Source organism: Aphelocoma coerulescens, chromosome 4, assembly GCF_041296385.1.
Source record: "Aphelocoma coerulescens isolate FSJ_1873_10779 chromosome 4, UR_Acoe_1.0, whole genome shotgun sequence".
Lineage (NCBI taxonomy): Eukaryota > Metazoa > Chordata > Aves > Passeriformes > Corvidae > Aphelocoma > Aphelocoma coerulescens.
Genome location: NC_091017.1, coordinates 51,210,059 through 51,350,048, shown reverse-complemented (window position 1 = coordinate 51,350,048; position 139,990 = coordinate 51,210,059). Strand labels below are relative to the sequence as shown.

General features: G+C 37.5%; 3 protein-coding genes and 1 long non-coding RNA gene across 17 annotated transcripts; 3 read left to right on the top strand and 1 right to left on the bottom strand.

Moving 5' to 3' along the window:
- Window positions 1–4,148: 4,148 nt before the first annotated feature.
- Window positions 4,149–9,949, bottom strand: LOC138109837 (uncharacterized). 2 transcript variants are annotated; one of them, XR_011150724.1, is made up of 5 exons: window positions 9,874–9,936; window positions 9,338–9,402; window positions 8,276–8,376; window positions 8,001–8,192; window positions 4,149–6,900 (listed from the first exon to the last, which is right to left on the bottom strand). It is a non-coding gene; the product is annotated as an uncharacterized lncRNA (long non-coding RNA). The 2 variants fall into 2 exon arrangements; XR_011150723.1 differs by lacking the exon at window positions 9,338–9,402 and having other exon boundaries at window positions 9,874–9,949.
- Window positions 9,950–58,208: 48,259 nt separating this feature from the next.
- Window positions 58,209–66,381, top strand: EXOC1L (exocyst complex component 1 like). Its single transcript, XM_069012165.1, has 3 exons — window positions 58,209–58,405; window positions 61,984–62,114; window positions 63,919–66,381. The coding sequence occupies exons 1-3, from the start codon at window positions 58,285–58,287 to the stop codon at window positions 64,180–64,182; spliced, it is 516 nt and encodes a 171-aa protein (XP_068868266.1). The 5' UTR covers window positions 58,209–58,284; the 3' UTR covers window positions 64,183–66,381.
- Window positions 66,382–69,759: 3,378 nt separating this feature from the next.
- Window positions 69,760–97,367, top strand: EXOC1 (exocyst complex component 1). 9 transcript variants are annotated; one of them, XM_069014066.1, is made up of 21 exons: window positions 69,760–69,855; window positions 71,760–71,893; window positions 72,729–72,859; window positions 74,828–74,987; window positions 75,865–75,885; window positions 76,643–76,830; window positions 77,450–77,677; window positions 77,890–78,022; window positions 78,210–78,319; window positions 78,839–78,892; window positions 83,105–83,254; window positions 84,360–84,465; window positions 87,284–87,328; window positions 88,470–88,633; window positions 90,331–90,441; window positions 90,916–90,992; window positions 91,473–91,701; window positions 92,701–92,884; window positions 94,082–94,281; window positions 95,753–95,947; window positions 96,691–97,367. In XM_069014066.1, the coding sequence occupies exons 2-21, from the start codon at window positions 71,770–71,772 to the stop codon at window positions 96,841–96,843; spliced, it is 2,763 nt and encodes a 920-aa protein (XP_068870167.1). In that variant the 5' UTR covers window positions 69,760–69,855; window positions 71,760–71,769; the 3' UTR covers window positions 96,844–97,367. The 9 variants fall into 9 exon arrangements, with proteins under 9 accessions (XP_068870167.1, XP_068870170.1, XP_068870172.1 ...); XM_069014067.1 differs by lacking the exon at window positions 69,760–69,855 and adding an exon at window positions 69,963–70,067; XM_069014068.1 differs by lacking the exon at window positions 69,760–69,855 and adding an exon at window positions 69,996–70,071.
- Window positions 97,368–98,586: 1,219 nt separating this feature from the next.
- On the top strand, window positions 98,587–135,106 carry CEP135 (centrosomal protein 135). 5 transcript variants are annotated; one of them, XM_069014062.1, is made up of 28 exons: window positions 98,587–98,687; window positions 102,297–102,445; window positions 102,596–102,760; window positions 104,008–104,172; window positions 105,207–105,397; window positions 105,908–106,075; window positions 107,452–107,593; window positions 108,009–108,093; window positions 109,045–109,173; window positions 110,300–110,515; window positions 111,083–111,148; window positions 112,089–112,239; window positions 113,241–113,434; window positions 113,908–114,051; window positions 114,551–114,694; window positions 117,032–117,109; window positions 117,268–117,419; window positions 119,223–119,338; window positions 119,409–119,563; window positions 120,034–120,089; window positions 121,055–121,223; window positions 124,455–124,565; window positions 126,270–126,455; window positions 127,355–127,564; window positions 128,491–128,693; window positions 132,158–132,262; window positions 132,642–132,788; window positions 134,516–135,106. In XM_069014062.1, the coding sequence occupies exons 4-28, from the start codon at window positions 104,060–104,062 to the stop codon at window positions 134,535–134,537; spliced, it is 3,453 nt and encodes a 1,150-aa protein (XP_068870163.1). In that variant the 5' UTR covers window positions 98,587–98,687; window positions 102,297–102,445; window positions 102,596–102,760; window positions 104,008–104,059; the 3' UTR covers window positions 134,538–135,106. The 5 variants fall into 5 exon arrangements, with proteins under 5 accessions (XP_068870163.1, XP_068870164.1, XP_068870162.1 ...); XM_069014063.1 differs by having other exon boundaries at window positions 102,297–102,760; window positions 110,300–110,383; XM_069014061.1 differs by having other exon boundaries at window positions 102,297–102,760.
- The last annotated feature ends 4,884 nt before the right edge of the window (window positions 135,107–139,990 follow it).

Sequence of the window (139,990 nt, the reverse complement as noted above, 5' to 3'; positions counted from 1 at the left end):
GATGGGACTGATTACAGCAAGTGTTCGGGGCTCTCTTCAAAAGTTACAGAATGTTTTGCATAAAAAATTTCCTTGTGTAAAAGAGAGATGGCTGAACCCTTTAATGACTAAAGAAAATTTGCTCAACAGATGACAGTAACTAAAAACTGACATCTGATAAAAACATGATAATCTTTCCTAAATTGTGGCTACCTGTGAATACCCAGAAGAAATGTGTAATTTTCATGGACTTGTGTTTGTTCTAGAAGTGGAACAGGTCGCAGATGATAAATCTTTCTCCAACAAATTCACATCATTTTCCATATTTTCCACCCACATTCACCATTTATTCTATACAAACTTGGGACTGGAAACAGAAGAGTTTATTTTTTAATGAAGTCCTGATGATTGTAAAAAAAGAATATAAATTTCTGTTCAAAGGAAAGCAAAAATCATCTCCTATAATTACTATGTAAGAAGTATGGTCACATAAATTTTTTTGTAAAAGGGTATTCTTCAAGATAATCCCATCTCACTTTTCTCTCCTCAATATTGCTTTCAGAATCTACTGGTATTATTAACTGAAAAGACCTTAAGCTAGAAAATAAAGGAGTGAAGGAAGATGAGTAATGACACTTAGAAAATGTAATTTTCTCTTCCACACCCCGGTGAGATGACTTGGTTTTACAATGGGATCATTTCTCTTATAATGAGAGACAAACTCATATTGTGACCTCACAATTGTTTAGTGCAATTTTTTCACAATATGCACATAAATCCAGCAGAAAGGAATCCTGAAAATTTGGTTTATAAAGTTCAGATTTAGCCAAAATTTTGAATTGTCATTCATTTCAGAAAAAAATATATAATCCAGGGCTGAATTTGGTTCACTGTATAAACTCTAGTATTTCACCAAAAGTTTCCTCCCAGCTTTCTAGTGAGGTACAACTAATGCCAACTGCAGGAAATTTCTTTGCATGGGTGCACTATGTAAGCGCTTGCTTGAAAGTCTGAAGGAAAAGACCATAGGGAAATATTTTGGAGGAATGGACTAAAATCCTCTTCCACTGTCTTCCAGAGTCTTCCAGTCTGAATCCTTCCAAGATTCTCTGCCCAAAGTCTTAAGCAATGGGATCCCAGTGGTCTGCTGTTTGGCCTGTTTATCTGCTCACTGTCTTCCTAAGAGCAGAGCACTCGGCTCGTGTCAGATTTACTTATAAATCATATTTATTAAGAGAGCAGAAAATTGAAGAATAATTTGTAGATTTTGTTATGTCAAAATAATCATAAACAAAAACCCAATTCTACCAATCCCTTCATTCTTACCCCAGCACCACAAAGCTGCTCTTACTGTGAACTCACAGGGCAGGGCACCTTACTGTTCAGGGTATTATTTCTGTACAGAGCCTGCAACAGTGGTTTTTTTATTCTATTAACCACTGAATGCAGAAGAATGCCAAAACCCATCAGTAGATTCTTTACCCTCAATACTCAAGACATTTCTATTTTCTTAGTTTAAGGTTTTTTGGAGTTTATGATCTTGTTGTTTCAACTCTGAAGTTTAATAGCTAATACAGTTTTCTGTGCAAAGTTGGATTTTGGAAAGCAAATTCTTCTATTCACTTGTCTTGAGATCCACTGCACTGCAGTCATAAGCCCATGTGGCCATGTCTTGAAAATTAAGTATCACAAGGAGGGTTTTGTGAGGTGTCTTACCTTTCCAATCTGAGACACCATGATTGGACACATGAACTTTTCGAAGGCTTTACAATAATAAACTGACACTTAGGAATTACTAAAACCTTTTATATACACCACATTCTTTATTATCCTAAAAATGGAATAGTTTTCTGTGCAGATTGATCAAATATATCACTGATGATCAGCTCAGCATCCTTGCCCACTCCTTCCAGATTTTGTTGAAAATCTTCTCATTATGAATCTGGCTGCTCATAGTACATGATGGGTTACACAGTTACTTCCAGGAGAAATGGAAGGTGACTTTCCTTGTAAAAATGCTACTTAGCAGGAAGAAACATTTGCAAATGATGAGTGATGCAGGTTATTACTATTGCTATGAGTGGCAGCTCTCCCCTTAAGAGCAAATAAAACCCGACTGTCTGCACCACTCTTGCATTCTCCATCTCAAATGACAGCCCTGGAGTGAGAAGGACCATTACTGCTTATTCTTATCATGGAAGTGAGCCCGCAAGGGCTATAAAAAGGGCAGTAACTTAACATTTTAACATATTGTAATGGGTTAAATATAGGTTAATTCCAGGAGAAAGACATGGTTTTGTTTTTGGTTTTTTTTTTAAATACACTTGGAAATTTAGGACAAACTACTTCTAATTGTCAGGAGGAGTGTGATACTGTCATATTCTTCAGGGAAAGATCAGTCTGCACTAATGAGATTTTCCTACCTAAATTCTTTTAGTTCTGATTTCATATTGCTGTCTTCCCAGACAAAAGAACTCCTCAAATATACACATCATCTATGAAAAACCTTCAGTTTTACATGACATGAGATTTTTTAAAAGCAATTATTTGTTTCTGTTGGTGAATATGAACAATGAAGGCTACAGAAATCAAGGATGACAGAACAACTCCAATAAAACTTTGAAGCTGGGAGCTCCAATAAAAAATAATAAATCAATCCAAGAAGTTTGTGCTTAAAAATTCAGATTTTTTTTTCAATGGGCTGAAAACTGACAGCAACTTATGAAAAAAATAGTTATCAGCCTAAAGCACAGCCCCTAAAATGAAAGAAGGCTTCAATACGTAATACTACATAATAGGCAAAAATATAAACCAGGTCAAATTGTGTCTTTTCTTGAGGAGATGTGATGAAATTATCAGAAAGGAATCTTTAACAAATATGAGTAGAAAGGAGGTTGTGTCAGGATTAAAAGGACTAGAGCACACTTCTCTCTCCAGAAGATAGTTTATCATTTCTGCATGCATTGGTGTAAAGGGGACATGTAAAGGTTATTTTCAGACTTGCCCTGGGCTGAGCATGTTTTTGTAGAATAAGGTAATGTAGTCCTTCCCAGGTAAAAAAAGAGAATGCAAAGTACTGTTAAATCAAAATGAAAACGGTATGCAACTTTTCTGCAATAAGAAAATTGGGGCAGAAAACAACCAACTTTTTCAGTCAGGCCCAAATCTACTTTCGATTTACATTGTGGAGATGCCAGCATTAAAGGGACTTCCCTTTGAGATTAAAGTCCTCAGTGTTGCTCTCCTAAGTAACAACCCCCATAAAAAGGCCAGAGAATTTCAGCTGGGAAATGTAAAACTAACATGTGCAGTCTGAAATCTATTTATACTCCTTAAGAAACCAAAATTGCTTTACAACAATTTTTGATATTTAAGGTTAGCATCATTTAAGGTTTAAACAAAGCAAAGTTTGTCTGAGCTTGAATCACTATGCAAATTAATGGGATGTTGAAAACAGAGGTTCAAATAATAACAGTGACACATAATCCTGGGGGTTTTGTCCTTTCTGGGCAATCTTGTAATAACACAGAGAGCACGGGCAGCCATCAGCTCCATCAGGAGTGACCACGCGTTGATGCTTCTGAGCTCTGCTTTTGCTGGGCTTGTTTTCACTGTGGCAGATTTTTACTGACAGATCAGCTGAATCTCATTACTTCAAGGAGTCACGCTTCAGGAAGTGAACACCTTGAAATGTCACGACCTTTCCCTGACAAGAAAAAATGTCACCAAAGAAAACGCACTAGAAGTGAAAGACAAAGACCAGGGATCGCAACTAATGAAAACACATTTATTGCACTCTAATAAAATAATAGACTTTTAAATGGAAATACGATTGCCACTTGAATGGCAGGTATAGAATACGTACAGTGGTTTATCAGTCAATCAGTCCCTTGCAAAAGAGCATCTAGTGCTCTGTTACTCTGGTTTGTCACAGGTGAAGCAGGGAACTAATGGAGATACACCAACGTGAAACTGAGACGGAGCCAATTGTTAACATATTCTGTTCTGGAAATTCTTACTCTGAAGCTACAGCTGCAGTGTATGTCAGGGTTGGAGAGCTAACATTTCACTAGACATTTTGCTAGACATACATGGTCTGACAGCTCCTGATGTTAGTTCCTTGTGAGGAATGCTCTGAATCTAGAGACAGCTTCTGATTTTCAAAAGTATTAAAAGGAAAAAAATTTCAGGTGCTCTGTTGGCATGAACTACACAATTATGCTAAGGACAGGTATCAGGGGACTTACATGAATTTTCTCTAGATGAAATTTAGCTCCAGATAATCTTACTGTCTGGTGGCTTAGGGCTGAGCATTATGTACAATAATCTATGTAGAGTTTTTCTCTATATTTATATACAATATTATATGCTGCATATAGAATTTTTGTACTTTTTTTTTTGTATAATAGATGTTTTGTAGAATTTTGCACACAGAATAATTGATATACAATATTCTATGCTGCATATAGAGTTTTTCTCCATGTTCCTCCCAAATAGCAGTAGAAATTTTGGAGCTGATGCAGCAAGGCAATGAAGTGCCAGCATTGTCTTTCCTTAGTGGCCAGCACTGTCTTTCCTTAGTGGCCAGCACCAGCTCTGACATCTTAAACTGGAATATTCAGCATGTGACTCCAAGCTGAACAAAGTCCTGGGCAGATATGTGAGAGAAAGGGCAGCTACAGGGTGAACTGCCCTGCATTATGAAATCAGCTTTTCATTATGCAGTCATCACCATGTGCAGAATGATGACACACGATAATCCAAACTTGTGAAGCTCAAATGAAAAGCATTATTTTTCGCTGATGAAAGTGAAATCCCATGGAAGCTACATGGAAATATTCCCCTGTCTAATTGCCCAGACAACTTCTGTTATCATTGAAAAACACAATGCCATGCCCTGCTTGCTTTCCTGGACTATGTTTTTCTGAAACTTTGTGTGCATTTTCCAGTGCCATGGACAAAAATATTTGGGCAGGATAGTACTTCTACAGAAACAGATACTTAAAGAGATTAACTACTCCTGGTCTCCCCCAAGAAGGAAGGTAAAACAGAGTATGTGTTACCTACTTTACTCAAAACCAGAAAACAGAGCTAGAAATTATTCATCAAAGGCCAACAAGGACAGCCAATAAGGTTTGAATGCCTTGTCTTGGTTTCAAAACATGGATGCATATACCCTTCCCCACACACACTCTACATTACTTAGCTATAACAAACAGGCAGGCAGAAAAAGAAACAAGGGATGACAAACTCCTTCCTTCCACTGGGACAAGGCTCTGTACACATTCAGGAGGCTCCAACATGGGAAAGAGGCACAGACCCCTCTTTTTGCTGTATCCAAGAAGGTTTGAAGGGCAGGAAGCACTGATGAGAAACTCCCTGTAAGAGATGCCCTGGTTGCCTCTGCAGCACGACTGATCACCAACATTTGCAATTTTCCCCTTTCAGATGGCATGATTTAATGACTTTCTGTCTTAAACTTCTGGCCCGTTTTGGGATGGAAGTGCTAATTTTTCTGTCTTTTCAAAGTTTGATTCAGAAGTGGGAGTTGGGATATCATCTTCCACAAAAATTAGCACACTCCAGACATTTTGATTTGATTCAAATCACACTGCACATTTCCAGATTAAAGGTCTGAAAAATTGTAAATGCCTGTCTGTTAGACAGACTTAGAGCCTTTCCTAGCTGAAGGACACTTAGTCTTAATGCTCATATAGGCTTAATTCCATATACTGTGGGTGACTCATTCTTTCTTCCTATAAAAAATCTGTGTGTTGGTAACTATCATAAAGCAACTGTAATATGTGTGTTATGCCTGTGCAATGGGTAGAGTACCTGAAACTAAGAATACTGCTTTATGATGCATTTATTGTTTGAAAATAAAGGTTCTTTACTTTGATTTTTATTTGTTCCTGCCTTTCCTCCTATTTTGGCAGTATCCCTTTGAGCAGCCCCAAACATATAAGTCTTCCCTTTGGGATTCTTTGGTATGTCTCCAGCTATGTATGATTCTTTGATATATCTACAACTACAGCCTTCTGTACCTGCAAACCATTTCACTTTCATGGTAGGCAAAAGATATAAGAGATTTTTGCAGCCTCTGTATCTCTTCCAGCTTACCAGTCCTGATTCATCCTGAATTACAAAACACAGAACCATTTAGGAAAAGATCTTTAAGACTGAGGCCAGCTGTTAGCTCAGCACTAAACCATGTCCCTAAGTGCTGCATCTACACTGCTTTTAAATACCTCCAGGGATGGTGACTCCACCACTTCCCTGGGCAGCCTGTTCCAGTGCTCAGAAACCCTTCCAGTGAAGAAATTTTCCCTAATATTCAATCTAACCTCCCCAATGGGCATTACATAAAGATTTTCACCATCTGAGGACAAACTTTGTTTAGAAAAAGAACAGTCTTAGAAATAAGTGTACCCAGGAAGCATGAAAAACTATTAAAGTCTCTAACAAATCTATTACTTCGTCACTATCCCTAATTACTCATAAGTATTTCTTAATCTTGCAGTAACAAGTAAAAGTATGTCTTTCTTCTTTTGCTACTGCAGACATATGGGGTGATCAGGTTACTTGTACATCATCTACATCCCATGAAAAAAAAGTTAAAAATAATGCCCCTGAAGTCAGCTGATTCTAAAAGTCAAGCATGAGTTGGCATCTCTTCTCTGGGCAGATCTAAGTCTTTGAAATGCCTTTCATAAGGGCTGCAACCTTTGCCATTGTGGCTCTCCTTTTCTGAATTGCTTGATGTTCCTCGTGTTGTCAAGGAGACAGTGGGATGATTACAGTCCAGACCCACGGAACTCGAACCTCATGCTGTGTTCCAGCCATTTAAAAAGCAGTAGGCTTGTGATGTAGGAGTTTAAAATGAGCTTCTAAACTTCAGTTGTATTTTCAGATATGTAATACCTGTGGGAAAAAATGATTGGAAATTGAAATTAAGAGCTCACATTTCTTTAACACTATATGAATGCATATTGCTACGGCCCCAATCTAGAGAATCTACACAGACATATTACAGAACAGTTCTTTTCTTTCACCTTCTCAAGATACTCCCAAGGAAGCAAGTCAGTGAGCTTTTAAAAATAATGTGTCTGATGAATTTTTTTATTCCTCATATATTAGGAATAAAAATTATTTTTGCCTTTTTTTTTTTTTTACTAAAAAGCAAATTAATTTTAAGAAATGTGAGTCACTTTTGGGAAGGAGGAACATGAGAAAAAAATATTCTTGTTTTTTTTGCAAAACTTGTGACCTTGAATTAAGGTTTCCTTGCTGCTCCCTCCAATCACCCCATCCAGTCAGGTGGATGTAGGAAAACTTCTGCAATTTTTTCATCTTTACTGTTGAAATAACTGATAAATGTTAAGAAAAGAAAGAAAACAGGCTTTAGGCAAGGATATTTAGAACAGCAATGTGTGAAAATCTCTGACTTCAAGGAGGCTGCATTATTAATGAATAGAAAAAGATTATAGTAAGAAAAAACTTGAGCTACTGGTCTAAATTTATGCATGGAGTAAGTGTGGATACCCCAATATTTGTTTTTCCATTCCTATACCAGATCCAAATGTAGTCCAGCATCAGAGCCAAAGTGGGGTTTTTGCACAAGCAATCTTGCACTCTTACACCAGATCATTTTCAAGGACACCAACTGATGTGATGCCAGCTATATCAGACAATGCTCCAGACTGCAGAAAATAAATTTTAGAAAATGGACCTGAATACCATAGGTACATGGAATGCTGACAGTGGAAATTAAACACAGTGAGAGATGAAGCATTCTAATTAAAGGAGTAGATTTGTTGTTAAATAACCAATGGACTTCAAAACCAGCAATTCTTTCCTGCATAAGAAAATGGAGGTGGATGAAGTTGCACAGTAAATCACCCTCCTTCTCACTTCTCACTGCTAAGAAATTAACTGCTTTTCCTGGTCACCAGTACAAGACCAACATGTACCAGCTCTGACTGTGCTGCAGGGATTAGGTCACCACACTCTTTTCCTGGTACCTTGGTAGTGCAGGAGATACTTCATGTTCATCAGCAAGTAAATGTGGGACACTGAAGGGCATCAACCTCCACTGCTGGCTGAGAGAAGATTCTTTAAAGGTGAATAACTCCGTGTTGCCTGGACAGTTTTCTTGAGCTCGAGCAAACCTTGCTTTTCCTCTCCTTTCTAACCAAATGTCAGAAAATGATACCCTGCAAGCAAAAATTATCCATTAAAAGGCTTCATGCTGGCTTTCAGTTAACTTCCATGGAAAGGAAAGGTACATGTGCCTTACCTTGATTAGTTAGGAGATTTATAAAGCAGGTATGGCAGCACAAGCACTGAAGTCATTGTCAATATAGCTGTTTGTAGGATTTAGCAGTACTAATAGTGGACCTAAACAGAAATAATAACAATTTCCAGCCTGCTTTGAGTTTGTTTATTTCATAATACCAACAACACACATTGAAATTTTAGCAATAACCCATTTAGATTTTTAACAATCTAAGTTCTTGGTGCTGGAACTGCAGATCACTAAAGAACAGCTCAAAACTATAACTATGAGTCCTCACACTAATGTTCTCCCTTTTATGACACCCAACCAAACTGTTAAATATTTAACAGTGTAATGAGTAGGAGTGTAGAATGGGCCAATTTAATGTCTCTACTTGGATAAGATGGCTCTTTTGTTATCCTGTGCATGTGGTGTTAGCAGTTGTGTATCATTAACCAGAACAGCAGATAACAAGTTCATCTGCATGCTTTTCCAATAGCCCATTTTCCTACAGCTCTAAAGGCCAAGTTTCTTTCAGATATTTTTCTCAAGTGAAGAACAAATGTCAGGTTGACTTAAGAACTGTTATTTTCTTAACTTTCTTAGTGATGTTGTTTTTCCTAGCTAGTTATGGGATTTTTCTCCTAGCTAGACAAATACAATTTGTCTTCGAAGATAACCCAACCATTATAAACCACCTCCCTGCAACTCCCAACAAATTTCTCACACACACGTTTTCAGATTTTGCCTCCCTCACTGGTGCAAATGGTTGCATGTACTAATGTATTACTTCAGGCAGCCTAAATATGTGGTACATAAAGCCTAAATATGATACATGTGAAGTGGTGACACTACAAGCGATGCCCAATGCCTTAAGCATCCCAAGATACTTTTAGAAACAGTAGTCCCTTTGGACCAGCTCTGCTGTAGCTTATCATCTAGCATGTGTCATTTGACTTCATTCTCCTCTTTCCAAATAAGAGGGGAAATTAATGCACTCACTCAAAAATTATGCAAAGTGTAGCACAGCTGGGTACAGCAACAAGACATTTCATCCTAAGGCGATAAGGGGCTCTGACACACCTGGAGACATGATGCTCCTGAACTGATTCTGACAGGCTTCTCTCTCATGCCTCCTCCCCTTTGCCCTGGAGATGGTCAGCAGTTAAAAAAGGAATAGAAACTGAGCACCACCTAATTTATGAGAGTAACATAAGGAATTTTCCATCCTTCAGATACAATCCCACACTGAAAGCTGTAAATAAATCATGCCATATTCACACATGTTTTTAACAATGATAAGAATATTCTAAATTATAGATGATGAAATCAGCTACAGATTTACACAGAGAGAAAACTGTAATAAAGTCTCATTCATTCCCCTAAATGCCCAGGGAGTTTGATATACTATGTGAGAGAGTGTTTCAGGGGAAAACTGTCCGCTGAACATCCTGAAATGTTTTTTAAGGCTTCATCCATTCTATACTTAATACTTCACCAGTGGAAGTCTGCAATAGACATTCATTGCCACTAAAATTTCGGGCTTTTGGCCACTGTCAGACTATAAGAGTAATCCTAAAACTGTAATGGTGAATTCTAAAATTGTCCCTATAACTTACCAGATAGCCTGGAAAGAAAAAAGGTTTTGGGAGGGACCCTGGAAGCAGAGAGCAGAGGGCTCTCCTGGGGCAGAAGAGTTGGACCTGGACTACACCTTATGTGCTGTTCGGGGCAGGTGAGCCCCGTTAGCTGAGGAAATTGTCTCTCACGGTGCACAGCTAAAGACATCTGCACAGCTGATGTCACTTAGAGAGCTCTTGGCTCAGGGCCCAAAGGCCCTGGGCCAGGCTCCCTGGAAAAGCAACTGGATTTGGAGAATTTAGCAGAGGCTGTAGTACAGCTAGGATGGAAATCAGTGATATAAGGATCAGACCAGGGCTGTGACTTGGAGGATAATCCTGAAGTGTCCAAGGATTATTGGGCTGAGGCTGTCCCCACACCCCCCGTACAGTTAACGTGCGACAGTTCAGCTGAAAGAGTGCTTTGCCTGGGAGACAAAGTGTCTTGGATAACAAAATACAAAAAGCCAGTTCCTGCTGAACTACACCTGAACTTTGAGCCTAACCACAGCATGAAGAACCCAGAGCAAATAATCTGTCTTCAGCTTAGCCCACATTTGGTTTGGTAATTTATTTTTTTTTCTGCTACAGCTCAGAGCAGAACATGGCCCCCAGCTTGACAAATAATAACAATCAGAAAGATGACAAGGGCAAAACCAGTTTGGTTCACACCAGAGTAGGAAAGTTGTCCTGAATTATTTGCCCTGCAGCTCTTCCTTCACTGCTGTTGTTGCAGTCCCATGTTCACACTGTGACACTTCCAATACATTTACCTCCAGTAAATAAGTAAAACATAAAAGATCTGTACTCTGTGGAACCATCAGTAAAGTGTTTGAGTTTAGAAAGCTTTCTCCCAAAATCTGTATTTCAGCACTACCCAGCCACCTGCCTGTTGTTCAGAGGTCCCAGAGGACCTGTTTTACTGCTGGCTTTCCATTTGCCCAGCCTGGAAGAGCTGCTTCCGTGCTTTCCCTTATGCTACGCCCACACTGGGGGGACACTCTGGGGACTGGAAGAGTCTCTCCAGGTGGGAGCACCACCATGAGAAGGACAACCCACGGCGCCCTTTGTGGCAGGAGCCCAGGCACAGGAGGAGCTGCCCCAGCAACTGCCCACAAAATCTGCACATGGGAATCACTGACACTCCTGCCACTCCTCACCCCTCATCACACCTCACACTTAAGAGCTCTTCTGGCACAAGCTTTTACTCATTGCATGAATAATAATTACAGCATTACATGCAAAATAATTGAAGTTGTTGTAATAATTTCCCACTTATCCAGCTTTGCCCCGGAGCTCAGAAAGCCTCATCATGACAACTCCCCTATCTGCCTGCTCAGTGTCTTTCTGGCCCAGGGTAAAATTGGTTTCTCATAATGAATGCACTGAAGCACAGCCAAGAAGCTGTTAACTTTACTTCATCAGGGGTTTTTAATATTTTTTAAAAAATGAACTGCTATGTGATCACTATCCTGAAGTCAAATCCTAGAGCTCTTATTAGTATTGTCTGAGTAAAAGGGTGCAGGTAGCTGTTGGGAAGGTTTCCCCAAGTACATCTTGGGATTTTGACATCTAAAGTGTTTAAGATGTTTATCCCATGGAGCACTAAAAGTTCCTGTTCTGACTATGGGAGCCTGACTCTGTGCAATTGTCTCTGGCCAGGTTTCACTTAGGTCACACCTTTCAGGCAGCAGAAATGAAGAATCAGTGCAGGTTTAATTTTCCTTGTGGATTCAAGGCACATCTGAGGTACATAGCTAATTTCAGGAGCCATGAAGGACTAAAGCAATGAACTTAAAATACTCATGCAAATCCTCATCCCGTTGTATGGCGCAGCTTGGCAGTGCAAGGCCGCAGCTGAAGAGAGGACAAGGGTTGACATAGACTAGGACTACTGGAGGGTGCAGTGCAACAGATGCAGCAAACCTACACAAGAGACAGCTGATACCTTCCCAAAGCACACATCCACACGAAGCAGGCTGGACATGTTGGTGTAGCTTACTCCAGGGTCGTCTTCTCTACGGACATCTGCAGACCTTATACATACATAGCAAGTGTAGCAATTATGGCACTAGTCACTCAGTCTTTCCTGTCTGTTATTCCAGGCATGATCCTGTGGGATACATTAGTAGGAAGAATAATTTTTTTAGTTACAGAAATCTCTCAAGAGGCACCTTCTATTTCTACAGGCACATTGTAAAAGAAAGGCTCCTTAAGCCTACTACTTCAAGACACTCTTTAAAGATCTAGTCAGGGAAAAAGACAGTATTTGACTTTATTTAGGTCTCTCTTTTTCAGTGGTATTATTATCTTTGAGGGCACGTTAATGGATCTTGAATGTAACTTTTCTCTTGCCCAGGTTCTGGCAGTGCATTTGCCCAAAACACCCTGAAATTTCAATCCAGTATTTCAGCGAGAATCATGAGGGAAGGGAGTGCATTTCCAACCTCTGTAAGCCTCATTTCATGATATAAAATAAGACAATAAAGTAACTGTCAATGGCAATACATTGTTAAGAGGTTCACTCACCTTCCTCAAGGAGCAATGACCTTTATAGACTGACTCATTCATAAAAAAGAGTCTTTATTTTACAGGGTCTGTCCTGCCTCTTGTAAAAAACCTTTGGACTCACTTGATTCCTATCTCTGGGAAAGCAATTTATCTCACTGTTTATGAGGATATTGGAAAACAGGAAGTTGTGTGTATCTTCCTAGCACAGGCAGGATCTTTATGTACACACCTTTCAGGGTGAAGCCATAGCACTTGAGGCCATTCTTTATTAAGAGTGTAGTTGTGCATACAACCTATAAATATTATGTCAGCACATGCATCCAAATCATATGCTGGCTTAAAATAAATTATTGGGGAAAAGAACAATCTATTGTCTTTAGCTCTGAAAAGAGACTGTTTGGAGTTATGTGTGCCATGCTTTAAGTTAAACATGATGGTCTCTGTTTAGAATAAATTGTATTTCATACACAAGTACCCACAGGAATTCACTAGATCTGAAAAATTAAGATTTTCAGAAAGGCATATGGTATTTGGGCAGTGTATAGAGAGCATACATACAAGTTTTAGAAAATAAAAGATTATGCAATACTTATTAGAAGAAAACACACGGCTTCTATTTTGAAGATTCATGAGGCTATATTTTCACATTACTATAAATATAATCAATGTACTACACTGAATATTTATGTATAGACTACTGTCAAGCATAGGATTTTTATAGTCCAGTTCAAACTGCTGAGGAAAGGTAAAACAAGCTGCAGATGGTTTGCTCAAAGAAGACAGCAAAGCAAGCAAAAAAAACCCGACACCAACATAGATAGCCCATGAAAATAGACAATGAAATAGGAGTATGCACAGATTTCTAGTGGATTTACATTATACAACACATTCTAATTACAGTACTACTTAATTTGTGTGAAACCTAATTTTAATACAAATCTTTGATTTTTTTGCTTTGGAAAAAGAAGTGATACCTTTGATTCATTATATTTCCACATTTCCCATGCCCTTCAAATCTAAAAAATCCCCAGTCTGTTTTTTGAAGCGTAATTAAAATTAAAATAACATCCTGGAAATCTCTACCTTAGGCTAAATAGTTCTCTGCCAAGTCCTTCAAATTTAAAGCTAGAGCGTGTATTTAACTTTTGTTCATTTCTCTTATTGCAAGTTTAACCTGTTTCATTATAGCCTTTCCGGATATATTGCACTTAAAATCATGCACCTCTGGCCTTAGAGGAACCTACGGCTAACCACAGGCTCAAAATGATGAGAAAAACAGGCACCTCTGCAGAGAGGTGCATGAACTTCTTGGTTAGCTCTCATCTCTTTCAATGTGAATTTCTAGTGCTTAATACAGCCAAGGTGTACAAAAAAAAAAAATCAAAACACTTTTCTACCTAGAAAAAGAAAAGTCAGTGTCTGTACCCAAGTAAAACAGATGGCTACAGTATACACCACAAAGGCCAGCTCTCCCCTGAGTCTGGCATTCATTTATTACAAGGCCTTCACAAGTCCCACTTGGTTGCTCCACAACAGTCCAGTCCAGTGTGCAAACACCAGTGGGAATGTTCCTGTTGTGACATTGTTCCCATGCTCAGGTGCAGAAAGATTTTGGATTATATATTGCCAGGTCTCCTGCCTGACCTGCAACATGTGGGATGGTGTGGTAGAGCTTGCCAGCTCTAAACCTGTTTCCTCACAAATGGCAACCTTTCCATTTTCATTGTACTATTATTGGGACTGACAATATTAGTGACATTAAATTCTTCTCCAAGCCTCTTCAGTTTTCTTTGTGTTCTCCCAGAAAAACACACAAGTCTGTGTGGTTCAGAAAGACTCACTTCTTACATTGTAAGAAATTGCTTCTGTTTCATTACTGGTATTTTGTGACTATTTTCACATAACACAGGTATTCTGGTAAAAAAAATCCACTGTTTTCCCTATAGTTCATATATAAACATCACAATTTATAACTTCTACACTTACACAGGTACATTTACAGTAACTTTGCAAACTACTTCTAGTCAAATGCTGATCCAACTCAAATATTGCTGACCTCCACAAGTCACCCCCAATTCCAGTGACAATTTGCTCTGGCAGGATGGTAGTCCTGTGATTGCCTGAAGCAGATTCCCACAGCACTGCTTTGAAATAAGTCATAATGTGCAGAGACTGAACCTCAGGATGCAGTCTGAGGAGAATCAGTGAAGACAGAGGCTACAATACACTATAAAACATATTAAACATCATTTACTTTTTTGTCTCTGACAGCACGTAATAGCAAACAGGATATAATTGCAAAATCATTTTTACTTGCCAATTAGCAAATAAGTCAGAACTCCAGCACATGTCATTACAGAAATCTCAAACTGCATGCAGAACATCTGAGGTGTTAAACCAGTGCTGCAAGGTACTTAAAATAAGTGTTGTGGTTAGGAAAGTGCTATGACTCCCTGCAGAGATAGGTTAAGCTAATGCTAGATGGAATGGAAACAAAGCAAGTGTTGTTCTGAAGCAGGATGGTTCCTAATTTCCCTTTCCACAGTAATTGGACAAGCAACCCTGCCACAGTGCAGAGGATGAAAATTGAGCCCTGAAGGTGCATAAAGATATGTAGATTGGTACAACAGGAGTCCAGAAGTCATGACTCAGTTTGTGGTTGCTGGGCTGTGCAAAGCTCCAGACATGCTCCCTTGGGTACTTATGGACTAAGATCAAGAGGCCAGGGCAACCATCCAGCCGCATCTTAGCCCACCCTACAAACTCTTCCACCTGCAATGTAAATACTACTAAAGTGGTAGTATTGTGCTGGGAATTGCTGGTTTTAGAATTCTGCTTGTTTTTTTGTGCTTGTTTCAGCTGCGAATCCCTAGCGACCCCTAGCACATGCTGACCCACGGTGTTTTGGAAAATGACATTCAGCAGACAATTAACCCCTTTGCCCTCTACTGCTCACTCTGTGTCTGACACTGGGTCAGTTATTTACGTTCCTCATGCTAACCATGCAGATGTCAGCACAGCTCAGCATACACGTCGCATCTTACAGCTTCCACCAGGGGCTCAAGCACCAGGGCTTGGGCCCAGAGGTGAGCTGGACAACCTTCCAACCTAGGTGAACTGCTGAGGCCAGCAAGTGGAGTGGTTCTTAATGGAAAAAGACTTTTCAAGACAAAAACCCTGCTGTTCAAGCCCTACTCTCAGCCATGCTGCAAGCTCAGAGAAACACAAGCTCTGTCTGAGATGGTCTGCTTTTGCCTTGTGACACACATGCGCAGCTACCAGCCATCACCCCTAAGAAACACATGTATGGTTAATCATCTTTCTCTTTTGTTTTACTGCCCATAAGGTCTTTATGATATTAATATGAAGTAATTCAGTATTAATTTAATTAATAAATAATTTGTTGTTATTTTAACAGCTAACTCTCTAGACAACATCTGTATTTAAACCTCTACTAAACTTGTATTTTAAAATTGTAGTATGCTAATTTTCTAATGCCTGCCTTCTTTTGAATTGTGGGAATGTTGAAAATGCTCCAATTGCTTTATTTTCCAGGAAGTTATTCTGATGACATTTGTTAGTTAGAATCAACATAAATGACATTATATTTTTGTTAGAATATTTGATTATTTGCAAAACTTGGTTTGGCTATTTTAGCACAAGCTGTCTTAAGAATAAATTGAACTGAGACAAGTAGCAATGCAAGTTTGATGTTAGTGATCTTTGTAGTCAATAAGAATCAGACTCACAAAAGTCTTAATCAGCAGAGTCACTAAATGTATAGAAAATGCATGAAGCAGATAAATTACTTTTAAACCTACATGAACAATTTGGAATACTTTCCCTGGTGATGTTTCTGAGCACTATACAATCTTCATTTCACTATAGCTGTACAAGGATGAATGAAGTGAAAGTAGCTTTGATTTTAGCAATAAGGGATAGTAGGAAAAAAATCAAGATGAAGAATGAAGGCTTCTATAAAGTAATTTGCTGGATTTCAGAATTAAATCTAGCAGAAGTAGCAATCACTATTTCAGATTTATTTGGTCTTACTTAAATAGCCAGTCCCTGCTGTTTGAAGATCAGCCATCCATAACCTCCCCATGATATTTGATGGAGCAGGACCATAATCTGAAAAATCATTTGCATTCATGTGCTCATCACACATCTTCATGGTCCTATGCATCTACAAGTAAACGATTTTCCAGAAGCACACAGGAGCATCATCACCCTTCACTTCACTGAAAGTGAAAAGATCTATTCACCAAGTAAGTAATCCCCATTCAGGGCTTCCAAAAAGAAATTAAGTAAAGAAGGCCTTGTGCATCTCTCTGGCTGTTTAATGATGGATTTGGTCTTCAACATGATCCCAACCTCCAGACCAGCATTCTTTTCACTAATCAGGCTCTCTGTTTACCATGGTGTTTACCATGGCTGGTGCCACACCTCTGGATTTGACAGTGCTTTTCTAGTCATTCTCTTTTCAGGAGTAAAAGTTCATTCAGCTGCCTCAGAAATGTGTGGAGGACTTAAAACAAAAAACCCCATCAAGAGTGGTTTCTGAGGAATACAAAAATCTTTTTCTAGATGATTCCATGTATTATTGATGTCAAATACTGCCTACATCTGCATGTGCTTTTACCACCATGTGATCTGTATTTACCACAAATATCAGATCCAGAGTTGTAACTAATCCAATCAGAGAATTGACAATGTGCGAGAATTAACAAATTTGCATTACATAGCTATAGATAAGAGGTAGAAAGATGAAGTACATTGCCATCAGAGCAATATTTTCTTCTGTCTGGAAAATGGTAGGTTCATTTTGAACTTAATGAACCCTTGCAAGGAAGAAGTGTTCATTTAGAGATTGGTTAAAGTAGAACCAAATGAGATGATCACCTATGTTCTGCAGAGGCATTTTACTGATATGATTGGGACAATCGCTTTCGTTTGAAATGACAGAAAAATTATAAAAATTATATGTATTCTCCTGAGCTGTCAGGTTTCAGGCCCCGTAAGTTTTGTTAGCCAAACTTACACAGGGTTTAAGGAGGAGCTATTGTAGCTTCAATGGCTGTGAACTGCAGAGGATAATTATTAGTCTTCCAAAAGCAGAATCTGATTTAACAGTGCAGTAGAATGCCATTTCTCAAATACCTCCATGAGGCTTTAAGAAACCCTGCACTTGGGAGGAGAGAGTGCATGTTTCCAGGGTTTACTCACACAAAGTCGCTTAGGGATCGGGGATCGTTCTGCCCGCATTCTCTACCATTATGTTGCAGTGGGGATACTGCAACACGCCTATATCAAACCAGGAGTCCCGTGGAAAAGAAACAAGTATATACGGACGGATTCTTGCTAGATGTTTCAGAGATGTTTATTTCCCCAGCCGCATGGCCGGGCTCTGCTGAGGGACTGCTACAGTCACAGGACCCGAGCTGCTTTGCCAGCGCAGGAGAACACAAACCAACCCATGGGGAACGAGGCTGAGCAGGGGCAGGGAAACCCCGTGCCTCCCTCAGGGCTCCCAGGGCTACAGGCGGGGGGAGGAGACCCCAACAAGTGCAGCACGTGGAAATGTGCCACTGCTCACTGCACCTCTGGCTACCTTGTGGCATATCCTCACATTTCAGATTTTAGGAGCAGGGTTCTGTGGGGTACAAGTGTAAGGAACTCTAAGTGAGACAAAAAGACTACTGTTAGTGAAATTTGTGTGGCCCCAAGGAAGCTGTCTGCAGTGTTTCCCAGCAGGGCCAGAGTTTGTGAATACTAACTCACATCTTGAACAGTACAACACGAAGCATCATCTACTATAAAACTGGTAGGAAAAGCCATGGTGGATAGTGGAAGGAATCACTCCACAGCCTATGCAGGAGGACCTAGGACAGTGTCTCAATGCACTGTTATTACTTTCAATCCTGCAGTAATTTTTGTCAATGAGGCATCAGTCACCCAAGACCTGGTACATGCATCAAACAAAGGCCAGAGCTGAAATATATGCAGTCGGAAAGAATGCAATCTTTTTGGGGGTGTTTTGTCTGGAATATTTATTTTGGTTGGAAAGGGCTGATTTTTGGCAAGTGAAACACTTTCACTTTGAATGTTAAAACTTGCAAACAAACTCTAAACCAAACCAAGACTCATGGAGAACAGGGAAACTAAGAGAGGATACTGGTGGGCATGGCAATTATGTAATTAATATAAGCCTGGCACCAAGCTGGTTTTTAGACTTGTAGACATGCAATGTTAATAATCTAATGAATATTATTTTGTTGCAGCTCTCCACTATTTGGCACATATTAAAAGAAGAAATACATTATTAACTTTTATGTCAGGTTTTTTTCATTAAGCATATTGCGTGTGTGCTTGTGTGTGTGTACAAACATTGTGAAGAGCCTAGATGTTTCCTCTAACAAACAGTAAGATCCCAGTCTCTTTTCCTCCCTTTCCCACAGAAGTATTAGTCTCTGAAGCAGGATGTAGTATCCACAGCATCGACTTTACCAAAGAGCCAGATTTCCATTTAAAGCCACAGGAGACTGTACGTAGACAGTATATCTAAAAATCCTGTTCATCAAGCCTGTATTTGTTTTTGTGAAAGCAGTCAGAATGACATGAAAACAAAACATTCTCCAGATTAATGAAATGCTGAGCACTTTCAAATGATTTTTCTATTCCAATAACGAGCAAAGACATTTCCAAACTAATTTTCCTAAATGCATGTTGAAAATCTTCACAAGGGAAAGCATTTTATTATTTTACCCCTCAATAAAAGAAAACTGCTTTCAACTTAAAAATCCCCACAAATCTGGCTGACAGCAATCTTGGTAACATTCTAGAGGCTTACAAAATGCTATGCAGTAAAGTAGAGGCCACTGATTTCAGGGACCAACAACTAGGTGCAGAAACAGCACCTTGTGATCCACTTTGTCATTCACATTGCAGCAGAGCTCAAGTGCTGCAGTTGAAGCTCTGATTCTACAAGGGTACTGATGAGATGCCTCTGTCTGTGTGTTGAGTGCTGGAAGGCTCTCAGGAGAGCACAGGAGTAGGGTCACCGTCAGGTCAAAGCCTGGCTGGGGATTACTCTTGGCTTTGTAAGCCATTTTCTTGACTTCTTGATTTAGAGCATTAGAAGCCAGCTGCATCTTGGACTGTAAATTCTAGGTTTATTTGGCAAAACACACCAAAAACTGTCAGCTTACTTTAATTTGCCAGATATTTCCATGTCATACAGTCATGCAGCACAAAACCCGAATTGGCTTCAGATCCCATTTGCTGTTGTATTTTATGGTTATGAGAATACACCTTCCCTGTTGTACCATTAACCTTCTTCCCCCAAGGCTTTCTTTATAAGGTAATGGCCAAATTTTCTGGTTTTCAATGTGTAATAGTTATACTATTTTTTAAATTATTTTCTTGATAATGAACAGACTATATCCCTCTGTTGAGTAGTAAGCATCCTCTTAAACATCCACTTTGCTATACCTTCACACACATGTACAAAACTTTATGATGAGATCTCCACTAGCTAGAAAGCACTACAGCTAGTGTTGATGAAGATACTTGAATTAAACACCTGAAGACATCAGCAAAATAAAAGGCACATGGAATAGAAATAATCCCTTAACTCAGCTATTCTAGGTATGTCAAGCATTATAAGGAATATATGCAAATTGATCATCAGGTTCAAATTATTATTCAAGCCTTATTTTTAAATGATTCAGGAAGCAATAGGCAAAACCTGTAAGGGTGAGGAGAGAGGGGTTGCATTATTTATTTTAATTTATGCTTTTTTGGGGGGGAAAAATAGCAGGCAAAGAAGGAGAAGAAGGGAAAATAGAGGCACGTGCTTTTAAACTATTGTACAAATGCAATAAAAGGGAAGCCTGCCTGGCTTAGTAGCTGCCTTATTTCTAAAAGGCTACAGTACAAAACTGGGTATGACAACTTGCTAGACACTCACATTTTTGTGTTTATTTAAGAGTTCAAATTTTTGTGAAAATAATGACAGAGAGACACTGTCAGGTTAAAATCTTCCTCTACACTAAGTAGAAACATCTCAAGAGAGGCTGTGCAGTTTCACAGGTAAAAGAAATATTTTATAAGGTGTTCAAAGAGCACAAGGCTGGGCACAGGAGAGGAACTTATTTGAAAACATGGCTTTTGAAATTGTTGCTGGCAACACAACAAATCCTCTAGCAACAACATTTTGAGTATTTACGGGGGTAGATGAGGCTTTTACTATTTCCTTAGCTTTGTAATTGCATTTAAGTTAGTAGAGTTATGACGAGTCTCTGGCTTCAGCCATGTGCAGATGATGAGGAAGATCTGCCCTGACTCAGAAATTCTGCTTTCAGCCTTTGGCTTTGCAGCAGAGCTGTCACTTCCCAGAAATGCTGTCTGCTGTTTGATCTGCCTGCAGCGCCTCGTTACCTCTCCCTGCCAGGTCTCCGAAGGCACCTCTGGCCAGCAGAGAATGACACGGTGCTGCCATTGTCTATTAAACCAATTGAGTAAGACGTTAAAGGAATAAAGTGTTTAAAATATTCATTAGTTTTTAGCAGCACATATATCTTCTTAATTAGCTTTGTCACTGGATCAAATTAACAAGGTTTTAATGACAGTTAGTAAGTGATACATTCATTAATTTAGGAAATGATTCATTTTCTCTGACTTTTTAAATTCCCTTCTAATAAAATAAATTCTGGCATGAGTTTTTCAATTAGGCACGACATCCTTGTTTCACATGGTGTAATACTGCAGCTTGAACACCAGGATAGGGTGAGTACATTCAAGCAAAAAAAGTGATTAATTCCAAATAATTGTGTGACCTCTGAAGTCAAGTTTTTATTTTACAAAAAAAAATTGTTTGTTCATTTTTGACTAAAGATTTATCAGCACATTTAGTGTATTTACAATTCTTCCATACCAACCTAAAATATGCTTATGTATCACTTGATTAATATTATTTCTTAGGCATTTTCACATATGCACAACATCAGCACTATACAAAGAAAGAAAGAAAGAAAGATAAAAGAAGCACTAATCATAATAAAGAGCCATTATTTCATCATTACCTGGCTGGACCAGCTTCCTGTCCAAATCAATCAAACTGCTCACATTAGTACCAGGCTACAGCTGAGGAAAACATATTTATTATGATTATGCATTTTATCAGTATTTATGCAGAAACATGTAAGAAGGTCAAGCTAGCACTCTTCTAGTAATTTTTAAAACACAAGACTTTCTGTTTTGAAATCTCCAGCCTAAGAAATTGCATAAGACAGTCCGGTCTGCGAGGTGGAAGAACTGCAGGAGTCCATACAGTTTTGCTTTAATGAATACTTTTTTTTTTAACATCAGATTATATGAAGAAAAAAATAAAGGTACAGTATTAGTTACAGTATTAACAAACAAATACCAGGCCTGTATATTGAGGTTGCTCTGATTACCCAGAAAATTCATGCTTGTAAAAGATTCAATTTCAATTTCAATTGCTGTGGGGTCTTCAATCAGCCTTTAATCAAGATGTGAAATCTTAGCCATAAGTCTTGGCTCTAGAAATTTACAGTGCTTCCCAGATGGCTCTTGAGGTAACATCTTTATAGTTAAAAAATCTCTAATGATTGATTCCTGAGATGTTAGAACTACTTCCAGCTTTCAGTGACTGTTCCAAGTCTCAGTAGACAGACGTAGCCATGTGACACTTCTCTGTGGTTTTTCTTTTTGACAGATGAGCAAAATCCTGCAGCCTGACTGCACAAAGCTATGCAGAGGCTGCTTTATAGGAAAACCATAACATGGAAATGGGGGAGGTCCTGTCAGCCTAAGAAACTTTAAACCTGCCAGACTTACATGGCTGTCAGACTTTTCATTAGCACTGTCACAGCAACCCTCAGTACTGTGCCTTATAGTGGGTCTTAATGTACCTTCTGGAAAGCAGGTGTATTTTCTATACTTGCTGATATGACAGTGACCATTTGAGCTTCCTGAGATAATGCTTGTTCCTGTTCTAGAGAAAGCAAAAAAACCCAGAAACTCTTGGGAGCAAAGCAATCTCCAAAATTACTTAGGGCAATTTCATGCCATGGAAGTGAAAGAAATTTGTGCATTGCAAACTGCGAAAAGCTGACTTGAAAGCAAAGTTTTTAACATATTTTTCAGTTCATGGCAAAATTTGAAGCCTTGTGAGTAGAAACATAGTGTTTATGTAGCTTGTTAGAAGCCATATGGTACACATTTTAGTTATAGGTCAAGTTTTTAACAGCCTATTCTTCAGTGTACTTGGAGCAATGTAAATCAACAGCAGATTTACTGTGCCAGTAAAGCCACCACCAGCAATACAAATCCAGGAAAAAGCTGGTAATATAATGGTGATATATCAAGGCAGATAAATACAGTAATAATGCTACAAAGCAATTATTTTCTGAGCTATTAGAACTGGATGCATTTGCATCTAGTTATTAAAAAATTCTCCCTATTGTTCAAAGAAAAAGTATTCTTTTTTAATATTTGATTATGTTACATTTCAGTAGCAAGACTCTGTAATATCTCTACAGGGAGCAGTGTACTGGAGAGCCTCTATTTTTTCTGAAAAAGGCACTGCAAATCTGTTAAAAATGAAACACAGTGTTATGCTTGTTAATAAACCTCCTACTCTGCTCCAAAACATTGGGATGAAATAGAAGTGAATTGCACTTTTTAATTGGGATCTTCAGGTCTTTATGTAATACAGAAGGCAAACAACAATGAAAAGTGAGCCTGAAGCGCAGAGGCAGTGCACACACCTTTGGTTGGCTTTTTGTGAGAGATTTTTGCACAGACCTCCAGACACTCCAGCTTTGTCTAGACTCTGACCTACTTTGTTTTAGGTTTTGCTGGCTTTGTAGTAGTGTGTGGTGCAAGACATACATGACTGCATATGCTAAACCTATCTAGTTTAGTATAATTAAAGTTTTATAGAGGTGCCACAATAAAATTCTCTATGTTAATAGTTTTATCTATCCCAGTTGTCCCTGTGATTTATTCATTTCCAATTGAGCAGCAGTATCTGGAAATTATGCTGTCATATGGCAAATTTGCGGAGATCTGCAAAGGAAGGACCAGTGTACTCATAAGGTGCTTGATTCAATTCTTTTTAATATCCAGAAGCCACAAAAAATTAAATTTTTTAGGGGTTCTGTCCTGCAAATTCCAGACTATTTTTTTTCTAAATTAAATTGGACCCAGGGAAAGGAAGAAAATCTCCCTGTAAAGATTAGACAAATATGAAATAACATTAGAAATGACCTGCTAAATACTTTATGAAGTCTAATTTCATGATACATCTGCGGCTTAACTAAAACTGCATTGCACTGCAAAGTGATGGCAACTCAATCTGATAATTTTCCTGGTGTCATTCTTTATAAACGACTTCATTCTCAGGGCAGTATGTGAGTGTCTTTAAAACAAAAGGGAATCAGCAAACATTGGTGCCAAGGCAATCCTTCTCCCATATATAGGGTATAAAGGGAGACTCTGGGCTAACATAACAGCAGCAACTAGAGGGAAAGAGGAGTGACTTTTTAAAGGTGTCAATATCAGAAGCTCAGAACTGCTGGGTGGAAAAATCTCCCATCCCTTCTAGTCAATTGGATTTTTTTCAAAAGTGAGATAAAATCCAGGAGAGAGTGGGAAAGGACAACAGGGAAGCATCTTGCTTTGGCATGAAGAAGGATTTTCAAATAGCATGCAGAGAGAGGCTGATCCAAGACATCCTTCATAGGTTGTGGAAATGGGTTGAAGAGCCATCCCAGGAAGAGGCAATTATGTCTGAAAGACTTCTAAACTGAAGTAATTTTGTGTTTTGACTTTCATGGCCAGTTTGGTAGTAAGTGGACCAGGTGAATTTAAAGCATCTGCTGTGAAAGAACAGCTCAAGGCATATATTTGCTGCAAAATTAATATTTTTTCTCATGCGCATACTCTTACACACACTTACCCACAGTTTCTTCAGTAACACAGGAATTAAATAATACCCATTTTATTCAATTAGGTGTGTAATTGCATCTGTTTGGAGGTTTGCACAGCCTGAATAATCCAACAGTGAGGTTACAATCCAAGAGCCTCCTAACTTCCAGCAAGACAACAGCATGCTCAAAGCTGTGCTTGATGATGCAGCACGGAGTCTGTGATGTTGTTGTGGCTTAGGAATAAAATTAACTTTATCCTAGCCACAACCAGAACAGATGTATATTAGTGCTGCCAAAAATACCAAGGCTTTCTCCTCACTTTATTTGAATCCATTGACTATGCCTAAGTCACAGGAACAAATTCTGTAGGACGAAGGATAGGTGACGTCTTCCATTGCTGAGATCAGGAAGCAATATCATATAATTTCAGGCATCAACTAAGCAAGTTTCATATGAATCAGAGCCAAGTCATATGTTGGGGTTGGCTTGGCCACACCTGCTGCTGCCAGAAGGCAGTTCTGCTGCCTCCCTTGTCAGTACCATCCAGATGGGTTCAGCTCTGGGTGTTTGCTCTGCCCATGCTTCCAGCCAGCTGCCTGCAAACCATCGGCCAGAAGCCACGTAACTGCATTAGCACTGGCTGTGCCTGCGAGGGACAGGGGCTCCCAAACCCAGGATGGGCTGTCACCAGCAGCTCCTGTCCTCCAGAGGCAGGACATGTCAGAGCCATGGGGACAGTGCGCTGGCTTGAAAGCTCAAGTTCTTACATCAGCTCCTGAAGACAAGCTCATCAATTGCTAAAGGCCATATGTGCCCCAAGCCATAATTTTTTCATAAATGCTGCTATCATGAACAGTTCAAAGTGCTCCAAAGGGAATACAAGTAATTTAGATTCTGCCCTGGTTTCCTCCAAGGACAGGGCTAAGTTTCTGCAGTAGCCATGAGGGGGCAGACTCTGGAGCTATGTGGGCATGTCCAAGATGTTTTACTATTCCATATCATCTTACATCATGGCCAGGGAGTGGGGCAAAGGGACTCTCTTGCTTCCCATGTCCCTTTTCCAGGGGAGCACGCAGCGATTGGACTGGTGTGGTAACACTGAATCCAGCTGGAGGGTCTGTCCAACATGTTTTCATTGGCTAGGTCTGTGAGCAATTTTTGCCTGTAAATCACCCTTTTTTGTATATTTTTGTTATTTATATGGTTGCTGTTGCTATTTGCTTTTCTTATTTCAGTTTCCAGTAAATTGCTGTTATCTCAGCCTGTAACCTCTGCCTCTTGTGTCTTCCACCCGAGGGGGGTGGAGAATGACTGTGGGAGGAATGGTGTCAGAGACTGAAATATTATAATTATTTACTTAAATATTTTCTTGAAGGACTTTCAAAACTGTATTACAAAAGCTGTAAAGAAGACCACTGCACCCTGAATGGAGCCCTGACTGAGGCCTTACACTGCTCGATGATGAAGATAAGATGAAGCAACAACTCAGGGCTCGGGACATTCATGGAGCACAGGCTTAACACCTCCAAGGTGGAGACCACAGCCCCAGGGCTATCAGCTGCCAGGCTCACACAGACCCTCGCACCAAGGGGTGGAGGGAGGAGAGGCTTTGGGTATCTGGGAAAAGCCTCTGGTCAGAGATGCAGTGACTGCCCATCCTCCCCTGTGCAGAGGAGCCCAGCTGAGGGGTCCTCACAAGGGGGGTGCAGAAGCTTATCCACAGCAGAAGGGGTGACATGGCCCATCAAAGGGGCCCCCCTCAAAGGGGTCCCCAGACCCTGCACCAGAGCCCCAGAGATGATGCAACAGACCCTCAGTGTTGCAAGGGACAGTGTCAAGCTGGCCCCTGTAAGGGAGGCACGTGGGCGTTCCCACCTGGCCCACAGCATGTATTAATCCACGGAATTCTGCACTCTTGGGTGTGTGGCAGCGTGGTGTGGCAGCGTGTGGTGCCGTGGCCACGGCGGCGACGGGGGACCCTCAGCACCAGCAGAGCAGACGGAGGGGAGCAACGAGACCTCGTTGGGACCCTCGGATGGGTGATGTGCTTCCACCTAACCCCTGTCACCTCTCCCTGTCCCCCACCCCCACGCACACTTCTTTTTTCCATTTCTTTCTCTCTCTTTTCTCTTCCCTTTTCTTTGCCTCTTTTACTATTAAATAAAATATATCAATTTTTTGGCATGAACATCTAACCTCATTTGGTTTTAATCTTGTTTCTGGAAATATTTTGAACCTTCTAAGTTCTTTCCAGTTTATGCACAGAGACTTAGCTTTCTTTGCTTTTCTGGGTTTAAACTGGATCGTAACAGATGGGGCACTAAATTAGGGAGTGCTGATCCTAAATCATGACATATTCTTTTCAGATAAAATGTATTCGGTGGCTGTGCATCTACCAGGGAACAATGCTTGGCTATGGTCAGTTTTAATGCATAGGTAGATTTCTGCCTATGCACAGTCAAGGATTTTAAGCATTTCTACACTTACTCCATCATTTTAAGTGATAACTAACCTTGTCTAAATTACTTACAATTACTCATCATGACAGCATAGTACAATCAGATGAGGTATTGGTTTCTCAGTAAAATATTTCATAAAAGTGTCAAATATGTTATTACGTGAAGCATTACACTTTATGATATGAAAATAAAGTAGTCAAATGAAGATAAATATCTTAGCATAAATGCAGTAGATTAAATTTAATGACAAACAAATGTTGATAATAAAATTGCCTACTTTTTGTACTTATTGGTTATATCTAGCAAAACAATTGTCATACTGATTTTTTTGAAAGCGAAGTCCCTTTCATTTAGAAACTCATTACAGAGCAAATATTTTAAATTTTCAAATAATTACTTGAAGTGCTTTTATTGTTTTTCAAAATGAACGAATGTTGCAAGAGAAGAACACCCACACAGAGAAATCAGACAAAATTAGCTCCTGCCTCAAGTAATGTTTATCTTAAGAAGAAAAACAGTCTACATCTGCTACAAGTACTTAAGTGAGCTCTAGGAGACAGTTTTCATAGTCAGTTGCACTCACTTTTTAGAAACATATTTTCACTTAATTTGTCTAGTTTCAGTTTCTGGTCACTTGCTGCCCATGGGTGATGTTTCCCATGGGCAGCTCACACGTGCCTGTCACTGGTTTGCCCAGGTGCAGATTAGCTGTGACGTGGATGCCAAGGGACCAAACCTGGCTCTGCAGGAAGCCAGCCCAAGCCAGCCCACCAGCTCAGGCCATAGCTACAAGGGCTCGTCTCATTCCTCCACATCTCTGGGGAATCCTACTCTCCCTTTATTTGAGACAACAGCAGGCAGACCAGGTTTTCCTGTTCTTTGACCATTCCTGCAGCTCTTCTTTCAGTCTTTCCAAATTTTATTATTATTCCTTAACTCAGGTCTTGATATTCCTCTGTTTTATACATTTGCAGATTAGTATTGGCTCTTCCAGCTACTTGTCCAGTAGTTTGCAATGGGATTTCATGGTCAGTTGCTTCCCCTCATAAATCTGCAGCACTTCCAAGTTTCCTGTTTCCTAGGATGCTATGCAACAGCCTGTAAAAATGCCCTGCCTACTCTCATATCTATTTGTGTAACTACATAAAAATATCAAAGACATGTATTCAGTTACTCAGTGCTTTTTTCCAACATCTTTAGATTTGGTTGGTATCCTAACTTTTGCTCAGACAATACTAGTTGTCCCAAGACCTCTGAAGTGAGGATACAATAATACCATATTATTACTAAAATTACTCCTCATTACTCCAAGAAGTAAAACTATTTCTGCATTATCACAGCAAATATTATCTCCCTTTTCTGAACTCCTCCCCAGAAGAGAACAGAAATATGTATTAAGCAATTCTGCCCTTGGCAGATTAAAATTAAGAATTCAAGCAATTTCACCTAAAGTGCTCCAGTATCATCATCAGATAATTCAGATAAGTAGAATTCCTTCTGGTCTTCCCAGATTTGTTCACGTTTAATTTTGCCTTTCAAAATATGATCTCTATTTTTTTGTGACTGTTCCTTAATTCTTGCTCTATGATCTTCAACAATACTTCTAGAGGAACATTTTTTGTTTTGCATCTTGTAAGATGGACTTGAGGGGCTGCTAATTGTTATTTTCATTGTTCTGTTCAAATCCTCTCTCCACCTGATTTTGCTGGCACTTATTTTTGAGCTTTTGGAAACCATTCCTTGTAAACCACCAAGTACAACTGTTCTTTAAATGTTCATTACATAGATCATATTAATATAACACGCATATATAGTAGACACCAGCTAATTATGCACCTTGAGTTTTCTTTATAACTTTGTCCTAAGAGTATTCAAGACCACCTGCTGCAGAAAAGCAGACTGAAGACTTAGAGCTAACAATTTCCTTGCTGGGACCGAAGTTAAACAGCATAATTTCTTAGCTAGGAAATATTATAAAACTAGAGTGAGCAATGCTGATGCCTGGTGGTGAAGAATGAAATAGAGCCACAGAAACATAGAATTGCTAAGGTTGGAAAAGATCTCTAAGATCATCGTGTCCAACTATTAACCCAAAACCTGCCAAGTACAGTGTTAAACCATGCTGTCCTCTTACTAGGCAGGGTAGGAAGGAGGTAATTGGTGAATTAATCAGGACAAAGGCTATTGTTAAAATCTTTCTTTTTTCTCTGTGTGTGTTTGCATGTGTGTGTATATTGAAAAAAAATGGAAAATCTCAGTTGGAAGAAAAATGCTGGTGAAAGTAAACAAGGACACAAAAAAGTCTGACTGTCAAACAATGGGATTTGAGAAAAGGCCAAAGACTGTTATCACTAAATGAAAATGTCTCTCCTTGTCAGAAACACTGGTGACAAGCAGATGAATTGAAAAATCAGTGACAAATAGATATATGACTTTCAGCAAGAGAAACTGCTTGGGAATGAAAAAAAAAAAAAAAGAAGGAATTTTGCCACAAAATGGTGGATTTTTTTGGAAAATGGAAAAAATTTGAAAAATCAAATTTTACCTGCCCAAGTCTCAGACTGACAAGGACACTGCCGCCCAACGTCTAAACTTGTTACTGCCAAGAGATCACAAGACCTTACCATTCTTTTATGAGAGCTTTATGCACAAACAATGAAAAGGGGAAAAACTGAAAATGTGGCTTTCAGTGGGATGCATAAGTCTACCTAAGCCTGGCTTTTCAAATGGAAGCTTTGAAAAATCATTAAATCACTGTCTGCTTGAAGCACTTGGACGTGGATAAGCATGAGCTGAAATCTGAAAGGGATGAATGCATAGAAAGCACTCTCAGACATCTTTCTTCTCACTTCCTTCAGGAAAAATGCAGATGCTGTTCAAAATTTGTTATAAGACCTTAAACAATTTCTACAGACAGAACTCACCCTGGGAAGGGGCTTCCCCCCTCCAGCATTCCTGTAGGTGAAGCAAAGCCTGAGCCGTAGGTGCCCTCCAAAGGGTGCTCAGTTCTTGGGCAGGTAACATGGTGCTGGAGGGACCAGGAGAGGTCTTGGTGTCATACAGGTCAGTAAGAGTGCTGCAACTAAAGTCCTCCAAGAATCCACAAGAAAACTTGTCCAACACAAGGAAGCTTGGTGGGTGAGCAAGCACAAGAAGAAGGTGAGATTGGACATGTGTCTAAATGGGCATTTGAAGTTACCTGCACATAAAACTCTGGAGGCAGATTGCAGAGCTGTTGAGTTATTGCCAAATGTTAATTCCCAATGACAATGTGGACAGCATCCTTTTATTTCCATTGAACTGTGAAGATATAAGCCTTCCTTTTTTGATTAATATCCTTGTAAGTTTATTGTAGCACATGCTACATGAGTCAGCATCATTCATCTATCGAGAGCTGAGGCAGGTACGAAACACAACATTAAAAGTTTCATGCTGAGGTCATCTGTTACACCACATTTCCTTCAGGAACACCTGTGTTTTCTGCTATCAACATAAATATCTGTATTTAATTACAAAATCATTAGGATTTGACAAGTCTGGGTTAATGGCTAAATCATGTGAGAAATTTAACCAAACATGTATAAGACAAATTTTTGTGAAAGAAGCTGTTGCCTCTTGAAGTATGAATATGCAACTACAGTTCTTAGATGAGAGATGTAATCATGAATACTGATTTTTGTGTCCTCACATAATGTGTAAATATCTTTAAAATACATTATGCAATAGAGCTGCAATTTTTGTTTAAAGTATTTTACTCTATAGAGTTGCCAATTTTGTTTACATCTACTTTCAATAGACTTAGGACAATAGAGAAAAAACAAAGACAATTGAAATATTTGCTTATAAATACTACATAAATTCTAAGGAAAAAAGGTCACGTCATCGATTTTTTCAGTTCCTGCTCCAATGACACGATTACTTTCTCATCATCATTCCTTTCAAGAGACCTCGGACAGCGGCTTTTTCCTTCTCCTCCCTGCCCAGGCTGGGTCCATGAGCGATCAGGCAGCACCATCTGCTGGGCATTTTTTCCTCCCTATGACATCCGATTGCCTTTTTTTCTGAAAAAAAATGACAACCAGGTGAAGGCAAAGCAGAGTCAGCTGAGGTTTGTGCAAGATCAGGCTGGTTTTCATGGGCTCTAATCTGTTCCCCCTGTGTCTCTTGGATAGGAATGTCTCTGCGTCAATTAACGTGTTAAAGATTTATTAACTAAAAGCTAATTTTTGTTCAGCTTCACGGCATTATTTCAAAGTAATTAAGGTAACTATAAAATAATAAAATAAAAATAATAGGATTTGCCCTGCTTTCTACAAATATGTACCATCACACGGAGTGGTGTTTAAAAGTTTACAGCTGTTACAGGTGGGGGGAAAATCGGATATTGCCTTCTATAGGTTACAAGATATGTCATCTCAAAGCTAGCCACATGTAGGAAGTAAATGAAAAACTAGCTGAGAACTTTCCAGCACGGCATGCATATGTTTTGTAACCTGTGAGCCTAATCCCAGACATAAACCTTTTTCCAGCACATCCTTGTTACGAAAGCGGCACCAGCTTTCATCTGCCACAGGAAATCCTGTCTTTAATCTTGGCACCAGATGTCACCAGCTGCATAATTAAAAATTGCAACTCTGTGGAAAGAAAGACTCTTCTGCTGGGAACCCCACACCTGTTTTGGAGTAAAGAGCCTGGCCTCTACTAAATGTGGTTTTGCTGCTCACAAAGGAATATGTTCAGTGTGCACCTACTCCCTTTACAATCACTCTGATCTTCCATCAGTGTTAAGGAGAATATACCTAATGTAGGTCTAGAAGGGAATAGGATGGCACACATGGTCACATACTGGAAAAGTGGTTAAAAATACTAAGCCAGCAAAACATATAATCTGTTTGCATTAATGGGAAGGATCTAAAAGTGTTTCTGTTTGAGGTACTATGCAATTCGACAAGGAAGATTTTGTCCACAAACACACATTTCTAGGGGCTTGGTTTCTCACCAGAGTTTTACTTAAAGATCAAATAAGGTCAAATAAGCCATAAGGTATTTCACCTCCTGCTGCTGCTGCTCATTTCTACATCTATATCAACCTCTCCTTCTGCTGGCAAAAGCAATTATGAGGCCAAACTGGTCTGGGGAGCTTATTGCTTCCTGCTGTTGTTGGATTGTTTTCAACTTGGATTAAGCCCTCAGTTCAGTTTCCCGGACAGCCAACACAAACTTGTGCTCTCAGGTTGCAGAGACAGGACAAGCAAATCTCTGCACATGGAAAATATGCTGGTAACACACAAGTCAACATGAGAAATTTGGACAGGAGAACATATATCAGTAATGGTGGCAACAGAGCATCCTGGTCCCTCCCAATCTCCTTCATCTGTTACCCCAAAAAACCCCAAATCTATTCCAAGAAGGAAAGTTCAAAGCTACTATTTGATTAAATCTTTTGCCTTCACAAAAATTATATGAACAAGTGCGGTCACAAATTGCTGCCAGAAATGCCTGACATATTCCAGTCTTCTTAAGAAAGAGTGAAATATTTTAGAAAAATAAAATAGAAAAATTCTAAAGACAGGTTTCAACACATAACATTTCTAAAAATAGTGCTGGGAACAAATCCTCTTCCCTCAGCCAAGTTTGCTGAGTTACTGTGAAAAGTAAGGCCACATCACACTGGGATTCAAACTACAAGTATACATCAGTAATGTGCTTACATCTAAAAGCAAAACTAAACAGCAAATGTGGTAATGGAACATTAAGCATTAGAGATGGACATGATTTATGCTGCTTACCAGATATGTTTCTGTCTGAGGTTGCCAAAAGTAACCCCAGAACAAATTTTGGACTTCAAGAAGGCTGAAAGAAGGTCGTATAAAAAAGAGATGGCAGATTCAGAAGAAAATAATATTGTCAGGAATTAGTTCCTGAACAATGTTTTGAATTGTCTCACACCTTCTGAGATTAGACCCCTTTTTTTTCAATTTACAACATATGTTCTAGGATATGAAAACATCCTAAGATCCTCATAGTGCAGCTCCTTAGGTGAAAGTAGATTCTAGGGGACCAAACAGGAACAGCAACCACCTGTATAAGCTGAAGGCTGGAGCAAGAATTTTGACTGTGGAAGTTGTTCAGGAAACACTTTCCCTTCAGCTTCATTAACTTGGTTCCTTGTTTCTGATCAGGCTTTAGAGACCTCATCATCACACTCAAGGGTCTTATAAAGGGCAAAACCTGGTTTGGGTCCAGACCCTTTGCCACCTCTGGCAGCTACTACACAAACCAGGGAAGTCTATGAGAATACAGAATGAAAAAACTGAAGAGATGGAAAAAAATTAGAAGTATACAATGAAATATATCAGTAAATTGAAAGAATAATTATTAATAATTAGAGTAGCCATGCACTCTTTTGAGATACATTGTTTTCTCTGTATAGATTTGGAGTCCATATATTTTTTGCAGTTTAAAATCCATGCTCATTGTAACAAATTTTTGTGGGCGTATCTGGGTAATGGCACCACCCTTTATGCACCCAAAGACAAAAAGAGTGTGAGGTCCAAACTACTGCTCTGTGTATGATGTTCTGAAGTGTTTGAGATGTTATGGTAAAAAAGACCACACCGACCCAGTTAGAGGAAGGGGAACATGTGGTGGACTATATTCAGAAAACAGGGGGAAATTCTTTTTCCATAAAATTATTATAAAAATAATATCTGCTGTTACTAATTGAGAGTCTCTCACACAATCCATAAAGATACTAGAGACTTATGTGGTGGCATGTTGGAAAAAAAAAAGTCCGTGGACTCCGGCAGGAAGAGAAATTGCAGTCCAAAACCAATGTGGTTGATAAAAGCAAGCTCCCTTTATTAGCAATCCAGAGGCACTTATATAGTATACCAGCTTGTCAACTCTTAAGTGGCTTAAAGCTTATCAAAGCGAATTTCTGCTTCTACATAATTGGACTTACATTGGCAAGCTTCTACAGTTATGTTATGATTAAAAGAATTCAGAGTTCACCCTCCTCCCTCTGGGTCTTCTCTCCGCAGCTGTACCTTCTCAAACTCCCTTCTTGTTCCCAGCCCTGTTTTTCACACAGGGATTTTCTCATGGAGAGTTTTTCTCACACAGGCCTTTTGCTTGCAGGCTCTTGCTACAGTTCTTTTATTAATCCCATAATTCTATCAATGATCCATGTCCCTGATCCTCTAACATTCCCAACAGTGGCATAAGTCAGAAATCAGGAAATGACAGGCTTAATTTTAATACAGCCAGTTTTGAAGACTTCTGTATATAGATCAGTGCAGAACAGACTGCTGTCATTTTGTGCTGTAAAGAGAACTAAAATTGGGATTTTTATCTGACAAAAATATGAGAAGTGTTGTCTTGACAACCTTCATTCAGTTTAAAGATGACTGCTTCTCTTTTGGTAACTTTGGAGGCATAAGAACATTTTAAAACCAACAAAAGTTTCTCTTCCAATACTTTGTACCAGTTTAATCGAAGTGCAATTAAACCAAATTTTAATTGTCTGATATGACTGGTATTTGTAAAATGGGTCTAATGTACCCATTTTCATTTGTTTGCAACCAACCAGCAGTGCAGTGCAGTTTATTATTATAAATACTTTATAAATTACTAAGAAAATGTGTTTGGATGTAATGCATTAAGCTTTCATCATTACTATTATGTGTTTTTATTTGTATTTGAGATGTAACTATGGTGATACTAACACAAAGAAATTTTTAAAACCCTGATTGATACAAGAAATAGGCAGAAGACAAGCAAAATACAAAATTAAGATGCTTTAAAAATATCTATTGTTTTCCCTGTTATGCTTCTCTTTCATGTTTCTATTATGTTTATCATTTAATTGATGCATGTTCCACTACCTTGCCCTTTATCTTCAGTTTCCAAATCAGACACCTCTTATGAAATCAATACTGTTTTTAATGCCACAAGTGAATTAATTAGCAGTATCTCTATGGAAGGGACATGGTTAAATTAGAGCTGGATTCAGCTCACTACACAGGAATAGTTATCAGCACTCTGCAGTTGCCTATTCATTATGACCTGATTCAAACCCCAGAAGTCAACCAGAAGACCCCAGTTATTATCAGTGGATTTAGACCAGATTGTCAATGAAGCTAAATAAAATCCAAAGAAAATTAAGAAAGACAAATAGATCATCTTATCTATAATACCTGGAAGCACCATAACCAGGTCTGACTGTCTGAAATCAGCTTTTTAAAGAAAATTTTACCTTGGAAAGACATGTATTGTGCAGCATTTTTTCATAAAGCAAATATACAAGAATATGTTTGAGAGATATACTGAGATTAGCTCAGTTGGTCCGAGCATGGTGCTAATAACACCAAGCTTTTGGGTTCAATCCCCATTCAGGCCACTTATTTAAGAGTTGGACTCAATGACCCTTGTGGGTCCCTTCCAACTCACAATATTCTGTGCATGCTGTGAACCTGGAAGAGAAAGAAATTAAAGCTATAGCTCTCGAGAAATGTGATGAGTAAAAAACCAAAACATCAGTAAATCTCATGATAGAAAAGCTGGTGTCAGGTTCTGGGGATGTGTTATTCAGTTTTAATGGTGGTTGTTCAAAGACAGTGATAAAAAACAATATAACAAAACATTGCTACATGAAAGTAACATGAAAGACTTAAATTGTGCCAGGCCAATATCCACACCAGATAAGAATGAGAAAGGTTGGGATTAGTTTGTGCAGCTACCCATGCCATAAACTATGCTCCTTCTGTTCAAACTTCTCTAAACACATCACTGTATATAACAAAGTGGCCATTCTCAATGTGTCACTTGTCCTCCAGGCGATGCAGTATCATGGAGACCAGCCACCACCTGCAGAGCAGATGTATCCATGGAAGGCTTGAAAATCAACAATTTGCAGAAGAAAAAACCATAATTACTCCATTTTATAGAACATGAGAGAGATGTACAGTATGAAAAGGCTTGTTGAAGATGAGAGTAAAATGCCAGGATCAAATTTTGGGAGTTCCTGAATATCCAGTCCCTTTTCAGTCTATTTTGCTGATCTTCTGCCTTATTTAGCTCATGATTATTGTTCTTTTAATGCTTTTAAATTTAGGACAAAGTTACACTGTGGTCTGACTGCCAATCAAGTACATGTGTAACTCCATTTCCCTTCATAGACTTATTAGCAAAAAGGTGAGACAGGCACCTTACACATAAGATTTAGATTTTGTTCATGAGGATACTCCAATCAAACCACAGAATTCAGTTTGAACTCTGCTGGTGAAAACTCTTGTGTGGTCGTTAATTCTCAAAATGAAAGAGAACCTATTCCAGAGAGGAGGGTGTATCCATCCTGACCAGGAGACCATTCTACATCAAGGAGTTACTGACCCACATTATCTTATTGACCTGAGCTGGCAGCTGAGGTGCTGCACATCTCACGTGGCCTTAAGGCTGGGCTGTGCTGAGCCTCATTCCTTGGCTGCAGGACAACCTCAGCCACCTCACTGCAACACTGGAGCCTGTGGGCAGCACTCATTCAGTACCAGCAATTAGATCACCTGCATGAGCTTGGCTTTATTGAAAAGTACAGGAAGAAGTGCTCACCTGAATATCCTTTATGTCTTATTTTCTGGTAAGAAAAGTATGTAATAGCTCATATGTATAGAAAGAATGGGCCTCTGTCCATGGAGGGGATATGAGGTACCATGGGAATTTCCACCTGGGGTCTTTCTGATGCTGAAAGAATGCTGTGTGCTCAGCATCTGAAGGGAATTTACTCACCATCTATAATCTTTTTTTAGGATGTCTTATTAAAGAGCTATTTTATTACGTAATTTTTATCAGTCATTTCTTCAGAAAGAGCACTCCTCCATCTCTTTCTCACCTCATGAACTCTGCTGCTGGTGAAGAACAGTTTTAAGTATGAGTTTGCACTTATTTAAGTAAAATTATAAATTAATACATAGCTTCAGTTTCAACTTTTGCCAGGAATTCTTTAACTCAAAGTTTACCTCTAAATCTAGCACCTGAGTGCACCTTTCACTCCCCATGTTTTTTTTTTAATCTCTCAAAAGGAACACCCAGCTACCTTCCTAAAAAGGTGCTGTTTTAAAAATATGAAGCACAAAACATTGTCATTGAAAATTCTTGGTAGACATACATCAATCTGGAAACTGCTGCTCAATAACCTTGTGAAGCCATAACAGAGCTTCATGCTGCCTTTGGAAGCAACTTCACAGGCTTGGAAAGACCCCTCAAGCCCTTCACGCTTGGTTTGCTCCTCCAATTACAAACTTCTTCCAATACAAACTTCTTCAAAGACTACCTAGCCTGGAGGTGACAGCAATGCACCAAGTAATTAAAGAACAAAACCTGAGAAACAAATCTTTAATTTAAGGAGTTGATGGAAGCTCCACATTTCCCTCTGCTCGTGTGCCCAGCAGCAGGGCATGCCTTCAGTAAGGCAGAACCTTCTTTACTTTAAAAATGTGCCATCAGGTCTATTAGGGAAAGCATCAATAATTAAAGTTAATGCCTGGAAACTGGCATCAGCTACGGGCATGATGACTCAAGCTCTTGGAGATCCATTCATTACATTCAACTACAAAAGCTAGAAGTTATAAAAAATGCATGAATAAATTCTTTAAGTATTAACACGCTACTTCTTTAAATGTTTGCTCTGATCCAGGTGGCGCTGCTCTGACTTTTTCTGCAGCTTCTTTTCACTTAAATGACCTTAGATTATTGTAGCTGTCTCGCAGGATTAAACAAATTACTCTCTTTAAAATGTATTATTGAAGGATCCTACTTAGTAAGAAATAGAAAATGGTCTTTGGCCTCCTCTCCTCCAACTCATTATAAAATGATAGATTTCACAGCAAGGTTTATAATGTTTAATTTAAGTATTTTGAGCTAGATAATGCCATTTGCTAAATTCCCTTCTGGGCTTGGCAAAATTAAGTAAAAACAAGCTAAATACTCCAGAATTTAATACGGACCAAGGTAAAGCAGTAGACACAGTGGCACAGTATAACTTTTGGTCACAGGTGGTAGCTCTCAAGTGTCTTTCACATTAAATCAACAGCAATAAAAAACAAAAACAACTTTGTGGAAGTTTGGGCATTTCTGATATGGTGGAGTGAAAATTTTTTTTCTGTGATTTTTGGGTTAAAGTTTCTAGATGGCATTAATTTCTTGTTTTGATTATGTTTGCTTTTAGGGTGGTATTTCAAGATTCCTCACTGATGGGTTAATTTTTGCATTTTTTTCTTCCCTGGTAGGGTTTGGCTGAAGTTTCTAAATTCACAGATTCACAGAGTGTTTTCCACTTCTTTCTGCAGTTGAACCTTTCTTTCCAGAGAAAGAGGAGTCAGTAGTATTTTCCAGATGAAAAAAAGAGCCAGATGTTTCAAAGAAAGGGTTTGAACCTTTCTGTTTCTGCTCTGCAGCCAAATATCCAGAAGTTGCAAGCTACCCATCATTCTTTCTCAAAAAGGTAATCTAAAAACAATCCAAAATTCCAAAGGGATTACTTAGCATCTGAGTAAAAAGTAACTGAAGTAGTTTCAGCTGTATTATATTACTTTATCCAAGACAGAAAGAGAAATCTGGACATCACAGGAAAGAGATGTCTTGATTTAGAAGGCATATAGTGAAAATTTCACTTTTTAAAATAATCACCATGTTTAAACACTGCTACCAAGTTTCAGAAAGAGCTGGTCCTTAGCTCACATACCTATGTGCTTGTTCTAGGTTTTATGGACCACCTTACACATCTCCAGTGCAGACTTGACTATTATTGACCATTGGCCTACTACCTAAATGTTATAACATCTTTTTAGTAATCCTATTGTATATCCATGAATGAATTGCTGCTGAAATAGTGCAGTACCTTTCTTTTTTTCAAGTACGCATACAGTGGGTTTGATTTTTAAATCCCGTTTACACCCTACACTGCAAAATTATGGGGTTTAATCCTATGATAATTTGAGAAAATTTTTTGGTTCTGTAATGCACTGAACTCTCAGTTCCCACAGAAATTAATGATGGTTGAAAGACACAGTGCTCATCCCTACCTCACAGAATTGGGCCCAAAAAAGCAGTGCGGGGGGATTTCCTTCTCCTCAAAACAGACAGCTGAGAATATAACCAAAAGGCTTCCTATAATGACTTAACAATTCACTTCTGGTAACAGCAGCAAGGATCTCGTGTCAGAGTTAATTTTGACGAAGGCAAATGTAGTGAAGTGCTCCTTAATGCAAAGCCCCTTGATGAAAGCACATTAGGTCAGCATTATCAGCAACTGGAGAACTGCACAAAGAGGGGTTGTGTCCAGAAAAGTGACTCTGTAGGAATGACACCTTTACATCACACAATACTGATCTTACATACTGGTGTAAGCTGCTACATCACATTTGTTCATCTTTTCTGGTAAAAATGCAAAGGCACCATGTCTTGACTATTGTTACTACCACTGAATGAATCCAGTTACAGAGTATAAAGGATTCATTTTTGAGAAAACCTCTTCATCTTTTAAAATAACTTCCAGACACATTTATGTATATGTATTTAAACAACACCAAAAAAGTAAATTTATATGCAGCTTTCCATGGAAACTTTCGAGACTGACAGTAGAATACAAAACATTTTCATTCAGAAACTGAGGTAAATGCTGATGCTTCTTATCAACACCAAAACTGAACAGCTTAGTTACATCATTTGTTACCTAGTTTCTAACCTAGCCAGTAGGTAAGTAACAGTTATTGTATATAAAGGTGACAGTGTGGCCCAGAAATGTCTTAACAGATGAGGCTAAAAAGATGAGAGTTACAAATTCCATGTTTGTAATATTTCTGTAAAACAGAACTACATTTTAACTCAGTATGATAATTTTACTTTACTGGATCTCCTAAGACTTCTGAATTTTTTTCATTGAATTCCTGAAGAATTCACATCAGCAATCTACACAGCTGAATAATAAACTCTGAGGACATTTGCTGCAGTAACTAACTGTTTATTAAATCTAATTATACTGCATACCTTATTTGTTTAAAAGCAATAAAAATGATAAGCCAGGTAAAATTACCGAGGATTGGCATTTAGCATTAAAAACAGACACTGTCTGACCTTCATGTGACTAACAATAGGAAAACTCAGAGCCTAAACTAGGCATATAATTTCTTTAAAGAACATTTGGAGATGAAATTGATTAAGATATATTCCATTTTGACTTCAAAGGCATTTTATACGTGGCTTGAAATCCCTTTAATTGACTCTACTACACTTGTAGTGACTGCTTTGTCCAAGAGTAAAAGGGCTGCCTTTGGGAGTGGGTGGGTCTGACATGATTTAGGGACCAGTACTTTGGTACCTAGAATTATGAAAGATACAGCACGTCTGAGTTTTGGCCCAGAGGGCACAGAATTATCACATTATCATAATGTGTTCAGTATCACAACTCCGAGAACAAATTAACTGCCCATCCTGACAGTTTTGTCTTATCTCTTAAGAAAAAATATCCAATTAACGTGGTTCTAAAAACCTTTCTACAATCATGTTCCTGTTTCACTCTCTTTACAAAGAGTTATTGAGTATTAGTGGACATCTTCGTGCTCCACATTTTGTTTTGATCATTATAGGTATGACATAACAATTTCATCACCCTCCCCTTCACAGAAAGCTTCTGTACACCGATAGTTTTGTTTAGCCTGTGGAGGAAAAACAATGAGAAGGTGAAGCAAATTTTCTCCCCAACAATTTGATTTTCTAAATCTCTGATGAAAATTTCACGGACCTTTAGTATTCCTCCTTCCCGTGGATCCCAAAATAGGTAGTGTGCTCCAGGCACTGGTAATCTCCAGGAATGCTTCAGGACTTGAATACCCCAACTGCAGAAAGGATATTCCTGCAGTGCTTACAGTAGACAATGAACCAGCAATGTGCCCTTGCTGCAGAGAAGGTAAGTGGTGTCCCGGACTGTGTCAGAGAAAGCATTGCCTGAAGATCGAGGGTGGCAATTCCTTACCCTCTTCTGAGCACTGGGGAGGCCGCCTGCATACTATGTCCAGTACTGGGATGCTCAAGACAAAAGAGATATGAGCATACTGGAGAGAGTCCAGTGAAGGGCCATGAAGAAGATTAAGGGACTGGAGCATTTCTCCTATTAGAAAAGGACTATTTAGCTCGAGAGGAGAAAGCTCAGGGGCATCTTATTAACATACATAAATGCCTGAAAGGAGGCTGCAAAGAAGACAGAGCCAGGCTCCTTTCAGGAGTGCCCAGTGACAGGACCAGAGGCATTGGTCACAAACTGAAATGCAGGACTACCCCTCTGAAAGGAAACACTTTTTTACTGTGAGGGTAACCAAGCACTGGAACGAGTTGCCCAGAGATGTTGTCAAGTTTCCTCCTCTGCAGTTGTTCAGAAGCTGTCTGGGCATGGCTGGCTCTAGGTGGCTGCGATTGGCGAGGTGGTGGCTCTGTGTTGGACAAGAGGACATCCAGAGGCACCCCCCATCCTCAACTGTTCTGTGATTCTGTGATAACAATCTTTATATGCTTCATGGAGACTTAGTATAAAAGAAAAAAATCGATCTTTGCCTGAATATTACAGAATCTTCATTGCAATTTGCATCAGCTGTTACTGGACAGTGCTGACCACTATGTTGCAATATTGCAAAAGAGGGAGTTTACAGCAGATGCTGCTGCTTTGAGATCTCTTCAATATATCTGCTGACTGTAATTGCCATTGCTAAAATGCTGAAGAAGTTTGTCCATGCTTTTTATTTCTTCTACATCAGTTTATTCATGCAAGGGGTGAAAACCTCCATACTGTACCTCCAAATCCCAAGAGCTGAGCAAGCTTTTAAACTCTTTTTCTGTATTCCATTACTTAGTTCACCTTAAGTAGACCAATTCTTACAGAGTTTAAACTTCAATCTCTTTCTCTATAAAACAAAGAACCACAAGCCCTTGCTGACTCTATGACATTAATAATGCATAAAAATGTAGATGGACATCTACCATGTGAGTGGAAGATATTCTCTCTGCTTTAGAGGGCATTTCCCCATCAAAATACGCATAATGAAATTCCTAAGGAGCAAAGAAAAGCAGAAGAAACATTCCTTTAAAAGGGCTAGACTACCACTGTCAAGCTATGGATATATTAAATACTTGTAAATGCAACAAAAACGTTACTGTAAAAAGTTACAGTTTTCTCAAGGTCACTTAAACTTTTAAAGTGTATCTGTCATCCTAAAGAGAGTAGCAAAGCAGCTAGAGGGCTTAGCAGTTGTGGAAGACAGTCACTGTCCCTGTATGGACCACTCAAAGCACAGACACCTTTTAGACCCAGATAGGAAATGAGTGGCTGCATGGTAGCAGATGGAAGAGATGGGTTTTCCTCCTGGATGTATCAAGCAAAGAACAGAGATCTGCAGACATGAAATCGAACCTATCTTCCACACATACAGACCTAGTTTGTCTTTTGTGGAAAGTGATTTACACTGCTATGTGGGTCAATACCTGGCTTTTGAGCTATTACGAGACTTTCAAAGTAACCAAAGCAGCTTCCCTCCAGGAGCCACAGTATTAGAAGACAGGAGAAAGACTGAAGTTGCTTGGTGGAGAAGATGAGCTACTAGGCATTTTCAGTGTTGACTGTGGTGCAGTAATTGAGACCAGACCTATTTCATCTGCAAAGGAAAGTTGTGCAAGTACTGTTTTCTGGATTAGCTTCTCCTTTACTACTTAATTTTCCAAGGCATATGAGATGCTTCTTTCAGTACGCAAAGATTTTGGCATTCAGGTTATAGAATCAGAAAAGTTATCTGTCTTGGAAACAGTTAATACTAAGGGAGTGAATTATTAAAATATGATCTTTTTGTCTCAGGACACAGGATGATCTCCCACGCTCATTCCTATTTCATGATGAAATGGGATGATTCTCATCCTCTGCTCCTTTGAGCAGCTGTGTCTCAAACAGCACTTTCAAATCTGAAATTAATCAAAAAACTTTGAATCTTAGAGCAAAATACAAAAAAACTTCCTCTGATTTAGTAAGTATGATATTCTTCAAAATTAAAATTAACATCTTTTTGGTTAAAAAAACCCCAAAACAATAAACAAGAGGGGGAAGGAAAAAGACATTTTTCTTGTTCTGTGCCTCAAGGGCTCCACTGATCTCTTTTGGGTTTTCCTCAGGCTCTTCCAGTTCCTGGATGCAGCTTACTCTTCAGGCTCCCCAGGGATATGGTCATAGCACCAAGCCTTACAGAGTTCAAGAAGCATTTGGACAATGTTTTCAGGCACATGGTGTGACTCTTGGGGTGCCCTGTGCACGACCAGGAGTTGGACCCAATGATCCTGATGGGTCCCTTCTAACTCAGGATATTCTGTGATTCTTTCTCCATTCCTCTCTACAATACTTACACATGGAACAATATAATTTCTTAAACAGCATATTTTGCAGCACAGGAGATTATTATAACACATGCATTACTTTCACAGTTTTTTGAAGAACAAGAAACTAGTTTTTGATATTTTGGTTAAATTATTTTTTTAAAAAATCCACAAAACCATGACCGTCATGAACCAATACATTTTGCCAAAACTTACAAGATGTTGCCATTGACAATTCCAGATTGAGTTACATTATTGTAGGGTAGCTTGACGATTATTCAAAGCTTGACTTACCTCTGAGAATATTAAATATTGACTTTTATTTGCTTAGCATTGACAAAAGAGTCTGATTATAAATACTGAACCTTTTATACCCATCTAGAACCATTATTTGATTCCATTAAATAATTCTGTGAAGTCTCTCCTTGCTTTCCAGTGTATCTCGTTAAACGCACCAATAAGCAAAAGCACTTTTGGGCTATCACTGAAGACCACAAAGTATCCTACAGATACACTGCAGTGTTCTAATAGGGCCAGTAAATTCCCTCATTTCTCCATTCTCAGTGGAGATAAATCAAGTTTCTTACCTCAACGTTTCCTACAGAGAACATAATCAATTAACTCCAGTACCTGGCACATCTTGCTATCAAACCTACTGCTTTCGTTAGAACAGGAATACACTGGGTGAATAGAGCTAGAAAACTACTTAGAGAGAATTCTAGCCTCAAGGACTGATCATCTGAATAACAACCAGGACACTTGAAAATGCCTTTAGTAAATAGATTAGAAATGCAAAAAAGCATCCTAGAATGGGCAACAAAAACTTTTGCTTATTTGTAATCTTAAAAAGAAAAAGAACTCTTCACCTTTATATCTAAAAGGACTTCTATGTTAAATTGTAGCACAAAGGTTTCCCCAGCTTGCCATTTCTTCCTGTACAGATGTTCTTTCTGTAGAAGTAGAAAAATATTGCTGTCCAAGGGGCTGCAATGCCATCTACCTGAGTTTTCCCATTCACCAATGGAATTGAAGCTGTGCACACCAAAACTATCAGATACCACTCATCAATACACATTCATGTGTGCAAAAGTGCAGATTTCACTATTCTCACAGGATTAGTACTATTCAATTATTAATAAAAAGTATAGCAAGTAATTGTTAAGGCACTGACAAAACTTCTTTGCCTTTGAAAATAAAACCTCAAAGATTTTAAGGGCTTCTTAATTAATTTTTTAAAATTTGAATGTACATATATAAAATCTCCCTCTTCAGCTTTCAGAGGCAAAAGTTTGAGCTTTGAAATTTTCACTTTTTCTGAATTTTCTGAACAGTATTAAATAGCATTCACCTGGTGCATGTCCTTGTCTTATAATAATGGTTCCAATTTCACAGCTAAAGAACACATATATAAAAGCAAAAACCTAAACATGGTGAAATATCATCAGTAAAAAATTATAAAATATTGGCAGCAAAATGTAGACTTTGGAAATTTCTTAGAAAACCAAGTATAAGATTCCTTCACTGAGACTTTATTAAGGGCTGTATGGCTAGCAAGACTATGTCATACCAGGGTCAGAACAGTCCACAAAGTCACTGATACATGCACCTCTCCTGTATAATTACTATCAAATAAAACAACACCAAAAACACTTGATTAGTAGCTTGCAGTCATATTTCCTTCAGCTGTTCTCCAAAACATCAATCACATTTTACATTAAACACATAAATACCATTTTTCACATAAAGCCTTAGGACACAGCATTCTAAAAGCCTGATTTTTTATTTTTTCGCTGAGGTATTGATCTTCAAGGTCTTTCAAAGACCTAAAAAAGGAAATAGCAAAGTAATTGCAAAAATTCATTTACGCTGTCTTGAGACGTTACACATGCAGGCCGTCCTTACAGAAATGTTTACAAAGGAGGAAATTTTCCAGTGTAGCAGGTCCCCCAAACCACAGAGGCATCACAGTTTTCCAGAGGAGTTGAGTGCCTTAATTACCTTTGATCTCATCAGTAGACAGGTATATGTGCATCTTCTAAAAGTGTATACCTATATATTTGTTTTCACAATAAATCCTGGAATGGCAGATATAGGCTGAGTCAAAAACATTAGTTACATGATTGTAAGTATTTATGATAAAAGAGATCTTAATAGCGGTCATCTGTTAACAGCTGGTGTGCTGGGTGCTGCTCAGCAATCCAGCTGGGATCCACCTGGATGCAGAATAGAGTGGAAATACAAAGTGATTTTTTTGCAGCAAGAGCAGGTACGTGCCTCCCACCTCTCTCCCTGCAATGCCTTGCGTCACAAAATGTCCTATTCAAAATGTCATATATTAAATAACTTCCTAGGCCCAAACATATGATGAGTTTCATACTGCTAAGCCCAGATTCATACAGTCTTCATCCACCTTCACCACAGTTAGGCATAAACAAGTTCAGTTATCCTACAGGGCAAGAGAAAGAAGCACGGAGGAGATCTGAAGACTTGCAAGCATGCTCCCAGGGCTTATCAATACAGCAGTTTTGCACTGCAAGACCTGCTTTTCCCTGTATTCATGGGCTTTTGTCCACATCATAAGCCTTGAACAAGGCAACGTCTGGAAATTAGAGAAAGTTTTGCAGGGAAGTGAGAGATGGATAGGATAGGATAGGATAGGATAGGATAGGAGATAGGATAGGATAGGAAAGGAAACTAGGCAATCTCTTGAATAGTTAGAAGGATTTTAAATTTAAATCATCATCTTTAACATTTTAAAGAGAATCCTCTGTAGCACACTAGCTTTACTATGCAGCATAGCATTGATTTTGCTACAGTGGACATTTATTTCTTAACTACTTTGAACACAGTTTGGGGGGGCTGTGGCTTAATTTACAAAAAGTCAGAAAGATAATTGTCAACATTTTACTTTGCAAGGTCGAGAGCCTGAGGTATAATTAACATTTTTTGATGAGACTTTGGGGATGGTTTTATTTGAAAATACTGCCTGTTTGGCAAGTCGTGCAATGTTCTTTCCTCTACATTTGATAAATTATAGCTTGAAGGTGTGTTTTACTAGATTAATACTGAAATGTTCTGCTTTTCTTCAGAATTATTTGTAAAAAAAAAAAATCCATGTTTTTATTAAAAAAAAGGCTCTTTGAAATTTAAGAAATATTAAGAAATATTTGGTAGAACAGAACACTGATTATACTGCCAATTCTGTGAACTGACCAAAGAAAAATAAAACCAGCTTGCAAAAATTTGGAACTGTAAGCATTAGAAAGTGACATCTACTTTTAACAGTCACCTTCATGATAAGTGAGACAGATGATGTTGCAGCCTCTTAAAGGAGGCAATATTTGTCAATATTTGACAAAGGCTATAGACCAAGTCTCATGCTTACAGAAAAGGTTTAGCCTATTCATATAACTAAACAAAAACCTATTAACTCTAAAAAGCCTATTTATTTTGTATCCACTAAAAAGTTGGAATCAAAATTTCTTCTCTCCTTATTTTAATAAAAACGGATTACTCTATTTACATAAGTATATTAAAACTTAGAGTGCAGAAAAACATCTTGTCCCTCTATGTGTTTGTTGTCCTGTTTAATTGTGAGAAAAAACTTGATAACCCTATTGAGAATGTCTTTGAACTAGTTTGAAAGTCTAAAAGAACCCGCCCATAAATAAATCTTCCATCTTGAATATTCATTGCCCTGGTATCAAAGAACTGTTTTCACACATCCTTAATTATCTAATTTCACCCTTGTTCTCTCTCTTTACTCTCTCCAGAATGTTTCCCCCAGTAAAATAACAGCAAAGACTCAACCCAAATTGCTGCTTCAATATGACAAATAGCCACAGTTCTCTCAAAGCACTGGCATATTTTAGTACTCTAGATTTATGTCTAATAATATATACTGAAAGGCCAAGTTTCCCCAGAGTATACACACTGCCAGTGTTCAATACTGTCATCTGCTCTTCTTTCATACCACAGCAAAGGCTGCCAAGTGCAGCTCCCTCAAGACTGGGAAACTGATATCAGCTAGATTAGCAGTCTCATACTCAAGGCAGGAGTGACAGCTCCAAGTGAAATAGTCTAAAACATCAGGACTATCAGTAATGTTGCACACTCCAAGCAAATGCTCTTTCTCCTTCTAAATTATATTTGCATAAATACAATGGTTATGTATATGGGGCAGCAGCATTACTGGATTAATTATTTATCAGCAGAAATCTATTTTCCTTACCTGCCTGCAATATTGCTGTCTTCTTTGCTTGGAGCAAGTATTTAGTAAATACTTAAGCTTTTCAAAATCTGTGCTCTGAAACAATGGAATACGCAAACCTTGGGCTCTGCAAACATGTGGGTTGCATCCCACTTTCCCCACAGACACTTAAAATATTTTAATTATAGAAGTTTCTACAGTAGCGATGGGGAAGTATCTGAGATACAAATTTTTGTTTTCTTCAGAAGAAGTCCTGAAGTACATCTTAGTCTATAAAACATATTCTTTACAAAATACAATAACATACAGGTTGTGAAATACTTAATATTAATACTTACTATTTTAATGCTTTCTACTACACAAACAAAAACTCAACCAAGAGCTACCACCTTCTGAGTTTCAGCTTTTACACAGCAGCTGATTTTTCACCTTCTCTGTCCACTACAGAGTCTGTGTCTGAAATGTGTTGAGCTTTCTGGTGTGATTTTTTTTTTCTTACTACTGCTTCAACAATATAGGAAAAAGTAGAATTTGTTGTGATCTGTCCAGGCAGACGTCTACACCTGACCACATGTCCTGTAAATGAAGGAGCCTTTATGCAGGGTCAACCAGATCTACAGCAAAGTTGGGGACTGAATGGGAAAAATGAGGAATAAGTCTCCTTGAGTAGATGACATTTGAGAACATTTTGTGTCTGACATTGCATACCGCAAAAATGGGTAAAAACTGTAATATTTCTATACAGGATAAAAAGTAACTTGTGAAACAACCTATCACAAGAAACCTTTTTTCTTTGCAGAGGTAAGTCATGGTTGCACATGTTTTAAACTATCCAGAAAAGCAGACAAACCTAGGCCCACATTGTCCAGTTGAAGGAGTACACACAGGTTTCTGAGAGATTTCTCTGAAGAGAACAGGAAATAAAGAGACTGACATAAGTAAGGCTGCCATGGGGTAAAAAGGAAATTCCTCCCATGGACCCATGAAAATAGATGAAACAAGAGGCAGAAACAAATAGCTAGTTTTCACTAAAAAAACACTTACTTCAGGTCTTTCAGGGACCATTGGAACTTAAACTGCCCAATATATAGACAAGCAAACTGGAAAAAAAGGTAGTAAATAATGAGGTAACAAAGTTCATTAAGAATACAAACTTTTTCAGGTTGGCCAATTCTAGAGCTGACAGTGAGTGACAAATAGGTGTCATTTTGATGGGCTGCTACATTCGACAGCGAGATACTCTTCAACAATAGAACAAGAAAAAGTTTCAGGGAAATGTAGGAAGACTGATCAGAAATAAAAGGAGAGTGTAAACAGGTTAGGGTCGTCCAGTTTGTAAATTAAATGACTATATGATATAAGCTACAACATCACAAACCATTTGAAAACAGAAAGTAACCCTTCACTTCTTCTTAAAAAACAAGCATGAGATGTCCAAAGATATTTTCAGATAGTAGGTTTAAAATGAAAAAAAAAGGAATTAATTTTTTTATCCAACATATTAACAGAATTATGGAACACACTTCCAAAGGATGCTAAGGAGGACAAAAGTATAAATAATTTAAAAATTAAGTTAGATAATTTAATAGAAGATTGGTCTACTGATGGGTACTAAACATAATGGACTGAACACAATCTCAGGGTTAGAATGCCGCTAAGGCACTGATTACCAGGACCCAGCTGAGTTTGGGAAGACCACTTGCATGGGTCCAACTTGGATTCTTTCTGTACCAATACTCCACTTTCTGTACCACTACTCCAGAGTGAAGGCAAGGCATTTAGAAGTAGGGAAATTCTCCCTTTCGGCTTAGAATCACTGCTTTATCTTCTTGGTATCAGAGCTATCTTCCTGTGTACTCTTACTATGGAGAATAAATAGACAACAAAAATATTAACCAGGTTATCTGTAAAATAATCGGTGGCTTTGAGTAACAGAGTTCTTCCAACATGAGACAGCCTAAGCTGAACACTGCTCAGGGCACTCCTGTCAATGTATCTAGTAAAGACAAAAGTACAAAAAGTTATTACTTGAATGAAAGAAAAATACTTCAAAACATATTTATGTATGATCTTTGTTTTAAATGAGAACAGTTAATCCAATGAGATTATTCATTTGCTTCAAGGGTAAGCAGCTGGAGAGAAGAGGAGCAAAGCAAAGCAATGAAAAAACAGTATACACCAAGGAAAACAGTGGCACATGTGTTGCTATGTGTACATTATTTAAAATGTACATTTATAATTTAAACCATCATAATCATCTGCAACATTCTAGCCTAGAAAACATTTTTACAAAAGACAGTTGTACAAAAGGCACACATGCAAGTGCATGCAACCATTATTGCCACACACCCAATTTCCCCATCTCTTGGTTAATGTTACTGACAGCCATTTAAAAAGCCACACAAGAGAGCACACCCAGATCAGTATGTGCTTCAGCAGGAGTCCATGCTCTATCAGGGCCCTCACTCCATAAGAAACTGAAACTAGGGTGATGTGGATTCTCTGGTGTCCAATAAGATATTAATTATGATCAAAACTTCTGTGGTTAGGGATTCACAGCAGGCCTCACCAGCTTGGTCTGATGTCCAAGCAGGGAGTAGGTCTCCCACAGCCATCTTGCAACTCTGCTACAAAATCAACCAGCCAGTAGGCAGAAATTCTTTGGAAACCACGTTTAATTAGCTGCAGAATAAATTAATTATTTAATTAGTTCAGTAAAAGGGCTTGATTCTGAAATATTTTTATGTTTGGCAAACATAATGAAAATTCATTAACCTGTTGCAATATGCTTGAATCATTGGGGTGGGAGGATGGATGTATTTGATACTTTTATTCGGTATTGTTTCCAGGCTATTGGAAAAATTTACCAAAATATGAAAATAAAATCAACAGTCTCTAGCTGGATTCACTGAACAGTGCAATTGAATGAATCTTCTCATCAAAACAGCACAATGGGTATTTTATACTTTATAACCAATGTAAGCAATGCTTTTTTTTTCATGGAAACTGCTTCTGTCTGTTCCAGAAGTACTATGCTGGAATGAAAGATATTGTTTACTCTTTTTTTTTCTGTTATTCTCACGTGAAAACATTTTTAAAGGCAAAAATAATTGAACAATTTTGAGTTCCTACAGGTGAAGTAGTAGAAAAATTTTATTTATGTGTTTAATGCATTGTGGATATAAGTTTTGCCAGACTTCTCTATCAATCACCCACATGGTCTCAGTGTGTAAACTTCACACTACTGCTTCAGGATTCAATCCAGTTTTTTTAATACAATAAAATATTGGCCATTTATTTACAATTTTCATGTAATATTTTGCTGTGGCACTTTGCACAGCCTATTTTCAACTTCAGAGGCCACTAGTAATTACCCTGAAATGTTGTTTACATAACAGCTAACTCAAAAAAGCCATATAAACTGATGTTTAGTAAAGATTTTCCCATCAATCTAGATTCTTTCAGCACATACTGCTTGTGCTAGAAGTAAAGGTGTCATTGCACTTCTGTAGCACAGTAGCATTGACAGTATAGTCAAAATAAGCCTGTGCTTATTTCAGTATTTAGTGTACAAATGAGTGAGTGGAAAAGCACAGAACCTTTTCAAACTTTCATTCTCCAGTAGCTGGATGGGGACCACTTGAATTAACCACACATAGAAAGTCTGCAACATAAAAAAGGACTTTGCAGGTATTTTTCTGTGTGACTGGCTTTAAGCAAGAAACAAAAGTGACATTAGCAACAATATTGAGGAACTTAATTTGAATAAGTTAAAATAAAGCATCAAATGAGTCTTGTGCACACTAGAGAAAAAAGCTAGAAAACTTGACACAGTTGTTCAGACTAATAAGGCAAACAAGTATGCATCCATCCATAACAACTTGAATATACTTAAAATAAAGACTGGAGACTGAGATAATTATTTAATGACCAAACAGGAATTTCAAGCTTCTTACACAAAAGATGGCCTTATCTGTGAGCATTTTCTAATTTTAATTAATAAAGATGCACTTGTTCAGTGGAAGACAAGTTACAGCACAATTGACAACTTCCATGTTGATCCTAGATGAAACTAGCTGGCTGGGGTTTTTTAAGACAGCTCTTAGCAAAAAACAAATGGTTTCAAAGGTCTTTGCCAAAGACTTTAGAGCTGTGACCCTAGCTCCTTGGAGTGGTTCCTGAAGGCCAAATCTCTCTGAAATTCTGTGTCTTGTCAACTGCAGCACCTTTTGCAACTGCAGTATAAAATACGTTTGGAGAAAAGATTAATAAAATAAATTAATAGAATTAACAATAATAATTATACAGATAGATCTACTTCACACAGCAAATGCTGGAAGTGGAACAGATCTTTCAGTGGACAAGACTGATAATTTTCTAATTATACAGTCCCAGACTGTCCATGTGCTGTTGACCGATTTGGGTTAGTGCCATCAGCAGTGTCCACTCAAGGGCAGAGATCAGCCATGCCAAACTAGGTGAAGGCTCCTGGTCTACACTTCCACGGATCTTTCTTTGTCTTCACTCAGTCCTTTACTCAGATGCTAATAGACTATATATATTATATGTCTGTCTACAAAAAGGAGAGAAAAGGGAGGCTAAGAAATGCAGTTACAGGAAAATCCTAACCATATGTGCAACATCAGCTTCTGAAAAGCATCACTTAGATGGTCAAGACCTTTTCCTATTACAAGAAGGCAATGGGGAACTGGTGATGTTAGGTGTAATCCAGCTTGTGAACTGAGGCCTGATGCACACTTTTTTCCATCACTATTCAGTATTCTCTAGTTCTAACTCAAATTTCAGACAAGAAAAAATTATGAATCACCCTGTAGTTTTATTTTATTCATCTTACACCAATATGTAATTTTAATGTTTTATTTCCAGTTCTGCAGTGAAATGTAAGAATTGAATGAAGACCAAGAAAAAAGCCATAATGAATCCAAGTTTTCCACACCAAATGTTAAGGAGTTATCAAGTCTGGAAAAGCAGAAGTTTGCCCTGGACACCTACTCTGTTTTTCAAATGCCCTGCATCAAATATTTCTCAGTCTATGCACCCAGAGAGTTCCAAGAGCACCTGCTGGGTAAAGCAAACAGAGGGTTAGAAATCTTTAAGTGCTGCAGTTTGGTACGCAAGAAATGAGACTTTATGACCACTACAGAAGTTGTGGCTCAGATTAGGAGCAGATCAGATCAACAAGCTAGATCAAGTTGATGCTGCTGTGAGAAAGGTAAATGATCTATTAGTCCTGTGAATACTTTCATCTGCGAGTAGTTTCCTCCATGTGCAGGACTCCACTAAACTGGACAACGCAGAATAGTCATTTTGCTTCAATTCAGCACTCCAGGAAGAGGAAGGTAGAAACTTGTTTAAAGTCAGATCACACAATTTGCAAATGCTGGGTCACTACATCTGTGGTAATTATCCTTGTACTGAACTCTGTACTTTATAATTGACCATTTGAGCTTTTTGACAACAGCAGCCACCTTTGAAAGCATTTGGAGATGTGTCCACCATTCCCTTATCAACATTTTCCCATGACGAGTTAAATTTACTCTCAACATTTTTGTATTTTATTTCTTCTCTTAATGTATTTGACTTTTTGAGTAACTGGCTGGATAAGAAGTTACAAAGATCTACACAGAATAAAACATATTTTAAGCCACACAACTGTCAACTATGTGCTCATGCCCTAAATACAATATCCATACAAATTACGCAGTTGTATAGATTCCCGACTCTATGAATTTTTAAAAAATGGATTAGATATCCATCAGAAGTTTATAGTGTTTTAAGAGTGCTTTGCATCACGTTGATGTATTGATTTAAAATATAAATCCACATTAATCTGAAGTAATTGACTATCTACATTAATAATAATGTTCAATTTCCATGAGGGAAGAGAATGTTTCTAGTGCCAAGACAAATGAAATTTATTACTTGCAACTACAGACGTAGAGATGAAAATCATTATTAAAAAGTATAAAGAGGCTTTTGACAGAATATCTGTTAAAGTTGCTCTGGATAACTCTGGAAGAAAAAATCCATTTATTAAAAAATTTACAAGAAAATGAGAACATAAAAAGGCACTTTGATTGGTTGACATCACAACCTAATTTACTTCTAATGTATTATCAAGATATTTCTTAACTTCTTGATCAATGTAACTCTCTACTATGTGTTCTTCTCTGTATTTTTAGAAAACATGTCACCAAGAGGTACTGTTTTAAACACAGCTGTCAAAATTGTGAGCTAAGATTTCAAAAGCTTTCAGCTGTCAGAAGATTAATGGTCATTTGTATGCCTAGAAACTCATAGGATTTAACGTTTTTTTACTTTTTTTTTTTTTCAAACTTTATTCCTATCTTTATAGCTTTACCTCCACAAAGAAAACTGTATAATATTGAATGGGTTATATTTGAATAACAAAGTGCTGAATCCATCCTGCCAGGATTTCATGCTGTTAATCAAATGTGGCTCCAATCCATCAAAGTGTTATTAGATGCTCTGCAGAACAGGAACTGAAAGTCTTATTATTTAAGTTATTTACACCCTTAATTTTTAGTTCATAGATGTGTAAAATTCAACATGTGTAAATTCTTCATAGAAGAACTGGTTACTTCATACTTTTGTGCTATGTTTCAAAATATGCTTTCAAACTCCATCCATGAAACAGCATCTGGTTACTATTCTGTGAAGAGCATGTGTTTATTTTCTATTGAAAGGAAAATTTTGGGTTGGATGTTGGTGTGCTATGGGACCATTTATCCCAATGACACTCATGACTATATTTTGAAAATGATAAACCAGTATAAAGTCAAAGTAAACTTGAGGAATTTGAGCTACATTTGAATAAAATCAAGAATAAACTTTTACCTCATTTCTTCCAAGAAAAGTGTACAGTACTGCTTTTTAAAACCAAGTAATTACATCATACCATTAAAGACATCAGCCACATTTGGAGTTTAGAGTTCTTTACCAGAACTGATGAAATCTTGAGTCACTGTCTGTTTGAGCACCCAAATACCCTGGTGTTGGAACTAGACTCTTTCAATGGGCTCCCCAAAACACTCAGGAGAAAAGCAGTTCTGCAAGAACATTTTAACCAGCTGGTGTCTTCTACTTCATGTATTTCTATGCTTCTATTTTAAAACTGAGTGTCTCAAGCTGTTGTTTACTGAATAGCACTTCTGCATGAAACACTGTTATCTGTGCTGCTTCAAAGAGCTTTCAGGACAACTTAGTTAGGTTTATGCTTCACTGCATAGAGATCTAAGTTTATTGGCATAGCTACAAAAACATGGGAATAACTAGTCATAATTAGGAGCCAGATCATCTATAAATGTCAGTGGGGAAAGAGATCTGAGAAAAGTGAATCATTAGTAAATCACAGGGAAACAATTATGATCTTTCAGAATTAGTTTTCTGAAGTCAGCTTTGGAAAGTACTCTGTACAGCTATGTCACTGTAGTATGTCATTCACAGCTTCTAGTTTACACTCTAAAGTCTCATCTGTGATGCTGAAAAAGTGGTCTGGAGACTCAAAGTCATGAAGAATATTTACAGATAATAAACTAATTGTTGAGAGAGAAAACCATACCCGGCTGAAACCTCAAAGAGAAACAGCAGCTATTGGAAAGTAAAGCCTATTATAAATTATATTTTTCCGTCTATAGGGATTCTTTGCAGCTTCGAGAAATTATTCTTCATGTTGTATTTTCCTTTTCATTATTTCATGACATTGTCAAACAAGGAGCAATGGGAAAGATGTTTCCAGCAAACACTACTTTGTAAGGGTGTGCCAGGAACTGAGAGAAAGGTCAAATGTACATCTTCTGGAGGGCTTCAACATGCAGATGACAGTGAAGTCCCACCTAAACACAGGAGCTATTCTACTGTGCCAGTAATGACTACTCTTAAGCCCACCACAATTAAAGACAATTTTGCTATTGACTTACTGCATTTTGGATCAAGCCTCAAATAATCAAGTTACACGCATATACTAATGCCCACTGGTAGATCCAAAGAAGTAGTGGGACCCATCATAAATATTGTTTCTAAAGCTGGTAAATAGATTTTTACCATAGCAGTGTGACTGAGAAACAATAAAGATTAAAGAGATTTATCCTTTTAGGACCTGCTGCTACATCTGTTGAAGTTAATATCCTGGGTACAGTAAAGAAAACTCTACTTGGATGTGGGAAAAAATTGCGTGGGAAAGATGGGGAAAAAAGGTACAGAAGTAATTAATATTTAGCAGAAAGGTCTAAGACACTTCCCTATTGACTACTTCTCCCTTTGTACACCACTGGCTGGGTTAAGGGTCGTGTGGCTTTCACAATCATCTCTAATTCATCTATCTGGACAGTTACATGCCAATCCCAGTTAAATTTGGATGTAAATTTCTTTGTGGCCCTTGTAACACTTAGTTCAGTTTGTTCTGATTTATGTCTATAAGACCCTCATTCAGGTGTGGTATTATCTCAGGAAGTGATGGCTGGCTGGGATGTTGGGTCTCAGTTGGTAAGTTGATCCTGGTCCATGGTTAGTGTATCCTTGCTGGCCACATGAGTTATAGCCCAGCTGTTGCTTTCCAGACTGCTGGGAACTGGGCTTACACTACGGCAGCCAAGGTGCATCCGAAATCTACTGTGTTGTAACAGAGGATGCATGAATAAAGAATTGACAGTGTCAAGAGCAATAGTGAATTACAAATTTTTATGTTTCCTGTTGAAACATTACCCATTAAAATCATTATTGCACCTTTCTACCTATATACTCAGAGGGGTTGTTTAATGCAGCATTTGAGAATACAATAAAGGATATTGCAGAAGAATATTAATATATCAAGACTCAAAACACTCTTGTGGAAACTTACAGCATGATCAAATTGTGAAAAATGGAAATCTTATTTAAAGAGATCAGATCTATGCACCACTTCTGTCTTAGCTCCATCACTTCCAAGATGCCAGTGATGCCGCACTTGCCATCTAGGTAGTTTCTCTGATACCAGCAGAACCTTTAACAAGGGAAAAACTGATTGAAAATTCTTCCAGAGCTGCAAGTATTTTTTGGAAGGTATTTTTGTCTGTACTTTTGTTGCTCCAGAACTGAAAAAAAATATTGAAGGATCTGAGATGCAACATGAGCTACACATTGGCGGAGCCAAAATCAGCTTCCTAATGAGGAGTCTGGCACTGAGTATGAGCACTGAAACCTCCAGCCATGGCACTAGTAACACTGGTGGTGATGAACTGAAGCCTTGGCAATTCTGCCAAGGTCTGGCTGACAGAGAAGGACAGTGAAGTGCAAGCCTGTTTGTATACCAGTCTCATATTCAAGGCATAGCCAAGTCCCCAGAGTGGGTGGGAACCTGGGCACCCCTGTGCCTCAGATATCCTCTGGACAGTCTCCATTAAAAGGCATTATCCTGATATGCAGAAGTCTTGATTTGGAAATGAGCATCTTGCTTGTTTCCTAAAATAAGACTTTAAAGGTAACAGATTAAATGTGTCCCTAAGCCCCGTACTTATAAAACCTGAAGCTTAGAGTAACTTTACTCTCCCAAATCAGGGATGGAAATTAATCTATACATCTAAAAATCACAACTGTGTTTCCAAACACATGGGACCAAAAGAAAGGATAAAAAATCAAAACCTAGTTTCTTTTCAATCCTTTCCCACTTGTCAACCCAATACGCTTAGTACCTATAGCAGAGGATGATTCTCCCTATTTTTATGTCATTTTAACTTGATTCCATTTCATTTCACATCATCAAAGCACCATGTGGACCTCTGTCATGAAATAATTCTAATATTGCCAATTTAAAAAAAATCCTCAGATTCTAAATGTTGTCTTCACTTTAGCACTCAGTCTCATTCCAAGGTACAATTCTTTCTATGTTGCATTGAGATTGTTAAGAATGAAAAACTCGGTAAGGTATTCAGATATACTAAGCCTGAGGATAAGAATTAGAAGAGAATACCCAAACTTTTATAAGCAGCCAGAAACGAGTCCAAAGGGCAGAACTCTAACACAGGCTGCCATGGATACTGGAATTAGAAGAGCACCCAACTCCAGGAATTTTACCCTCACATCTGCAGAGTGGCAGAAACAACCAAAATTTCTGCAAATACACTCATCTCTGATATGAAAGAGCTCTGATATGCGTAAGAGAGCACCATTCTGGGGATAGCGCCCAGGCTGCACCTGCCCTCTGACGACTCCTCCAGAGGTGAGTTCACTTTCCGTTTATAAGAAGTAGCATAAGATAATTTTCTCCTTAACACTATTAATAGCCAAAAAGCTATTACTGGAGGAACAGTGGTGACAGCCATAAGGCTATCCAATGCTTTATAAATCCTCAGCTCTTTCATCTACTGATGAAAAGAATTGCGTTGACAGCTCTCTCTATTTTGGTAAATCGTCTCTAGTGTGATTACTTTGCATCCTTCCCCGCTCGCTCTCTCCTCCCTTCGGCCGGGGGACAGCCCGGGCGGGAGCCCCGACGGCACCTCCGGGACTTGGCTCCGACGGCGGCGGGGCCGCGCAGCCGGTCCCGGTCCCGGTCCCGGTCCCTGCGCCGGGAGCGCCCCGCTGGCGCACGGAGCGCGGGCGGGAGGGCGCGGGGCGGGGCGGGGCGGGGGGAGCCGCGGCCCGGCCTCTCCCGGCGCCGGCAGCCGGGGCTTTTAGGCGGCTGCCCGGGGGCGGGGGGAAGTGGCCGGGAGGGAGCGCGGTCGGTGCCGGCCATGCCTCCCCCGCGCCCCGCGGCCCCGCGCGGCCGGGGCGCAGCCTCCGCCGCGGTGCCCCGTGGCGGCTGCGGGGCGCGGGGGGCCGGCGCCCGGCGCTGAGCAGCTCCGCGGGTGCGATGTCCTCGCTGGTGAAGGAGGACCTGGAGAAGCGGCTGTTCGGACCCCGGCGGCAGAGGCTGCACGAGTTCATCGAGGTGGAGGGCGCGGGCGCCCAGCGCTACTACCTGTGCGCCGCAGGTACGGGGAAGCCGCCGGGCGGGGCCGGGCTCCAGCGGCTCTGCCAGAGGAGGCGGGCGCGGGTGGGAGCGGGGGGATGCGAGGGAGCGGGCCGGGGCTCAGCGTCCCCCGGGCGGGAGCGGGGCAGCGCCTCGGCGAGGGGCGGCTGCCGGCCCGTCCCCTCCGCCGCTCCCCGGCAGGGCACGGAGCCCGGCTCGCTGCTCCCGCTCCGCCAGCAGCCCCCGAAACGGCGGTCTCCGATTTCTGATTCACACCGGCTCCAGTTTTGACACCAGCGGAGGAACACGACATCTGCCCAGCGGCTGCGGGCAATGCCCTGGCCGTGGCAGTGCTGCGAGCGCCTGAACTGCTCTGAAAAGAGCAAACCCTTACAATAGTTCTAATCAGGTTTTCCATAGAAAAGTGTAACAACGCATTAATATTGCAGGAAACATTTGTACTTTTTTTGCACTATCCCTCGTCTTTGTCTAATGTCCTGCATATTGTCTCTATGACATTTTGAACAACAAATTTTGGTTTAAATAAATACACATTGGAGTGAGTAATTAGCACAAACTTCAAGTAAAACAAGATTGCTTTAAGTGGTAATTATCTGGCTACTTTCTAAATTTCTTTTCAAGTGAATAATCTGTTTCATAGGGGTTTTAGATCAAGGTTTCAGAAAAGCTGGCTTGTTGGGGGTTTTAAATTATTATTATTTCAAACCACTGGAAGATACTAAAAAGAGAAATGTCATCTGTAAGTAGTTAGGTTGAAGTGAATGATTATTTCAGTCTGTTTCCTCTTCAGGTTCAAAATACATATAGCAGGTAGAAATAGTCTGTGTGCTTCAGACATAGATTGGGTTGGCATCCAATATTCTATGTTCATTATCTTTCTAAATATCTAAAGTCCTTATAATACATGAGCTGTTTTGCAGATTATTGGAAACCCTGACCCAGCTATGTTCCCTGTACTCCTATAATTTTGGTAGAACTGGCTTTGTATTTTAGAACTATAAGAACAATTTTAAGGAATTCAACAATTTTAAGGAATATCATAGGGCTTCTAAACATACAGAAATACCAATCTCATTCATAGTTTATGAAACTGTCCAGTAGAAGTATGATTAGTTGCATGTGGTAGATCTATAAGCAGGTCACTGTTGTGAAACATCCAAAAAGGAGAAATAACATTATGCACCTTTAAAATCTTTACTAAAAAATTCTCTTTCAGATAGAGGAGAACAAACCATTAAAGAAAGCGTCTAATCAGATTTACTGTTTGGAAGTCTCTAAAGATATAAAGGAAAATTCACGTAGAGTATTAAGAGTAGGATCTCTCCCATATCCAATATTAAACTCTCATAATATACTCAGGCACAGTTGAGTAAGTGGTGAGTAGAGTGGAAATCTGATTCTGAAAGATGGGTTGCTTCCAGGTGCCAGCAAATACTGTGCTCTGCAGTGATTCTGTAGGATCAAAACACGTTATCTAAAATCTTATCCCTGCAATGCAACTATTCTGTTGATTTCAAATTACCATAACAAAAAACCAGAAAAAAAACCAAAAAAACCCCAAACAAACAAAAAAACAACAAACCAAACAAAAAACCCCCATTCAAATTATAGGCAAAACTTCAGTGGTCTATGCCTTTTGAAATGTGTGTTACAACAAAATCCTGGTGTGGGTAACTGAACCATCTTATTTTTGTGCCATATGGGCAACACTATTTCCTTTCCTTTTCACAGTAGCAAGTCCCAGTCCTTGCATGAAGGCAACAATATTCTTTCACAAAACAGCTTATAAACCCTACAGGAACGTAGAGCCGAAATGCAGCCCCATTCAGGGGTTATCACAATCCAGTATTGGTATACGCAAGAAAGAACGGTGGGGATAACATTTTATTGTCCTACAGACACTGAAAAAGGTGTTTAGTCAATGAAAGTCTTTAGGAAATATTTTGTGCTCTATGAAGGTATTGCTCTAGCTGTGCCCTCCTCAAGCAAAGCTTTTAGAGCTTAATAGAATGACATGGTAGATCTGAACTCATGCTCTATACAGAAAAAAAAAATCTCTTTGGCTGTTTTAGCTGAGAGCAAGATCAAGCAGTATGTAAAATGCAGGAAAATGATTTTTTTTTTTCTTAACTGAAAATAGCACACCTAAGTTTCACCACTAGGTTCATTATGCCTTACATCTGTGCTCTGTCCTTACGTCACAGGATTTCTGTTGTCGGAGGGGTAGAGCAGTGGCCGTGTGGGGTCCTGGGGGCCCCTACAACATCCCTTTGTATTTCTGAGAGGACCTGGGGCTTGGGCTTGCTTCCTTTTGTTATAGCTCTGAGGGAGACAACATATTCCCTTACAAGCTAGCAAACCAACAAACAAAATGGGTGAAACTGAAAGTATGAAGAGAACTTCCTAAGATTACTCTGCTAGATTTGCTTGCAAATGAAAACCCTTGTAATTTCTCCATAGAAGATAACACAGTAGTGGTCTTTTGGTTAAAAATGACTGAGCAACTGTGATTGATAGGACTAGGAAAAAAAAAAAGTGATTTGTATTTCCCAGGCAGGGAAGCTATAGGCTGAGAGAAATTATGATCAATTAATATATTTTTCCACTGTTTTTCTTTGCAATGGAAAAAAACGCATATGTCTTACATATATACTTTGTTGTTACTTAACCATTTTCTTATGAGAAGGTGAAAAGTAAGAGATGTTTTAACAGAAGGAAGGTAAAACCAACGAAGTTTCAAAACAGGGTAGTATTTAGAAATAAAAGAATTTTGCTCCCATGTTCCTAGCCTCATGCTATGATGTCGAAATGCTCCTGCCAGATGTAGGTGACTTCTTGATCATAACTTGGGCTACCAGATAGCTTGGGAATGTGGCCTGCCCTGCAGCCATCAGCAACTGGATGTGAAGGAGATTGTTCAGGCTCTGGTACTTTTCACACTCATAATTGTCTGTTACAGAAATTCAGTCTCCTACTCAGCACTCAAGGTAATCAATTAATAATGGTAGTTATTGCAAAAAGCATCTTCATTATCTTTTTAATCTTGTTTCCTGCCTAAGTTGGAAAATAGTAATTTCTATAAATTTAGCACTGGACAACTGGAAGCCTGAAGAAAATTTTTCAATGTTAATTACATTAAGTGGCCTAATTACATATTATATAGGGAAATAAGAGTTTTGCTTTTAAAAAGTGGCTTCATAAGAGAACTTCCTTCAAAGAATGGAAAGTAGAGCACAAGTCATGTAAATACAGAACCTTGGCAGAAGTTTTGCAATCTTCTAACTGTAGCACCTCAAAAAGGCTCCCTCTTGAAGTAAGTAGGATAATGCAGACCCAGTGCCAGAATGAGGCTTTCATTGCACTGCTAGTGAATTCACATGAAAGGCTTTTGAACAGACAAGACTCCCTCTTCACAGGGTGGGTAAGGTAAATCATAAATCTACCTAAAGCTGACCAGTTTCATAGACTGACAACATGGCACTATTCCTACTCCCTAGGCAAAATAAAATTATCAAGTCCAGTATCATCGTAACTTTAGGAAGTACTTGCTTGCATACCTAAACTATTTTTTTCTTGCAGTAAATAAAAGTAAAGAAGTAGAAATATGTATGGTTAAACACTGGCGAGTGGACCGAGAGGAGAAATATGAAATAGTTGAAAAGTGGTTTTTGAAAGATCTGGAGATGATTGATGGAAAAGAAGCAGATACTGTAAGTGTTACATTATACATTATGTACATAGAGAATAATTTTCTTCTTTTGCAATTTGGGATACAAGTATTAAAATGCATTATCTGAAAAATAAAGTTATGTTACCAAGGAATTTTGGCTTTATTGCATGTGAGAGTCTCCACATCACATTGCACTGTTGCAGGGGAAGAGGAAGGCAAGATATTTTTGTTGATTTGTTTATTATAATAGCCTTCATCTCTCTGGTTGAGACCTGAGGCAGAAGCTGGGTGTTTTCTAAATTGGTCATCCTATCTGGTAATGAAAGTTCTCCATCTGCAGCTTCCAGTGTAAACTGCAGTTAACATAATAGGTTTTAGAGTGTATTTGGAAACAAAATTTCATTAAAAAATTTTATGGAGACTGTGACCCTGTCATTTGAATGTATGAACCTGTTCTCTATGTGATAAAGTCAATGTGTAAAATATCATGCAAGTGCATGATAGCTCACAAAATTGTGTCTTCCACATAGCTTAATCTCACATTACTTGCATCAATTCAGTATTTGCCTATTTGTGTGTGTAAATATGAAACAGCTTTGGCTAGATCTGGCTGACCTTGCTGCTAAAAAAGCACTGATGTCTCAGATACAATTTCAGAGGGTAAAATGAGGCTGCAGTAGTGCAATAGGGAACAACACCAAAACTAGAATTAAATCCTGTTCTACAAAAGCTAGAAGAATATGTTAAGGATAATATCTTACTGCATATATGATAAGACGTTTTAATAGCTGTCTGTGTATAATAAATGTAGTCCCGAAGTACTTTTATTCCCTTTGAAAGTGTTTGCACTAGCATATGTAATCTGAACTCTGTTTTATGTTCACTTGAAAGAGAAACCAAGAGTCCATGAGAAATGTTTCAGAGCCTTGTTTCAAGGAAAATGACAAACTGGGGTTGTTCTCGCTCTGTCCTGTGCACATAGCCCTCAAGGTCAAAACTAGGAATGCAGGAGACTGAGTAGGTGAACTCAGCTCCAGAGTACCCCTTCACCCTGTGAGCTCTTAGCAGTTTAGGCCCGAGGGAGAAAAAAAGACAAAACAAATAATCCTTTACATCCCTTCTCCAAGTTAACTATCTTCTGGAGACACCCCTGTCTCTTCCCCAGACAAGGAAGCCAGAGGATTTCCTTATCACTTGCTGCATGAATTTAACTTTCTTCTGAAGCGTTGTGCTAAAACAGTCTTCAGAAATGATTCAGCCTTTCACAACCGGGATGATCAAAATCTGTCTCATTTTTGATTAAAGAAAAGCCTAAATGAACCTCAAACTCACGGGGTAATTAACACTGCTATAAATATTCATAATAGGTATTCATATCCATAGAATTTAAAATAATTTATCTGCTGGTAGGATTAATTGTGTCAAAGAGCCAGAAAGCACACAGAAATACAACTAAGGCAGGAAGGGCAATCAATATTCTTCTTCTCCCACAGTCATAGACAGTTATAGTCCAAGTCAAGAGCTTTTCATATACTGTGTTTTAGGCAACACAACAAATTGATTCAGTTCAAAACAAGACTGTACAATCCTAATAAAGTACAGCATATTGCTTGACCAAACTTGGAGAATTTTACTCAGAAAAAACTCCCAATGATAAAGGATTACAGCTGCTACTTTTTAATATTTTAAAAGACCCTCTAAGATGAATAGCAGAAGTATGTGAAGTCCTTTAGAGCCCATCATACAGAGAAAAGCCCTGCAGGTAGCTGGGCAGAGAACAACAAATTGCAATTCTAACACTGTAATATGTGTAGTAATTTCATTCTCTGTCAATTTTTTTTTAGGATAATCCATATTTTGATATGCATTTCCACAAAGTCTACAATATGGAAGCATATAGTTGTGCATCTAAATACACCTTTGCTCGAACACTAAGCAACCTGAATGCGATGTACCTTAAGAAGGACTTCAAGATTGTCAACTTTGATGACACCTACCTAAATGATGATTCAATCTGGTCATCCAGCAATAGAGATTTTGTAGTAGTTATGAAGGTTTGCTTCTATGCTTTCAGCCTCTTATGTCTCTCCCTCTGTCGTTTGTCCTAAAGATGTGTTTTCTAACACTGAGGTGACTGGTTGACTTTCACTGACCAGCATTTCATAAACCATCTGATCAAAAAGTTAGTAAGTGATATGCAGTGTCTCCTTTTTAATTCTACATGTATGTAAGAAGTGGAGCATACTTTTTACATAAATAGTTGATAATTCATTTATATATGTTAGGAGGTCTTCACTCTAGCAAATACTTACAAATACAAGAGACTGGAAACATAGAACCAGTAATTATCATGGTCAGTGGTGATTGCTTATGTAAGCAGAGTTCAGCATTTGCTTATACGTTCATGGAGGTATAAATTATCTTTCATTAATAACTCAAAATACTTTTACAGCATTAGGAGCATTAACAGTTAGTTTATATCCTGGAAGTAGAATAAAGAAAGGAATCAATTGAAATCTATATGAGAATGATGCACATTTCTATTTCCAAATGTGTTGAAACACAGAACTCCATTAAGGAGATCACACCTACATCCCTACAAGAATCCAGTTCTCATCCTGATGAATAGGAGTACTGCATTCAGGTACCACGGGACCAACTTTTCACCTATGCAGCTATACTATTTTTCCCACAGAACATTTAGTACTTCCTCTGGCTTTCACGTTATTTGTGATACTGTCTTAGAAAACAAATGTTCTTAAGCAGCATTGCTGTATTTGTCAGACCTTTCAGAACTTCCATGTCATTAATGTCTCCTTTCTTGCCCTTCATTGCTTATGAACAGGCGTGGTTAGGGAACAGAAATTGTCTCTATCTCTGAACCAAAAGATAAGAAAATACTATGTAAACAGTAGTAGTTGGCTACTACAGTTACTTTGTAGGCAAGCGATAGACTTTTCAAAATTCATAGAATTACGAGAATTATTTTCACTAGTTTCTAGCTAAGTGTAAGCATATTCAGTGCACTGCTTAGAGGCACATTAGTACTTAGAGCTACATCTACCAGGGGGTGGAGTCTACTTGAGTGGTTTGGAATGTCTCACAAAAAGTAACGTCTGGACTTGTGATAGCAGTATACTACAGTAGAAACAGAGGGTAAGTTGCAGCTGTGTTGAACAGAAGCTGAAGAGAACAATGTTAATGATAAGAAGCATAGTGTTCCTGCCCTATGTCAGTCAGCTACATTAGCTGGCTGTTCATCCCATAGTCAATAAAGAAGTGCCAACCCAAAGAAGCTCATACAGAGAAGCTTCTGATCAGAATGTCCTGCAGGGGAAAATTAGCTTTCTCCTTTGGCAGCCAAGAGAGTACAGGAAGGCAGGCTGTTGACTAAACTGGGTGTGGACTTGGAGCTCAGTGATGTCAGCTCCTAGTAAATCAGAGGCTGATTAACCAGCACCTGCCATCTCTAAAACAGGATAGTTGTGCAAGGGTACTGTGCTATACTGTGACTTGTACTTAGCTTTTGTCTTTCATGTGAACTCCCACTCTTGAAAACATTTCTGTAAATGTAGTTTGGATTCAAAATTGAAATAACATCAAGTAAGTGAGAATATCTTTGAAAAACCTGTAAAATGTATAGCTTTCTACTTTTCAAATGTTATCCTATTGTGTGTATATAGGAAAGCCCATACCTTTGGTTAGTTAATATTTGGAAGTTAGATATTTATTCTAGTCATATATTGTAAATTACATTTGTTCTAACACAGATCTTAGTAATTATTACTGTATAGTAAGACAGCTGTGAGGGCAGTTTATGTGGGCAACACAAATCCTCTGGAATCTTTAAGGACTTAAGTCTTAAATTTGCCACCTAAATACTGTTAGAAGGATTGTAATTTTAGTGATTGTTTGCACGATACAGTTGTTCTTTTGAGAATGTCTTTGGGATAATCCAGTGCAAGTAGGTGTGCTGTGACATTTGAGTATTAGCTACAAGAAGTATTTGCCCAACATCCAGGTTCCACAAAATCATCTAATAAAGAAAATATAATTCATGCTACTGCTATCTATGATACATTGTCTTGTTTGAATTGTGTATTGATTGTTGAGGTCACAATGTTTTCCATAATATTTACAAATTCTTTGCTTAATAGGCACAAGGAAATGTCTTCTGTGTGGAAAAGCTTTCATCATTCATCTTGTAATAAAAACATAGAACTCTAAAAATGAGCACTTCAGAACATTCTTTTGAAATAAAGCACATGTATACTGAGTTTTTGCCCAATAATTGTCTGGATCATTTTAGAAACTGATGACAGCTAAAAGTTACTATAATATTCAACCATATTTAATGGACTTTCATCGGTAGTTTATACATTTTTATTCTTGTACTATATAAACATTTGATAGGCTATATTGGAAGACACAAACCTGCATTTTATGTGGAAGAATATGCAATTAAAATCTCTCTGGCATTTCTTCTGTCTGATAACATAGTATTCTTCACTGAGCAATCAGACTGAGCAAAAGGAATGGAAAAAACAGGGACATTCATTGTCCATGTCAATTATTTCAGTTACTATCAAAAGGAAGAGCACTTTAAAAGATCTTTGTGGACCTAATCTAGGGACTCTTTAGTTTCACAGTTCACTTACAGTTCTCTATAAGATGTCAACTACCAAGACACTGTGTAATTGCTTGGTTGTGCTATGGGAAGTCTGAGGGACACTGTCACTTTGTGGTGAGCATAGCACAGCTGCACCACAGGACACAGAAAATATGCTAAATTATAAATGGAAAAGACCCAACAGGATAAATCCTTCAGTTTATGCAGAATTATTTCCTACATCACATTTCCTGACCTTGGATAAATGGAATGTAGTTTGAAATACAGTATCTGGGGATTCATCTAGTTCTCCTGGAAGCATTCTCCAAAATTGAATAGGAAGAAACTTAAGGGAGTAAAGGATTAACACAAATGCATTTGTAGCATTCCTATAAAAGGTTTCAACTACACGATGGAATGAATTAATATGTGAGATTGTGGATATAATGCAGATTTTCTTCAGAAGATGTTATCCCGTCAGTTCCAGAGTGAAGAAAATACATGGCAGCCTGAAAATGAAGAAAAGTGATCATAAGCAAACAGAAATTCATGCTCACATAAGAGGCAGAAAGAGAACAGAAGCTGTCATAAAAGACAGGTGATTTTTTAAATCTATATTTAAACACTTTAACCAACATCAGAATTATGAATACAGGGAAACCTATGACAATAGAATTTATTTAAATATTGTATTTCTTTAAAGTAGAAGTACTCCTCTCCTGTGGGTTTATTTTTCGTGGATAACTAATCTTTTCTTGCATCTTAAATTAAGCAAATACAGATCAGTGCAGAACTTTAAAAATAGTTTTGGAAGTGAAACAGAACAGGGAGCCTGTGCCTTTTAGGTTATTTTTCACACTTCTCCTTTGTGTTTTGGAGTCACACACACACCAACACAAGCCTATATCATTTTCCCTGTCATCTACCTATTTCCCAATACCTTCAGCATATAAATCTTTTTCTAGTAAAGCGAGTGATTGTATTATGAAATTTTTAGTACGTAATTTAAGACTATTTTGTCATGCCTTAAAGTCAGTATTTGAAGATCACATGTCCTTTGTAAAGAGCATCTGTGGAAAGCTGAAGTAGTAGGGGAGAGGATGGCACTGTGCATCTTGGAAGATGATCTCATGTCAGTTTTAATGTGTAAACACATTTTAGCAGTAAAAAGTGCATTTTGGTGTGGTTTCTTTTTTCTTTCAGCATAATTAAAGCTAAAAGATAGGAAACTAGAGGGTTCTGTCTAATTGCAACAGCTTTATGAAAGCTTGTCCAATATTTTATGGCTGCCTTGTCCATTCTTTATAGATCTAGACAGAGACAGTCACATTTTGTGGCTGAATTGAGAAATTACCAAACTATAACTTCTATTTTAACCATGGCCCTCATAAATGATATATTATAGAATTATACAGCCTGTTGTTTTGTAAGTCAGAAAATAAAAGTACATTCAGCAAGACTTAATTGGTCAGTTATATTTAATCACTGAATATTCTGGGAAGGGACACGCAAGGATTATCAAATCCAGCTCTTAAGTGAATGGCCCATATGGGGCTCAAACCCACAACGCTGCTGTTAGCACCATGCTGTAATCAACTAAGCTCATCTAAATTAGTACTTTCAATCAAGTGGAAATATGATACAGGAATTACAGAATCACAGTTTTACCTGTTAAAAATCCACATATTGGCAATTTACAACAATCTTTGGAAAAGATGTTTTCTGCTGTTCTTTATTGGTCATGGCCTGACAAATACATTTTATCAGCTACACACTAATGTGAATACATCATATACAATTCAAGTAATCTGGAATGATTTCAGTCTGTCCTTAACTCTGCACTCAGTTACACCAACAATCCTAAAAATTAGGTAAGTGTATTGATCCTGTGGAGAACCTCTGTCACAACGAAGTTTGAACTGGAAGGTAGTTCCAGTTTTCACAGAATTCAGCAGTGGCTACAAGTAGCTATAGCAAATTTGGACATCAGTTCTCATGGTTAGATACCAAATCCTAAATATAGTCCCAGCATAATTTTTCCATCTGGATTATCACTGACATTGAAGACTGTCAATTAGTCCAGGCTTTTCTACCTAGGAGCAAAGCAAAAATCTGAATGCTGTTCACATTCTGTGAATATGAGCTGAACATGAGGCAGGGTGTGCCCAGGTGGCCAAGAAGGCCAAAGGCATCCTGGCCTGTATCAGAAACAGTGTGGCCAGCAGGACCAGGGCAGTGACTGTCCCCCTGTACTTGGCACTGGTGAAGTCTCACCTTGAGTATTGCATGCAGTTTTGGGCTGCTCACTTTAAAAAGGAAATTGAGGTGCTGGAGTGAGTCCAGAGGAGGGCAACAAGGCTCATGAAGGGTCTAGAAAACGTGTCCTGTGAGGAACAGCTGAGGGAGCTGGGTTTGTTTACCCTGGAGAAGGCTCAGGGAGGACCTCACTGCTCTCTTCAACTCCCTGAAAGGAGGCTGTAGTGAGGAGGGGTTCAGTCTCTCCTGCTGTGCCTGCAGTGAGAGGACCAGAGGAAATGGCCTAAAGCTGAGACAGGGAGATTCGGGTCAGATGTTAGAATTTCTTTTTCACTGTTAGTGTTGTCAGGCATTGGAATAGGTTGCCCAGGGAGGTGGTGGAGTCAGCATGCCTGGATCTGGTACCGGGTGACAAGGTTTAGTGGTTTAGGGGTTACAGTGATAGTGCTGGGTGAATGGCTGACTCGACGATCTTAAAGGTCTCTTCCAACCTGGCTGATTCTATGAAGTTACGTTAATCCTGATGCTGTTGCCAAATGGAATTACAGCATGTAGTCAGAGATGGACATTGTAATTCGAAATTGAGACGGTGCGACACTGTAATACATCTTTCAGCGCCAGGTTTACCTGCCCTTTCTCTCGCGGACGCCTCTGTCCCCGGGCGGCCCCAGCCGCCCTCGGCACCGCGGCCGCGCCGCCCCCCGAGAGCGCTGACGCCGCTTCCGCTTCGGCGGCGCCGCCGGGCCCGCCGCCCCCGCTCCTCCCCGCCAGGGGGCGCTGCGCGGACAGCCCGCCCCGAGCCGCGCGCCGCCGTCACGTGGGCGGAAGCAGCGGCGGGAGGAGCCGCGTCCGCGCCCGGCGCTCTCCTTCCCGGCGCTTCGCTTCCAGCGCTTCCCGGCCCTGTCCCGGCGCCGCGGTGAGAACGAGGCGGTCCCGGCACCTTCCGTCCCTTCCCCCGTCCGGGGGGGGGGGCTGCCGCGGTGCTCCTCGGGCCGGCTCGGCCATGGCCGTGCCGCCGGGCTTGGGGCGGGGCGGTGGCGGGAGCGGGTCGGGGGCGGCTTGTGCGGGACTCGCAGGTGGGAGGCGGTGAAGCGGTGTCGGACGGGCCCTCGGGAGGCCGCCGCTGCTGTAGGTAGCACTTCTGAGTTTTCCTGTTCTGAATGATCTTTTGATTGATTGCTGGGGGTGCTGTGGTTGGGCTGCGCCCTTGTGTCACGTTCCAACCCGGTAGGATGCAGGGGTAGCGTGTTTTCCTGTTCGCATCCTGAGAGAGGCCAAGCAGTGCTGAGCAGCCTTATCACATTGCTGTGCCACATCTGGCGTGTCTTTCCTGGGCAGGCCGCGTCTGTGATGTGATGTCTCTGACAGCATTGCAGGGAAAAACGCAGCAATGTCTAAAGGGATTTATCTGAGTCTGGTGTGGTCTCTGCTTTCTTGAAGCTTTTTTTCCTGAGGAAGGAGCTTTATTTCCAGCTCCTTTGGCTTAATTCTGTGTTCCTTGGAGACAGTAGGATTCAAGTGTGAAAAGCTTAATTTTGTGCTTGGTCCTGGCATACTGTGAAGGTTTTGGTGGCTGTGACTAAAGGGACTGAGTTTGTAATAGAAGTCGAACTGTACGTGAGAGCTAGTCTTGGATCTTGAATTTATCTTGTTATGCTTCATGGGAAAGGGGTATTCTGCCTAACCTGGACAACTTGTGTTAGCGCTGAAATGGGAGAGTTAGCAATTTGTAGCAGTTTGATTGTGACTTAGAGCAGAAAATAAAAATCCTAAATGAGGAAGGAAAGAGGCATCTGAATCTGAAATGCATCAGATTATCGGTATTTTGTGTGTTCATCTTATGCATCTATTGAAGAGTAGCAGGAATGGCAACCTGGTACAATTTGGGAAACAAAAGGTGGGCCCAGCATTGAATGAAGAGAAGGAAAATTATTAGCAGCTATGGAGTGGTACATTGCCATCATATAAACAGTGTGCCCTGAGCTCTGTGCACTTGACAATACTGCTTCCACTATGGCATGGTGGCCCTTGTTTTCCCAAGTTCTGGAGTTACTAATCTTTAAAATTTCTGTAGTGCCCAAAATTTTGTCTTTCCCGTATCAGAGAAAGCAACTCAGGCATCTTCAAGAGAACAAGCCAACCTGAAATTTATCTCCATATATTGTCTTGACATCAAGCAGTATAGCATGTCATGTGTATTAATCATGCTTTTAATGCATTGTAAAATTTTAAGGCTTAGATAATATTGAAGCTTCTGTATTTAAATAAAAACACTGAAATGTGATGTCTAATGTGTTTCTCTGTTCAGTCTAGATAGAATCTCTATGTAGTGTGAGGAACTTTTCTGAATCAAGTGAATATTGCTAATTCCTTAATTTTCTGGAGCTTGGTGGGGTTTTTGGTTTTGTTTTGTTTGTTGTTTTTTGTGCTTTCTTATGTGATTGAATTCTAAAAGCTTGAGCATTGGATGATCCTTTTGTTGTGATTCCAGTTTCAGCTTTTTTTTATCTTAATGCATAATATTTCCCTTTATTACAAAGAAACTTTTTGTACTCTATTAAATTAAGCTGAAGGATCATCCCAGAGTTAATAAATTACAGTTGTCTAATTGAAATAAGAGAGAAAGCCTCTTTTGTATTTTTTCATAAAGTGGTCTGGTTTTCTACCCAAGTCATGCCTGTCTAGATTATGATTCATTAAGTTACCTGTAAAATTGAGTTTTAAAATTCTGTAGTTGCTGTAGGTACATGACTGGTTCTTTTTTGTGTGTGTGTCTGTTAAATGTGCTTGAGTTTATTTTTACTTCCTAAAATCTTTCAGCTGAGAGAAAATGACTGCTATCAAGCATGCTTTACAGAGGGATATTTTCACTCCCAATGATGAACGTTTATTGAGCATTGTGAACGTGTGCAAAGCAGGCAAAAAGAAGAGGAACTGCTTTTTGTGTGCCACAGGTACATAGGAATACCACACTGTATTTCTTGTCTTCACCTTTGTTTTTTATTTGGTTGCATTTGTTTTAGCTTTATGTACAATCCTTTTTCTTGACCTGTATAAAACAGGTGCTTTCCATTCCTAATGGAGAAAATTAGCTGTAGCTTGTACTTTCATTATTGATTCTACTAAAAAAAGAAACAAAGTCCACTACTTTTATTTACAGATCTCAATGTAATTTGAAATGAAAGAATCAAAATTATTCTTTTGGGTCTAGTGGGCTTTTGAAGCAGGCTTTATGTAGTGCTTAAAACAGGGTTTAGTAATGATCTGGCCTGATAAGCCTAAATAAAATGCTTTAAAGAATATTGGTTAGAGTCCAAGGAAAGGCACAGCAACTGAATTGAGTTCTATTATTCCTTTAAGTGTATGTTTGTTACATTTTATCTCTTCAAAAAATTAGGTGCTTTGGGTTCATCTATCAATAAATTAGCTTGCTAGAATATTTTTTTGACTAAAAAATGCCTGAAAATGTTCTTATTCTGACTATACCCTCCATTTGTGTCTGTGCTTGTCAGTTAAATGGTCATGGTCCAAGATGTGCTGTATCAAAGAAATAGCTGTAAATTGGGTTCATTACCTCACAAGCTGTATAGAGATGTATATGTGTTTGATTGAGACTTAAACTGAGTTATGGTTACTGTGTATGAAAATGTTTCGAAGGGTCTCTTTCCATCAAATAAATACTATGAAATCTCCCCCACAGATAATTTGTTTCAGAAGTTGAAGTACAGCAGAAACAGATGTGAAAGTAGCATGTGTGTTTTGAAATTACTCTCTTACTTCATTTAATAGTGACAACGGAACGACCAGTCCAAGTAAACGTGGTAAAAGTGAAAAAATCTGACAAGGGAGATTTTTACAAAAGGCAGACTGCATGGGCACTTCGAGACCTTGCTGTTGTTGATGCCAAAGATGCTGTTAAAGTATGTGTCACTTTTTTGTTTAGTCCTCTGCTCACAACATCCTCTTGGTTCCAAATTAGACTTAATTTCTTTGATACAGGCTGCTTTAGAAATTAGACTGAAAACAGGTTAATTAAGATGATACATTCCTGTGCTGCCTGTACCTGCATTTTCTTTTAGCCTTTGCAAGAATACAACCCTGGTAAATTGAGTAAGAGTAGTCTAGATATGCTTGAATAGCAGTAGTGTCAATATCTGCCCTGTTAGTTGTAGTGATCTCTCAGTGACTGTAGAGAACATCTGTTTCAAGTCTTACATAAATTTTTTCTCCCAAGCTTAATGCTCAATTTCCAGTTGGAAAATTTATGACTGTTCTACTAATGACAGTCATAAGTTTGTAAAAATGTCAAAAATTTTCTGCTACATGTAATGTTTTTTTTACTGGGACACTTACAATGTTCTTAATGAGCAGGTAAATAAGCTTGAGGGTGAGCTGGAAGCACACAGTCCTGATATGGTGTTCTGTTCCACAGAACAACAGGAGCAACCTGTTTTTGACCACTTAAATTCATTTGTTGTCATAAACTAAGATATACAAGCAGGAGGGGAAAAGCCTTCATCCCATGATGTTTGGTTTTATGTTCTGGTAACGGGTTATTTGGAAGAATAGCACAGAAAACTGCAAAGCTGAAAATTCTTTGATTTCCCCCTCGCCAAGTATAGGTTTGTTATTACAATAATGGTTGGCTAGATTTTAGATGTTCCTAAATACCATATTGGAGTATTGCTTCCATCAGGTTAAAATTTTACTGTCTTTCGGGGCTTTTTATTGCAAAACAGAATTTGGCAACAGTTTTCATAAATATGCTGTGATGTGTATACCACTGTAATGACAGATTTTAAAATTTTCATTTAAAAACCAAATGTGGAATGCCAAACTCCTACATTAAAAAATGGTAGAATTAACGTTGATAGGTACATTGTGTGTTTTGCTTTCCAAACATGGACCTATGCAACTGTTCTGATGCAGGCATGTCCTGTGCTAGTTGTGAGACAAGTCAAATTTTACAAAACAATACTGTTTCTTTAGAAATAATGGTACTTGTATTTATCAATATAAGCTACAAAAAGAAGAGCTGCTTGTATTGTAGTATACAGAAAATAAAATTTCCCATCGTGTGGTTTCTTGCGCTGCCTGCTTCTACAGATAGTAGTGACTATATAATGAGTAGCAGCAGTAGTAGATTTTACAAACTATATGTAAGTAAGAATTTAGCATGTAATTGAAGCAATAACATTTTTCATCAAAAGGACCATGTAAAATGCTTGTAATTTGATATTTTAAACAGGCTATTACTAGTTGCAGTCCCTACTGAGTTCATAAGTGATTGCTGAAAGTATAGTACTTTATTCAGTTGTTTTCAAAGTAATGTTCTTGTCAAGCAGTAAATCTATTTGAAAATACGTCTATAATTGTTTTTTGCTATTAAAATACCATTTTTTTCTATCCTGTTCAGTCCTATTGAATACTGTCATACCTCTAAAATGTGTAAGGTGCTCATATTTTTTTTTCTTCTTGCCTATCCTCTTAAGTATCCTTGGATTGTGTTGTATATGGTGTCAGTCCAGTTAACTCCAGTTACCATTTTTATATTTAGAAGGCATTAGTTCTGAGGATGGTGTTTCAGGGCAGACAGCACTGTCAAATGTTTGTTGAAAATCTTATGCATCTCTGTATTGTGTTATTTTCATCTTACCTGGCTTGACAAAATACTTCCATCGTAGCCTGGATTCTGGTTTTTCACTGTCACTATTTTAGCACCTTTGTTAAGGTGCATGAGGGCCCTAAAATTGCTGTATGAGCTTAAGGCTGGCATCTGTGTAATTTAATTTTTATCCTGTCATCTCAATAATTAAATGCGTGGACAATCTCTGCTACTTAGAGAATCATTTGACTGCAGAGCCTGTAACATATCTCATCTTTTGCAGGAGAGTCCTGAATTTGATTTGCATTTTGACAAAGTGTACAAATGGGTTGCAAGCAGCACAGTGGAAAAGAACACCTTCATTTCATGTATCTGGAAACTCAATCAGAGATACCTTAGAAAGAAAATTGACTTTATTAATGTTAGTTCACAGCTGTTGGAAGGTAAATTTCTACAACTGTATTTGAAGTATGAAGTTTAGTAATTAATGATGTAAAACAGATACACTAACAAAAAAATCTTAATCCTGATGGGTTTTCTTATTCTTATTTCTTTTTAACTTTATATTTTCTAAGCCTTCAGATAAGCAAGATGACTATATAACAGATTTTCTGTTAGAAAACTGAGAACTAAGGCAAAATACTTCACTAACAAAATTCTAAATATTGATAAACTTACTTTATTTCTAAGACATTCTGTTTCTTGAACAAAATAAAACCTACCTCCAAGATCTGCTAGGTCTAAATGTGTGACAAATCTGCTTTTGTTCTCATTTTCATTTCCCCGTGAATTAGAAAAATGCTTTAAAAAGTGAGCATCTGTAGCATTCTAGAAATTAGGGAGGTTTTATATGAGATTTCTAGTTCATTAGCTGTGAGGCATGTGCTAAGTTCTGCTGGACCCTATTACAGTTTATGTGACTGATTGGTTGTGAGGAAGGCTTTGCATCTTGTTTGCTTATCCTGTAGTCAGTACGTTTACAGTGACGTATCTTTCCATAGTTGTATTTTATAGTAAAGCCTAGTAAGGAAGAGTCTATCACATGGAGTCTGTCAGAAGTGGTGAAACTACTGGTATTAAATACTAGACTGGTGTGTGCAGAAAAATTTGACTTAGAAATGTGAAACAGGAAGAATAACATTACTGTGTTTTGGTGTTGACCAGAATTTGTTTTAAACCAACATCTAACATTTGAAGTTTGTGCAATAATAAAACATTCAAACTTAGTGCCACTTAAAAGTGTACGCACTGTTTGTGCTTTGTCTAGCTAACATTCTCTGCTTCCTTTCCTCTGCTTTTCCATACCTTTTAATTCTTCAGAACTTCCTAAAGTTGCAGAAGGTGCGTAACACCTTTTTCCTTTATTTTGCCTTGTAAGCAATTTTCTTAAATAATATTCTTTTTATTTGTTTGTTTTTTTAGTGCTTTGGTTAGCTTATCAAGTTTCTAGAGATAAAAGAGATGTTTCAAATGTCCTGAACACTTTCTGTCTGGACTGTGTTAATATTAATTTGTCAGCCTTTTGAGTGGCTTGTTAAATTAATTGAGCTCTGCTGTGAGAAATCATAGTTAATAAAAGCATTGTTTATTTGATTTGCACTTACCTCAGTACTGATTTTCCTGCTGTGAAACTCATCTTGAGCATCAAGATAACATATTTATTGAGTGATACGTATCTTAATCAACATCTGTATGTTTCCGTTATGCTCTGTCTACCAAAAGAGAGAATCTAACTTGCACTGATTTTCCACTAGCAAATCAGTGTAATACTGTAATATATTCTGATCCTGATTACCAGTGTAAGAGGTGAATAAACTGAGATTAGATTTGTTTTTTGCAATAAAGGAAGGTGGATATTTGTATTTTGCTTATGTTGCAATTTGGAAAACATTGCTGTTTGGAATCAGTTCTGGAAATCTTAATGAAGCTTGTGGAAGACTGAGACTTGAAAAAAGTGTTCATAGGCATCAGGTGCTTGTTGGGAGAGTTGTTTAATGGATTAATTTACTTACAGATAATTAAACATACTTAAGTACTCTTGAAATGCTTACGACTTTCTGGACTAGATAACGTGTTTTATTTTCCTTCTCCACCTAAGAATCTGTTCCAAGTGGAGAGAATCAAAGTGTAGCAGGAGGTGATGAAGAAGCTGTGGATGAATACCAGGAGTTAAATGCAAGAGAGGAACAGGATATTGAAATAATGATGGAAGGGTGTGAATATGCTATTTCTAATGCTGAAGCCTTTGCAGAGAAGTTGTCAAGAGAGCTACAAGTGCTAGATGGGGTAAGCATTCCTTCTAAGGTACAGTGTGCCAGCATGTTCAGCTGCTCTCTTTGATACTGACCACATAGCATTCTTTGAAAAGGTAATTAATGTGATCTGTCACATATTTAAATGTAAATGTTCCTTAGACAACCCAACATTCTAGACGTCATTTGGAAAACTTAGGAGATGCAGGGGGTACAGATGTAAGGGAACCATCAACAACCTCCTCAAATTATCAAGTTGTGTGTTTCTTGTATATTTGGAAAATGGCTGCTGTCATGGAGACAGCTGATCTTGCAACAGAAAATCTGACCTTATTACCTACACTGGTTTTTTTGGAAGTAAAAATGTTCTGGTATAGTAGGGATTACTGTTGGGCTTTTTGTTTTTCTGCAGATCAATACTTCAGCTCTAAGAACTTAAAAAAAGTTTGGGGTTTATATCTTATCTTTTTGAAATAAGGAAGTGTCATAGATTAAGGAACTTCTGTGTTCAGTAACACTATGGCTTATCTTATTTTGTTGATTTCATCAAGAGTTTTGGAAACTATTTGACAGTAATAGAGGGAGAAGGAGATATCAGAATGCTTTTGAGATATAAAAATGTCTTCTAAAATGTGGCTTTATTTTCTCTACAGGCAAATATTCAGTCCATTATGGCCTCGGAAAAACAGGTGAATATCTTGATGAAGTTGTTGGATGAAGCTCTAAAGGAAGTTGACCAAATTGAGCTAAAGCTGAGCAGTTATGAAGAAATGCTTCAGAGCGTAAAAGAGCAGATGGATCAAATTTCAGAAAGCAACCACCTAATTCATCTCAGCAACACAAATAATGTTAAATTACTGTCAGAGATAGAGTTCTTAGTGGTAAGCATTTTTATTATGTTTACTATGGTTGTTCTCTTAAGGTATAAAATTCTTTTGTATGAGGTTCCTTTAAATAATGAACTTATTTTTCTGTTTCATTGTTGCACTAATTTCAGTAGTTATGATGATGAAATTGTATTTATCCGTGGTTCACTAGCATAGCAAACCAACCTTTTTCCAGCTTATGGACAATACTATCCATTATTTTGTAGAATCACATGGATCTGGCTAAGGGCCATATAAAGGCCCTTCAGGAGGGAGATCTGACATCTTCTCGAGGCATTGAGGCCTGCACTAATGCAGCAGATGCCCTTCTGCAGTGTATGAATGTAGCTCTTCGTCCAGGTAATGTTTTTGTTAGACTACCATCTGGCAAACAAAATTTATTATAATTTATTATGGTAGTGCCTTTCCAATTAGTATCAAGTTTTGTTCTGTTGACTGAAGGAATTGTGACCTCTGGTCTTCTTGGTTCCCATATAGAATATATTACTTTATATTTTGTACACTCTAAAGTCCTTTTTGTTTGTAGGACATGATATGCTTCATGCAGTGAAGCAGCAGCAGCAGCGGTTTAGTGACTTGCGTGAGCAGTTTGCACGGAGACTTGCCAGTCATTTGAACAGCGTATTTGTTCAGCAGGTATTATTTCTTACTATTGAATATGAAATTTTGGGTCACAAACTTTCCTGGAGAAGAAAAACAGTCTATCTAAAATTGTACATGTTCTGTGCTGTAATCAGTAAATGCTAGAAGCTCTTCAGGCAGAGATGTTGCTAAGCATACCAAACTATAATTGCCTACAGAAGTGTCTTACATTTGAGAAAACCCCCAAACATCTCTTTTTAATGGGATTGCTATCTGAATTAAATGCATTTTGTGATATGAAAGGATTTATTTTAATTGTAGAGCTTGATTATTGAGGAGAAAAAGCACTGACCTTTTTTTAAGGATGTTAGAGGCTGAAAACATGGAAGGTCTTGCTGTCTGAAACTCAAGGACTATAAAAAAATCCCCCAAAACAAAGCCAAACATACAAAATAAGATGTCTGAACCCTGGTTTTGTTCCTTAACTTAAATTATTCACAAAACACTGTCCTGACACTTGTTTCTTAAAGTCTGGGTGGTTTTTTAATATATGTGTTTTTTATCTTCAATTAGTTTACTCAGACCCTCCTTCAGCTCTATAACAGGTCCTCCTATCATTCAGTTCCAGTGAGTACATTGAGTTTGGTACAAGATTTTCTAACTAATTTTTTTTCCTGAGCTTGAATTATCTAACTAGCAGCTGCATTTTTGACTTTGCAAAAAGAAGTGTGTCCTTACTGATTACAGAGCATCAGACTTACATCCCTTTTCAGTTCTGTTATTTTTGTCGGACCTTAAGCTTTATTTATCTGTTTATGAGCTAACATTCCTCTGATCTGATCCCCAGAGATTGCTGAGAGACAGATGGAGATGCATGGAGGAAAAATATTTTCAGTAGTAATATGTGTACAACAGTACAGATACTGCAATTGTGTGAAATTGCAATATTTGTAAATAAAAAATAGTAATTCTGGTTTTTATACATATTAGCACAATAGAAGTTGAATGGTTCTAAATTTAATGTATTAGACTGCGTGCAGAAAATGGAATAGGGTAACACTGGATAATTGTATGGAAAATGGCATTTAGAGCCTGGCTTTTTATGGCAAAGATAACTGCTTCCTACATTTTCTTCACTTCGCAGAAGAATTCCAGCTCTACAGCACAATAATTTTTTTTGCCTTTAGCTTCTTTTCTTAAGAAGGTATTTTTCCTCTGTCACTTTTCATATTTTGAAAACCTGAGAGCCCTTAAATGAGCAAGTAGAAGCTATGTTTTGTAAGTCCTGTGTAAATGCATCCACAAAGTTTGAATATTGGACTTGTGTATGGAAGTGGCTGTTTAGCAGAATGTCCTTCTGATGTTCTCTTCTGAGCATTTTATTTTTTTAAAAATGGTAAGAGATTATTATTACTGTGTAATATTATGTGTATTAGATGAAATTCTTATTCTTAAGACACAGTTCGGTGCTCTCTTAAGGTATATTGAGAATGCTATTACCAACTGGCAGTTTACATTTTTAAAAATCTGATACGAATAGCGGCCTCACATTGTTTTTCATACAAACTTGCCCTTGAAAAATTTTGCCTTGCTGTTAGCTGTGAGGTATTAATCAACAGATAAAACTTAGGACTTTGCTGTTAAGTTTAAGCAGGAAGAGTTCATTAACTGCAAGAGATGAGACTCTGCAAAGCTTTTTCATTGTTGTAAAAGAGGAAAAAAAAGGTTTTGTACTTAATTTTGAGATGCAGGTTCAAGTGTTGGAGGTACAGCAATGTTTGTGTTCTATTACTAAAATGGGCTTGTTTTGTTAGTTTGAGGAATATAGCAATTTCTTAGTCTGATGATGTTGAAAACTCCCAGCTCCAGTACTTTGTTACCTTTAACATCTGAAGAGTTGCATTATTTGTTTAGAATGTTTCTTAAAAAAATAATTTAAAGCACTTCAGAAACAAACTAAGATAAAGGTGTAAAGAATTCTAAATTAAAAAGACAAAAGAAAACATGATGATGTCTAGGCGGCTGTTAATACAAGCAAGACATTCTGATTTGGAAATCATTAGATGGAAAAACATAGTTATGTTGACATTTGGGCCTAAATATATTTCCTTGAAAGTATGAAATTGCTCTTTATTTTTTGAAAAGCAAAATAACTCAATGCTTGATTCAAACTCCTCATGTAAGGTACTAAAGTCCTTCACCTCCTTTACATTGAAAGGAGAATAAATATTAAAAATTTTAAACAGAAATGCAACTTCGGATTGCCATTTGCTGCAGTGTTAAAGACTGTTTACTAACAGTTAATGTCCTTGTGTTTATTGTGTAATACTAATAATTGATTAAGCTGCGTGTCTATTACTTTAAAGATTTTTTAACAACCAAGTTCAGCACTCAAAGGCAAATCTGGGCTTTTTGCCTTTGAGATATGAGTAGGTTGAAGCTTTGAAACTGTGAAATAGTTGAATAGCAAATTTGGGGTTTCATTTGGTAATGATTATGCATAATGAGAGAAAGCCTGTTAATTAGGTGGGAAAGGTACATCAAGAAGCTCCATAAGGTTTTAGAGAAGGCTTAAACAGGACATAATTTACTGTAACCAGAATGATGAGTCCTGTGGAAAAGTTGGCCTGGAGAGAGAAATTTACCCTGTCAGGGAATTTGTCATCTAGCTTTATGAAGAAAGCAACTACTAACCAGAAAAGTTGTGTGCAATAAAGGGATATGAATAAAATGGTTGTGTGAAAGAAGCAATAAAAATTTAGATAGCTGAGGATTTCTTAGCAGTAATAGGAACAAGCATTTGGACTGATGTAGTTTATGAAAGCTGTGAAAGCCACCAGGTAAATTACATTAAACCATAATGGACTTGAACATTAAAAATGGATGCTGTAGGAGTGTAACAAACCAGGGGTAAGCGAGTTTCTCTAATTTCTTCTTCGTAGAAGCATATCAAACATTTCTTGAAAATATTTGCTGTATGTATGCCCAGAAGTATGCCCACAGTATCAAGAATGACCTCAGTAATCACAACAGCAGCTGTGTTGCTATTGCTGGCTGGATTCCAATTCCAAATTATATGTTCCAATAATTACACTATGTTAGCTTTTTGTTGAAGTCAGACTACATTATTGTTTTTATAAGTGAGATTTATAGTGTTATCCTTCCCCATTTTCTATGAGAATAAATTAGTGAAGTTGACCAGGACTTGTTTCTTTGGGTCTATTTGTGAGTCAGTTTATGTAGTTAAAAGGACAGGGGTCAAAGTAAGTTCATGCTCACGTTAGATACAAAAAAGTCCTGAAACAGGTTGCCAAAGAACTTGTGGGTGCCCCATCACTGGAAGTGTTGAAAGTCCAGTTGTTCAAGGATAGCCTGGTCTAGTGAGGGTGTCCCTGCCCATCATAGGGGAGCTGGAACTAGATGGTATTTAAGGTCCCTTCCCACTCAAACCGGTCTATGATTGTATCTAGTAGTTCAGCTTTATCCAGAAGCTGGCAGTGTTCATGTCACATTACTTAGTAAAAGTTAGTATTTTACAAATTAAATAATAGAATTTTTTTTAAAACAAGTCTGTGAATGTATTGTGGAAGAGCTTTCTCTAACCAAAGGCTTGAACGGATTAGTACTTGGTAGAACAGAAAAAGGGTAAGACAGAGTTGCTTTAGTTTTGATCCAGACTGGCTTCTGTTCCAACTTAGAAACATGCAAAGGCATTTTAAATGGTATGGCTTATTCGGCTAACTTGTCATATCCAAGATGTAACTGTCAGGAATGCTCTCAGGTACTGACATTGACTGACCTGCATCAACCACCTGCATATGATGCAGGAATTGGAGACCAGTTAGTACAATCTTTGTGTGCTGCCATGGCACAAACTATACTTAATGTAAGTTCTGTTGCTGTATTTACTGCGAGCCAAGTAAAAAAAGACTTTACAGAAAATATTAAAGCCATTTGGAAATTAAGTCTTGCCCTCCATTCTTTTAACCTAGGGATAGTGGTTGTGTGTTCTGCTGTGTGGCTGCACAGAGGTGTTGCCTTGCTTGCTCTTCCTGAATTGCTCGGGAAGCTTGTGAGTTTCTCAGTAAGCAAGTGAAAGCTTTAAAAAGCTAAATCATATGTTCTAGCAATATGATGGGATCTTTGCTTAAAGGAGGAGCATGAAGTTAATAGCTCTTGTTAAATGGATTGGTTTATGCTGCGCGTTGTAAACTGTTTAGTAAACGTTCACTGACAGTGGTTGTGTGTGTTTGTTTGTGTGGAGGGAGAGAGAATGTGTGTGCACTGATGTCTTTAAGATTTGATCAAGGATAGCTTGGCCAAAATGAACTAAAGTATGTTGAATTGGAGCAGGCTTTCAGAGGAGAGTTGTAAAGCTCATCATTAACACCTGGGCCACCTGTTTACTGGGGACTTGAAATTTGTATATGAGAAAAACATCTTTAAACAGAAGCAGCTATTTTTTTAGTTTAGAGGAATAAAGTGATAATCTCTTAAAATTTTTCAGGAACAATTGAATGCTTGTCATTAAATTTTCATTCAGGTGTACATTGCATTCTTGTCCAAAAAGTGGCAAAGTGACTCACCCTGAAGGCAAAGAGCCTTAAAATGAACAAGCTTATTAAGATGTACTACCTGCCATGGCTGTAATATCTTGGCGTGTGTATTATGTTAGGTGTCCTTTCAGTCTGCATCTCTAGACCTTGCTTCTATGCAAGGTATTTTGAGGCTTTCCTGTTTGTCTGAATGAGATGTTGTCTTCATATTAAGTTTTTCAGGAAACTTCTAGTACATCTGTGTAGTGCTTCCGGATTTACTTTAATACTTTTTCTTGTCAAGGGTCACGATCAGAGTTCCACTCTTGCCCAGCACTCTGCTGAATTGACATTACCCAATCATCATCCATTTCACAGAGATTTACTTCGATATGCTAAACTGATGGAGTGGCTCAAGAACACAGATTATGGAAAATATGAAGGGCTAACAAAGGTATGTGAAGTGCTCAAATGATGCTAGAGAGTAGACATAATAGATTGGGCTTGAGAGTCAAAAGAATTGCCTGTGTGTATGTACATGTCATTTTAATATTGCTATCTATTAAATATAACTCACTGCTCCTCTTTTTTTTATTCCTTTTTAGAATAGGAAACTTCATTTTTTAGTGTTTGTGGTATCCTGCTCTGTTTGCTTTTTTCTCAAACATTCTATTCTGAAGTATCATAAGATACTTGTCTTAATATTTATGTAAAACAAGTTTGTCGTTGTACAGCCTAGTAAGAAAAATAATTAAGCTAATTCCAAATTGGTGTGTTTATTGCCTGTGTAACATCTCTATTTCAACAGACCTTCATTTCACTTGGGAGTGTCAAAAACTTCAGAGCTCTCTTGTACAGTAGATTAAATAGAAACGTTTTTCCCTTGTATGTAGGTAGCTTTTAACTACCTTGTTTAAAACTAACTTGCAGTAAAAAGATTACTACAAAAGTATACAAAATGTTCAGGTAGGAGTAAAGGAAGAGTTAGTCCTTACAAAACAAGTATTTTTCATTTAAAGTACTGTCATTCTTAAATGGAAAGATTTAAATTAGACTATGAAAATGGCTTTGAAATAGCTATTCATTTGCCTTCAGTGTAAGCCAGATAGTGAATGGTTGACATCTTTGTGATCTTCTAATAAAAAAATATGAGAATTGCATATATATGTGTGCTTTTGGGGGCACAGTAAGAGTCTGATAAAAGAGATTTTAGAGAATGGTGCTGAATTCTTACTATTCTACCTGTGAATTGAATTCTGTGATGCTCTACCACTAGTAATCCTATTTATATGTACTACATGACATATTTTTCCTTGTGGAGAGGAAGTAGAAGTTTCTGATTAATGCTCAGTGAACTCACTATGAAAATGAATATAAGCTGCTTAAATGCCACAAACAGCATTTTGTGCATGCTGCATAAATATATAGACTTATGTAGTTCAAACCAGTTTGTTATTTAGTAGGACTTGAAAACTCACAGGTTTTTAAGAATTATTTACCTATAATAGAAGAAAATCGGCATGAATACCTGTTAACTAAATACACATTTTTCTTTTAAGAATTATATGGATTATTTATCACGACTTTATGAAAGGGAAATAAAAGATTTCTTTGAAGTTGCCAAGATCAAGATGACAGGCACAACCAGAGAAGGAAAAAAGTTTGGTAAGTTTCCAGAAGGCACATATCTTGCTTTGAATCTTACTATTTGCATATAAAACACTCACTACAACACCTAGGGCTAATTTTGTAATGGTGTAAAATTCTTTACTTTTGGCAAGATGGAAGAAGTTGGATGAAAAATATGATCGGCAAAACTTCTGACTTCCACAAGGCCAAAGTAGCACAACTGAAATCTTGTAAAATTGGTCAAAATAAAAGTATAAAATGCAGTATTTCTCTGTGTTCAAATCTACACTCACTTTTTATTACTTGAACTATCCCACTTTATTACCTGAACAAATTTGAAAAATCAGCTGTTATAGTTAACAGAAGTTTGGGCAGCGTTTTTTTGTGTTCCTTCTGCTGTTATTTCTGCTTTTGATAAATCTTGGGTGGATTGTAAGAAGTAGTTTTAATGCTGATTCTGCCTAATAAAACTTACGTATTTTAATGTGTTTTTTCAGGGGGATTTACCTATGTAGCCGGAGACTAGAAATCATAATTTGTTAATGTGTAGGTATTTATATTTAAGGGAGTATGTATTCCTGCTAGGATTAGTCTAGCATGAATATGGAAGTGAAGCTTAAACACAATAACCTGGATACTTAAAAAGCAACAGTGGTATAGGCATATTTATGTATTGTCTGTGTTTCAAAGCTTTTAAAAATATTTATATTTGCCGCGGTTCACCAGTTTGCAAATTCTGAATTCCAAAATTATGTGCAGGAAGTAGTAAGTTCTGTCAGCCTCTTTTGGTTTTGAAGTTTGATGGTAAAAACCAGAAAAATGTAATGAAAGGAAGAAAGCAGGAAGGTGGTAAGGCTTGTTTGAGAGAGGGAAAACTGAAAAGATAAGTTTTGGCAAGCTGTTGGACGTGGAAAGCAAGAGGCACCATAAGATGTCATTGTCAGAACATTTAAAATCATAAATCTTAAAAAGCAATCTTACTGCAAGAAAAAAACCCCTTTAGCCTAATACAAATTGATTTCTGAAACACTCTAAACACTTTGTCTTGACACTTGTTTTGTGATTTGTATTTGTGAAGAGACAGTTTTCGTGGCCGTTCCCTAACTTGTGTAAATGTTAGCAGCATATCAGCAATCAGGCATTTTGGAGGAAGAGGTCCTTCAATTCACCAGAGTAAAAGCTGCACTTTGAGAAGACTTCTGTCATGTATTTGTGCAAATTTATTTATCTTGTAACACCTCGTAAGGGTGTGCGATTTTGAAGGCTTCTGTGTTCATTGTAGTGATTGTACTACTGCTAATTCCACATTTATTCAAAATACCTCACTTCTAAACTTTTTTAAGGAGTAGTGTAGGTGCATAATGCTCCAGTTGTACTCAGATATGAAAGATGACTGTTTCCAAGCTGTGTTGGTGTGTGTTCTTGCCTTTTTTTTGTGCTTTGGGAATATCACTGCTGTTTGAATGCCTCAAACGCAGAGGGGATGCTGGGAGAACTCTGGCATTCTGTGCTAGCGCAAGGTTCTTTGTCTGCATTTTTATGGCAAAAAAACCCAGCCTGGGTCATGAACATTCACACTCGTCTTAAGTAGTCTTTTTTCTTTTTTTTTTCTTTTCTGATGAAGCCAAGACTTTGATACTTAAATACCATAAAGTCAGTGTTGGAAAGAGTGCTACTACTGTCATATGTTTATATGATGTAGCTATCCAAAAGCCACTAAGGCTCCCTTGATTGTCCAGGGTCTGATCTTTTTAGTTCATCACATTCTGTAATAGGTCCCATGTGTTTAGAAATTGGAGATGATGAAGAACTGGGACCAATACATGACAGTTGCATATGCCAAATATAACATACCTAAACCTTTTTTTATTCAAAATCTGCCAAAACCCCCAAGATCTAAAAACTAGATGGAATTAAATTTGAATTTGATGTTACAATTATCAGTAGTGTTGCCTACTTGAGAACATCTGGTATTTAAGACATGTTTGTGGCATTTAGAAGTATCTACTCATTCTATTACAGTAGGTTCTGCTTGCCTGCTCCATTTTGGGGGGCTTGTAGCATCCATCCTCATCAAGATCTTTTTAATACCACATACTGCTTTTAGTGTATGTATGCAAATGCCTTTTACTCTAGGGATTCTATATTTTCTACAAATGCCCATTTACTTTAAATTTTATGTTGAAGTCCACTTGAGGAAACTTCAATTCTGAAAATAAACAGGAAAAATATAAAAACCTCTTTATAAATTTTTTTACTGTATGTTTATTATTTTCATCCTCTCCAAATTTGCAGTCATCTGTTTTTGTGCAGCATGAATGCAAAAGATGTATTCTCTATGTAAACACCCTGATTTGCAACAACTATGAAAAGGTTAGTCAGCTTACTGTCAATATGAATTACTTTGCAGTAATGGTGCGTGTGTTTTAAATTGGAAAGTGGACAATATCTCTGACTCAGTAAAAAAATTCCATAAGTACATTTTAATTTCTTCAAGTCTATTATTGGTATTATTGATTTACCTTGGAAACTGAGTCTGACAAATAATTTAATGGACTTCTCAATTTGGGAGAACTCAAATATGTGTTATCAAAAATGTTTTTCAAACATACCATATAAGAAAAAGCAAATTTTAATACCTAGAAACTTACTCTATTTTCCGTGTGGTTTAGATACTGAATTTCTAGCATAGTACCTCTCCAACTAAATGTGTTTGCAATGTAGTTACTTGCTGCTTATAGTTCTCCGCATGTTTCTTTCCAGTTAGAGCTTAACTTGCATCTTGTGCATGGTTTGTGCAAACTGCATTTTAACTTGTCTTTGTCTTTGATGCTTGCAACCTAATCCATCCCAGCTACACTGCCTCGAAAAGAAAGTGCTGTCAAACAGGAAACGGAGAGTGAGTATAACTAGTTGCATTAGTTGGTATTGTCAATGCATGTGTGTCGATGTTACGATGTAGTGCTGCATCAGGGAGAATCTACCTAACACTGAAGCACTCTGTTCAGAATGAAATAAACATTAGCAGAATCACCAGGCTTGCAAGGCAAAAAGAAAGCACAGCTGTAAGTCCCAACATAGAGTTTGAGAAGGTTTGCACATAAAGGCAGTATCTTTTGGTTTTCCCATGCTACTGGTTGATAGCAAAAATATGTTTGTGCCTGAGAGCTTGTCATAGTTTTCCACTCTACCAGTAGGTTGAAGTGACAATTTAGATTAGATCTATAGACTTTGTCTTGTGTCCCTAGACTAGATACCAACACAGAAGTTAAATGAAGCTTGCAGGATTGCTTTTAAGTTTCTTTGTGGCTTAGATATGACAAGTTTACTTGGAGATCAAATATTGATAACTTTTTGGTCTTTTTTTGTTATTAGCTTTCTCTATCCTGGTCCAACATTTCTGAAAAAATTGGGGGAAAAAGAAATAAAAAAGAAAATACATATTTCTAGGAGAAGGCCCAGCAGTATCATGAAGAAATGACTGAATGTTAATTAGGATCAAAAGGAAGGGAGAACATTAACAGCAGAGTTACTATGGGATTGTAGATCCAGCAAAATAGCTGGAACAAACTGTGTAGATAAAAGGATGTTAACAGCAGAAAGATCAAGTTCAAGATGAAAAAGTGTCTGTGTATATAAAAGTTTTAAATATTTTCCCCTCCTGTGGTTCAGTTCTTCTGCTTCTGGCAACCTTTGCCCAAAATACATTCACAAAGATCATAACTGGTCTTAGCTTTCCAATCTTCAATCCCCATGTTACTGTATTTTAGAGTTTTGTTCCTTTTATACCTTTTTTCCATACTTTACAATGAGAGTTTAAATAGTTTTATTGTACTTCGAAAATTGCTGAAGAATCTCAGTTACCTTACATTGAGAAAATAATAACGTTTACAGCAAAAGCATTATAGCTTAGACAAAAGTTGTTTCATTTAATATAGGACTACTAGCAGCTCTTGATCTCCTATGTTCTGTAACAAACCTATTCTTGAGTACTTTATTCTGCCTTCACTTTCCTCCTTCATAGTGTCTTTATTTCACAGGTCTTCATGGAAGTTCTGGGAAATTGACCGGGTCTACTTCTAGTCTAAATAAACTCTCTGTTCAGAGTTCAGGAAACCGTAGATCTCAGTCATCCTCACTGTTAGACATGGGAAACATGTCTGCCTCTGACCTGGATGTGGCTGACAGAACAAAATTTGATAAGGTAAAGCCAAAATATCACATAGAATTCCTGCTTAGTTTTGTATTAGAAGTATCTTACATATCCTTCTTGTATAGTTCAAAAATCTGTGCTTTTTAAATCTTAAAACATGTCAATTTCAAAATTTGTACCATGCATCTGATAAAGGCAGTTCCTAAGAAATACGTAGATCACAGTATTATCATCAGATTATAAGATTCTGTTTAGTTCCTTTATGTGCTGTGTATGATCTTTAAAGAATATCAAGGATAAAAACTGGTCTATTAAGTTTAAGCCAAATATGAGTTTTTAAGCAAATAGGAATGGAACTGATGGATTCTCAACTGATTTTATTTTTCTCAATTCATTCAGTGTTCTAGGACATTTTGCCAGTATGTAAGCAAAAGTGAAAGACAGGGAAGATAAGAATTTTAGCCAGGACTTGAGGGTGACCCTAAAATTTTATTTATACTGGTTTCACATTAGTTACCGTCACTTTTAAATTTTAACCAATAGCACTAAGTTATTATTGGGGTGTCCTCATCCTGTTTTAAAACCTGCTATCCTTAGCATCTGTTGACTTTTTTTTTTTAGAAGGGACAGTACTCACCATTTCTTGCGGAATTAGCTCCTCGGTGCTGTGGAAGGAAAACGAGCAGTTATCAGTCAGAGATAAAAATAATTTTGTTGTTCTCTACTGAATTACTTGATGAAGATGAATGTTTTTCTTCTGACCTCTTCAAATCGTTGCTCAGTCTTTTTCTGGGAGGAAATAAATGCCTGAAACAATATTAACTGTGAAGTTACTACAAACCAGTAGCAGCAACTTGTCTGGAATTAAAAAACTAACTTGTTAAAACAGGTTTATACAATTATTGTGCTATTATCTTCAATTTCTCACTTGTATCTCACACCCATTGGGGATATGTGAATGTGACAGTATACATGGAGTTGTAAGCAATTGAGCTGACCTACTAGGTTGTTGGGGGTTTGTTTCCTATGGGAATTTTCATCAGCATGGATTTCCTATGTGCCTAGATTGGTTTAATTTATGTAAATTATTGCATGTCTTAATCTTTTAGTACTTGCAGAGGAATTTCTAATAGAAGTATGCCTAACATCTGACTTAGAATTTCCTTATTTTGTATTAATAGAATTAAGTTATTGTAATTAATTATTGCCAAAATACTGTTTCATTTTAGTTTAAATCTAAAAATTGTGTTGCATACTTCAGTACAAAACCTACTTGTTTGTTTCTGTAGCAGCTATGTGGAAACTTTTTCTACTTTTTCTACAAAGCAGTTAACTTCTACATACACAGTTGACCTGTTTTTCTTCCCTGAGGATTTTGTCTTCCTCCACTCAGCAACCCAGGCAGAAAAGATGGTGGCAGACCCCATGATTTACAATGAAAATGCGAGTGTTTCCAGTATAGCACAAAAATGCTTCCTCAGGCTGTGACTAGAAAACTTCTAGCTATGGAAAAACATAGATTGTTCTTTTCTTCACAGTATTACATGGATAAGAAAGGACTGCGTTGAAGATGCAGCTATTGCTTTTAAAGATCTAAGTACAAGCTGTTTCCATTTCTGTTAAGTAGTAGTAAGCCTAGTAGTAAAGCTTAGTGAAGATAGAAGGTCTATGCAACAAACAATTAAAGTTAGTATTGCTAACTGTCCATAGTATTTGGTGTGTTGATAAAATATTTTTACTTTCTTTAGATTTTTGAGCAAGTATTAAGTGAACTAGAGCCTCTGTGTCTGGCAGAACAGGACTTCATTAGTAAATTTTTCAAACTGCAGCAACATCAGAGCACGTCTGGAACAACAACGGTAGGACTTACATTCTCTGTCACTGAAGTAGAAAGTATTGCCCAGGCCCCAAAAGAGACCCGTTTAAGAGAGAACTTTGGGATTTATTGGCGATTATGTGATCCAGGTGATTAGTAATTTCTTTTTCTTCATGAACTGGCAGGATCTTTAATTTTGGCTGATCAATACAAAATCTGTGAAAGAAGGACTGACATGTTTCCTTTGCTATGGCTTTGTCTCCTCATAAGATCTCAAGAAACATTCATCATGCATTGTAGGAAGACAGTAGGGAGTAATTGTGGATAGTGTTGTATTCAGTGGAACGTGACTGGAAAATTACCAGAACCTTGCAATCCACTCAGTTTTCTACTCTGGAGGCAGGGGGTGGTGGGGGTATGGAGCTAGTACCTACAGTGGTTTTGTCAGATACAGTAACTGCTTAGATATAGAATTGGAGACAAACCTTATCGTTACATACATTCCTTGTTCTTACAGAACGAAGTGGAGGAAATGGATGGAGTAGCTTTCTCTCGTTCATACACTTCCAGTGTTCCACAAACAGTATCATCTGAGTATGTGCTGCTGTTTATTATTGATTCTTAAACCTATGTTTGAGTTTATCTGGCTATAAAACTTTTTTCTCTAAAATCAGAAATTATTCCCTTTCAGTGAAAATGAACAGTGAATTTTTAATTTTTACCTAGACACTGAGTGTGTCAGTAAAAACAAGTTTTTTTTATATAGGATGGGTGTTTCTGTATATAGTTGTTTAATTCTCTTAATAGTTTGCAAATTGAAATTAGGCACTATAATATAGAAAATATGCTTAGCAAAGTTCTGAGAGTGTGTGGCAGCTTCCACAGAGAAAATACTTTTTGGAATATTTTATACCTGTGACTATTGATTTTTACTGTGTGGTATTGACTTTCTGAAAATCATGAGACTTGTTGAATGCAAATAAGACTACTATATCAAATAAATATATCAAAAACCATGTAAAATAGCCTAGTAAACTGTCAGAGTAATATTTTCCTCTTATGCATTTTTAATAGGAAGGACATGATCCGACAAATGATGACAAAAATATTTCGTTGTATTGAACCTGAGCTGAATAACCTTATAGCACTGGGAGACAAGATTGATAGCTTTAATTCCCTTTATATGTTAGTTAAGATGAGTCATCATGTATGGACAGCACAAAATGTGGACCCTGCATCCTTTCTCAGCACAACACTTGGAAATGTTTTGGTGACTGTCAAAAGGAACTTTGATAAGTGCATTGTAAGTTCTTTAGTTATTCTAATTAAGCTAACAGTAATATTATAGGAAGCCCACTCCTACCCAGTTTGATTTTACACTTCTGTATACTTAAATTCTTGCTTTAAATTTGAAGTGAAAATTAGTAACCCTATTGCTTTTCTACTGGCCAAGCCTTCGAATAAAGGGTGGTTGTGTTTCTTTTTTCCTCTCTATTCCAGTTTTCTTCAATAAGTAGCTATTTGTAACAAATAAGACCACTCAGTCACGGTTCTGAACTAGCTGACATTTTTAGTTGTTTGTTTAAACTTGTACTCCGACTGAGATTACTGAAGTCCATTAGGTAAAATACAGCTCTCTGCCTTTTTACTTGCCAAAACCAAACCTTGTGGACTTACGAGGGTGTGAGGTTTTTTGGCAGTAGCAGAGACAGCCTCTACTGTCTGAAACTTCCTTTTGCTAATAAGGGTACGACCATTATATTAAATGTGGCAGGTTTACTGGAAACAAAACTTTGTTTTATTGTCATAAATGTAATTTGACTCTAGGCAAACATCATAAAACTGACCATTCTTGATCAGTTTAATACTTAAAATATTTTGAAACAGATTTTGTTTATTACACTCAGAAATAAAATTTCAATAGAAGACTAAAGAAACTTCCTGCAGCAAAAGGAATTGTTAGCTTGGCTGAACCAGAAAAGTGAAGTTCCTTGTTAGATTATAAAATGAAAATTGTTAATTGCTTCTGGTGCATAAATTTGGTGTTTTTTTCATTGGGCGTTTTTTTGGTAATACTAAGTAAATAAAGGAGAATAAAAGGCCATCTTTCCTTTTTCTGTTCAATTATTTTACTTAACAAGTTTTTAAGCGTAAAAAGGGTGAAAGGCTGAATAGATGTACTAATTGAAAGAATTATTTCTGTGTTTGGATGCATGTAAATTTTTCAGTATGTCTGCATTTTTCTTTTAATACTTCTTACGTGATCTCTGGAGCCTAACATTGTTCTTCTTTTAAATTAAAGAGTAATCAGATGAAGCAGATGGATGAAGTAAAAATCTCAAAGAAGAGTAAAGTCGGGATCCTTCCATTTGTTGCTGAATTTGAAGAGTTTGCAGCCCTTGCTGAATCAATTTTCAAAAATGCAGAACGACGAGGAGATCTAGATAAAGCCTACATAAAACTCATTAGAGCTGTCTTTGACAGTGGTAGGTCTTCCAAGGCTGTCATAGTTACTAAAATAATTGTTTCCACCTGTTTACATATAATTTTTGCCCCAAGTAACAGGTGATTTTTTTAAGACTGTGCTGAAATTTTGGTTGTCTCTGTTATTGTACGTGAGCAAGTGTAATCCTTTTGATCGTAGTATACTTTTTAGATACTTCCTTCCCCTTGTACATACCTGTAAAGTAACTTTGAGTTGTGTCAGAGGAAAGTGGTTAAGACTCTGAAGAGGGAGAGGAGATGGCAGCAACATGGCATGCTCAATTTGAAGTGGTTTCTTGTCTTTTTTTCCCCCTGTAAAAAGTCACATAGGAAGAACAAAAACTGGCAGTAGCAGATCTTTCCTAGCTGGTAGTTCAGTGTTCTGACTGGAATGAATCTGTGGCCATTACTGATACTCTGGTGCCCTGGATCACTTTCATGATGGGCATTCCGGTAGTCTCAGCAAAATGATTAATGGATGAACAGGCACAGAAACTTAATTGCTCTTGGTTGAAGCTATCCTCTTTCAGCCCACTTTTAGGTGCAGTAAGGGAGGGATAGGTAGAATTTTTTTTGCCTATTTGGTTTTTTTGGTTGTGGTGTTTTGTTGTTTTGTTATTTTTTTTTTTTGTCAGGGGAAGGGGGGAATAAAAAATCTATGTGCAGAATTATCCATTTTTATTATTAAATTTAGGGACTGACAGTAATTTTGACCATAAAGCTAATGAAGAAAAGCTGAGATTAAGAAGTACATTTAAAAAAAACCCTCTACTTTATTGAAGATTTTTGTCCTAGTGAAGTTGGGAATCGATTTTGCTGTGACTTTTCTTAAAAAGTTCTATCACATGAAACTTACTAGGGATACTGAAAGCATGCCTGTAAGCCTCCCCAGAATGTGACTTGTTCCTCACATCTGTAAATGAGACCATACATACTCACTATTTTGTATCTTTTTATAAGTGACTTTTTTGCCATATAAACTTCATGGTCTTAGAGCCTGTATGAATTTGTTTCTTTTTTTGAAGGCTCTTAGGTAACGTTATATTTAGTGGCAATTCTGACAACTACTCATACAAATGTTAATCAGTTACATGAAATTCAAAATTCCTTTTTTGATAGTATTATGGTTATTGGTTATGTTTTTCTGAATTTGGTTGTCCTTTTGGTATTTTAAGTATTTTGCTTCCTGTTTCTTTCAGTTGAGAAAGTAGCTAATGAAAGCCAGAAGACACCCAGGGATGTGGTCATGATGGAGAACTTTCATCATATTTTTGCAACACTTTCTCGCTTGAAAATTTCTTGTCTGGAGGCTGAGAAAAAAGAAGCCAAACAGAAATACACTGATCATCTTCAGTCTTATGTAATCTACTCACTTGGACAGCCTCTTGAGAAATTAAATGTGAGTATATCTGAGCATTCATTTAAATGGTACAGAATAGTTTTTGAATGTTTAGTTTGCACTATTTGATCTCTTTATCACTGCATTTATCATAATCTCTTATTATTTTGGACTGGGGCATGTCTGGCAAGAGTACTCATGAGGGTCTTGGATGAAAATAACCAAATTTTTCATGGCAATTAATAGTACTGACTAAACATCAGTGTCTTAAGCAAATGGTTTTGAGGAAGAAGAAAGTGAGGGGGAAAGTAATCAGGAGTTTTGGGATAATCTTCCTCATCTCAGCTGTAGAGAAATTTGCTGTAGTTTCTGAGCAGTTAAACAAGAAGAAAAGTTATAGGAAAATTCTGTATGTCTGAAGTTGAACTAAATGTTAAACTGAGTGGTGATTTAGGTTCAGACTCAGTTCTGTCCTCTTGAATGTCTCCCACTCTTAATGGCTTTTTCTATAAACAGGATTTCAGGCATCCATTTTCTGAGACATTTAAGATCTCTTTTTGAAAATTAAAATGCTTTATTGCTGTTTCCCACTTTTGGGTTGACTCTGACCAGCACCTAAGCTGCCACGTAACTAACTGCTGCTCAGTCCCCCTTCTCCAGGGGAGACAATAGGAACAGCAAAAGTGAAAAAACTTGGGGGTGGAGATAAAGACAGTTTAATCAGAGAAGGGGAGAGAGGGAGACAGGAAAAAAAATAAAGTAAGAAATGCAAAAGCAGTCATTGACTACCTCCCACAAGCAGACTGATGTCTGGGCAGTTTCTGAGCAACAGCCACCTTGAAGCCAAACACCAATCCTAATTTTTATAGCTGAGCATGATGTTGTGCTATGATTTGGTCAGGTTTGACCTGTTCATCAGTAACCAAAACGTTGGTGTCAGCCCTGTTTTAGCCACAAATCCAAAACGTGGCATTATAGGCTGCTGTGAAGAAAATTAATTAGAGAGTTAACTCTGTCCCTGATGCACTGTTGAGGCTGAAGCTGCATGTTCACAGAAATACTTCCCTCTACTAAAATATTTTATATTTACTATTGAGAAAACTGGTCAATGGCAATGAGAAGGGAGGGCAATTGTGAACAAATATGCTCGTGTGTAATTACGGTTTAAATAAAGATGCTCAGGTGCTTAGTGAGTTTATCCAAAAGATCCAGTATTTGGATCCCTGGCTATTAGCTCATGGAGTGAGGTTCTTAAGGCCGATTGGTTATTAGTTACAAGGTTGCAAAGAAAAGCTTGATTTCTTCTAGAAATGGTTGGTTTCAGTTTTATGCTAGTTCTTGGAGTGCTGTCTTGTTGGTCTGTGTTTTAATGTTTATAGCTGAGCAGTACTTCATGCCCAATTAAAAAACAAAAATTGGGAGAACGCAACAGTCATGAAGCAGAATCAAGATTTAACCACACATATCCTTGTCAAATTAAATTAATTAGCTCAGATTTATGATAGTGACTAATGCTGTTACTTGTTGTTAGCATTTTTTTGAAGGTGTTGAAGCTCGTGTGGCACAAGGTATACGAGAAGAGGAAGTAAGCTATCAGCTGGCTTTTAATAAACAAGAGCTTCGTAAAGTTATAAAGGAATATCCCGGTAAAGAAGTGAAGAAGGGCTTGGATAATCTCTACAAGAAGGTAGATAAACATCTCTGTGAAGAAGAAAACTTACTTCAGGTAAACTAAATCATGTCTTAAAAACCCTATAATGTTACGGGGAGGCTTTTTATTACGGCTTTTGCACGTGTATTCTGTGAGAATTTCAGCATAACTCTGAAAACATAAATTTTGAGTGCAGCTTTTCGGTTTCTATTTCTTTAATATTCATTTGAACCAGAGTGGTGGAGATAAAGTTCAGAAGGAAACTTCCTTTATTTCCTAGCTGACCATTAATGGATGACGTCTTCTCTGAAAAATATACTGGAAATAGAGAGAACTAGATTTAAATGAATGAGTAACCTGATGTGAAATTTAGCTGGTGCACTGTAGCAGAATACTTTGTTATACATTTTCTGATAGTTGTATTATCTAATGTTTTTCTTACATTCCATAAACTTTCTCACTGGAGTAAATGATAAGTGGACTTGAGTTAAGCTTGTTTAAACAGCTTTTTAAAGTCTGAAACATGAATAGTAGCACACTTCTGGTTCAGGGTGTTTTCCTGAAAGACAAAGCAATACCTCTGTTAGGAAAACCTCCCTGTCTTCTTTACTATTTTGTGCTTTGCACATTTATTACAGGTCATGTCAACATTACCAATCTTAATGGGTAAAAACATCCATCTTTTTTTTAATGCAGCAACCCCATTTATTGAACTTTATTAGCAATCTTCGACTGTAAAATGACACCTGAACAGAGAATTGATTAATGTAGTGTATTGTGCCAGTTGACTTTTTCCTAAAGTTTTCTCTCTTTGGCAGGTTGTGTGGCATTCCATGCAAGATGAATTTATACGACAATACAAGCACTTTGAAGGGCTGATAGCTCGCTGCTATCCTGGATCAGGAATTACTATGGAGTTCACTATACAGGATATTTTAGACTACTGCTCCAGTATTGCACAGTCCCATTAAGTTCTAGAAAGGGAAAGAGAAGCTAGCAAAGTGTGTGCCTGTGTACAAGGGAATCAAACACTATAAATGTTACTGGGTTTTAAAAGGTGGATTTCCACATGTGTGTAGTTAACTGCCCTATATGTTGAGTTACACTCCTGCTTCAAATGCCTTTCAGGGCAAAATGAAACCTTCGGGGATTTGTTGTGCTTCTCCTGGGCTGAAGTACTGTTTGAAGGCATTAATTCTGTGAAACACTTTGGATACAGTTTTTCCCTTCTGTAATATTCAGATACTTTTATTTATAATCCCTTCTCTTGCTAAAAGCAGTAAGCACTACCTTCAGAGTATGCCAAAAGAATACTACTGTTTTCACTAATATTTTGCAGCTTAGAAATTATGTAAGCATTGAAGACTGTAAGATATTTTCCCTTCCTTGTTCTAAGAAGTATGGATGTAGAACTTTATTCAGTGGGAAGACTGAATTAATGTTGAGATGTAATGTGACTATGGCTAGAATTCTTAATTAAACTATGTTCATCATATTCTTTATTTCTGTGGAGTGTTATTTCAAAAAGGTGAAAATGCCTGAAGGAGTGAATGCCATTGTTTTGCTTCTGGCCATTGAAGAGTTGCTTCATTTCTGCACGCGTGTTGTTTTCCTTGCTTTTAGTAAGTATGATGTAGTATCAGTATACTCCCATGTCATGTAAGCCCTTCCTCCTCTTGGAGCTTCAGCTGCCAGGAATTCAGAACCTAGGTTTTCCGTACAGCTTGATGAAATTGCCAAGTTGTTGGATAGAGGTGGGGTGTATATAGGATAGAAACAGGTAACATTAAACATGCTGACAGAGGTAAAATGTTTTTTGAGATGTAGATGCAAGAATAAAAAAACGGGATGAATGAGTTTTTCTGCTGAGTTTTGTAACAACAGTTACAAACTGTAACTGTTTGTAAGTTCCACCTGCTCGGTGGAACTCAGGACCACTGGGACCTGGATTTCACAGATTCATAGAATTGCTTGTGTTGGAAGGGACCTTAAAGATCCTCTAGTTCCAACCGCCTTCCATGGGCACGGACACCTCCCAGTAGACCAGGTTGCTCAAAGCCCCATTCAGCCTGGCCTTGAACACTTCCAGGGATGGGGCTTCCACAACTTCTCTAGGCCGCCTGTTCCAGTGTCTCACCACCCTTACAGTAAAGAGCTTCCTCCTACTCTCAGTCTGAATCCTTTGCTCCTTCTCCTGCCACTACATCCCCACGCAAAACGTCCCTCTCCATCTTTCTCGCAGGCTCCGGGGGCTGGGCTGGGCCCTGTGCGCAGAGGCGAAGCCTGTTGTCCCGGGTCTGCCGGAGCCCGGGAGCCTGCGGGACACCCGCTCCCCATCCCGCTGCTGGGCCCACGGCAGCAGGAAGCGTTCCGCCCGCCGCGCGAGGGCTGCCGGGCCGGGAAGGGGCGGGCCGGGCCGGGCCGGGCCGGGGCGGGAAGGGGCGGGCAGGGCCGGGGCGGGCTGGGGCGGGCAGGGCCGGGCCGGGAAGGGGCGGGCAGGGCCGGGCCGGGCTGGGGCGGGAAGGGGCGGGCAGGGCCGGGGCGGGCTGGGGCGGGCAGGGCCGGGCCGGGCCGGGGCGGGAAGGGGCGGGCAGGGCCGGGGCGGGCTGGGGCGGGCAGGGCCGGGCCGGGAAGGGGCGGGCAGGGCCGGGCCGGGCCGGGGCGGGCGCTCGGCGGCGCGGGCGCGTCCCCCCCGTTGCTGCGGTGACGGGCCGGAAGCGGCCGCTGCTCCGCGCGCCATTTTCAAAGGCTCCCCAGCGCCCGGACATCGCGGCCGCTCCGCAGCGGCCCCGGCTGCCGGCGCCCGCTCTTAGTGGTAAGTGTGGTGAGGGCGGGACAAGTGGCGTAAACCTGTTTGGAAAGGGGCCGACCGCCCCTCTGTAGGTACAGACTGGGGTTGCTGGAAGGTCTGCAGGTCTTCCCTTTTAGGGAAACGGGTGATGAGCAGGCTCATAATCGGAAGAGTTTTCTTGTGCTCTAGTGTGAACTTACAGGATATGGTGACAGCCTGCCCAGGAAGGTCGTGGAGTCTCCCTCTCTGTAGACATTTTAAACACGCCTGGACGCGTTCCTGTCACCTGCTCCAGGTGACCCTGCTTTGGCTGGATAATCTCCAGAGGTGCCCTCCAACCCTAACCGTTCTGGCATTCCATGACATTTTAGCGAAGAAATCTGTTTTTTCAGAACAAGTATTTTCTTTCCATTGGCAAGGTGCTGAGACTTCACAGCAAACGTATTGTACGAATATCTTAGTCAGAAATGAACTCCCAGCAAATCCAGTTGGAAGCAAACTTTCCTAAAGCAGGTGCTGGCTCATTGGGTGTATCTTGAACATGTTAGAGCAGCTGCGGGTCACGGCACAGCCCTCAGCTGTACAGAGCCACGTGTTAAGGCGCTGCAGTAGTCAAATGTTTGGTACCACTGCCTTTGGTACCTGAGCGAACAGGATGTGAACAAAAAGGAAAAAAAACCTTTAACGTGTAAGTTCTGTTGAATGAAAAACTGCATTCGTCCATGGCCAAGATCCATCCTTGCTCTGCTTTTGTATTATTACATTTTCTTTCAACACAAGTGTTGCATCTGCAGCAGTTAGTAACCTTTACTCACCATCAATTTTGCTGCATTGTTCTCAGAATGAAAGGAGGGCTTAGTCTGCTAAACATTTTCTGTTTTGCATTCTACCTTTAATAGCTAATCTAATACCTATAAGCATTGCTTCTTTCACACAATTTTATGCCAGCTGATTCTCTACTTAAAGCCTAGAGCAGCTGGCTCCACTATTGCCCATCTTTCACCTCAAGGTTCAATTTTAGACATGGGTGACAATAGGAAACGGTTCTTAGGTGCTACATATATCTATTTCATAAACATCTGTATCTTCAAAAGACTGCTCACAGCCATCCAGGCATGTCATAAAATGCAGCATGTGAATGTTGTCACCTCTAGCAGTCTTCATGAGCAAAGGGGGAACAAAAAGTGAGGCTGTTGGCTCTGAATAATCTTCAGCAAGCAACTGAGAGATTTAGACATATTAATAAATCCTGTTTAGGAAATGCCTCATTTAAAGTACCATTCAATTTTCTCTTTTCTATTTTTCATTGAAAATGGAAATTTGATTTTCTTCACAGCAGCACTAAATTGCAAGAAATATTTAGATGATGAATGATGTGAACTAGTTATGCAGCTAATGTAGCCTATCTCATGGGAAATACCAAAGTTGTTGAGAGTGCTTTCCAGTACTTTGCAAACTTACAGACATCTAGTATGTGTGACATACCTTTCATCTGGACTCAGTTGTGATTCACAAGGCTATTAAGCTTCTTTAAAGAAAAGCATATTCTGAATTGAATTGAATTGACTGGGTGCAAATAATGTAGAAAACTTGGATTTCCAAAAAGCTTTTTGAGAAGGTTCTTTACCAAACACTTAAGAAAGCAGGTCTCTGTCAGAAATGGAGAAAAGAAGCTAGTGATTAAAAAAGAGAGTAGAAAAGTACTACCTTACAGTGAATGTGCAGAAGATTGTCTGCTGTTTAATACTGACTAGTGATCTGAAAGAATGGGTTAAAGAGGAAGGGACAAAATTTGCTCATTATATGGATGTGTTAAGTGCAATCCAAGGATTGCAGAGGAGTTTCACTGGACTGAGTAATAAAATAAAAGAGTAGTGTTAATAAAGGCAAAGTGATACATGCTGTGGTCTCTAAAGTGGCAGTAACTGCTCAGAAAGTTGTGTCACTGTGAATGCATCTAATCTATGCTTTAGAGCAAACAGACAAAGTGTCCTGGTTTCAGCTGGGATAAAATTAGTTTTCTTCCTATTAGCTGGTGCAATGTTGTGTTTTGGATTCAGCATGAGAATAATGTTGATAGCACTGTGGTGTTTTGGTTGTTGCTAAGTAGTGCTTGCTCTCAGCAAAGGACTTCTCAGTGCCATTGAGGAACTGCACAGAAAGCTGTGGGGGAACATAGCCGGGACAGCTGATCTGAGCTGGCCAGAGGGGCATTCCACACCATAGAACTTCATGGCCAGTATATAAACTGGGGGAGTTACCCAGAGGGGGGCTGACTGTGGTTCAGGGACAGGCTGGGCATCAGTCATCGGGTGGTGAGCAATTGTATTCTGCATCTCTTGTACATCTTGGGTTTTATCAATCTCTCTCCCTCTCCTTTTTATTCCAATTATTATGATTATGTTTTGTTTCAAGTATTAAACTGTTCTTATGGCAATCTACAAGCTTTGCCTTTTTTTCTCCCTGAATCTTCTCTCCATCCCTGTGGCAGTGGGGGGAGTAAGCAAGCCAGCTGTGTAGTGCTTGGTTGGAAGCTGGGGTTAAGCCATGACAAACACTGATCAGTAATGTGAAAGAATGGGTTAAACAGCGGGGGACAAAATTTGCTCATTAGGTGGACATGCTAAGTGCAGTCCAAGGGTGTCAGAAGACTGGACTGAGTAATGATGCAAGAATTAAGGAGCTGTGTTAATAAAGGCAAAGTGATACATGCTGTGGTCTCTAAAGTGGTAGCAACCACTCAGATGTGTCACTGAATGCATCTAATCGATGCTTTAGAGCGATCAAAAAGGCAAATGGTAAGTTAGGAATCAACATGAATAGTGAAGGCTGCAGCCAAGAGTCTCTATGGCTGCTCAGAGGAAGGTCTATCAGGTACTATTATAATTATTTCAGTTCAACTTTAGGCCCTTCAAGTCCCTGCATTATAGGCTTATATAAAGAAAATGTGTGTAGGAGTAAGATTTGACTCATGTTTTTTAGGTTTTTATACTCTTGCTGTGGCAATGGTCAAGAGACACAGGATATTGTGTCAGACAGGACTTGGATTCAACTGAATCAATACATCAGTTCATATATTAATTTTGTATTTCCAGAAAAACAAATTTTCCTGATGTAGAAGTTATTAGAATCTTTTTCATGTCATGGTAAGACTAGTGATAGACTAAGTTTCGGATATGAGATTTAAATTTTGGTAGTCTGTAATGACAGAAGTCTGAAATTACTGACACATAATTTCTTTCCAACAAAAGGTGTATGACAATTATTGTCTTTGAAGACTTTAATATCTATGTTAAGATTTCTGAAAGGAGATGCCTTTTGGACTTATACTACTACAGTTATTAATTTCCTGGGATTATTGTGGATCAGATGTAGCTTTGATATAAAATAATGTAAGATAATACCCTTTATGGTTTGATTCCAGTGGCAATAATGATAAATGAATGAAATAAATTTCAGGTTTTAGGAAGGAGAGTGATTCAACCAGCAGTTTGTCAGCACCTCCCAGTATTAGATCATGTTTAGGTAACTGTACCTTAAATACCCATTGCAGGGGTTTAGTTAAATTATGTATGTACTTCCTAGCCACAGTTACTGGAGTGCTAACATATGTCCATTTATTTTTCTTTGCAGTTACTGCAGAAAAACTCTATTCCCGTACAAGCTGTGACAGTTTTGTTCTTGATATTTCTTCTGTAAAATTTTCTCAATTTGATTAGTAAAACAATCTTTGCTCTTTCTAAAACACAAGATTTCAAACAAATCTGATGAACAATTTTAAGGTAATTTAATCTTTTTAACTGATACAAGCCTTCTTAAAGAGAAGATGGGCTCAGGAGTTACCAGTTTTCTTCTGTAGTAATATAAGATGTATTCCTGAGACTCAGTCTAGACACAGTAACACAGTCACACTTTTCCTGAATTCAACACAGAATCTTCAACTTTAATACAGAAATACCAAGAACTTGTCACTTTAATCTCTAATCTTTGGCTGTCAGAGGAGTATGAAGAGCATTTACTACACATCAGGACATTGACTTCCACTTAGCACGCTGGTGGAACGTGGCACCGCCTCCTCCTTCAGCCATCCCAGCACGGTATGTAAGGGGTTGTTGTCCATGCCATTGCTTAGTTAATATCCCAACATCCTGAACCTCTTCAAGCAAATATTTTTGGTAGTACCCAGAACAGATGCTGTGCTTATAAGGCTGGTGATTTTCTCTCATCTACGGAGCAGTACCCAGATACCACAGGCCTGTTGCTAGACTTCTTTGTAGTGTTTTAATAAAATGAGATGAAATCTTAACTTTCCAGCATTAGATATGAGAGAAACACACACATTTTCCTCACTTTATTGTTAATAGTTAATTTCAATTACCTGCATGTATTTATTTCTTTTTAAAATCTGGAGGATTGTGATGATAGTTTGGATTATCTCTATATTGTGTTCCTTTTGTATGAGCTGCAAACACCACCTCCTTGAATTGGTAGTTTGGCTGCTGAGGTCTTTGCAGCCAGTAGGTTAATACTGAAACTTCTGAAGACATTTGAGGGAAAATGTTTTACAGAAATAACTGCTTTTCAAAAATATTTCTAACTATTGAAGAGATGTTTTCACATATTAAGAAACATAAGCTTTAGTACTTATTTGTTTTCTCATTCTATATCTAAATTCAGAAGGACATAATGATATAAAATTTCTTCTTGCCTCAAATGTACTTGAAAAAACCAAAATTATCTTTTGGATTCAGACACAGTAATGCTGATCCAGTCCCCTTTAGATCAACTTAGTAATACAAAGATAATTAATCAGTCAATTGAAAAAACCCCAACTCTCATCCTTGAACTGTATTTTCCAGAAAACGATACAAGTATGACTATAGTATGCCAGTATTTTTTATCTTTCCTATTTTTTATCATAGAAAATAGATGTTCAAAGTTAATCTGTCTTCAAGATTTTACACATTTTATGCGATTTTAGAAATGGTTGGCATAAGTTATATTAAGTACTGACTTGCAAACTTTGCAAGTAAGATTTATATATGGAAGAAAAAAGTATGAGTTTTTGAGACTAATCTGTCAATTTGTATTGTGTAATATACAATGATGACCATGATTCAAGAAAATCAAATATAATGAGAACACTAACTGCCAAGGCAAATATTTATTTTTAAAGGAATATCTAAATATGTTTAAAACTTTTCAGTTGCAGTGATCCTTTTCTGATTTGCTTAAATTTTAAGGACATTCTTATGCACTGTATTTCCTACAGAAAAAAAAAATTCTTTTTTCTATGTTTTTCCTTCTTTAAAGGACAGATGCTGTAACTGACAGTCTTTTGCAGGTGTCCTGTTTCTCTTGACTGTGGTAAAAGCAGCTTTGGAGGTGTGTTTACCATGAGTACAAATGCAGAGCGAAGGTTCATTAATCTCAGGAAACGTCTGGATCAGCTGGGCTATCGGCAGTCACTGGGAGTGGAGAGTTTACCTTTGGTGGAAAAGCTTTTTAGGTATTCAAAAGGAGATTCTTTAAAAAAAGAGTAATCATATAGTAGATATTGTTTGATTTTTGACATGTAAGGAAGAAGGCTTAATCTGTGGATTATTTTCTAGCAATGTTATTTCAAGGGTAACATTAAGTTCCTGTAGTATGTACGGGATTATGACATACATAAGTATGTACATACTTATGACTAAGTATGATGTAGTCAAATGCGTTTGCTTAAGTGATGGTAACATCTTAAGATTTAATTTAATTCAGTAGAATTGCTTCTAAGGATCTGTGGTGTAGGAAAATTCAAGTTTTCTAACCTCGTAAGAGAGCTGAGAATAGTCACTATTGATATGTGCTTAAAAGGACACTTTTATAACTGGTTGTATAAACAATAATTACTATTGCCTGTTCTGTGACTTAAAATAAAACATTCACATCTCCATTTATAATGACCTTATTTAGAGAATTTAAAATTTGTTATCTCTGTCCTTTTTACAAGACACGTAACAGAAAAACTATGAAATTTTCAGATTGCCGTTTTATTATATCTGCCATTTTGTGGCTTTGATATTATTAGGAATATAGTAATTTCCATAGTAATCCAGTTATATTTGTCTAAACACACAAATGTAGCTATTCTGGTTCTGTTGCTCTCTAGAATGCAATACAGATGGAAGAACCATAGCTAGGCAAATGTGAAGTAATCTGCCTTCAACATTAAGTCTCATTCTTGTGTCTGCCAGGTAGATTTACTCTCTCCATCACTACCTTTGATACTTATCAGAGGTAAACTCCTGATATTTATCAGCTTTATAACTATTTTGTTTTCTATTTTTTCTCCTGTTCATTCCTATTTACTGTTTTTTTAAACAGATGGTTGCTATCTTTCAGTTTTTCTTACATGACATTAATGTTTTGTTGCCTTTGCTTGAACTCATTTGTCCCCCCTCTTGGGTAAAAGGTTTTGTTTCTTAGGTCATAATAAACATTTGCATCTGCAGTGTGAAGGCTGATAACATTGCTAAGACATCTGCTATTCCTTTATCCTAGTGACTTAGTTCATACAACTGAGAGTTTGCGCAAATCAAAGCTATCTTCTGGAAAAACTGAAAAGGAATGCAGCAATTATGATACTATTTTGGAACCTTATAAAACAGAGAATGCTAGACTTACCAGGGAAAATAACGATCTACATTTAGAAATACTAAAACTGAAAGAGCATTCTGATCGTCATGTTAAAGGTAATATACAAATGATGCACTTTTGTAATCCTTGCATGCCAAAATAAAATTGTGGCTAAATCCTTGATCTGCAGATTCATTTATCTGTACTAATTAGTGAATGTGAGTGGTCATGGAATTTGGTGCCTTCAAGGAATTAAGGTTCAGGCTCAGACATTTCTTTTGCTGTCAAAAAACTTAAGTTCTGCAAATTATTGTTTTAATAAGACATGAGAATGTTAGAAATCTTAGCATATACTTTCAATACCTTCAATACCTTCAATACTTTTAATTGAAAATTAAATTCTGCTGTTAACTGTGCATTTGTTCCACAATGAGTGTTTATCTGTAAAACATGTATAAATACGTATTTTTGTGTGTTTGTTTGTAAATATATGCACATGTGTATGTGTATTTGATAGTTTTATGCTATGGAAAAAGAATACAGGATTCTCTTTATGCTTATTTTGGTGCTACTAGGAAAAACAATAGTGAATAAGAGAGATAATACTGCTTTTCTCTCCCTTGAAGATTTGAAAGCTTCCTTAAGGAGAGTTGAACATGAAACATCTGACTTGAAATTTTTGAATAACCAATATATACATAAAATTAAAATGCTGGAAAAAGAGACCAAAGCCAAGACTGAAAAAATTCAGCAGCTTCAGGAGAGGAATCTGCAAGCAGTGGTGCAAACACCTGGTGAGTGTAAATAATCACAGATATTTCAACTTTTTTCTGGGCTTTTTTGGATCTTCAGAACATAATATTTTTTCCTCTAGTAAGAGGAGTTATTGTGGTAAAATATCCAGTAGAGTAACATTACCCTTTGAAAGTTTTGGCTCTGAATTCTTTTATGAAGTTTCATTAGGTCACCACTTGCGTTAGGGACAAATTTGAATGCAAACGTAGATTGAGCAGAAGATTATTAAGTTAAAATGTGACTAGAAAGCTATTAATCAGTGGCTGTTTCTTTTATTGTTGCATCTAATTTAGTCAGAGACAGATTGTTTGACCCTTGCATATTTTTGACAGGTAATTGATGTGTAAGTGAGAAATTCAGATTTTTGGAACCAAGATCTAAACACAGCAAGATGCAAAATACGTCTACAAATATTCCAACCCTCTAGAAGCTCACAGTATTTAAAGGGTTTTTTGATAACTTAAAATGTTCTAGATGTTACTTTGAGGTTAGTGTCTTTCTCCAGGGTTTCCTTTTCCTTAACTTTTTTCAAGCTAAGGGAGATAGAATTATTTTGTGACATTTTGAAACTGTCTTTTTTTTCCAAGTCATTGAATTATATACATATTTTTGGCATCTAAGGGAAATCAATGGATCACTAGGAAAAATTAAAAGTCCTCTTTATTTTTCCATACCTTTCTGCACTTCATGTCCTCTGCTTCAAAGATGACATGTTATGCTTTTGTTTGTCTTTCTGCATACTTGCCCTTTGGTCACCAGTCTTCTAGGATTTTTCTATACTACATCATCCAATATTCCATATTCTTATTTAATCATATGATGAAGAGTAAATGTTCTGTCTGGAAATAATACTATCTTTGCTTTTTCTGAATATGTTATTATTCAAGCTAATAGCATGCTCTGCTTGATAAGCAGTAGAATATGATATTCACTGAAATGACAACAGAGTAGAAGGAATAAAAATATTACTAAACAATGCAGAGGTTAGTTCAGTCATAAAATAGTTCTTAAATGTGAAAACCAAATGACTTTTGTGATGTCTTGATTTAGCTTTTTTAGTAAGCTAAATCACTAACAGCTTCAACAAGTTTGAACTATGGAATATTTGGGATCTTAAACACTGGGGAAAATTACTTGTACTAAACTTTGTGTGTTTCCTTGCTATAATAGTGGACTTTGACAAAACTGATACTAACCTGCAAGAATGGTGTTGTCTAGAATATGTGAATTTTATCAACTTACTGCAGAAGGATTAAAATGGTGAAACGTGCCCGTTCAGAAGCAGTAGAATAAACAGGAAAATTAATTTTGTATTAGAGAAGATGGCTCCCTTGCTTTAACTCCAAGTACTATGCCTCTGGTTTTGGGCTTTTAGGTGGCAGGAAAAAAAGCATTCCCTTCAGGCGTCAACGCATGCAGATAGACCAGCTTGTGCCCCCATCAGGTGTCAGTGCCTACCCAGTGCCTCAGCCAGAGGACCCTTACATCGCAGACCTTCTGCAGGTGGCTGATAACCGGTGAGCCAAAGAGCTTTGTCATTTTGAACTGTGGGTGTGTCTTCAATTCTCGCTGTCCTACTCTTTTTGGTTGATAAGTTAAATTAATCTGCTCCCAGTTGAGTCTGTCACTGGTAACAGTAATTGGTAGATGATCTCCCTTTTTTTGTCTTGACCCATGAGCTTTTTCATCTTTTCTCCCCCATCCTGTTGAGGAAAGGAAGTAAGACAGCATCTGGGTGGGGGACTGGCAGCCAGGCAAGGTCAGCCTGCTACAGTATCTCAAACAACTGCTTCTGCATTTATATTTTGTATGAACAAAGCTATTTCTTTGTGAAATATTTGGGTTCAGGAGCAAAGAGAAAATGCTAATATTGAATTGCGTGCATGCAATTCTTCCATGAATTCACATAAAAAATACAGTACTACATTTCAGAATTCAAGAACTGCAGTCAGAAGTAACAGAGCTACAGGAAAAACTGGAGACATCTGAATGTGGAATGAAAAATTATAGCAAACAGGTATGTTTATATCATCATTAGCAGTGGTATTATTATTATTAATATTAGTATTTTTGTTATTATTTGGGTGTCATAGCCGTGGCAATGGCCTTTGTTTTAAAAACCTTATTGGGAAGGCATTTGTAGGGCTTGTGAAATACAGTTATTCTAACTTGTCTAACTTGAGCAGTTTCCTCTGCTTTTGGAGACAGCAGCAATGACAAAATACTTGTCTGGTGATTTTGCTGATACACTTTGTGTATTGAAATTACATTAAATAAGCTAAATTTGACAATCATAAGTAGAATTTGTCTACATTTTTTTAGTGCATAAGTGTTAACTTGTCCAAAATAGTAATTTGATCTATATAAATCTTAGGATAATTTTTTCACTGCTCGGACTGGTTATATTTTTAAAATTTTTGATAGTTAATTTATGAACAACAGATTTTACAATATTTTAATGAGAGTGGATTGATATGTACAATCTGTAAGTAATGGAATTACATCAAATGTTCTTATGTTACTTCTTTCAAAATCTAGGGATTTCTTCTTTCTTCACATCTTGGTTTTCCTCTTCCAATATTTCCTTTTTTCCAGTGACTGGAATAATCACTGAGTTAACTTACTTAGAAGTTTTTTCCCTAACTTTAAGTGCTAGTCTCAGTTAAGTTGCAGCATTCATTAATTTCACTTTAAGTTAAAATTGTTCGGTTTTCTTCAAGAATGTAAAACTGTAGGAACTGTTTCAGTTTTTTCTTACAAATTGTATTTGATTAATTTATTTCTCTTTCAAAGATATAACTTTTTTCAGAAGAACTGAGAATAATAATAAAAAAAATATATATATACAAGTTAAAATTGAATTTTTAGTTGCTTATCTTTTTTCTGAATAATACGTGTGTGTTTATTTAAACAAAGGGTCTATTAAAGGGTGTATAAGATACCACAGCATTGTTTTTGTCCCTCAAAGGTTGAGATAAGAGACAAAGAAATCGAGCGCTTAACACTGGCATTGGATGGCGGGCGTTCTCATGAGGTTCTCTCGCTGGAATCAAGAACTAAAAGTAATGAGAAGCTCATTTCCCACTTGAATTTACAGGTAATTCATTTGTTTAGTCAAAACTAAAAATATTGGTGATCTAAAACACCCCACAAAACTTCTAGCTCTACAAAAAATCACTATAGATATAAAATTAATCAATTGAATTTGCCTTTCTTTTTAGGTGGCAGTGTTTCTTGTTGAAGGAAATTTCATTTCTTGTTTTAAAAGTCTGTCAGATAGGTTTTGGTAAAGAATTCAATGAACTCACATCTGTATGGAGTATGTTAATCTGAAAGGATGCAGCAAATTTTTGTATACACAGTTTTCAGCAAGTTTGAAAATCCTTTTATTTAGTTAGAAAGTTATTGCATACATGCCATTTATGCTTTAGAAAGTAAGAATGGTATATGTAATTATCATAAGGAGTAGCCCTGTAGATACTCTCATGAGAGAGTGTAGAATCTTCCTCATGGATCTCAGATGGTCCCCACCTTTACTCCAGCACAGGCTTGTGAGGAAAGGGTAAGCTTAGGATTAAGGTGTTTGTATTTACTGTGCATGTTAACGTGTTCAGTACTGGTCTCCGAATGAGAATTTCAACATGAGCTGGAGTACAAATCAAGCAAAGTACATCTCTGGATTTATACCATCAATTCTCTGCCTTTTCTCATGTGAGTTAGAGGTTTTGTGTATGATTGTGCATGATGTACAGTGGCATGGGAGCCACGTTGAAGAGTTTGTTGGCTTAGGTTCAGTGCTGCAAAAATACAGAATGAGGTGTGGCTTGGAAGCAGTAAAGCTGTGCTCAGTGATCCTGAATTAGTAAGTCATGATGAATACAAATTGATTGTACAGGGAGTGAGCCCAGAGCTGCATGAAGCTGGTTTTGTACCATCAAGACTATTTGCTCAGCCTCGGTCCCAATATGCCACTTTCATTTGACAAGAAATGTATGGTTATCTTTCTGTAGCAGTATTCATGACTATGAGAGAGCTCATAAAACTGTATTTCTTTTTCAGGTTGATAAGCATTAAGTTCTAAAAATAGAAAATCTGGCTATTTTTAACAAGATATCATTGTTTTACTATGGATGTAGAGATACTGTATTTCAGAAGATTGGGAGGAACTTTTGCTACCTAGTTTAACAATGCATATTAATATTTTAATGAAAAATGTCTTTCAGATTGAGTATCTTCAGCAAAAAAACAAAGAACTTGAAAATCGCATTGAAGATCTCCTGGACACTGAACAAAATGTGACTAGTGAGGTAGTGGATTTAAGCAATAAAAACCAAGAACTGTGTCAAGAACTGAATGAAATAGATCACTTGGCACAGCAGTTGGAAAGAGACAAAGAAATAGTGCTTGAGACTGCAGATAAGGAAATAGGAGAAGCAAAGGTAATCACTAACATGTCACAGAGAGAAGGATCTGCTCCATTTTATTTGGCTTTATATCTTCTAATTGCAGTGCAAGACCTATTGGCTACTGAAAGGAAGATTAAAAAGATTTTTTTTCCAGTTTTCTTAACATCACACAGAATTTCTCACTTAAAGTGGATTGATCACAACAATTTTGTCTCTTTACTGTGTTAGGTTAGATGATTTTAGTTGAGGGTCAATCTGTTCTTTCTTCTTTTATTAGCTTAGTATGAAATAAAATGCTGAGATACTTAAAGCTATTGCTAGGTAATGCATATTTGCAACAGCAATGAATATGTTTGGAGGATTTTTTTCTATGAGGAGTCATGCAATGATTCATTTAATTGTTGTGCTTCAAATGACCATGGGTGTTTATACCACAAATTTTTTGTGCTTTCACATCATAGGAGCTTTAATATTTTATAACAAGGAACTAACTATACTTTATTTCTTACCAAAATAGTCTGCTTCCTTTTTTTGTAACAAAGGAATTGTTGTCATTTTGAATATGTAACTCTTAACATATAGGTTAATTTTGGTTGATAGAAAGAAATTGAAAGAAAACACAGTGAAATACAGGATCTACAAGAAACAATAACAAGGCTTAAATCGGTAAGTAAAAATATTTTCAGTTCTTGTTTACCATTTTTATCATGCTGTCATGCATGTGATTGTTTCATTTATTATAAAAAAATATCAATTTAACAATTAACAAGAGAACTTCTGTAGTACTCTGAAACTCTGTTGTAAGAATTACTTATTAATGAATGAGTTGGAGAAGCTACATCATATTGTCGCAAAAATAAACTGAAAGAAATCTCTGTAGACAGTATGGTTGACTATGTCCTTATTGTACATTTCCTTATTTCTGAAGTTATAATTTCCATGTGACATAATCACATTTGCCACAAATGAGTTACAACATCCTAGAGGATTTTTGTGTTTAGAAACTCCTTTGTCTTTTAAATGGCATGTGAAAAAGTATCCAGTACTTGGCTCACTCAGAAACAAAGCATAGGGCCCAGATGAAAAACATCACTATTATCAATTCTTTGAAGAATTGATAATAAACTCTTTCTTTAGGAATATGTAGGAACTTGTGTGTTAGCTGAGTGCAGGGTTTTGTTTCAGTCTATCTAGTGAACTTGCAAATACAAAACTACTTAATTTTCAGTGATTGGCTTCAGAGTTGCATTGACTGAGATGCTGTAATGTACTTTTAACACCAACACTGTTACCAAATGCTGTTAAAATTATTTATTGCTTTAGTTGTTAATTTTTTTTCCCGTGTTTGTATCCCACTATCCTACTGGTTGGTTTGCTTTTCTTGTTACTGATTGCAAACTGTGTAAAAAGTAATGTTTACTTTGATTTAATAAAATATAATATAAATACAGTGAGGGCCTGCAACAAATGTTAAAGCATGAAGCATCCAGGTCAACCAGAAGTAAACAGTGCTGTACATCAAAAGTTGAACAAAATGTTAAATTTTTTTCCCCCAAATGTCTCTATTGGCACTTAAAATTTTTATAATTTAAAATTGCTACTTCAGGATTTGTGCTCATGTCATAAGGAGAATGAGAGGCTGAATGAGGAACTCCTTGGGAAAACAGATGATAAAGTGAATCTTGAGCTGTTGTTAAACCAGCTTCAACAAGAGAAACAAAGGCTGATAGAAAAAACAGAGAACTTAGAAAGAAAAGGTAAATCTTCAAATGTAGATTCTTGGAAATTACTTTCCTGTAATTTTTGAAATAGAATACTTATCTAGTTAACATACAGTTAATAATACTTGAAGACTTTTGATATCTGTAAATTAAAAGAAGACTGTAGGTCTCCAGTCATAATTGAAGTGAAAACTCTTGTCATAGAAAGATATTTTCATTTTGTATGTGAGAACTGAAAGTTGAGCTTTTTACTGTGATCCCACTGGACATCCTTATCCTAATTCTTTGGCAGTTTCATACAAAGTAATTTCCAAAACTCTTTATTCTCTGTTTTTGAAGAAGTGAATTCAGACTGTTTCTTGAGACATCTATCCACTTAGATCTTGAAAACCTCCAGGGGTGAAGATTCCACAACATCTCTAAGCAGCTCATTCTAATGTTCCTCAATTCTCAGAGTAAAATATTTTTCCCTGTATTGTTTGTAATTGCTTGTAGCAATTAATTGCCACTGTTCCTTATTTACCTACTATGCACCTGTGAAGAAACTGGCTCCGTGTTATCTGTAAGTCCTTCCTGGTACTGTCACTCTGCTGTTGGGTCTCCAGCTGATCTCCAGGCTGAATAAATGCAGTTCCCTCAGCTGTTCCCCCCAGAGCAAGTATTTTGCTCCCCGACAGCTTGCAGGGCCTGCCTTGAAATTAATTTATCCTCATCTTTCTTGTACTAGGAGGAGCAAACCTTAACAGTCTCGTAAATGTGATCTAATGAGTGCTAAATAAAGGGCAATAATCACATCCCTCTGTCTCTGACTCTGTCCCCATTGATACAGCCCAAGGTGCTGTGAGGCCTCTGCTGGTCTTACAGTACTCACTCGTGTTTAGCCTACTGTCAGTCAGGACTCCTACATCCTTTTCAGCAGGATTGCTGCCTGGATGGTTGGTGGGAGTTAATCCATCCCCAATGCAAGTGTCTTTGAGGAAATTCATGACTTTCCTATAGAGTTGGGGGTTTTTTAGTCTTTTTTTTTTGTCTTCCAGAACGAGAACTTGTCCTAGAAATCGAAAGAATGAGATTAGACTGTGGTATTGCCCTAGGAGACAAATCTCCATCTCGTCTAGATGCATTTGTAAAGACCTTAGAAGATGACAGAGACTATTATAAGCGAGAGTTAGAATATCTTCAGAAAATGATCAAACGAAGGCCTAGCCCAAGCCGCAGGACTGCAGAGAAGGTGAAGTTCCTGCTGTCGAACAAGTGGAAAAAATACTGTAAATACTGTAGAAACATTTAAGAAGCCATCAGATATACTCTCAACTTCAGTGGCATTAAATGACTGTAGTAGTTTTCTATATTACATTCTTAACGCAAAAAGTCAGCTGAGAGACTCCAATGAACTTGCCTTTTTCTTTCTATGTTACATTTTTCAGTAACATTGATTAATTATTGATCAGTTTATTTGAAATAAATAGAATTAGATAATAAGCAGAAAAAGGTTGACATCTTAGTGCTTGCTGCTTTCCTTTTTCTTTTTAACAGTTAGTTCTTGTTTAGATTATACCACCAGTGCCAGGCTTTTTCTTGCAATTAAAATTATTTTGAATATATTTTTTAAATATTACTAATAGGAGGAGTTCTTTTTTGGTATTAGTTCTCCAGATGTTTTAATTAGCAAATTTTAGCATAAATTTATTGATCACTTTTCAGAGCGAAGAGCTTAAATCAATCTCCAGAGAAAGAGATGAGCTGCGGTCCATGTTAGACAGATTTGAAAAACACATGATAGAAATTCAGTCCAATGTCAAATTATTGACTGCAGAAAGAGATAGATTAAATGTTCTTTATGAGCAGGTAAGAAAAAATTGTTTATAGTTAACATTGAAATAACCAATTAACACTTGTACTGTTGGATATTTAAAATGAAAAACCTAGTAGAATAGAACTAAGACTAATAAAATACATACCTATTTTTATTACTAATTAATAAAATTATGTATTCTAGTTAATTTATTAACTTGAAAGCCATTATAAATTATTATACTGGCATTTGGAAATGATAAACATCAGGAAAAAATCAGTAGAATGCATGAGAATGATGTGTAAAGATACAGCAAGAATGCAAGAAAGGAGTAGTTAACTGATAAGAGAACAGTGAAGTTAGGCTATACTTGGGACAGTAAAAGAATTATGATTATTTTGACAGTGTAAGTTGTCATGCCACTGAGTGATTTAGGGAATACCTTTTAGTTATCTGGGGAAAAATAAGACTGTAATAGGTTATTGTAATAACAGCATTTTGTTATATTGCAGTCCATATGTATGTATGCTAACGAACAATAATCTTTTGAAGTCTCTGAGTGAATTGAACAGGATGAGAAGAGAAGCAAAACACAATTTAGTTTCTCAAAGTCACATGGAAGAAGAAAAAGACATTGCACTGACTGACTTTAGAAGACTAAAAGCAGAAAATGAAAGTCTTGGAGAAAAATTAAAGGTGAGCTTTTATAGCTTCATTGCTTACAGTGAGGTGGATATAGGGAAGGCTTATACAATAATGCTGTGTTTGTGTTTGGCCATTTGTGAGTTCCCCTTTTCAATATCTTTTGATTTCAAACCCATTTGAGAGAGCTCAATGAATTTATATTATTATCTATTATTATTATTATTATTAATTGCCAAATTTTCCTGTAAACACAGTCCCAAGCTGGGAGCTGGAAAAAAGGAACATGCTTTAAAGTATTTAAGGGCAAATATGTCATCACCTTGTGTGTGAGACCTAGATGTGGAGGCCCAGCCACAATATTTTTTGTGTATGCACTACTTTGAAGATGCTTGTGTGTTGTTGTTGTGGAAGAAATCATGCACTTCACTCACAAGCGAGAAGCAACAATGTATTTTATTCACTTAAGGCAATGAGTTTTAAAAATTCAGTGGTAAATGCAATGGTGGTTTAACAAGATTTGATGGCAAGGTGCACTTTTGCTGGCATAGAGACCAAGGTCAGACAAAACTGTTAGGGAGACCCTGCCATTGAATCATGAGGGTCAGAAGGGTCTTCTTGCCTTACAAACTCTTCAGAGGAGTGTGGCTGGATCCGTACTTGGTCAATAGTTTGTGTCTAAAGGATTGTAGCAATCCATCCTTTCTACCGCTTAGCTAATATTCCAGCATTTCAGTGTTCTGATTCCCGATGCGCTAAGGATTGTCTCTGCCTCGACAAATAACCTTCAGAGGCTTCCCGGCTCAAAGGGAGATTGGAGATCCTGGTGTGCAGCCTACTGCCGTGCAGGAGAGCTCAATGGGCCTTGGGCCATCCACTATTCATGGACTAAGATGATTGACTTATATTTGCATATCAGCAGCCACATGCTCAACTAGCCCTCAGCTGCTGCTGAGCAAGATTTCCAGCCCTTAGCTATGTGCTGTTAGCTCTCGTTCCAGAATATCCCTTAAACTGGATGCAGCTATCAGGAGGGCCACTAGTGGCTATTGCTTGACCCAAAAAAAAGCAGTGTGGCTGGGTGGAGCACACTGTCACAGTCACATATGGTTCTTATCCTACAAACTGGGTACTTTATGGGCTTTTTCATTTTAGCTGATCTTTAGTTACCATTGCATTTTGTAGCAGAGTCTATTTTAAATGGGACATAACTGAACCATGAAACAAATTCACTGCAATCCAAGTTTCTTTATTTTTGACCTTTAAAAAAATATTTGTTAATGCTATGATTTTCCTGTTAATCTGACCTTGACAGGCAGCCCAGGAAAGTGGTGGAATCACCAACCCTGGAAATGTTCAAAAAGCATGTGGGCATGGCACTTAGGGACATGGTTTAGTGTTGAACGTGGCAGTGCTGGGTTAATAGCTGGACTCAATGTCTTAGAAATCTTTTCCAACTTAAATGATTTAATGATTCTATGACCATGTGATGTCTGGTATTAATGTGCATTAATGTCTTATTTGGTTGTAGTCAAGAGCATATGATTTCAGGGGGGTTTGTTTCCCTGACTTCTGTATTGGTCATTAATATAATGTGTGCAGGTTTTTAAAATGTTTTGAAAATTCAGAAATTTAAAATCATTTTAATGGACTTATCCCAAGACAACATACATTAATAGTGACTGTATGATGAATGCTTCCATAGCTGGACTTTACTACCGAAAAAATAAAGACCTGTTGTGTATCTGAATTCAGTGGCAGTAAATCTGACCTCTTTGCTTAAAGCATGTGCATGCAGTGGGGTAGAGATGTGTTTCCAGAAGAAAGCTCCATCCTTTCTTGTAGGTGACTACCAATGTTTTATATGTGTGCCACTTTGAACTACCTTCACAAACACACTAATCTAAGGTATTTCTAGGAAATCTGAGAGTTTGTTTAATAATTACACTGCAGTTATGCACAGAAGTCAGGGAACAGATAAGTAATCGTAAGTTTCTTCATAGATTTAGGGAAAGGCCAGTTAGCTTTGTAGTGTGCCTTACATTTTGTAATTAATACTATTTGAATAAATTTATTTAAAATGTCTTAGGGCACTAAGATATATATGCATGCAACCTGTAGCTCAGTAAATTCTACAACAACTCACAAATATTAATTTGGTTGGGACCAAATATAAATATACTATTTAAAAAAATCTAAGCCAACAACCAAAACCAAAATCAGTGATGTTATAATGTATTTTCAGTTAATATTCTGTAGTTTTACAGGGAGAGCTTTGCATTTGGTTGTTCATCTAAGAATGTAAAGCAGTATTTTCTGAAACATGAAGCTTAAATTCCTCTGATCAAATCTAAAAGTCTGTCTTGTTACATGTAATTCTGTATTTCTCAGATTCATCAAGAAGCAGCAAACCTTGAAAAATCAAAGCTGCAGCATGATATTTCAGAATTGGAGAATAATATGCAAGGAGTAAGTGCATTTTTAGGAAGTAAGCTTTTATTATTTCTAAACTAGACTGTTCCAGAAATTAATTTTATCATCTGTTTTCAGCTTAAATTTATTTGAAAGCCAAGTTATGATAGCTTTCTGCAATAATAATGTGTTTGGTTATTTGTTTTAAATTGCAGCTTGAGATTGAAAAGTGTGAACTAAGGACTACAGTCTCTATCCTGAAAGAAAGAATAAGCTATTTGGAAAATGAATTAAAACTGAAGTCCAGTAAACTTGCCCAGACTTCTGATGATTCTTCTCAATTTAAAGCTGAGATTTGCTCACTTCAGTAAGTCTGATACAAAATGCGGTTATCTTTCACAGATGCTAGGATAATTTTGTTTATGCTGTGACTGTATAGCAAAGTTGAGTTCCTGGGAAAGACTATAATTATAAATATTTTAAAAATCACTTGGTACTGCTTGTATGTTAAGGAAGAGTAGGTGTAGAAGTGCTGTGGTAGCTTTTCACAGCAAGCTTCTCTTGGACTTATTTGATGACCAGATACACTGATAATTTTTATGGCTCATCCTAGAATTGTTTCCTCCAATAACCATGTTCTCTGCTTATGAATGTAGTAGAACTGAAAATTTCTGAAAGGATTTCCAAACACTGTTGAAAGGAAGACAGATGCCTTTGCAAACAGCAGCAGTATGACTTACAGTTTTGAGGATTGACATCTTATGATCCACTGACACAGAGTCTGTGGGGATTTGACCAGCTTGCTTGGAACTGGAAGATTCAAGTATCCACGTGTATATTTAAGGCCTATTTAAACTTGCAGATTTTTAAAACTTGTTTTAGAAAAGAGCTTCCATCAGCTGCCTAAAAGTCATAGAACAAGAAAAAGGCTTAAAGAAAGTGAAAACAGTATTGAATAAATCTGGGCAGAAATTTGAAAACAGAGGTGGAAATGAGAGCTGTTGATGTAACAGATCACTACAGGGTAGGTAATGCTGTAGATGACATCTTTTGGGTGTTTTACAAGGGAAACCAGGGTCTGTGTTGTATCCCTCATTCCCCACCTGAGCAGTACTACACTGTAACAGCCCAGCACCTGGGGGATTACTATGAAGAACTGAGGCTGAGCAGCAGGCCTTGCAGTTTTCATCTAATGCTCCCAATTGCACAAAGAGGACTCTTGGTAAAACAATTCGTGTATTTGCTGGTAAAATTGTGACAACAATCATAAAAATTAAAAATCTTGTTAGGTTCCTGTAATTCCAGTGTAAAGCATTGATACTGCAAAAAGAAGATAAGGAATAGGGCTACAGTCATTTTAGCATTTGGTTTTACTTTGTGCATGGTGGCAATGCTGTGTTTGCCCCCCTGCCCATTTTTTTTCCCTCTAAAGTTTCACTCTGAACTGGATGAGAGTAATCTTTATTCAGAAACATGCTGTGTTCTTTATTGCTGAGGTTTTTTAAGAATAAAAAGTTTCTCTAGCTTTTGTGGGATCCCACTTGAGAGGGATTTTTTCTTTACCTGTTTCATAAATAATCCATTTAGTTACTTTGGAGTTTTGTTTTGTTGGGATTTTTTTTCCTAAGTCACTTTGATATTTCTTTCCAAGAAAAACAACAATGTAGGTAGATGATTTCATATATCTTTCATGCATTTTATTTTTTAAAAGTAGGATCAAAACTGTAGCTGTCAATTTGGTTGTTTCTTAAAATGTGGTTTGGCCGATAATCACTGCTAAGAGCTGCATGTCAGAAACTTTATAAAGCAAGAGTCAAAAAATACAAGTAACATGATGAAGAGTAACAGAAATCAGAGGAAGTGAATGTTTCAGGTTATCATGGTGGCTCCACCAAGATTCCATTACTCCATTTTGCAGTGATGTTGAAGTGGACTTGCAGCAGGGGTCCAGAGCAACCAAGTGGTGTTGGCCTTCAGCAATCCTTAACTCCTTCCGCTCCTCAAGGGAGAGGAGGGGTTAGTATGACACAACCTCATGCTGCTGGTTAGTTATACAGCCCTGTCAGGAGGTTATGATGGAACTGTTTTGGCACTTGAAGCAGCTTAAGAGCAGAAGTTGAAGACCTGGAATAGGTCCCAAACTTCTTTCAACTGTAGACTGATTTTCCAGGCTCTTAAATGACCAGCTCCAGAGGTCTGTTGAAGATTTACAGCACCGACTGTCCCTCAAAAAGGATGAACTGCAAACAGCTCATGAAGAAATTGTAAAGCTGAAGGAGATAATAGGTAATCTATAATTATTTTTGTGCTCATTTCCTGTTTTTTAAATAGAAAGCACTTATTCTTTTATTTTTAGATAGCTTAAACCAGAGGAGCACTTCACAGGATGAAGCAGTCAGTGTGCTGAGGAGTACAATTAGTGTTTTGGACAAAGAAAAGGACAGTCTTCAAGAAACTGTAGATGAAAAAACAGAAAGAATTGCATGCTTAGATGACAACTTAGCTAACAAGGTATGTCCAGTAAAAGTAAAAATACTACTTTGCATTCCACCTGGGGATTTTAAAGCAGTTACATTTTAGGGAGACATTTTGCCTTGATGACAAAGTCTGTGCAGAGCACATAAACGCTATGCTTGGACCCAGCCAATGCAGAGTCTATTTGCCAACTCAATAGCACTTTAATTATGACTGTTGCTGTATTCCCTAAATACTCCAAGAAAACAAGGAAGCATTTGTTCACATTTTGCATGTGCAGGCATTTATTTAGATATAAAGTACTAGCCTGAGGTGACAAGATCTATAGCTGACTTCCATCTTTTTTGATGACAAGACAATCCTTTCTTGGTAAAGAAAAAAAACTTGGAAATTACTTATTAGTGAAGAATTAAAATAAAGGTTTACATTAAAAGTTCTTTAACTTGAAGTATTCTGTTATGTTGAAATATAATAATACCTAATACATCTTTTGATTTTTTTAATAGGAAAAAACAATTGCTCATTTACGTTTAACTCTTTCTGAGCTGGAGTCCTCAACAGAGTAAGTAAAGAGTAGGATGCCTTCTTTGGAGCCTTTGTTTTATGTGATAGTTTCAAAGTGAAAGTAGATGGCTATTTTAGTTATTTTGATGAAATTGAGTTAATTCCATTCGAGTCAAGTAGAGGAGTGTACTGTGTTGAGAAAGATGTACACAGCTTTTGAAGACACTTCCTCTGCAATTATATTGCAGGCTGCTGAGAAACTGTTACAACGAAAATTAACAATTGCTTGTCTGTATTCATTTCCCTAAATTGGTAATGTTTCCTAACTCTTAGTCAAGAGGTAGCTTTCTAGCACTCCACTAGATAATGATTGACCCAGGTAAGATTCAGAGCCAAACTCTTAATGATTGGCAATTTAATTCTTCTAGCTTAAGCTACCAGTACAGTCTTAATTTATGTAGTTTTTAGCTGGGCTTCCTCTGATCTTTCATTCTTTCCTCTTTTTAAGCATGACTTTTTAAACTATAGCATCTTAAAAGAAAAAATTTAAACACCAATATTTAAACATTTGAAGACCAGTGTAACTGAGTATTTGCTACATTGATGCATGAACTATATGTGACAAAAAAAAAATGCAAAAGTTTACTTTATGCCTATTTTTATTTCTAATTTTTTGTTTAATCTTTTCATTACTCTTTTGGTAATTGTCCTTCAAGTGTAAATTATTGTCTTCCTTTATGGCTTATAAATATGCAATTACTGTAATCACTACCGTAAACACAAATAAACATAGGTATCTGTAATTGCTCTTTGTCTAATAAAATACATCTTAGCAGATACATCTTCAAAACTGAAGATTAAATCCATTTTATTTCTGCATATTGACATTTTACATACTTAGTTCACGTTGTATTTAAACTCAGTTTGTCATCATTCAGAGTGCAAGAATTTTGCCTGATTATTTTCAGCAGTATGTGGTATAGTACAAGAAGGAACAACGTTAATAATGTTTTCACTTGATAGCCAGATGCAGAACATGCTGAGCAGCAGAGACCGTGAGATAGCCAGCTTGCATCGCCAGCTTGATACATCCCAGCTAGAGCTTGCAGAAATGGAAAGAGTAAAGGAAATGGCTCTGAAAGAAAACAGGCGACTGCAAGATGACCTGGCTACAATGGCCAGAGAAAACCAGGTGTGAAGACAGTACATGGTACTGCTGTATTAAACCATTTATGGTTTGCTTGCCTCAGAACTGCTACATCCTAAATTTTCATTGATGTGTTTAATGATTGGTATTTCTTGAGCACTGGGATGTTGAAAATCACTGGGCAGAAACTGTAAAAGCAGTACTTCAGATACTTAAGTGTAGTCAATGCAGTGGGAGAGAAATAGACAAGCTTTCAGTCTGGTCACCTTTCCTCAGATTAAGAAAGAAATCTAAATAAAATAAATCTAGGACGTTATTGTCTATAATATAATGAAATTCTGTTAATTGGTTATATCACTTGGCAGTTGGTATTTAATTGGTAAAACCTGGGTTTTATTATCTGTGGAAGTGATTATTGAGAGAGAGAAGGAAAGCCCAAAAGCAGACATCAGATTATCAGGTAAAAGTGAGAGGGAGAGGAAGGAGATTGGTAGCACATCTGAATTTGTTCTGGTGCATAGTGATTCATTAATTTCATCCATCTAGTTTCCATCAAGCATTGGATTTATTGACTGAGGTATGCCATATTTTGAGATTAGGATGTTTTGGAATGTAGATTGTAATGTTTGTGGTCTGTGAGCCTTGGCAATGGTGGCTTGTATCTCCCGGTAAGGAGGTATTGGCAGGGTTTTAATTTCCAGTCCTGGCAAAGTTAGTTGCCATTTGTATGTGTTGCTCTGCAGGAATTTTGCTTTCGGTGATGAATTGGGAAAGGTTGATTTTGGAGGAGGAAATATAAGAGGGCTTAACAGCTGCAAGACAGAGGGGTTCAAAAACACTTACTTCTAGGGTTTGATAATCCTGAATAGTCTGAATTCATCTCCTGATTTCAGGAATGGATAAGGATTCACAGTCCATGAGAATAGGAGGGGTTCCCTTTCCATTATGCTGAGGTCGTGTGGGGTTTTTAGATGATGAATTTAAAGGTGTAATCTATTTCCCTGGAGAAATGTTCTTATTGGATTGTCTTTGCATTAGTAAGGTAGGTGTCATGGTGAGGTGTCACGGTCTTGTGTGTATATAAATATACAGGTTCAGCTGTATGTTGCAGCTTTTTTGGGGGGAGGCAGGGTGTGTGTGGTTTTTTGTAGAGATCCTGTTCAGGTACTCTTGAGTGCTTGCAGAGCTTTATATTTTTATTTGTATTAGTTTTATATGATTTTATCTTTCCTTAGTTCTCTGGTAGTTTAGAATCTTAATGTACTTCCTTGCTAACAGCTGGCCAGTCAGTAGGTTCTCAGGCCAGAAAGCAGGTGGAGAGTGGGTTATGATTGCCCAGTGGTTACTGAGTTGGTTCCTGTGTATTCGTGGTCAGATTTCCAGCTGGAAGGTATACAAGTCCCTCTTGGCTGCTGATGGATAAATACATTTCCTTGTAAAGTGCATGCTTATAAAGGCAGTACTTATGTCAGTTGTAGAATTAGAGTTGAAATAAAATCTTTATTGTCCTGAGAAATTACTTTTTTGCGTAGGGTATCACTGAATATTTAATGAACTATCTGAAGCTGATGAGCTACCTGAAGCTGATGTAGGTTAAATAAAAATTTTGCAAGACAGAAATACTTGAGAGATTCAGTGGATTAGACTGTTTTATTATCGTCATTATTGTCCTTGTGACATCTTCATCTTGAGATGTTCTCCAGGGATCCTCAGTTAAACCAATCACTAGTGTACTCATTCTTTCAAAAGTCTAAGTGACTTATATAGGATATCTCCATTTGCACTCTTTACTATCCTCATTGCTCCCTCTCTTCTTCCTTGGAATTCTATGAGCGTGGGATCCATGACTGGAACAGCCTGAAATACATTCAGTCTGTTAATCCCTCGCATAGTTGGAGGAATAATGAATTGGTTTTGTGCACCAGCTGGTTATTGCTGAGCAAAAGCCTCCCAGCTCCAAGTGCATGATATGGATGTCCCTGTACTGTAGAACATCTGTATGGACAATATATAACAAAAATGTCCAGTGTTTTATAGGGTAAGTAACATCTTTTAATGGGCTAAGCAACATCTTTTATTGGGCTAAGCATCAGAAAGTCTATGTAGAGGGTATGTGAATGTGATCTGAAGAGCAAGCCCAGAATTTTGTTGCAACTCATTACATTCAATTTGTAGAGCAAATACAACTATAGCAGCTCCTCATGAGACTCAAATGCCTTTTACAGTTTTGATCCTGAGATACAAATGTTTGTTTGAATTCACTGTAAGTGCTGACACTACAAACAATCAGGGCCTTGTTGACTAAACCATTTATTTCAATTCTCCTCAAGTCAACCACACTGAGTCTGATGCTAGAAAGTATAATATAGCAACATGTTTCAAGGAAGTGATGTAGGACCTTGAACAGTTCTTGCAAAACCTATAGTATAATATATAAATATGTGGATGTATTATTGAAATTAGACCTGCCCTTCACAGGTGTCTAATAAGATGAAATATTGAATATTATCATAATGTGATGACTAAAGCTTTCCCAGTGTTTGGGAAGGCTACTACAGAGACAAGCAGACTGATTTCAGTATATGTTAAATAATGCATACAGTGAAAAGCTTGCCACTAATGAATTAATATACCACAAAAAGAGGAAGGGAAAGAAATAAGGCAGTATCCTGTATTTCCCCCACATTTGATCATGGAGATAGAAAAAGATACTTGCAATTTTGGCTCTCTGGGCTAAGGTACTCAGAGGGAGATAAGAGCTGAACCTGACAGGGACAGAGTTAACAGCTCAAATATCTGAAACAAATTCCATGGTGCATTTTTGATGTCTAAATATGATCTTAGTAATGCATTTAGTTATTTTATCTTGCAATTCTACTTTAAAATAAATGTTCTTTTGTTCTGAAGTTGTTTTTCTATTGATTTGAAACTTTCCTTCACTCAGGAATAGAGAATTTTAAGGCTATAAAAATTTCATCTCCCAAACATCAGTATGTTGAATTTTCCAAAGATTGGTAGGGTGTGTAATCCGGGAAGCTGCATATTTTATGAACTGGTGTGATAGTCATTGTTTCTGTGATTTTTCTTGCCTAGAAACTCTTTGGTGTATCTAAGGTAACAGGGGATGTTTCTGAACCCTACAAATCCCAAAGAGCTTTGTAAGTAGAAAAGAAAAAATTCTAGGGCATATGCAATTACTTAATTTAATCTGATAGGGTATTATATAGTGATTAATTTACTGCCATGCACAATTTTGCCTTTTTGCAATCTCTTTAGGCTGTCAGTACCGAGCTTGAAGATGCAATACGTGAAAAAGAAGAAATGAAAACCAGGGTTCATAATTATATAACTGAAGTCTCCAGATTTGAGACCTTGATAGCTTCAAAGGTAAAAATGTAATCTGTAGGCAGTCATTACTGCATTCAGTAAAGCAAAGTAAGGATTACATGGTTTGGGTGCTGTTCTCCCTGCCTGTCCCATTTCCTTCTTTTCTTTGCAGTGTTTCAAGCTACTAGTGGGGGATTCATATAACACCTTATTAGATCTGAAGCACTGATTAATTCTAGCACACCACAATTTCATCAGTCGTGTTTCAGGTGGCCATAATCCTGGAGAATGACAAACATGTCATGTTTGAATGTTGTTTTGCTTTTTGGGTTTTGACCAGTCAACCAGTAAAATAACTGGTACTGTTTCATGATTGTAGGCAGCTTATATGATGATTTAAAATATTTTACCCTTTTTGAAAAGAAAAATTTTTGCCTGTAGTTCTGCATGAAAATGTAAAAATAGTACTGTTAAAACAGTGCTCTGTTTAAATGTCCTTTATCCTGATACTTGGATTCAAAAGTGTGATTTATGTGATTTAAAACTTAAAATCATTTAAAACAAATAGGTTTTGTGTCAAGAGAACATGAACTGGCAAATTCATTATGTGACTTTGAATTGGGAAGAATGAGTTTTGATCTGACTTCAACTTGCATGTCTAGATGAATGCATGTAAAGTCAACCACTTTTACAAGTAGAAACTGAAGCATGGAAGAAATTAAGCTCAGTAGTAGGTTAGCTTAGAACTATCAATTTAAAACACTTGAGGTTTATTTTTTAAGAATTTCACAATATATCATATGTCCAAAGTACTTCAGCTACAGATGTAGCTACATCTTTGGCAAATGATAATCCAGTTGTTCAAGTCAGGTACCAGGAAACTGCAGAATATACAGCCAGCAACCAATTATGAATGCTTGATTTCAGGGATTTTTCTAGTATTATATCTGGAAAATTCCTGTGGAGATTTACTTTTCTGCAGTGTTCACTTGCTTAATCACAAGTTCTTATTTCCTAATGCTCCACCTGATCCTGTCTGCACCTTCCAAGTTCTGGAGGATAGAGAGAAGGAATTTCAGAAACAGTAGCCTTTCTCATTAGATAAATCTGCTTTATACTACCAACATGCATATCCCACTGCACATTACAGGAGCAGGGAAGAAGGGAATGAAGGTAAATAAGAAAAATTTATCACTGCCTTATAATATGCACTTGGCCAAACTAAAATTCACAAGCAACATTTGTTCTATCACTGCACAAATGATGAGCACTAAAGCTCACATTTTTGTACCTCTATGATAGGCTACATAGATGTATATGCTCTAATAGATTACCAGCATTTCAGGCACTGCCATAATACAAATATTTGTAAGAGCATGGTAACTAAAAGAGCTGGAAATGGACTCCTGCTGGAATTCCTTGGAAAGGGCATCACACAGCGTATCTCAGTAACGTGGTCCTTGACAATGCAGAGAGATCCACAATAACCCCTCTCCTGCGAGCCTTAAAACTCATTAACAACTTTGAAGTGTAAGTACTTCCATTTTAATTAAACTGAATGCCATCACTGTATTTATTTGCTTTTTGGACTTGGAAAGGAGATTATTCCTTTTAGTAGTTGCCAGATAGTGAGATTAAGAAAATGAAGGAAGTCCTACTTTCTGGGGGAAAAACAGAAGAGATATTGTAAGGATTAGGCATGAAATAAGATCAAACAACTTGAGGGTATGTTGATCATTGCAGAGCGATTTACTGTTTCATTAGGAAAAAGAAAACCAAGAATTGTTAGAGAAGTTCCGGATGCTCCATACACAAGCTGAAGACTGGGAAATGAAGGCTCACCAAGCTGAAGGAGAGAGCAGCTCAATGCGACTTGAACTCCTTTCAGTAGACACAGATCGGAGACATCTTCGAGAGAGAGTAGAATTTCTGGAAAAAGAGATTCAAGGGGTAATAACTTGTGCAATGAAATTCCATATAGGAAAGTGGGATACATTCAAGTGCTTTTTAATAAGGTCAATGTATGATATTTAATGCCTTAATGGAAAATGATTTCTCTATGTGATTGTTTCAAATATGAACACTGGAGTTTTTGAAACATTAACTGATTTGGTTTAGATGTGCTTTCCTTCACCCCCCAAAATTAGAATCATGGCATACATTTTCATAGTTTTACATCTCCTCTGTTGGGTTATCATTGTTACTATGACATTGTAAGAAACTTCTGTTTATTTGCTTCAGAATATTTTCATATAGCTTTATGAGTACTTTGCAAGCTTAGTTCTTATATTTCGTTGAAGCTTTGAATGAAATATTTGAAGCATTGGTGGCTGGAGTCAAGGTAAAAATCTGGTAGACATCCAAATTCAGAACCAGGATTCCATAATACTGAATCCTAGACCAATATCATAGAACATAATGAGGTTTATATTTTAGAAACAATAACTTCATAGAGATTAAAGAAGTTCTAGAGTATAATTGCTGTGGATTGACTACATTTTGTCTCATAATTTTAATTAGCCAGAAAGAGTTAGAGACTATATTGTAAACTGAGTTAAAAATAGGTTGTATGTTTGCAGTTTAAGCTTTTTAGTTCTCTGAGGCTGGAATACAGCCTTGTTCTGTTCTTATATAGTACTTATATAATTGTTCAAGTTGGTGATTAAAAATTGCAAAGATTATTTATTAGTTGCCCTTAGCTGTGTTTTAGGAAGAGGGAAGGAATATTAAGTTAATTTTATAGGGAAAGTTAACTTTGAAGGGAAAATAAAGTGTTAAGAAAACCCAAGTTATTCTACAGGAGACTTAAATTTAACACTGAAAGTGTATCCATATTTGGTTTTGTTTAGCATATTGTTGCACATCAAGTATATGAATCTCAGATGTCCTCCATAACGAAAAATGTGTCCAGATTGGAAGAGGATCTTAAACGTGAAAATCAGGATAAGGCTACTGTGTTGGCAGACCTGACTTCTGTGAGGGAACTCTGTGTGAAACTTGAGGCTAGCAAAGAACTTTTAGCTCGACAGCTGACATCCAAAAGCATGGATTGTGAAAGGGTAAGCAGCGAAGACAAATTTAATTTGCTATAACAAAGTAACTTCCTTTGCTTTAATAGTTTTTGGAGAAGAAAATTACTTCTGAGAGCAAGGTAAGTTAATTTACATCACTAGTTTTGCCTTTTTATATAAATTATAAATTTTACAATGTACAGATTTGTAGCTGTGGGTTTTGTACAAAAAGAGGGAGTTTCTTTGATTCATTATCACTGCAAAGTGTTGCAGGTGTAGTTTTAGCTGTACTGCAGACAGATCACATATATTTCTTTTTCGTTTTTAATTTACTCAAACTTTATAAAAAGCAAATAGTGCATTTCTTGATATTAATGACCTTACTCTAATGGCTTCTTTTCAATTAAATTGAAATTTAGATACAGCTGGAATTCATTGAATATTTTGAAATAGTTTAAACAGTTCTAAATATTCATATTTTCGGAACCTTTTTCTTTACAGCTGATTTTGTCTTCATTTAGTGACTCGGTCAGGCTTTCTGGGACTGTAATATTCAAGACCTTGTTTATATTCACAGAACTGAAGAGGAAAACAATTATTCCTACATTTTCAGCAAAAGCCAGGAGGCTAAGTGTGAGCTGACTTAGTAAAATAGAATGAAGTATAGTAAATACTGTTTTTGTGCTTGTGCAAAGTTCTTTGTTAAAAGCCAGTTTGTGTTCCAGGTACTTACCTAAACAATTCCAGCACTCAGTCATGTAGCTCCCAGTAAAACATTTGATAGAGGTACAGCTTGAATGGTTTTAAATTAAGTCTAGTTTAAAATAATTACAGACTTACATTGTTTTATAAGCTCAGTTTCCTATTCTTTTTTATGAAACTTAGGATCATTTCAGTTTCTATAACAGCTCTTCGCAAAATAAAATTCTCTGTGTAAATTAGGGTATTAATAACATATAAAATTTGTGCCTTAGGTTCTAGGAGAATTAGAAGATATAAAATCAGAAGTAGAGTTGCTGAAAAAGCAGCTATCCAGTGAGAGACTTACAGTTCAGAATCTTGAAACGTTACTGGCTACTAGTAGAGACAAAGAATTTCAGAATCAATTAACGTCCCAAGAGAAAGATACCGAAATTCAGTTACTGAAAGACAAGCTAACACTGGCTGAGAGCAAACTGTAAGTTTTAACAAGTGTGTGTGTGTGTGTGTGTGTGTGTGTGTGTGTGTGTGTGTTACGTGGTTTGCAAAAGAACTATTTCTTTGTGACAATACTCATTCACAAAATCTGGGTGTTCAGTATGGCTGAGCAGATTTTTGCAGCAATGTCTTTTGACCTTTCCTGGCATGTTTACTTAAAGTTTCTTTACAGGTCTTTCATACTGCTTTCAATTAATCAGCATTTTGGTGCATGTTAGTTTAGTGCAAGTAGTAAACTTAAGCAGGACTTCCAAAGGAAACATCCTCTACATAAAATTCTAACATGTGTTTACTTCTCACAAAAAAACCCCCAAGTATATTAAATTCATGGTAAATGTGAATTGCTTATCTACTGAAGATACCTGTTGTCCCTGCTTTTATTGAAGAATCACTTACATAATGAATAGTGAAGTCATAGTGCTTTAAAAAAAGCAAAAGTACTTTTGGTGCTGTTGATATTAACTGTTAAGGAAAAAGTCCTGTATCACTTATTATTCCTTTGAAATACAAACAGAACTAAACCTGACACACTAAATGTGGCCAGCAACTTCTTATGCTGTGGATCTGCCTAAAGAAGCAATAGCTTTTAACAACACTTGTATAAGAAAGTCTATAATCTGTTTGGAACAATGAAGTTAAAAGGGGAGGTATTTTGTTTGTGTGAAATTCATGCACAAGAGAAGATTTAAAAATTCCTCTTCATATTATGGAGCAGGGAATTTGAAGTTTCCATGATGTATCATCTTAGAATTATTTGGGTTAAAAAAGACCCTTAAGATCATCAAGAGAAGCTCTTAAACAAAACCTGCCAAGTATCATGACATGATAATTCTCCTAAGGATACATCAGCAGGGACTAGTGATAGCTATGCATTAAATAGCAAGAAGGAGGAGTAGCAGCTGAATGTAGATGGTGGTGAAGAGTGAAGTCAAAGATGAACTTCAGACAATGAGATACACCCATTTAGTAAATACTAATGTAGGGAGAGAAAGGAAATGTATGGAAGTTCATAGAACAGGTAATACTCCTTATGAGATACAGAATGTAGCCTACTGAAACAGGTAAACTGTGTAACTTGGTGACACAGATGTGCTAGAAATATGCTTCTGGTTGATTTATGTCGAGGCTACAGCTTGTGGCTTATGATGGTCCACCTCAAGTAGCAGTGATCTCAGTGAATCTGGAGATGACAACATTATTGATTGCCCCTGCGGAACTAATTGCTTCATGTTTTAGTATTGCTGATTTTTGTTTACTTGGGGAAAAAATGTTAGTTGCATACAATGAACATAAGATAATAGAAAGTCCTGATTATGAAGTTCAATATGCAATTTAGAAAAAACACAGACCAACAAAACCCCAAAAACAGACTATAAAAAAGGAAAGAAGGAGTTTTAAATTAAATTTAATTCAGTTACTTTGTGTACAAACATTATAAAACTCTGTTTAACTAAGTGGATAGTAATTTTTTTGCTATTTTGCTTTTGCACACATTGTAGGGTTCATTTGTTTTTTGTAAATGTTAATGCTTGCATTGTTAATACGGTGGGATATTGCAGGAAGAAGGAAAATGCTCTTGGAGAAAGAGTGGCCATTATGCTGAATTGTTTCCCACTGTTTATCTCAAAGGTTCTGCATGTTACTAGGCAAGTGTTCAGGTGTGAGAGCTAGTTATATATACCTTATTTTCTACTATTTGGTTTGTGGTAGTTGCAGTCTAAGAAACAGGAACTTTAAATGCTCACAGCTGTGACTGAAGTACGTGACAATTATATTTGTGTCTTGCAAAATACAAAAATTCATTTGGCTTGGCAGAATTTCAGTTCTAACTGACAAAAATCATCTGCCAATATTTTTGAACATTATTTGAAGTTTTGGCTTTACAGAGCCTGTCCTTCCACTTTATTTAGAAAATGGCACTGCTGCAACCTCTGACTTTAGAAGTATTGTCAGAATTAAGTTTAACTTGTGAAGTTCTCCAGTGCTGTATTTATCATTTCTGTAAAGAGTAAGTCGTTGTGTTACTTTGAGTGCTGCATGGGTGATAGTACAGTAAAGGAGATCTTGAGGCTCTAGCGTGACTAAAGAATTAAATAAACAGAGAATATGGAATCATGTGTATCATCATGTAAACTTATATGATGATTACTGTGCATAAAGGGTTTTAAATTTAAATATTTCTAAACCTTGGAGTGATTTACTTAATGCTCTTAATTTTGTTTAAATGTCATTGACATGGAATAACCTCAGAACTCACAAACTGTTTGCTTTCTTTCCTTATTTTACAATAATGATATTGGGCTCTGAATTCTTACCTCCATCCTGAAAGCATATGCCTGTCTTTGAAGGACTTATAAGATATATCATCGAGATGTCTTGTCTTCTGCATCTGTTCTCAACATATTGGATCAAGATACCATTCTAGGAATTTTACTGATGAATAGGGACCATGGGAAAAAATATTCTGCCATTCTATTTGGAACAAATCTCGAGTAGTTTTCGTCTTCCTGGACTCAAAGACCAGCGGGTGCCAGACAGGAAGTCTTTGACTGACCTAGGAGTGGAACTCATTTTTCAGAATTCCAATCCAGTGCTTTAGCAATAAACTAGTACAACTTTGCTTCTCCAGAAGTGACTTTTGAGCACTCCACCTCATACTGGCTTTGAAGACTGTATGGAATAAAACAGCTGTCTAGATTCTCATTTAGACAACTTATTTTACATGCAACAATTTATTTTTCTTCCTTTATAATGTAATTAATGGTATTTTGCAACCAATAATTGAATTGGCCAAGCTGATGATTTACTAAGAATTATATTAACTATGTTTCTGAAGACTTTCAAGGCTCCTCTTCATTTTGATTCTTGCAATTGAAACAGTTGGCCCCATAACAGTTGTAGTTAACAAGCTTTCAGACTCTGTTTTGCTGGTCTGGTATTTGCTTTAATACAATTTTTACTTAGATTTGATTCAGTTGTATTCATGGATAGCCAGATAGTTTCAGCTTACTTGATAAAATTTTTACTGAAGCCATATCTGTTATGTTTGTAATTTTTTGTGGATATTTACTGATTTTTTCTTCTTTTTTTACATAAAAACCATCTCAAATTGCAACAGAGGATAGTAAATCAATAAACTAATGTTGTAATTGCTTTGTCTGTTTTTATAAAACATGTTTGTGTTTACCTTTGTCTGAAAAATAACATGATGCAGTCAGGATGTAGTGAGACACTTGCCAATCCTCACTTCATTCTCACCTTAGGTTCTTCCAGAAACATTCTATTGTGTTCATTTGGTTCTTGCTGCTTCTAATTTGTCTTTGACTTAGTCTGTGAAACAACATGTTCAGTATCTGGTTTTGTTTTATCTTGCTCTAACTTCTCTGGGCTCCTAGCTGATGTTGTTCAAAGAAAAATTTGTTGCTTCTCACGTTTTTTTTTTAGAAGCAGCAATAATAGAGAGGTTTCTGTACTTCGAAGTAAAGTTGCCCAGCTGCAGACTGACTGTGATGTTTTAAAAAGGAAGCTGACAACTGAGCGATTTGAACGGTGAGATGCTGATTTTTCAGGGAGTTGGCTCTCCCTCCTTGTTTCTTCTTTCTCACTTTTAAAACTGTTGCTTTTTTCAGTAGTGAGGAACTTTTTTGGAAAACCCTGTTCCTCTTGTCATGCAAAGTCTAATATTTTCATCCTGAAAAATGCTTAATTAAAAATGAAAAAAATCTTATACAGCTTCTGGATTTCTTCTTAAGTTTTGTGAGTTTACCACTGACTCTAAAAATAAAAAAAAAAATCCCTTCTCATGAAAACAGGAATAGAATTGAGTGACTTTACAAGAAGATGAGACTTTTTGCAAAGTTCTATTTTCTTCCTTTAACATCCTGCAGTAGCAAGGTGTTGTGTAACTGAGGTTGCTGTTTGTTGGCAGAGAGCGAGCAATTCAGGAGATGCGTCGGCACGGCCTCTCCACATCCTCACTACGGGCTTCGCCTCCCCTCAGCTCCACACTGAGGTCTCCCTCGAGGTCTCCAGAATGCAGCACTGTAAGAACAACTGATCAAGCAGCAGCTGAAAAGTAAGTGATTTGATTTTAGCAGATCATTTCTGTTTAAGAGTTAGGTTTAAACTGTTTCTTAATAATCTTTTGTGATCATATGAAATAGTTACACACTTCAAATGTTTCTAAGTTCTGCTTTTGCTGTCTCTCCTACTATAAAATATTGATTGCAACCAATAAATGCAAAGTGCTCTCCAAAGACCATATAATATAATGGATTCTCATTCCTCTTTTTGTTAATGGTCTTGCACCACCCGACAACTTTCAAATATATGTTGCCTGTGTATTACTACCATTAATTATGTCCAAATATAGTTTGCCAGTTTATTGCTGTTAATAGTTATCTCCAAACAATGAATGCTTCATATTAAGAGGAACGCCATGAAATTCTCCTGGGTTTAGCAGTGAAGGAAAGACACTCCACAGAAGAGTCCAACTAAACTGCATTTGAACCCTACACATTAGATGAAACTATCTCTAAAACAAGAGCATAAAAAGAATTAATACATTTTTCATTGTTAGTGCTTGAATCTATGAATGTCTAAGATTGTGATCACTGTAGTCCATAAAAAAATCAAAATCGGCCTCTGTTCATTTTCACTGTCATTTTTGTTCTTTTAGGGATCATTGTTGTTTTAGATGATGCCGGTTGTGGGTTACAAGCCTGATTATTGACTGTAGATCCCCCCGTCCTATATTGCATAATAAATTGCAGTGAAGAGGGGAAGGACAGGGAGAGATGAAAGTTTGTTGAGATATTGTTGTAGGAAATACGTGTGCTGTGACAGCTCATGAATCTAGCTAACAGATTTAAAAGTTTATTTTTGTTGGTAAATATGTATGGCTTGTTCTCAGCTTACTTTTGTTAAGAAAGACACGGGTTTCTTGAGAACTGAGCTCAGTATGGCATGAACCCACATTGTCAGCAATTTTTCTCTTTTGTGCGTTTTTGGGCAAAGCAAAAAGTGGAAACTGTAGCAAATGAGATACTGTCAGTGGGGATGAAACGGCAATTATGCCTTTTGCTCTACAGGTGAGCCCCTACGCATACCCTGTTATGTTGCAAAACAACATTTTGACTGAAATGATGACAGAGAATGTATTTCTGAGAATGAGTATCATCAGTAGAGAATTGCCTTTAGTCTTCCTTACTTTACAGTGAGTCCTGAGAGCAATAAAAAGTCCAGTTGCTATGCTTGAAGGATACCATGTGGTGCACTATTTTTATCTAATATTTGTATGATTAGTTTTAACAATGTTAACTCTGTACCATATCTTACCAGCAAATAGCCCATTTTCATGAAGTATGTATTTTTAAAGAAGCTGGTTTTTAACAACTGAATTCACATGCAGTTGCTATGCGTATCTTGCCTTTTAAACATATCAATTACAGTAGAGTGATCTCAGCAGTACTGTTACCATCTTTCATCTTATTTATTCTTTCTTGGGAGCTTACCAGAGTAAAGTGTACTCTGTAATTACTGTTCTGTAGTGTTACAGCTGTCTCTCTCTAATTCAATTTAATCTTCTCAAGAAATTTTCTCTTCCTCCTCATCTCACTTTTATTTTTGTAAATTATTTTAGCAATGGGTCAATGGTGTAGAGTTTTGGGTAATATGCTAATAGTTGATATTTGGGAATAACAGAAGAGCATATGGGGAGCCTAAAGCTAATTATTACATTTTATCCTAATATTAATTAGCAAAATAAAATAGTTACGTTTATTTTGACATCTTTCTCCACAGAAGTGTGACCTTCAAAGAATAACCCGTAACTGAATAACTTGAGTAACTGAAGCATTACCTTGTTACAAGGACATTTTTTTTTTTAAGTTATGTATGCTGTCTTGTGTTCTACCTCTGTTTTCTTCAAATCAGTGATTACCTTTGAAACCTCTGAGAACGGGTGAAGTAATTGACTGTGCAAAATTCTGCTTTCCCAACTAGCAGCAGGGACTGGCCTTTTGCTGTCTGTTTGACAGGTTTTATATCAAGCCTAGCTAAGTTTTATTACTATTTTGGAAACATAGTAATTAGAAGAAGGAAATGAGTACTTGATTTGACAATCTATCATTTTCATTTCACTATTTTATTTGTTTGCTTATCTCATATGATTGTGGAAGTTTATTCATCTTAACTTGAGTAACATAGAATAACATCCCCAACTGTCTTAAAAATGCTGAGCCAGTGTATGTTTTATACTCATGATGATTTCCTATGTTTGTGCTTCTAACAAATGTTTTCTGTTTATAGGTTATTCTTTATGGTATTTAAAAGCATTGGTTATCTATTTTGTGAATGCATTTTGTTTACTGTACCTTAATAAAAAATATGTATCAGTTATTCTTTATTACTGTTTTTGTCAACTAACTCATCTCCTTTTGTTTAATCTTTGTGTGAAATTGCATTTTAAATATCCCCATATTTAATAAAAAGTGAAGAGAAAATTTTTTAAAGATGTATTGAAGTACTTTAAATATAAAAAAAATTCTCAAAGCATTTTATATTCAAACTTTTGAATCATATCTGGAGATATTTTTCAAATTTTGGTTTTAAAAGTTCAGAGCAAAATTCATGGAGTCATTCACACAATTAAGCTCAAGCTGTTGGAGAGGTGACACAGGACTTTATGCTGTGACATATGTATTAGGTAAATGAAGTGAGAACTAATCATGAAATATCTGGTGTGTTTAGCAGAGGAGCATTTCAAACTTAGTCTTTGAAGTAAGATGCAATTAGTCAGTGCAATCTTATGATAGGCTCTTCATGTCCATCTATGCAGGTAATTGTATCTCACATCCTTCTATTCAGGAACGTACAGTTTTCTAATAATTACACGCCATCAGGGTGACACAATGTGTATTCATAAGAATTATCCAGAGCAATAGAAATGGGAGGATGCATTGTTGCACATCCTTGCACTGGCCAACAGGTCCTGTTCTCCTGGCCTAACATCCAGTAAAAAACTCTGATTACCAGATAGCATTACAAGCAGCTCTAAGGTGTAAACAACATATTCAATAACATGGGAAGAAAATCTTTTTTTGCTCCTAGATTTTATCTAGTTTGCACTAAGATGGTTACACTTAAAAATGATTAAGAATATTGTGTTAACTGGAAATACTGTCTTGTATATTATATATTAAATTTTACTGATTAAAACCAGCTTAGAACACCTATTCAAAAGTACTTGAAAATACTTGTATCACTTTAGCTTTCTGAGCCAGGGAAGGAACTGTGTATTCATGGTGGGTACATCTTACATGTTTTACTTGCTAGGTCTTTCATTTGCCAGTTACAGGAATGAGGAGGTGCTTGTCTAGCTGTTACTTACCTATTAATACTGTTTGTAATTAAGTCAATAGTTTACACTGATGTTAATTGGTGTTAATTATTCAGGGTGATTTAGTAAGAAGGACAAAACTCATGTTCTGCTCTTGATGTTTTCAGTGGTGACTTTTAAATATCCTATTTTGTAAATAAACCCTTTAAAATTAGAATTATTTTTAAAAAAGCAAATGTTCCACTTAATTGAAAACAGTGTATTTCATCTTACTGAAAAATGCATATTTTGATATTACAATTAAAACCATAACAAATTCATGGATATCCATTACATGGATATATCAATTATGAAGAACTAGCAGCTCATTGAACACAGGTGTTATAATAAAATTGGTATCATTTCAGTGACCAAAGCCTGTGCAGGTTTCTAGTATTAAAACATTACTAATATTCAGACTGTAGTATAGCTGTCAGTGTGCTTTCTTGTTACTATTATTTTATATACATTTTTATAAGCAACTAGAGTAAAACGAAAGTAAGTTTTAAACAACTTTGCTTTAAAATCAAGTATTTCAATTCATGAAGTAGAAAACAAGCATGAATTTGTGGGAGATTTAAATCTGTGGACTACTGCATATGCCATGTATGAAATGAGCCTTATGTGAGTGAGATGTTAATGTGGCTCGCCTGGACTCTGCTCCAAGAGGCTTCCCTGCTGTTCTCACCTTCTGGAAGATCAAAAGCACCCTTGGCTGCTGGGGTGTAGTCCTCAGCTGGGGTGAGTTGCAGGGGGAGTGTGCTAGACATGAAATTGTGATAAAACTCCATATACTCAAGTTATCTTATTATCTGCAGTTGGGGGGGGGGGGGGAATAGCTTTAGGGGAATAATAAAGGAGAAGCAATAATCGTTGGGACTGTTTTCCTACAAAACAGTGGAAGTATTGTCAGAAGCAGGGGAATCTAGAGATAATAAAAGGACAGGTGTTTTCAGTGTATTAGAACTGAATTGCTCAATTAAACATCATAATGTGTTTCTGAGAAATTCTTAGAATTAGTTGGTTTTGGGTGTTTTGCATTTTACATTATGTCCCTAAAATTTAGATAATTAACCTATATATAAATAAGCAATTGTTCTTTTTTTGTCACCCTCAATCTGAGAAACACTGATGTTCCTGTGTGATGCTAATTTAAAAAAAAAAGGCTAAGATTAGAGATTCAGTCTTCTGTTTTAAAATATTTTATACAGAAATTGATGTATGTGTGGCAGCCTGACCTAGGCCAATGCTGTAATTCCTAAATGAAACCCGCAGATTTTGGGTTGGTTTAAATCATTCCTTGGGAGAGAACTTTACACTTCTTTGCTAACAGTGTAAGAAACCAGTGGTGTGTGGTTTTGGTACCCTAGTCTTACAGCTTTATATAAAAAGATCTTCCAGTTTCATTTCATCCTCTGACCCTTCACAGGTCCCACAAAGATCATAGTAGCTGCAGCAATATTAATTCCTGGACCTAAAGTCTTACCATTCATCCTGCAGTGTAAATGGTGTGGGGGAGAGAAAGCCTTGATGCCGTGCAAGAACTGATCAGCAGTAGCTGAAATGCTGGTGGTGTCAGGGCTGCTGTGTTACCTCAGGGCTTTAGCCAGAGAGGCAGAGAACCAGCCCATCCATCTCCTGTCAGGCTGCAGGGTTATCTCTGCCACAGCACAGCAGCAGAGCTCCAGCTGGGCTTCCAGCAGATTGCCTGCACGGTGGCAGCCCCTGCCTACATATGGGCTGCAGACGTGGCTTGCCCAAGGTAACCAACTCCCCAGCACACAGTGTCTTCCATAAGGCTCCCAAGACAACATGGACGTGCATGTTCTTGGAAAGTGCAGCAAAGAGCCCAAAGATGATTAAGGGATCGGAGCATCTCTCACATGAGGACAGTCAGAGCAAGCTGGGGGTGTTGAGCCTTGAGAAGAGAAGGCTCGACGGGAGAACATCTCCATGGATAACTGTGCGTGGGAGTGGGAGTAAAAGTGGGTGGGAGTAAAACGTCTGAGGCAGTCTCCTCTCAGTTGTATCCAGGGGAGGTACAAGACAATGAGCACAAATTGAAATACAGGGAATTCAATTTAAACATAAGATTTTAATTTCTTTTCATGAGGGTGATCAAACAGTGCAACAGGCTGCGCAGAGGGGTTGTGGAGTCTCCATAGAGGTATTCAAAACCCACTGGGGGACAGTCCTGGACAGCCTGCTGTCGGTGACCCTGTTTTGAGCAAGGGTTTGTTGGACTAGGCAGTCTTCAGAGGCGCAAAAATCCTGGGGCTCTGGGAAACTTTCCTACAATTCCACACAGTGGTGTGATCAGGTAAGTGCTTATCCAGCTGCGGTGAAATTGACCCTTATTATCTCTGTTATGATCTTTGACATTTTAAAAATTCCATCTATAAAAATAATTGCTGTTGTTTTGTCTTGATATTAGTTATATCTATGTTAGACATCAGGTGAGTTTTGGAATTTATCATGCTATTAGCCTCTCCCTCCTTTGTGTACTGCGAGCTCAACATCATCCAAGCAGAGCTGCCCCACCAGTGTTGTCAGTGCTTTGTCCTTTACCATTTCAAGGTTGATGGTGCAGGAATTTAACTAGAATGGCATGACGGAAAATGGAGGAAAGGGGGGAAAATGAGAACATAAGTAGCTTCTTCTCAGTTTAAATACTCCTGAGCAGAGATGCCTGTGTTTTCATGACTGCAAACACAGAAATTAGTTTCAGCATGGTTGCTCAGCTGTGAGTCAGTCCAGGTCTGCAGGAGCAGATACTGCTCTTCGGGGAGATTTCTAGTCCAAAGGAGAACATTGACATCTGAACTTGTTTTTATTTGGAAAGACATGTGTAGGTTGATGGATGTGAGGAATGAGACAACTCTTTGTAGAAATTAAAACAATTTATTAAAACAGAAAAATTGAGAAATTGCAAAAACTAACAAAATATAAAAATTTGGGATCCTAGTGGCTCAGGAGGTATGCCCCAGGAGCGCAGGGATTCAGGAACTTTAGGCTTAAGGCAGCTCTGAACCTCAGGTAGAGAAAAAAAAAAAGAACTTGCAGTCTAGGCTGGTCAAAAAGAAATCTATTTCTAAAGGCCCCTAAAAAGGGGTAGGTTTCTCCAGCACTGAATTTAGCAAGCTGGAGAGGAAGGGAGAATGAGAATGGGCGTGTCTTTTCTTACACCTTTATAGCTTTTGCTCCGCCCACAGCCTGCCCACAGCCCACCCCTTTGGTTTAAGGTGATTGGTGTTTTCCCTTTGACAGACCATCTCTGTCCACCAATGGCTCTTCCTGGTCAGAGGGGTGATATTAGTTGAGATAAGGGTCAGGTGCTTACAGGGTACGGCTATGGGGGCTGGGCTGTTTGTTGCAACTGGGGTTTTTAAAATCTGCCTTGAAACCAAGGTACAAGTAAAACATAAAAAAATACATCCAACACATCTTAAAACACTTGTAAAAGTATACAGTAAACACAGGAGGACCATAAAAACTTGATTAGTGTACCTGGGCTGATGGGTTAATTTTAACATTCAATTTAAAAATGTTAAGCTCAAAATTAATTAAAGCACTTAATATGCAAAGACCAAGCACAAATAGGGATTTCATGTATGACAATGGACTATAGCTGTGTCTGCAATCTTTATCTGTACCCATTTGCTTTGCATAAATACATAAAGATGTTGAATGGGAGGAAAGGCACTCCCGCCTTGCTCCTGGCTTTTACATGGCGTCTTTGTGCCACCTAGTGGACCTGGGTCATATAAATATTTGCAATACCTAATGTAAAGGTAGCAGTCAATGTACTTAACAGTCACCTAAATAGATCTGGTGCATGAGCTTAAACTTCTGAGTTATCTGTGCCCTGTAGACTGTGGCTTCAGTTGTGATGGGACTGA

Coding starts and splice junctions, on each gene's coding strand:
- EXOC1L (XM_069012165.1), top strand. CDS start 58,285: ATGTCCTCGCTGGTGAAGGAGGACCTGGAGAAGCGGCTGTTCGGACCC. Junction 58,406..61,983: donor CTACTACCTGTGCGCCGCAG/GTACGGGGAAGC, acceptor TTTTTCTTGCAG/TAAATAAAAGTAAAGAAGTA. Junction 62,115..63,918: donor ATGGAAAAGAAGCAGATACT/GTAAGTGTTACA, acceptor ATTTTTTTTTAG/GATAATCCATATTTTGATAT.
- EXOC1 (XM_069014066.1), top strand. CDS start 71,770: ATGACTGCTATCAAGCATGCTTTACAGAGGGATATTTTCACTCCCAAT. Junction 71,894..72,728: donor CTGCTTTTTGTGTGCCACAG/GTACATAGGAAT, acceptor TTCATTTAATAG/TGACAACGGAACGACCAGTC. Junction 72,860..74,827: donor ATGCCAAAGATGCTGTTAAA/GTATGTGTCACT, acceptor CATCTTTTGCAG/GAGAGTCCTGAATTTGATTT.
- CEP135 (XM_069014062.1), top strand. CDS start 104,060: ATGAGTACAAATGCAGAGCGAAGGTTCATTAATCTCAGGAAACGTCTG. Junction 111,149..112,088: donor CAATAACAAGGCTTAAATCG/GTAAGTAAAAAT, acceptor TTGCTACTTCAG/GATTTGTGCTCATGTCATAA. Junction 114,695..117,031: donor GTCTTGGAGAAAAATTAAAG/GTGAGCTTTTAT, acceptor TGTATTTCTCAG/ATTCATCAAGAAGCAGCAAA.